The 130,424-nt window shown below is 55.7% G+C and overlaps 8 protein-coding genes across 10 annotated transcripts; 3 read left to right on the forward strand and 5 right to left on the reverse strand.

The window, feature by feature from the left end:
• Positions 1–2,163: 2,163 nt before the first annotated feature.
• On the forward strand, positions 2,164–16,607 carry SLC15A3 (solute carrier family 15 member 3). Its single transcript, XM_002709017.5, has 8 exons — positions 2,164–3,455; positions 7,096–7,385; positions 9,689–9,836; positions 11,999–12,109; positions 12,777–12,945; positions 14,885–15,043; positions 15,741–15,896; positions 16,300–16,607. The coding sequence occupies exons 1-8, from the start codon at positions 2,916–2,918 to the stop codon at positions 16,452–16,454; spliced, it is 1,728 nt and encodes a 575-aa protein (XP_002709063.1). The 5' UTR covers positions 2,164–2,915; the 3' UTR covers positions 16,455–16,607.
• TMEM132A (transmembrane protein 132A) lies at positions 16,523–27,633 on the reverse strand. Of its 2 annotated transcripts, none has more exons than XM_051854739.2 (11): positions 27,366–27,633; positions 24,769–24,983; positions 24,381–24,599; positions 23,487–23,818; positions 22,425–22,574; positions 21,194–21,389; positions 20,951–21,094; positions 19,405–19,607; positions 18,813–19,092; positions 18,233–18,424; positions 16,523–17,802 (listed from the first exon to the last, which is right to left on the reverse strand). In XM_051854739.2, exons 1-11 carry the CDS (start codon positions 27,463–27,465, stop codon positions 16,771–16,773), a joined length of 3,063 nt encoding a protein of 1,020 aa, XP_051710699.2. In that variant the 5' UTR covers positions 27,466–27,633; the 3' UTR covers positions 16,523–16,770. The 2 variants fall into 2 exon arrangements, with proteins under 2 accessions (XP_051710699.2, XP_002709237.3); XM_002709191.5 differs by having other exon boundaries at positions 21,194–21,392.
• A 904-nt stretch (positions 27,634–28,537) lies between these two features.
• On the reverse strand, positions 28,538–38,561 carry TMEM109 (transmembrane protein 109). Of its 2 annotated transcripts, none has more exons than XM_008268482.4 (4): positions 38,326–38,561; positions 32,104–32,347; positions 30,435–30,537; positions 28,538–29,952 (listed from the first exon to the last, which is right to left on the reverse strand). In XM_008268482.4, the coding sequence occupies exons 2-4, from the start codon at positions 32,338–32,340 to the stop codon at positions 29,561–29,563; spliced, it is 732 nt and encodes a 243-aa protein (XP_008266704.3). In that variant the 5' UTR covers positions 32,341–32,347; positions 38,326–38,561; the 3' UTR covers positions 28,538–29,560.
• A 5,810-nt stretch (positions 38,562–44,371) lies between these two features.
• On the forward strand, positions 44,372–54,201 carry PRPF19 (pre-mRNA processing factor 19). Its single transcript, XM_008272046.4, has 16 exons — positions 44,372–44,613; positions 46,325–46,474; positions 46,584–46,660; positions 47,363–47,504; positions 47,587–47,660; positions 47,772–47,834; positions 48,719–48,760; positions 48,886–48,960; positions 49,245–49,320; positions 49,468–49,577; positions 50,809–50,964; positions 51,192–51,261; positions 51,476–51,561; positions 51,850–52,020; positions 52,146–52,251; positions 53,684–54,201. The coding sequence occupies exons 1-16, from the start codon at positions 44,595–44,597 to the stop codon at positions 53,779–53,781; spliced, it is 1,515 nt and encodes a 504-aa protein (XP_008270268.1). The 5' UTR covers positions 44,372–44,594; the 3' UTR covers positions 53,782–54,201.
• Positions 54,202–65,300: 11,099 nt separating this feature from the next.
• ZP1 (zona pellucida glycoprotein 1) lies at positions 65,301–71,683 on the reverse strand. Its single transcript, NM_001270480.1, is given in 12 exon segments — positions 65,301–65,458; positions 65,706–65,825; positions 65,925–66,006; positions 67,017–67,161; positions 67,259–67,448; positions 67,532–67,659; positions 68,893–68,990; positions 69,069–69,256; positions 69,664–69,807; positions 69,932–70,259; positions 70,466–70,587; positions 71,512–71,683. Coding segments are annotated over 12 exon segments (1,875 nt in total).
• A 10,253-nt stretch (positions 71,684–81,936) lies between these two features.
• PTGDR2 (prostaglandin D2 receptor 2) lies at positions 81,937–86,453 on the forward strand. Its single transcript, XM_008272029.4, has 2 exons — positions 81,937–82,056; positions 84,000–86,453. The coding sequence occupies exon 2, from the start codon at positions 84,009–84,011 to the stop codon at positions 85,215–85,217; it is 1,209 nt and encodes a 402-aa protein (XP_008270251.3). The 5' UTR covers positions 81,937–82,056; positions 84,000–84,008; the 3' UTR covers positions 85,218–86,453.
• CCDC86 (coiled-coil domain containing 86) lies at positions 86,450–91,086 on the reverse strand. The gene is made up of 4 exons (XM_051854729.2): positions 90,255–91,086; positions 89,023–89,152; positions 87,380–87,454; positions 86,450–87,192 (listed from the first exon to the last, which is right to left on the reverse strand). Exons 1-4 carry the CDS (start codon positions 90,998–91,000, stop codon positions 87,073–87,075), a joined length of 1,071 nt encoding a protein of 356 aa, XP_051710689.2. The 5' UTR covers positions 91,001–91,086; the 3' UTR covers positions 86,450–87,072.
• A 22,876-nt stretch (positions 91,087–113,962) lies between these two features.
• MS4A10 (membrane spanning 4-domains A10) lies at positions 113,963–122,777 on the reverse strand. The gene is made up of 7 exons (XM_070061685.1): positions 122,573–122,777; positions 122,136–122,255; positions 121,049–121,105; positions 118,886–119,017; positions 117,727–117,837; positions 116,791–116,909; positions 113,963–116,286 (listed from the first exon to the last, which is right to left on the reverse strand). The coding sequence occupies exons 1-7, from the start codon at positions 122,765–122,767 to the stop codon at positions 116,274–116,276; spliced, it is 747 nt and encodes a 248-aa protein (XP_069917786.1). The 5' UTR covers positions 122,768–122,777; the 3' UTR covers positions 113,963–116,273.
• Between the last annotated feature and the right edge of the window lie 7,647 nt (positions 122,778–130,424).

Consider the following 130,424-nt stretch of genomic DNA (forward strand, 5'->3'; position numbering starts at 1 on the left):
TCCGAGTGCTTGCTTGAGTCCTGGCCCTTCCACTTCTGATCCAGCTCCCTGCTAATGTATCCTCAGAGTCAGCAGATGATGGCTCAAGTGCTTCGGCCCCTGGCATCCACGCGGGAGACCCAGATGGAATTCTGGACTCCTGGCTTCAGCCTGGTCCAGCCCTGCATGTTGTGGGCATTTGAGGAGTAAACCAGTACACGGACTATCCCCCCTCTTTCTCTCTCTCCCTCCCTCCCTCTCACTCTGCCTTTCAAGTAGAAGAAAACAAATTAAAATCTTTTTGATGCTTAAAAAAAGTTATTGGTATATACTCTGGTTTCTCTTCAGATCGTATAAAAAAGTTATTGGTAGTATTTACAGCTTTTTTTTTTTACTTTTGGCATCTATGTCTTTAATTATGGTTACTTGGTTTCCTATATCTATTAGGAATCTTAAGTTGTAATCTTTATTTTTAAAGTTAATTACTAAATTTATAAATGGTCTATTATCTATATAGTTGCATTTAAAAAAAGATTTATTTTTTATTTGAAAGGCAGAGTTACAGAGAGGCAGAGGGAGAGAGGGAGAGAGGGAGAAAGGGAGAGAGAGAGAGAGAGAAAGAGTCTTCCATCCGCTGACTCACTCCCCAAATGGCCACAACAGCCAAGAGCCAGGAGCCTCCTCCAGGTCTCCCACGTGGGTGCAGGGGCCCAACTTGGGCCATCATTCACTGCTCCCCAGGTCACAGCAGAGAGCTGGATATGAAGAGGAGCAGCCAGGTCTCAAACCGGTGCCCATATGGGATGCTGGCACTACAGGCTGTGGCTTTACCTGCTACACCACAGCGCCAGCCCTGATACTTACAGCTTTTGCAAGACTTGGTTTATTCTAGCTTTCATTTTTTTCTTGAGCCAGCGCCGCGGCTCACTAGGCTAATCCTCCGCCTTGCGGCGCCGGCACAACGGGTTCTAGTCCCGGTCAGGGTGCCGGATTCTGTCCTGGTTGCCCCTCTTCCAGGCCAGCTCTCTGCTGTGGCCAGGGAGTGCAGTGGAGGATGGCCCAAGTGCTTGGGCCCTGCACCCCATGGGAGACCAGGAGGGGGCACCTGGCTCCTGCCATCGGATCAGCGCGGTGCGCCGGCTGCAGCGCGCTGGCCGCAGCGGCCATTGGAGGGTGAACCAACGGCAAAGGAAGACCTTTCTCTCTCTCTCTCACTATCCACTCTGCCTGTCAAAAAAAAAAAAAAGAATCATTTTTTCTTTCTTACCAGTCCTGCCTTGCGGCATTTTCTCCATTCATTTATTCAACTAAAACTTGCAGAGTGTCTGCTGCTATCCCAAGCAGGGGGCATTTACTGCAAATCAGCCGGGGCGGTGTTAGACACGTGTTTGCACTGCTCGGCCAGGGGGATGCTAAGCCAGTGACTGAGCAAGTGGGGTGTGACCTGCAGACAGGACAAGGTGACAGGATGCTGCGAGCCCCGTGGACAACTACGTAGACAGTGATCAGAGAAGGTTCCTGTGAAGAGGGGGCATTTCAGCTGAACCCTAAACACTGAGAAGGCAGCAGCCATGCGGAGATCCGGGGGAGGGGTTCTGGGAGAGCACACGGCCCTGAAGCAGGAAGGAGCTCAGTGGCGAGGGGGACACTTGCCCAGTGGGCTGGACTGCGGGACCTTGGGCTGAGATGAGGTCAGAGGAGGGTGGGGGCCAGATGTCGCTGGGCGTAGAGGTCAGGGTGAGGGCAGGCTCTAAATCTCAGCCGCTCAGAGGGCCCTGAGTGGAGCCGTGCTAGGACCCAGCAGTGATTTGGTCTGAGGTCTGCGTCCCTCGCAATCTCAACTCACTTGTGGGTCCTCTGCTGTGCCACAGGCTTCTTGAAGGTGCCCTCACTTCCTTCCTTGGGGTCGCACTTGCACAATCCCAGCTGCATTGCGAGAGCTTGCCCCGTCACTCAGGAGCCGGAGTAGGGGTTTCCTCTAGCTCAGCCTGGTTCAGTTACCAAGAACCAGCCGTCCCCGCCCCTGCCGCTGCCCCACGCTCCGCTGGTCTCAGTCTGCACATCTGCCAAGTGGGCCGGTGCCACCGTTTGGCACATCTGACCTTTGCAAGCCGACAGTCTAGCCGTGGATTCTGATTGGGAGAGGATTAAGCCCGAGTGGGATCCTGGAGAGAAATGAAAGTGAAAGGAAAGATTCCCACAGGCTCCAGGGAGGCTGGCAGAGGTGGGAAGGGAGGTAGCAGACAGAGGAGGAAGGGAGGTTTTTAGAAAGCTGGGCAGGCAGGAGCCCTGTGACCCCGGCTTTCACTTCTCCTCACTAAACACCATGTGACTTAGCGGGCCACGGGGGCCAGGGAAAGGGGAAGCCAAGGGGAGCCCAGAGTTTCGCAAGAAACACAGAGAGAGGGAGAGAAGCTGAGCCGGGGGACCGAGGGAGGGGCAGATCAGAGAAGGGAGTGGCAGGGGCTAGCAGGCAGTCGGGGCTTAGGGACAGCAGGGCCACTGGGCCCTTGCCCTCCTAGGTGTCACCAGGAGAGGGGGAAAACAGCTGAGAAAGGGGGACCATCCAGGAGAGAGGGGGAGGGGCAGAGAAGGGCAGGGAGGAAGGGTGGGCAGCGGGAAAGGGGGAGGGGGAGGAAGGGTCAAGGGCCCGGCGCAGCAGAGAGAGGAAGGGAAAGGGGACAGGGAGCAAGGGGTAAGGGGGACGCGGAGAGAAGACTTGGAGGTGGGAGGAGGGGCGAGCTGGGAGCTGAGGATGATGGAGGAGTAGAGTGAGAGAGCGACCGAGCGCAGGGAAGGAAAGAGCGAGGGGTCGGGGTGACCGGGGTGATCGGGGGCAGCAAGGGGGGCCCGCCAGTTTGGGGGAGGGGGAGAGGAGGGGACCCGGAAGTCGGGGGTAGAGCAGAGCTTCGGGGGCGGGCTCCGGGCGGCCCACCATGCCCGGGCCGCGCGCCCCGGAGGAGCGGCGGCCGCTGCTGGCTCGCGGAGCGCCGGGCCCCCGACGGGGGCGGCGGGCAGCGGGAGCGGCGGTGCTGCTGGTGCAGATGCTGGAGCGCGCGGCCTTCTTCGGCGTCGCCGCCAACCTCGTGCTCTACCTCAACAGCAAGAACTTCAACTGGGCCGGCGAGCAGGCGTCCCGCGCTGCGCTCGTCTTCCTGGGCGCCTCCTACCTGCTGGCGCCAGTGGGCGGCTGGCTGGCCGACGTGTACCTGGGGCGCCACGGCGCCGTGGCGCTCAGCCTGGTGGTCTATCTGATCGCCTCGGGCCTGCTGCCCGCCACCGCCTTCCCCGATGGCCGCCGTTCCTTCTGCGGCGAGATGCCCGCGCCCGAGCTGCGGCCCGCCTGCCCCTCGGCCGGGTGCAGCCGCACCTCGCCCAGCCCGTACTGCGCGCCCACCCTCTACGCGGGGCTGCTGCTCCTCGCGCTGGCGGCCAGCTCAGTCAGGAGCAACCTCACCTCCTTCGGAGCCGACCAGGTGAGTGGCGGGAGGGCCTGCCGGGATGATGGGAGGCCCAGGGGCTGTGAATGGAAAGCAATGGACAGAACATTGAAACCCAGGAGTCAGGAGGCTCTGGCCCCAAGCCTGACCTTGAACAAACCGCTTCCCCTCTTTGCACCCAGTTTCCTTATTTGAAAGAAGATGAGGTGCTAGCCCAACCCAGACTAGTGAGAAAGCCACAGTTGGATGCCTTTGGTCTGTGTGCAAGCCCCATGCTAAGCACTTCAAGTGTTTTAACTACCCAAGAGGTGGGTAGTATTATGGCCGTTTTACAGATAAGGACACTGAAATTTCGTGACCTCCATCATCTTGTCCAAGATGGCAAAAAGAGCAGGTCAAACAGCCTGCTAAGAGCAACAGGGTCGTAGGTCCCGCCAGAACCCCACCTCTCTGTAGCATAGGGATGGGTTGGGGTAGGACCAGCCAGTTCCTGCTCACCAGGTTGTCAGGGAGACTTGTTGAAACCCAGCTCTGCCCATCGGGGTCCCAGGGCCCTTGGGAAAGTGTCCTCACCTCTGAACTTTTCCATTTTCCTTGGCCAGAGCATGGCACACATGAGAAATGCAGTAAATATTTGCTAAAAGAATGAGTGAATGCCTACCAACATGGTTATATGTTGATAGCTCTTCCCAGTGGGATATTAGACAATAATTAAAACTAATGTGGAATATTATTGAAGCAATCACAGATGGTGTGGATGAGCAAAAACAGGAGGCAGAATGGCACGCACAGTATGAGCACAGCCATGGCAAGAGAGCAGGCGCCAGCCAAAGGGGGAACTGGGAAAAGATGCCTTTTCATGAAAAAGGATCTTGTTTATCTGAAAGGGGGGGAGACAGAGAGAAAGAGCTAGTCTTCCATCTCTTGGTTCACTCCCCAAATGGTTGCAACTGCCAGGCTGAGCCAGGCTGAAGCCAGGAGCCAGGAACTCCAACTGGGTCTCCCATGTAGGTGGCAGCGGCCCCCAAGTACTAGGGTCATCTTGCACTGCTTTTCCCAGGTGCATTAACAGGAAGCTGGGTGGCAGCAGAACAGCTGGGACTTGAATATGGGATGTGGGTATCACAAGTGGCTGCTTAACCCACCACACCACAAAGCTGGCTCCAGGGAAAAGCTTTCTAGCAGTAGTATGACCAGGTCACTGGACGAATTGCACTTTGCCCCTAACTGTCTCTGTTTTTCTTTAATTGGACATATTACACTCACAATTTTTGTTCATGTATTTATGTATGCAAATATTTAATGACATAGAGAGAGCTCCCATTAGCTGGATCACTCTCCAAATGCCTGCAGCAGCTGGGGTAGCCAAAGCCGGGAGCTGGGTGCTCGATCCAGGTCTCCCATGTGGGTAGCAGGAACTAGTTATTTGAGCCGTCACCACTACCTCCCAAGGTCTGCACTGACAGAAAGCTGGAGTCAGGAAGTGGAGCTGGGAATCAAACCCAGGCACTTTGATGTGGGATGTGGGCATCCCACCAGCAGCACATCTGCTAGGCCAAATGGCCATCCTGGGTTTGTATTTTGAAGAACCATTTCATCCAGCTGGCATCCATGGTCCAGCACCAAGCGGTGTCCAGTGTCCTTGCCAAGGAGTCACTGATCCAGCCTGGTTTCATTCCTCTGAGGATGGCGGTCTGTGTGCTGCCAGGCCAGCCCTGGCTGTTTCTCACCCACCAACGATGACATTTTTCCAGACTGGGAGTTCCTCAATATTTTCCAATAGACATCTCCCATCTTTCCTTAATTCTCGTCTTTCATTGACATCCCACTACCCTTCCCCCTGGGTGGTGCCCTTAACCTGTGCCCTTGACCTCATTGATCAGGAAGAGTGTCAACCATCCAGTGTCCCCCATCTCTCCCTCCTCCTGGTGGCAGAACTGGAAGCCAGGGCTCTGAGCAGAGCCTATCATAGCATTAATAGAACCCCAAGATTCTTCCATTGATTGAGATAATGGACTTTGGGCAGAGAAAAACTGAGTTCACAAGCTGCCTTAGAAGGTCGGGAACCTGACCCCTACACATTGTGGAAACATTGTTAATTTAGGCAGGGATAGACATCGCTGGATTTGAGTTCCTTAAAAATGGCTTGACTGCAGTGTAGAAAGGAGATGAGCCAACAGGAGTGGGGGCACCAGCACAGAGAGGAGGGTGCTGCAGATTCAGGGGAGGGACAGTCAGTTAGCGGATAGGGTGTGAGGGGCTGGCACCATCTGGTAGACTGCTGTACCCAGGAGCCGTGTGTTTAACATACTTGCTGATTTCAGAAAGGGCCATCCATCATTCTGAACAAAGTGTGTCTGCTCATTCTGGAAGAACTCATTTATGTCCTGCATGGGCTACCTGTCCTCCCCCTCGGCTTTACAACTGTCATATTCATTTACTTCCAATTAATAAATGGAAGGGGCTTCTCATAGTGGGACTCCTTCGATTTTCTGCTTGAAAGTCTAGAGCAAGGACTTGCGGTATGTCAGCATGCCCCCCGTCTCCCATCACCAAGAGGAATCCTCAGAGTCTCCAAGGCAAAGCAATTTTAAGCACATCCATATGGATTGTAGTTTTACATTTGGCAAAGGGGGCGAAGTATGTATCTCTCTCATCAACGCAACTGCAGAAAAGAAAGCTTGATAAAACCTTCTTAGCTAGTGGGAATATGTGCTCTGTGTGGGGGATGGTAATGAGTGCTGATATTTGGGGAGTTATTGGAAGGGGGGTCAGTTTAACAATGTGCAGAACTGTTTATCTAGAGAAATGACTCTGAGTCTCCACTGCTTTGTAGAAATACAGATGCCCGGGCCGTACCCCAGTCTGCTGAGTTGGAAACTGTGACCAGGGTCATGGGGAGGGGGACAGCCAGTGCAGCTGGCCCACACCAGTAGACCAGAAGGGGGCCTGGGGCCTGATTGTTGCAGACTGATCCAAATCCTGGGTAAAGATTTTCTCCCCATTTGTCCTTGCTAGGGGGCTTCAAAGAGGCATTTTTTTTTTCACCAGGCCAGACTTGCTCTCAGGCAGTGTCCAAAGCCACCTCTGTGTCCCCTGATTATGCCAACCTTATCTGACTGGGCATATAGCAGAGGGCGGCAAGTTGGGAGAAGGGATGGGCCACCGTACAATGCAATGTTTGCATCTCCAAACTGCAGAGAAAATTCTCAATGAGACTTGTAACTGTTCTTTCAGTAATATGCATACCTCATATTTAATAGTGTGGAACACAACTGAGATCTTTATTGGCTTTTTTCCTGGCTATAAAAGTAATGTAGAGTGCAGGTTGCTCAGTCAAAGACAAAGGAATAAATCAACCAGAAATGAACAGAGTGGCATCAGAGACATCTGTTGTGCACGCCACTTGGTGACAATAAAAAAAGCAATGTGTGTCATGAGCATGCAAAAACAGCTGTGCCCAAATGTCCTGCTCATTAACAAGTGACTCCCAAGGGAAGGGTTTGCTCACTCATTCAACAGTTTATTGAGCGTCTACTTAGTGATCGGAGACTAGGAAAATGCCAGAATGCCCATCCACTGACCCCAGAAGTGTCTCTCTGGGAGGGAGGGGTGCAGGACAGAGAGTTCCCCTGGACGTGCATCGCCCTCACTCTCAACCCTATCTGGCTGGCAGGTGATGGATCTCGGCCGTGATGCCACTCGCCGCTTCTTCAACTGGTTTTATTGGAGCATCAACCTGGGTGCTGTGCTGTCACTGCTGGTAGTGGCCTTTGTCCAGCAGAATATCAGCTTCCTGCTGGGCTACAGCATCCCCGTGGCCTGTGTGGGCCTGGCCTTCTTCATCTTCCTCTTTGCCACGCCTGTCTTCATCACCAAGCCCCCCACAGGCAGCCAAGTGTCCTCCATGCTTAAGCTGGCGCTCCAGAACTGCTGTCCTCGGCTGTGGCAACGACATGCTGCCAGGCAAGGAGTGGGTTCTGGGTGAAGGGGGACCCCAGGCCTGGAGAAGCACTGTACTTCCTCTTGGGAGGGTTGGTCCAGACGGCAGACACTGTGGTCAGCCCCAGTGGACAGCCCTTCATGATCAACTGAGGATAACAGTGGAAGTCAAGGTGGTGCCGGTGTTGGTGTCATTGCTGGTGACTCTCTAGCTGTAATAACTGTGAGAATGGTCATGGTCTTTTTTTAAAAAAATATTTATTTATTTTAAAGGCAGAGTTAAAGAGAGGCAGAGATATATAGAGAGAGGTTGGTCTTCCATCTTCTGGTTCACTCTCCAGATGGCCACAACAGCTGGAGCTGTGCCAATCTGAAGCCAGGAGCCAGTAGCTTCTTCCAGGTCTCCCACGTGAGTGTAGGGGCCCAAACACTCAGGCCATCTTCCACTGCCGTCCCAGGCCAAGCAGAGAGCTGGACAGAAGTGGAGCAGCTGGGACTCAAACCAATGCCCATATGGGACGCCAGCACTGCAAGCAGTGGCAGTGACTTTACCTACTGTGCCAGGGTGCTGGCCCCATGGTCATGATCTTGACAGTGATGGTGGTGATATTGATGGGATGATGGTGTTGGTGTCTGTGATAAAGGCAAACACTAGTAATGGGAATGGCAATGGCAATGATGGAGATGATGGGACCAACAAAGGTCACTGAGATATAACACAATTCTACACTCCCTGTTATTAAGCATAACAGAGTCTTAAGAAATCAGCCAACATTGCTCTGCCCACCATAGGCTGATGTCCAAGAGGGAGGTTCTTAATGGCCTTGCCTATGTGCAGTAGGTTCTTTCTGCCTTCTCCTTCCTTATTTAATTGACTATTAAAGCTAAACACATTTGTCTGCAGACCTTGTAGCTGGTTAGTACTAACAACAGGATCTAGATGGAAAAGGTGTGGAACATGCTTCCCCCAACCTGACATATTGCTGGAGAACTGGTGAGGAGTCACCAGGTACCAAGTAGTCTGGTTACTTTAATTATATACTGCTGCCTAACAAACCACACCCAAACTGACTGGCTTTGGCAACCTTTTGATCCCCTCTCATGGTTCTGTGTGTGACTGGGCTCAGCGGAGCAGTTCTGCTATTCATTATGTCACTGCCATCACTTGAGGGCTTGGAAGGTCTAGAACATCCACGTTGGCTCACACATGGCTGGAGTTGGTGTAATCCCAACTGGGAGGGTCAGCCTGAGCTCCTTGGTGCCCCTTCATGTGGCCTCGTCTTGTGGCTTGAGCTTCTCTCAGCATGGTGTTCGTGTAGCAAGAGGTGGGGGCATTCCAAGAAGGACTGTCCCAGAGGGAAGCCACAGGTCTTCTTAAGTGAGTGGCTTGGAAGTCCCAGAGCACCATGCTGCCTCCTTCTCTTGGTCAAAGCAATCACAGGGCCGTTCAGGAATCGGTGGCAGGAGAAAAGAAATGTACTGGTTGGTGGAGAAATGACATTACATCCTGGGCGGGGAGGAGTTGACGGTGGCTCTCTTTGGAGATGATCATAATGTTGCTTCTTCTGAAATCTCAGAGGATAATGCAAGGCTCTTGGGCAACAAGGGATCAGAGACCCCTCAGAATGAAGGGCAAAGGGCAAAGGGTAAAGGTTATAGCAGTGGTTGACCTATCCTGCCTCGTAATGATGTTTCCTCTACCCCTGCTTCTCCACTGCTGACCTCCTTGTCACAGAGGAGGAGGCTCTGATGTCGACTGTTGAGGAAGACAGACTTGGACGACGGCAAGAGGGAGAGTTCGGGCATATCAGATCTGTGATAGCTTCTCCTTGTGTCGGGCCTGGGATGGAACTCCCCTGGTTCTGTGGGAAGCTGATGCCATGAGTCCAAAAAAATCCCTTAAGACTGCTTGCCACAATCCCTGGTCTTACTTCCCCCAGGACTCAATGGGGCCACAGCTCTAGAGTGGAATAGGTCTCCATCAGCCTCCTTTGCTACCAAAGAAAGAGGGGATAATGATCCTACCGACAGTGGTGGTGCCAACAGTGAAAATGTGTGATGGGGCAGTGATGGAAACCCCTGGAGAGGATGATGGTTGCTCTCTGAAGGTGATGAAAGTAAGGGTGCTGGCCTTGCTGGTGGTGGTGATGGTGACATTAGCATTGGAGATGAGGTGAGGAGGGCAGCGATGGTGGCTGTGATTAATGGTGACAGTGGAAGTAGGAATAACTGAAAAGACGGTGGTGGAGGTGAAAACGGTGGCCCTGGTGGTGGGAATGATGATGATGGTGGCTGCTATTTTATTTGCTGTCGCTGTGGCCTCACAGAAACTCCCAAAGCACCCACCTGGTGCCTGACCGGAGGTTTCCCCAGCCTGGTCCCTCCCACGAAGAGGACATTGCCAACTTCCAGGTGCTGGTGAAGATCTTGCCGGTCTTGGTGACCTTGGTGCCCTACTGGATGGTGTACTTCCAGGTAAGCACCCTGCCTGTCTCTCCCCCTCTCGCGGAGGAACGACACTGGACCCTGCGCTGTTCTCTTTGCCCGGCCCTTCCCGGGTTTGCTGCCGGTCCCTCACTCGCGGAGGAACGACGCCGTCCTGGGTTAGCTGCCAGCCCCCCCCCCCCCCGTGGAGGGGCGGCACCCCCGCTGCTTTCCCCGCTTCCGCGGAGGAGTGGCACACCGCCGGCCGGCTCTCTCGAGGGCTGCTCAGATGTTCCTCAGATGTTCCTGGTGCACGTTGTCTCTCTCCTCCTTTATAGTCCTCTTCCACCAAGCCATGCTCTGCTGCCCACACGCCGAGCACGCTGCTCTCCTCCAATCAGGAGCAGGGTCAGCTCCTGCCACTTGTTAGTCAAATTGGCGAGGCAGCTGCGTAGAAGTTGTTTGCTCTCTCTCAGTGCCATATTGTGGGAGATCAGATGCATAGAATTAGTCCTAGTTCCAGTAATTTAGTCTAGTCTTTTTTTTTTTTTTTTTTTTTTTTTTTTTTTTATAGGCAGAGTGGACAGTGAGAGAGACAGAGAGAGAAAGGTCTTCCTTTTTGCCGTTGGTTCACCCTCCAATGGCCGCCGCTGCAGCCGGCGCACCGCACTGATCCGATGGCAGGAGCCAGGATCCAGGTGCTTTTCCTGGTCTCCCATGGGGTGCAGGGCCCAAGCACCTGGGCCATCCTCCACTGCACTCCCTGGCCATAGCAGAGAGCTGGCCTGGAAGAGGGGCAACCGGGACAGAATCCGGCGCCCCGACCGGGACTAGAACCCGGTGTGCCGGCGCCGCAAGGTGGAGGATTAGCCTATTGAGCCACGGCGCCGGCTAATTTAGTCTAGTCTTAGTTGCTCCCCACACCTGCCCTTTTGCCTTGGGGGCACCTGGCTCCCCAAACCCTGAATGGGTCTCAATTCTCACCATAGAAGCTCAGGGCATGCAGGAAGAGGAGGAGCAAAGGGAATTGCTGCTATGTTCCAGCTGATGTGGGACCTGCCACACACCATCCCTTTATAGTCCCCTGGGTGGTAGAGCAGGAGGAATTCTGGAGAGAGGCCTGAGGCCCAGCTCCTTGAATAAGTCATCCCACCTGTCTGGGCCTCAGTTTCCTTATGTGTCCACAGCGTACAGACTCTCCAACTTGGCAGCTGAGGCTGAAAGGGCGTGTTAGTTGCCCAAGGCCCCACAGCAGGTCAGAGGCAAGCCCAGTACACTGGGCACTTTGCAACCATGGTTCCCCAGCCTGGCTGTGCCTCAGAATCAGCAGACTACAAGTCAGAATTGCTGGGGCAGTCTCTAGTTTAATAAACTTCTCTGGTTTGAGAGCTCCCTCCCACCCCCCATACCACTTCTCAAAGGAAAAGTTACTGCAGTATGTGTGTGTGTGTGTTGGGGGGGGGGGTGTTTGGTGGGGGTGGGAAGAGAAAGTCACGGTCACTCCCTCCATAGGCCCATTGGCTGGAGCTGCCAGCTTGCCACCTTCTTAGGGGTGGCACAGAAGGTGTCCGTGATGGGACAGGTACATGGGGACTATGGGTGCCCCCATGGTCAATTCTGTCATGCTGGTTGTAGGAATATTGACATCCCACTATCCAGTTGCTAAATGCTCTGAGTGGCCCAAGTGTTCTCCCCTAGGCTGGCCCCTCCTGTGGGAGTGTTCCAGACCTCTCTGTTATGTAGTCACTACAAGGGCGATGACTGGTATGGCAGGGGGCCCCCAGGCCCTGGTCTCGCAGCCAAGTCAAGAGCCATGCTGGGGTGGCAGTGCCTGTTTGGCTCCTGGCTGTGTCAACCTGTGGGACTCAGCCTGGCTTCAGGGTCAGCTGAGAACTCCCTGTGGGTGTAGCCGCGTCATTCCCGTCCCTGGTTCAGAACTGTTTATCCACGCCTACTCCAGAGACACATAGGGGTCAGTCTTGCTGGGCCCGGGCTCTGGGATGACGCAGCAGCTGACAGCAGAGTGAAGGCCACACCCTGCCTGGCCGGGTGGAGGGTGGTGGGTGGGAAGGTGGCTGTCGCCCAAAGCTTGGAGAGGGGACAGCTGCCCAGCTGCCCTGTGCTCCTGGGAGCTGGGAGCCCCTGGGGCTGGAGACAAGGCGGCCAGCTCCATGCCGGTTCTGTTCCATCCTCACCTCCCTCTGTCCTGGCAGATGCAGTCCACATACGTCCTGCAAGGTCTTCACCTCCACATCCCGAACATTTTCCCGTCCAGCCCCACCAACAGCTCCACGGCTCTGAGAGCCCAGGACAGCAGCTACAGGGTGAGAGACCAAGTGTGCGTTCAGCCCTGGGTTCATGACAGGCTATGGGCGTCCTCTTTTCTCCACTTCCTGCCTCCTGCTGCAGGGTGACCTCAGCTACAGGAAAAGCACGTGGAGGCAGGCCCACATGTGCTACAGCGAGATACCCTGCTCCGCAACCCCCAAGAACTCGGGCCAGCATCACTCTCCTACAGTGCTGCCCTGAAGCAGGCCCCACTGCCCACTGCACACCCTCACGTCCGCCTTCAACTCCACCTGTTCCCTCTTCCCTTGAGGCCCTTGACTACCTACAGCCTTACTTTTCACAAGAACTTTCTAAAGCCAGTTCCTTGGTGTTCTTCAGCGATGGCAGATAAATGACATAGTTGCCATTAAACGCCCCGTCCTTGCCAGTGGCAGACATCATTAATCAATCAAGCCATTTTTTTGCATGCTGAGCCTTGTAAGTGTTCCAAGCAGCTACTACCAGTTGACAAAAGTTAGAATTCGAGATCCTGCCTGATCTGGTCCCGCCCCCCTGGTTATGCAGCTGAGGAGGGTAGTCCCAGAGAGGGGAATGGGCTGGCCCTGGGCCACTGAGGGTCAGTCTGAAGTGGAGGGCCCCTGACTGCAGCCCAGAGCCCCTTCCCCTCTGCTAGCCCTCCCCTCTTGGCTCCCTCCTGCCCAGATCCCGGAAGCCTGGCTCCTTCTGGCCAACGTGGTGGTGGTGTTGATTCTGGTCCCTCTGAAGGACCACCTGATCGACCCCTTACTGCTGCGGTGCAAGCTGCTTCCCTCGTCTCTGCAGAAGATGGCACTGGGGATGTTCTTTGGTTTTACCTCTGTCATCGTGGCAGGTGTGTGCAGGATGCGGGGCGGGGGGTGGGGAGCGGGGGCGGCTCTGCTCCAGGCTGATGTCTCTGCCCCTGCACCAGTGAGGTCAGTCCCGGCTTCCCCAGGGGACATGGGCTGCCCTGCTCCAGAAAGCTCCCCAGAGAGGCCAGCCTCCTTTCTTTTGACAGACAGGGAAAAATGCTGGCAGGGGTAGGGGCACATCTTTCCCCCAGTGGGCTGTAAGCCCCTTGAAGGCAGGGATTTCTGTCTTTCTTGGTCACTACAGTAAGTAGCAGGCCCTCAACAAATGTGTGGAATGAATTTTCCAAAGAAGACAAGTAGCCACTTAGTGGTAACTGAGGACTTTTTCTTTCTTTTTAAAGATTTAATCATTTATTGACTTGAGAGGTAGAGTTACAGAGAGAGAAAAGAGGGAGAGAGGTCTTGCATCTGTTGGTTCACTCCCCCAAATGGCCACAACTGCTGGGGCTGGGTCAGGCTGAAGCCAGGAGCCAGGAGCCTCCTCCGAGTCTCCCACGTGGGTGCAGAGACCCAAGAACTTGAGCCATTCTCCGCTGCTTTCCCATGTACATTCAGCAGGGAGCTGAATGGGAAGTGGAGCAGCTGGGACTTGAACCGGTGCCCAGGTGGGATACCGGCACTGCAGACAGTGGTTTAACCCACTGCGCCACAGTGTGAGCTCTGGGGCTTTTTGTTTTTAAAATGTCCTCCCTTCTTTCATTTCAAAAGGATTTGAGGTCATTTGTAAGGCAAAAGGGCTCCGCTCACTAAGTCTCATGTTTTTCACTTAGTGACTTTAGGATCCCAAGGGAGTTCAGCCTCACAGGAGGCGAGGTGAGGATTAAAGGAAGTGAGTGAGGTCTGTAAGGCACCCGGAATATGCCCAGAGCCAGAAATGAAAGCTCAATAAACACCATTGTCCTAAAGTGTGAAAACCAAGCGAGATGCTTTTTCAGCTGTGTGTTTCACCCTATTTCATCCTTACAAGAATCCTGGGGGCCGGCACCCTGGATCACTAGGCTAATCCTCTGCCTGTAGCACCGGCACTCCGGGTTCTGTCCCGGTTGCTCCTCTTCCAGTCCAGCTCTCTGCTGTGGCCCGGGAAGGCAGTGGAGGATGGCCCAGGTCCTTGGGCCCTGCACCCGCATGGGAGACCAGGAGGAAGCACCTGGCTCCTGGCTTCGGATCAGCGCAGCGCGCTGGCTGTGGCAGCCATCTGGGGGGTGAACCAACGGAAGGAAGACCTTTCCCTCTGTCTCTCTAACTCTGCCTGTCAAAAAAAAAAAATCCTGGGACTTTGTTTCCCGCTTCTTGCATAAGGGAATTGGGTCTCAGAGAAGTGCAGTGATTTGTCCAAGGTCACACAGCTTAGCCGGTGGCTGGGGCAGGACTGCAGCCCAAGTCCTCTAACTCCACGCTGAAGGTTCATTCTGTTCCACTGGGAGTTCAACTATCTCCTGAGCAACGGAGACAAGGAGATAAAACGGCTAAACTTGGCTGCCAGGTTAGAGGCACCTCACCGTCAGTGAGGCCATGAAAGGAACCGGCGGGGAAGCCAAACATGCGGCGCCTCAAACCCAGTCCCATCTGCTTATCAGTTCTGCGGCTCTGGCCTGTTTCACTTTCTTCAGTTCCAAGCGTGCACACTAAGCGCTTAGCACATAACAGACCCTCAATGAACAAGAGTCATTGATGAGACTTTTTCTTACTGAGCTCAAAACCTAACTCTGAGCTTCCTAACAGCCAGGGCAAAAAGGGAGGGGTTGGCACTGAAATCCTGACCCGCGGTCCGCCTAGGCTGGTATTCTTTTCTTTGCCTGCTCTTCAGTCCATCATTGGCTACTTAATAATGCCCATCACAAAGCAAGCTGTGCCATGGGCTAAGCTGCCTGGGATGGGCCCGGCTCAAATTCTCCCCACCCCCCACTCGCTCCTGAGCAGGATGCCTGGAGAGAGAGCGCTTGAACTACATCCACCACAACGAGACAGTGTCCCAGCTGATCGGAAAGGACCTCTACTACGCAGCACCACTGTCCATCTGGTGGCAGATCCCGCAGTACCTGCTCATCGGGATCAGTGAGATCTTTGCCAGCATCCCAGGTACCCTGGATCCCCGCCCCCGCCCTTGCGATCATCAGGGACAGAGTCTGGTGAGGCCTTCACCCAGGCCACAGCTGGGTTTCAGGGGAGGCGAATTCAGCAGGTGGCAGGAAGGACCTTTGGGGCAGAGGGGTCAGCATAAGCCAAGCCCCAGGCCTCAGGATGGGGGAAGGGAGGGTGGAGGCGTGGAGGGGGGGCTAGACCTGGAAGTTGGGGTTTCTCCTGAGGGCAACGGTGCTCCCTACCCATACTGCTCAAGGAGTTTGGCAGGGGAAAGATGGACCCATCTGGCTGTGCCAAGAGGGCAGGAGGAGCAGCATTCGCTGGGACCACGCAGGAAGCCCCCGGGGGGCTGGGCACATTTAGAAGAGATGGAAGAGGCTGAATGCAAAAGATTTGGGGGATGAGGCTGAAGGTGGGCGGAAGGGGCCTGGAGAGTGGGAGTGAGGGTGGTGCAGGCCTGGAGGAGCTGTCGCTGAAATGGGGAGCCCAGGAGCAATCAGGGAGGGGACACAGAGCTCTGGGGCCAGGTGTGCAGCATCCAGAAAGGTGTCTGGAGAAAGAAGCAGGCGGGGGGTGGGGTGGGGGGCATGGCCGTGGCTACCCAGACTGTCATCCAGGGAAGCTGGAGTGGAAGCGTCCGGGGCCGGGGGCCTGATCTGCTCCTCCAGCGGCCCCTCCTCCTCGTTCCCCACAGGCTTGGAGTTTGCCTACTCGGAGGCCCCACGCTCCATGCAGGGCGCCATCATGGGCATCTTCTTCTGCCTGTCAGGGGTGGGCTCCCTGCTGGGCTCCAGCCTGGTGGCACTGCTGTCCTTGCCCGGGGGCTGGATGCACTGCCCCGAGGACTTTGGTGAGTGTGGGGGTCTCCCCAGGAGCGGGACACGGTGGAAGGGAGGCTTGGAGCGGAGGTGGGCAGCTGCTACCTGCTTTGACCATGGGCAGAGTGAAGTGGTGGGCTGGACCCTTGAGGAGAAGAGATGCTGGCCCAAGCTCAGCCAGTTGCCCACAGCATGGCCTCTCTTCCTTGGGTCTCAGTTTCCCCAGTGGCCCTCCGAGAGGTTCCTTCCTGCTGCTGGAACTCTGCCCCTCTGGCTGGAGGATCATCTTGCACGAGGCATTTGTGTGTTTTGAATCTGGGATGCACAGCTTCCTGATGGGGGATTGCACACACCTCGGGGGACCCTTGGGAGCTGGAGAGAGCCACCCAGTGTCCTCAGACCCCACCCCTGACCCGTGCCGATCCCCTTCCCCAGGGAACATCAACAACTGCCGGATGGACCTCTACTTCTTCCTGCTGGCCGCCATCCAGGCCGTCACAGCGCTCCTGTTCATCTGGATCGCTGGCCGCTATGAGAGGGCGGCTCAGGGCCCAGCCTCCCAGAGTGGCTCCAGCAGGGACAGGGGCTGAACCCGCCGCCCTCCCTCCTCCCTCCCCTCCGCGTGTCTCTCCTGGATGCAGACAGCAGCAGGCCCGGCTGTGGTTTCCCTCTCGGTTTATTCTGTACCCAACATTAGCATGAAATGGTTTCCATAAATAAGGGGTCTGAGCCCTTCCTCACAATCTGGTCCATGACAAGGGGCAGGGCAGAGGGGACCGGGCAGGGGACTTGGATCAACAAGCACCAGAGAAGGAGCAGGAGGAGCAGCCAGGGCCTTGACGGGACCCCTGTCCCTGCTGCCCCGGCTGGCGGCCGACCTCGCTGGACCTCGCAGGCTGGGCAGGGTCAGGAGCTGCCCCGGATCCTCTCCATGTAGTTCCGAAGCTCCTCTGGGTCCTTCAGCCCCATGTCCTCACACACCCAGCGGATGTCCTCCTCGCCCGCCACCAGGATGGACTGCACAGCAGGGGCCCCGACGGGCTCCTCGGGCAGCTGGGCTGGGGGCACTGGTGCAAACGTCACAAACTCCACGCGCTTCCGCCGCCCCCCAGCCTCCTTGCGGGCCAGGGTGCTGGAGGAGTTGGCAGTGCCCCCGGGAGGGCCTGGGGCTGGGGTTGGGGCCTCCCCTCCTCCCCCGCTCTCACAGGGGCAGCTCCCCTCCGCCTTGGACGGGCCAGGGGGCCGCCGGTCCAGCTGGCGGCTCAGCTCCTCCTGGTCAGTGCCCAGCCAGACCCAGTTGTGGGGCTGGGGGGAGGCGGGGTCGGTGGCGTTGTCGGGGGGCTCTTTGCGCTGATAGCGCAGCACGAAGACAATGCCATTGACGAGGAAGATGAGGATGGCCAGGCAGAAAATTCCCAGCAGGGCGTACATGCCCAGCTCTAGGTCTGTGACGCGCTGAGGCGCAGGGACCATCTCTTCCTCTTCCTCCTCTTCCCCCTCCTCCTCCTCCCTGGCCCCCTCTTCTGCCCGTTCAAACTTGCCCCTCACATCCATACTGCCCCCTGCACTGCCTGCTGCCCGCCGCTCACTACCTATGCTGGGCTTTGTGGCTGGTGGGCCCTGGATGGGGCCAGATGGGAGAGCTGGGGCCGGAGTGGGGGCAGGGGGCAGCCCCAGCCAGGCAGTGCCAGAGGCCAGGGGCACACGGTGGCGGCCCCGCCGACAGGGCTCGGGCGGGTGTAGAGCCACGTGCAGGGGCAGCCCCTCGGCGCCTGCCCCACTCACCACCACCCCGAGCCGGGCGCCCTGCTCCTCGGCTGGCAGGATGGCACTGGGCTCCTCAGCTGAGACGGACAGTCCCAGGTCCCGGCGGTCGTAGAGCTCGGCAGGGGCCAGTGTGTGGTCGGAGAAGGCCAGCCACAGGGAGAGGGCCACCTCCTGCAGGGCACACGGACACAAGCAGAGACACGCGAGGGCACGCACGCATGCACACAGACCACTCCCACAGAGACAGGCCACACGGAGGAGGAGATCAGAGAGAAAACAGAGACACAGGCAGGTGGACAAAACACAGGGAGAGAGGGGACGTGCGTCAATCACCTGTCTGCCACTTAGCCCTGGAGTCTGAGTCATCAGGAGGGGCCTCAGTAAGAGCCAACTAGTCAACCTCCCACTGCCACACTCCAGCCAGCCACTGCTTGATCACCTCCAGCCACAGAGAGCTCACTACCTCTCAGGGAAGTCAGTCCTCATTCTGAATGCCCCCAGGTTAGGGGTCAAGGTCCCAGGCCCCTTCCTCCCATCCCCTTCGGCCATCGTCCCCCAGCTGGAGGTGTTGACCTCATCCCCCTGACCCTCCAGCTGTCACCTGCTTTGGGGCGGGAAAGGCTGACTGTGCCCAGCACGTGGCTGTGACTTCCCCAGGATGGGCAGTGCCCCGGCTCAGGGCCAGCGAGATGCCCATCACCGGCTGCACCCGTAGCTCCAGCACCGAGACCTTGTCATCTGTCACAGCCAGTGCCTGCTCCCCCAGGATGGAGTCAGACAGCGGGGAGCGCACCTGAGGGTGTGAGAAGGAGCTGGAAGTGGGGGGGCTCCTATACACACAGCCCCCCACCCAAAGGCATTCAGTTTCTGTCCCCACAGCTTGCCCTCCTCCACCCACCCTCTGCACCCCGACTCTATGATCCAGACACACCTGGATCCCAACCTCACACCTGGGGGGGAACGTTCCCTCCTCCCTCCAGATGGCCCTGAGATACCCACAGCCCAGCTCCTCCTACCTAGCATTCTCACCTAGTCCCCAGCCCCACTGTGCTCACAGCTCCTCTCCCCAGGGACACCCTGGCCTCTCCCACTCACGCAGGAACCCTTTGGAGGCCACCCACACCCTTCTCAGCAGTGGGGTCTGGGCAGGGTATGCTCTCCAACGCCCCCTGCTGGCTCACCTCGATGGAGGTGACACCGGGTTCCCGGCCAACCAGGATGCGGCCGCCCTCCAGTGCGGCGACACGTGGGTCCTGCACGCGGGCGTGCGGCGCCACGAGGTGGGACACGTCCAGCAGCCAGTCCGGGCCGAGCAGGTACGTGAGGTGGCGGCCGCCGTCCAGCGGGTGGGCCGCGAAGGGGGCAAGGAAGCGCACGCTGGCACGCTGGTACTGCAGGCGGCAGCTGCGGGCGCGCCTCTCTGCCTCCTCCGTGGCCACCGCGGCCTCGGGCTCCGGATCCCTACAGAGGGGTGGCCGGGGCCAGGGCGTCACCTCCACCCCGTCCCCTAGAATCTTCAAGAGGATATAGCAGTGAAGATAATGGACAGAAACCTCAAGGGACTTCCATTCTCGGGGGAGGAGCCAGAGACACTGTGTGGTGACTGCAGGCCACCAGGGACAGCTTGGAGGGGCCATTCTCAAAGTGGCTGGAGGTTGGACGGTGCAGAGGGGCAGGAACACCTGGGCAGGTGTTCTTCAGACCTCAGCTGGGTCGCCTGGCTGGGTCACCGGGGCCCTCTCAGTCCCATGGCTTCCGCAAGCCTCCACTCACCCTTCAGCCGGGCCGGGCACCCTCCAGCCGCGGACCTGCTCCAGGGTGGTGTCGCTGAGCTCTATGCGCAGGGGCAGCAGCGGGGCCCACACCGTCAGCTGCAGCGAGGCCCGGAGCCGGCGCCACCAGAAGTCCACCCGCACGCCCCGCGCTCCCCGGCTCTCTGTGCCAGCCACAAATACAGCATCGCAGGCCTCAGACACCTGTGGGAGAGTGGAGCGCAGGTGTGGGCAAAGCTATGACTCAGGTGTGAGCTTTAAGATGGACCGCGGGTTGGGGGCAGGTTAAGCCACAGCTTGGGCTGCCTGCATGCCACATCCCAGTGCCTGGATCAGTTTCTGGCTCCTCTGCTTCTAATCAGCAGCAGGTGGTGGCTCAAGTACTTGGATCCCTGCCACCCTGTGGGAGACCCGGATGGAGTTCCAGGCTCCTAGCTTACAGCCTGGCCCAGTCCTGGCTGTCGTGAGCATTTGGGGGTGAACCAGCAGGTGGAAGATTCTCTCTCTCTCTCTCCATTTTAAATAGATGAAAATAAATAAACAAAAAAGGGCTATAGCTGAAATTCAGTTATTTCTCTGTAATGCTCAATGTGGTAACCTCGCCAATTACTCCAGCTGCCCTCGGTTGAAGATTTTCACCATACATGCAAGATCTACCCGCTCTGGAGGAACTGGGCCACTTTTTTGTTCACCTAGGGCTCATCTGGGAAAGCTGGCTGTTGGCACGTGCCAGCCTCTGACACTGGTGCTGGGGCCCTTTGACAACCAGCTAGGTAGGCAGAGGTGGGAGAGGCAGGACAGACCTCCCCACACAAGAGCCCTCAGGCAGAACACAGGAGTGGGAGCCAAGTGCTGCCACAATTGGGGAAAGACACCTTCTCCATGCAGGTGGCCAGGATTCGTGTAAGTGCGGGCTCTGTGCCTCCCCACTTAGATCTTCAACAGGGAGAAAGCTGTGCCACTCCCCCTCCCCATTCTAACCTCACAGGTCATTATGAGGCTCCAATAATGACAGTAATTTTCACCGTCATGTAATTATGATATTATTATCTTAACAGCAGCAGCTGCTGTGGTCTCACCTCCTGCTCTCTGCTGGATCCTGGCTTAGATGCTTGTCATTCTTCCAACAACCCAAAGACATATCCCTCTTTCACATTTAGCATGCCTAGGCTCAGGGAAGTTAGAGACCTGCCCGTGATCACACAACTAGCTGGGGGACAAAGATGGGCTTCAAACTAGAACTTGCTGACCCCAAGGGAGATGCTGTTAACTCCCCTAGCTCAGCTCATTTGCCAAGGCAGGGGCCTGAGGCGGGGCTTCCACGACCCCCACTTGACTGCGATGGAGAGGTGGTTGGGGCGCAAGCTGAAGCTGTGGTCTCGCCCTCTCCCCTAAGCTTTCTGGTCTCCAGAAGCTGTTTCTCCTGGGCCCGGATAGGGCAGGAGGAAAGAGCTATAGCTGAAATTCAGTTTCAGCCCACGCACCGAGGGTGCATGGCTGTGCACTCGCAAACACGTGCTCACACGCGCTGGGCACCTGCCACTCACCTGCAAGACCTGTGTGTTGGCAGACTCGCAGCCGATGTGCTCCGTCACCTCCACCAGGGCACCCCCGGCTTCCACGGTGACGAGGCGCACAGGGACACGCCGGGGCACCCCAGTCAGCACTGCCGTGTTCACCAGCTCCTCAGCCTGGGGTGGAGGGGCAGGAGAAACTCAGCCCCAAGCCCCCCAGCTCACAGAGCTCCCTGGGAGTTGGCCCCCAGCCTGCCAGAGACAGAGGCTCCTTACCTTGGCCAGTGGGACAAGGGCTCTGATGTCCCGCTCCGAAACCAGGACTTCCCACACCATTTTGTCCTTCTCTGCCTCGGGGGCCTGGCCCGGGTACTCCAGCTGCCACGTGACAGGGCGAGTGACCGCCACGCCCCCACCAGTGCCATTCTCCACCACAAATTCTACCCACAGGAACTCGGACAGTTCAAGGGGACTGCTGGCCAGAAGAGAGAGGAACTGAGTGCTTGCAGCTGCCAGACACTGTGCTAAGCACTTCCTGGAATCATGAGGTAGGCACTATGATCATCCCCATTTTATAGACGACAAAACTGAGGCCCAGAGGATGGGGAACTCTCCTATGGTCACAAGTAGAAAATGACAGGGTGATTATCTAAAGTCAGGCATCCTGGCTCCAGAGTCCAAGCCCTTATCCACTGGTGACCCTCTCTGATCCATGCAGTCACTCAGCCACCTCCAGGGGCTCTTGCTGGCTCCCCTGTCTGGCTGGTCCCCTCCCCTCAGACCTCTGCTTTCCACAAGCCATGGGGGTGGCATAAAGCACCTGGTGTCACTTTCCACCAAGGAGGGAAATTCACTCCCAAGTCCCAGGACTGGGCACTTGACCCTCTGAATAGGAACCCATGGAGTGCCTTTTGATTAAGCACCTACTATGTGGCAGGAGCTGCCCTGGGTGCTTGATGTGCAGCATCTGACTTCATTTGCACAAACCGGATGTGATGCATCATTGTCCCCATTTTGCAAGTGAGGGAGCTGAATGCTGGGGGTCAGGCATGGTGTCTGGCTTGCCCAGGGTTATTCATCAGAAAAGTGTCAGAATCATGGGGGGTTGTGACATCCACGACCCTGACCCAGGCACAAGGCATGACTAAGAAGAGTTTGTAAATGTTAAGAACCCACTAACGGCCCAGAGGAAGTAGCTCATTAGGTTGGGGGGTGGGGTGGAGGTAGCAGCTGTGTGGCAGGAACTGGGTGGCTAGGATAGGCTGCCATCACCTACAAGACTCACAGGCACTTGTACCTGGCATGTGGTGGGATCTGCACAAATGGTGGCTGAATGAATGAATGAATGAATGCTACACCTGCTTTATTCAGCTTCCTTAGAAGAGCTTGTTCTTGTGCTTCGCATGGGGATATGGATACAGTGTGCATGGCCACCTGCCGCCCCTGCCCACTAGTGCTACAGAACCAGCTGTCCCTCCTCTGCCCCCAGGGCCAGGGAACTGCCCACCTGGAGTCTGGCCCGGTGGGCTCCACGCGGTGGCAGGTGATCAGGGTGGTGTGGTGCTTAGAGCCCTTGAAACGGTCCAGCTTGGCAGTCCAGAGGGTGGGCTGGGCTGGGCGGGCAGCTGTCACATGCAGCCCCTTCTTCACCTTGATCCTGGGGAGAGGTGACAGGTCCAGTTTGTCAAGGGGGGTGCTGAACTGTGGGATAGATCCGTGGCTGTGGTCCGAGCCCCTCCTGGCTATCCTTCAACACAGGAGGACCCTGCCTCAATGCCATTCATACTGATAGATCTTCTCCATCCAGCGACAACTTCTGACTCCCCACTGCCCACAAGGTCAACTCTAAGCTGGCATTCAAGGCCCTCCGGGTTCTGGTCCAACCTCACCTTGGGCTGTGACATCTGTCCATTTGCCACACCAAAACTCTGCCTGCCCCACCTACACGGAGTATAGACACTCAGAATGGGGACCCAGGGCTGGACATGAGGTAAGTGTCCAGGAAAGATCTGCTTCATGAGTATGCCAGTGAGTAGAGGAGGGCACGAGAGACAGGGAGACCCCCAGAGACAGGACCCCCACAAACCCACATACAGGAAGGGCAAATCACATTGCAAATCCTGGTCATTTGGACCAGGAAGATGGGAGGTGGGGGAGTGTGCACACGGCATGAGGGCCTCCCTAGCGGGCAGGCAGGGGCTCTGTCCACAGGCTGGGCAAATGTGGCAAGGGTGGCAAGCGGGGAGGACCTGCAGATGAATGACAGGGAGAAACATCCCTCTAGGGGGCATGAGAGCAAGATACTGCATCTTCCCTTTTCCAAGCCTTTTCCTTTGCTGCTACCCTTGCTTGGAGCCCAGCAGCGGCCCTAGAGAATGAGCAGCCCTATTGGACACAGGAGTCTTATGGAGGTGCCAGAGAGAGGGGAGGCTTCCCACATCAGGGTCTGGTGGATGCCTGTGTTGCAGAGGTCAAGGACTCCAGCGAGGCTGCCAAGAAGAGGAGGTGCCCGCTTGGTCCTGCTGCAGAAGTTCCCAGCCCTCCCCATGCCCCAGGGCCCGGTGCTCACCGCAGGGCCAGGAGGCTGGCTGTGAAGTTGTGCCGAAGCAGGACGGTGGCCCTGAAGAGCTGGTTGGGCCGCACTGGCACATCAGGCACCCGCAGAGTCACTGCTTCATCCAGAGGTACCTCCTGGTACTGTGGGGGGTCTGCTGCCTGCAGCTCCACGCCGCCCACTGGGAGAGCCTGCTCCCGGGTGTCCTCCTCCCCACCAGGACCACAGCCCCCAGGGCCCTCGCTGGCTGGCTCCAGTGTGTAGGCCAGCTCGGCCCGCGTGGTGGAGCCCTGGGAGAACCAGTGCGAGGGGAGCTCCAACTCCACCACGCAGGCGCCCAGGGATGGCTGCAAAGACACAGTGCCCGGGGTTGGTACAGAGTGGAGCGGGAGAATTCCAGGAATCTCAGCACAAGCAGGACCGAAACATACACCAGGTGACACAGCAAGCCAGCTCAATGCCTCACCCTAACCCTGCTAGAACCCAGGACCGGCCTAGCAAGAACTCAGGCTTCTTGGAGTCCTAGAGCCCAAGAAACACTTCTCTCCTGTGGCTTGCTGTGCTGGGCTCCAAGAGAGTGGGGAGAGCAATTGTAGAAGTAATACTAACAATAAAGCAAACTCTTGTGGAGTGATTCCCCGGCTATAAACTGTTCTTACATTCATCTCTTTCACTCCTTATTCCAACACCGTTATTGGAGCGTTATTGGGCCATTTTGCAGATGAGGAAGCTGAGTCTCAGAGATTACTTTCCTTGCCCAAAATCACACAGGTGGGCTTTCCCAGGACTGAAAGCAGGTGGAGCAGGAATGCAGTCAGGTGGCCCAGCACCCCCGGAGTTCCCAGGAGTGGGGTGCCTGCTCCTCTCCATCCCCGAAATTGCCCTCAGCAGCAGGGCCAGCCCACTTACCTGGAAGCGGCAGGCTCGGTGGGCAGTGCCTGCCGCGTGTGTGGCATGCAGCCGGGCACAGGGCAGGCTGCCAGGCCCCGGCGGCCAATCCTGCCCTCTGAGGTGGAACAGGACCCGCGCACAGGGCTGCGCTGGAGTCACGGCCGCTTCCACTGAAATGGCCCGCACGTCCCACGGAACTGGCCGTTGATGAGGTTCAGTGACCCGAGGAGGGACCACCTGGAGGGAGAGTGAGGCGTGACCAAGCAGCAGGAGACAGGAGTGAGATCTGGGAAACCGGGATGCCGCTTCCAACCCCAGGTGGGCAGGAGAGAACCCCTATGGGTGCCAGCTTCCCCTTCTGGGAAGTGGGAGCACAGGTGACCCTGGGAGCCCCTCCCCCTTTTACCTGCTGAGTGGCAAACGGCGGGTAGGAGGCCCGGAGAAGTGGCTGGGCCCTGGGCCAGGGCTGTAGGAGCAGAAAGGTCTCAGATCGGGAGCCCAGAGAGGAGTTGGCAGGTGGGTAGCGGCCCAGCTGCTGCACACGGAAGTGCTCAGGGGCGTCCAGGAGCTCCAGGGCTGCTGGCAGGTACACTGGGTCTGGGGGGTCCTGGTCACAGCCCACTGAGGGGGATAAGGGGTAGAGACAGGGTGACAGTTCCAGAGCTGGCAGGGGCTGCACTGAGCTTCGTCCTGGGGCACAGTGACGGTGGACAGCGGAGGAAAAGGACCGTGTGTCCCAAGCCCCCAGGATGTGGTGGTGGTGGGAGGTGACACTCGCGTTTCACAGGTGATGTAACTGAAGATCGCAGAGCCTCATGTGGCTAGCATGTGACACAGTCAGGGTTTGGATCTGAGTCCAGGACTGGATACAAGCTTCCGAGCCACTGCTTCTGCCATCCACAGGCCTGGGCCTCCTCCCTCCAGCAGAGCCTTCTCGGCGTCTGCTCCTCCCCATTCCTGCCCCCTTCCCACCTGTCTCTGGTTCTCTCCCTGGGGCAGGGTCTATGCAGGAAAAGATGGCGAGGAAGTGGGCTTCGTAGAAGCAGACACCCTTTCTCTGCACCTGGGTCCCCGATCTGACTTGGCTGGGCATCCTCTCTTCCTCCCCCCATGGCATCACCATAGCAACCCACCCCTTCTTCCCTGCCCTGACTGGGTAGTGGAGTCCAGGAGTGGGATGGGAGGGGTACAGGAGAGGTCTGCAAAGTCACTTGCCTGTCCTGGGTTTGGGGTGGGAATTGCCAGTCCCAGGAGGGAGTCAAAATAGTCCCTCCCCAGAGGAACAGCTGGCTGCACTGGTCAGTACTAACCATTAGCCCTAATCATAAAAACAGGCCTTTTTTGAACACTAACTGTAGGCAGGTACTATTTGAAACATTTCACATGTGTTGGCTCTTCTCTTTTTCCTATTAACTCAGTGAACCAGGTTCCACTTCTGTTAATCCCTCTGAGGCTGTCAGACAGGGTAGCTGCTGTGAGCATGGAGGCTGGGAGCCAGGAATTAACCACTAGACTACCCTGCCTCTCCCTCCACCACCTCTCTCTCCACCCTGCAGGCTTCACCCCTCTACTGCGCCTCCCTCCTCCTTCAAGTCCAAGAGTGAATGCTGCCTCCTCCAGGAAGCCCCTCTTGGTGATGCACTTCCCCAGTCCCCTGGGTCTTTGTCCTCCAGGAAGCCCCTTCTGGTGATGCACCACCCCCCACCACCCCAGTCCCCTGGGTCCTTGCCACTCAGGTTGCCGCCTCTGGATTTATTATCTCCCTGTCTATCAACTAGGGGCCTCAGCTTACTCATCCCGGAATTCCTCAGGCTGGACCTGAGTTTAAGTCCTAGCTCTGGCCACTCATTGCCACCTGGGAGCCTGTCTCCTCACCTGTAGGACAGGCCCCTGGAGACCCTGTGGCAGGGAGGGCTCTGCACAGGCTGCCTGGAGGAGAGAATACCGCAGTTGCCTAATGGATGTGCCCAGGCGCTCCTCCTCTTTATGGCAGGGGTTATCAGGGCTCCCGTCGGGTCCCCGGGGTGGAGAGCAGGTGGCTGAAAGCAACCCCAGAGCCGGCCCCACAGCTGGACTGCGGGTGGGATGGGAACTGGGTTTCAATCTCCTCCCTGGCTCTCCCCCAAGGAGTCTGCTTCTGAGATGCTCCCTCTGCCCCGTCCCTGTAGAGCCTAACAAGTGAGTGACTCCTGCTCCCTGGGGTAGCCCCTGGCCTCCCGTCCTCCTACTCCATTGCCTCTATAATTACCAGAGGCTCTGCAGCGTGACTCCCACGGACTCCCATCACCCAGAGCTCAGCTCCGGCGGATGGGGGAAGGACGGCAGAGCACGTCTCACAAGCCCCCCTGTTCCTTAGCATCATTCCCTTTGCTCCCACCCATGCCACCCCCAGGGCCGACCCTCACCCCCAGGCACAGGGGAGGTGCTGTGTCCCCTTCCCCCAGTGACAGGAACCCCCGCCAGGTCTGAGGAAGGCAAGAATGAGGCCGTCCCTGGAGACTCCAAGGTCGGAGAGCTCTTGGGGCAGGGGGCGGGGGCTGCCTCTCTTGCAAGTCCCCGGCACAGGGACTGCGTTCCATTCCCGAGGAGGGTGGGCTAGCGAGGGCAGGAGGGATGGGGCCACGGAAGCGCAGTCCTGCACACCACAGACGAGCGGGCAGTGGAGACGCTGGCGCGCCCGGGACAGGGGACGCGCCGCTGGGTGCCCCGGCTGGAGCGGGCGCTCGCGGAAGGTGCGGGGACCGGAGGAAAGCCCCTGAGCCAAGCTGGCCTCCGTCAGGAGTTGTCGGGGTGTGCAAAGTGAAGGAAGCCATAGAGGCAAGCGGCCCGGGTCAAGTTACCGGGGTCGGACCTCGACAGCCCTCGGGGTACGCTGCGAGGTGACTTCGCGCTCGGTTCAGCCAGAGACCCCGCAGGCGCCCGGCTCCCGGACAGCACTCCCGCCCGGCCTCGGCCCGGGCCCGGCCGCCCCTCGCCCCGCCCCCCTCCTCCCCTCCCGCTGACCTCTCCGAACGTCCAGGGCCAGGGCCACCAGGAGGCAGAGCCAGGGACCGTAGGGCCCCCGGGGGGCCGCTGCTGCGCGCCCCGCCATCGCGGTGCACATCCTTCCCACGGAAGGCGGGGACTGGGCGGGCGGCTCAGGTGGCCGCGGTCCTGCCCGGCATCTCTCACGCCCGCTCCGCGCGGGCCCTGCGCGGCCAGCTGGGTCCCTGCCGCCGCCCGCCCGCGCGCCCGCCCCGCGGCTGCAGTTCCCAGACAATGGAGCGGGAGCTGTGTGGAGGGAGGGAGCGCCGCGCAGCACATGGGCTGCCCCCTCCGCCCCGCCGGGTCCTAGTGCCCTGCGGATCCCAAACCCCAGAGCGCCACCTGGTCCGAGGTCGGGAAGAAAGCCGCTCTTCCCAGGGGACGGACTCGCCTCAGCCAGGAGGGACACGGGGTGCTCCTGCTGCGGGGGCTCCCTCTCGGAAGCTCTCGACCACGGAGGGAAAGCCGCTTCCTCCGCCTCACTGCCGCTCCACAAGCAGCTCACCTGTAGAGGCATCTGACTACCAGAATTCAGACCCATGGGAAGGGAGCAGAAGGGGGGTGGGAGGGGGTTAAACAGGGCCAGATGACACCACCGGGCCTGCCCAGACAGAGCGCTGGGCCACCTCTGGGAGGAAAGGCCCCAGGCGCAGCCACTCCAGTTTCCCAGCTGCACCCAGGCGGGGAAGAGGCCTGGGGGTTCTGCAAGAGTGAGGGCTGGTCCAGCCCCCCCCCCCCCCCCCCCCAGGGAAGGCCTGCAGCAGGGGCCCTGCCAGGCAGCACTGGGAGAAGTCCTGAGCAAGGGCTGTGGCTGCACACTGGCACACTGTGGTACTGTAGAGACAAGAATCATGCGTGCATGCCCGAAAAACTGCTCCAACCCCTGGGCCCGTTGAGAAGCCTGGTATGAGAAACCTCGCCCGGGCTGCAGCACTCCAGCACCCTCCCCCAGCCCTAAACACAGCAAAAGTGCTGTAAGCAGGATTGCTCACTCCTGGCGAGAAGGTACCCAGGCCTGCCTGCCCTTCGGGCTCCCGGCTCCCTCCGGGTCTACCGGCTTCACACTGCCCCTACAGGCACGGGGCCAGAAGGCAGAGCTGCACTACAGAAATGGATTCAGCAGTAGAGGGAGACCTCAGGGCAATCCAGACTTTGAGTAAATACATTTTATTCAGAACAAGATAATAAAATAGCGTGCACTTTATTTAAAACCAACCAAGCGCTGAAAAAAATATGCATCACTGCAGCTGTGATTCCGCATCAAACCCTAACAGTCAGAACGGGGCATTTCTTCTTCCCTCTGCGTGCCAGGCCGGGCAGAGGACACCCCCCTCCACAGGAGCCTCAGAGGAAGCAGTGGGCTCTAAGGACAGCAAGGCCCTGGTGGAGAGGTGTCAGCCAGCAGGCTGGCCCTGCTGCTCTTCCCAGGCTGCTGGGGTGGGCACTGATCAGCGACTGCCCTCGGAGCAGGAGCTCAGGCCTCCTTCCTGCACACAGGCCTGGGAAGCAGCTGAGGGGGAGTCGCGACGCTGAGGGGCTGCTCTCTTCTCAGCACAGAGCAGCACCGTGCACTCTCCTGCACTCAGCATGGAGCAGGCAAGCAGAAGAGGGCCCTGCTGGCTCGGATTAAGGCACTTGTAACAGACTCCCTGTGCGTCCTCCCAGAGTCCCACAGGCCTCGGGGGGCCTGTTTCCCCCTTCCTCTACCCATGGCCTCTGCCTCTCCCCCACAGCTAGGCAATGAGGAGGACGGGAGCAGGCCTTCAGGACATTCAGGGCTGGAAGGAAGAGAACAATGGGAACAGGCTGGGGCTTGGCAGAGGAGGAGCTGCAGAAGGCCCGGGAGCCAGAGTGGAAGGAGGAAGCCAGGCAGCAGCAGGGGCAGCTGGTTAAATCACCAGAGACTAATGGCAGTGATGTCAGCTGAGAGCAGATGCAGAAGCCAGAGGGGGAGGCCACTACAACCTGCCCTGGCTGAGACGGGCTGGAAGCAGAGAAGGGGTGGAGAGAGCCAGCCCCAGACAGAGAACCTCGGAAGACACAGGAATGCTCTTCCCTTCTCAGGGGGCTCAGAGACAGAATGGGGCAGAGGGCAGAGGGCGGAGGGCAGGCAGGCGAGCCAGGAGCAGCTCTGCTCTTTGGTATGACGAAGGTGGCGCTGTGAGGCATCCGTCTCATTCCTCCTCCACGCTCCGGGCACCCTTGGCGGCTCGCCGCTGCCTCCAGCGCAGCTCGTCCACCTGGCGCTCCAGCCCTCGCACCTTGGCCTCCAGTTGGGCCCCCGAAGCCCGGCTGCCGGTGAGCCGGCTTAGCAAGGCGTACAGGGTCAGCAAGGCCAGGAGGAGCAAGGCCCGGGTGGAAGGATCGGGCACTGACCTCACCAGGGCCACAAAGCCGGCCAGGAAGATGACAAGCTTCAGGCCCCCCAGGATGCGCCCCAGCACGGCCAAGACCAAGCCGAGGAGCAGGGACAGCAGCCAGTAGACGACCAGGGCCCCTGCTCCCCACAGCAGGAAGGTCTGGACCTGGCTAGGGCTGAGCTTCAGGCCCTGAGTGAGGTGATCACCTGGAAGAGAGGAGAATCACAGCGTCAGGCAACCTGGAGAGGCGAGACAGGGGGAAGGGGAGCAGGAGGCTAAGAAGGAGGCGCTGAGCCCCTGGCAAAGGATGATCTTGTTCTCCCAGACTCCCAGGGACTTGGGTTTGAATCTTAGCTCTGCTACTTGCTGGTTGTGGGGACAATATTTCTCTGTGGGGACAATATTTCTCTGTGTTGAGGCTCAGTTTCATTCATTAAGTGGGGTCAATTCGACCTGTTCCCCTGGGCTGTGGTAACAGCTAAAGGAGCTGCCACGGCTTCGCATGATGTCTGCCATGAATAAACCCCTATGGTGGTAGTCGTTGGCCAGCCCTTAAGTCACACCTCTGGGGGAACCTGGGTGGTGTCAGGCAGCTGGGGCAAAGATCTAGGCCCTGGCAAAGATGAACTCCCACAAACAAGAAAGTGCAGGGAAGCCCTGGCTGGCCGGCCAGTTCTCTGCCACTCACCGTCGAGCCCCAGGGCAGTCAGCAGCTGGGCAGCGATCCCAGACAGGGCAAAGAAGGCCACGGAGATGGCTGATGAGATGGCCCACATCACCTGAGACAGGGTCTGGGGAAACAGCACAGGTGAGACGAGTCCAGAACCAACAACACTTCTTTCCTCCAAGCCAGGCCACCACTGCCCAGGCCAGGCTGCGGGAATGTGTCCGGTCTGTTTCATGACCAGTGGTGATGGGCCTGGGTCAGAGGTTTGGAGGCCCTGGGCCTGGCTGAAGGGGCCCTTCCACATCCACCTTCCCGTACACAGGGATGGACAACCGGCATTTCTTCTTCCTGAGCTAGATCACAGGACATGTGGGACCTACGCAACCAATCTGCTGGATACTTTGAAGGTAGCAGTAGGTGTACTTGTGTCACCTGTGTGTAAACAGGGCCGAGGGGGTGTCAACAAATCCCTTTATGAGTCACCCTGCAAAACTGGGGTCCTCCTAGTCTTCCAGGGAATCAGGAAGGAGTGTGAAAGACATCTGCAGGGCCAGCACTGTGGCGTAGTGGGTAAAGCCACTGCCTGCAGTGCCAGCATCCCATATGAGTGCCGGTTTGAGTCCTGGCTGTTCCACTTCCGATCCAGCTCTCTGCTGTGGCCTGGGAAAGCAGTAGAAGATGGCCCAAGTGCTTGGATCCCTGCACCCATGTGAGAGACCCAGAAAAAGCTCTAGGCTTCTTTCTTCAGATCTGCTCAGCTCCAGCCATTGCGGCTATTTGGGAGTGAACCAGTAGATGGAACACCTCTCTCTCTCTGCCTCCGCCTCTCTGTAAGTCTGCCTTTTAAATAAATTTTAAAAAATCTTAAAGAAAGAAAAGCATCTGTAAAGGGCTAAGACACTGCAATAAAACAGGGGTCTCTCGTTAGTCCGTTATTAAGGATTTTACAGTTGATTATCTCAGTCCCTCAGTATGATCAACCAAAAGGACATGGCACCAGGTTTGTGATGCCGTTAGGTAGGAGATGACCCTGAGTGATGCCCTGATCAGCCCACATCTACAGGTAAAGGAATGAACTCAGTTCTTGATATTTTTGCCTCCTCATGACTCAGAACAGGGACAGGGCGCTGGCACTGCAGTCAGCAGGTTCAGCTGCTGTCTGTGATGGCAGCATCCGTAGAGAGAGCGGATTTGGTCCTGGCTGCTCCACTTCTGATCCAGCCGCCTAATAATATACCTGGGGAAGCAGCAGCTGGTTGCCCATGTACTTGGGCCCCTGCCAACCAACACAGGAGGCCAGGATGGAGCTCTGGGCTTCTGGCTTCGGCCTGACCCAGCCACGTGGGGAGTAAACCAGAGGATGGAAGATATCTCTCTCTCCCTCTCCCTGTCTCTCTGACTCTGCCTTTCAAATAAATAAATAAACCTACAGCTTTAGAGCAAAGTCAGACTCTGCAGTCACCCAGGGACATGGGCTTACAAAGAAAGGCCAGGAGCCAGAGAAAGATGGGCCCAAGGGTAGGAATCAGACAATAAGGAGGCGAAAGACAGGTGGTGTCGGCTGTCTCTAGTGTGAATCTGGGGCTCTCTGTAGCAGGGATTATGACGCAGGAAGGCTGTGAGGTCATTCACCACATCTCTTCTACCTTTCCCTAATGGGCACAGTCACAGCAGGGACTACTTTCCTTACCTCTGAAATCAGGTGCATGGTTTCTGGCCCAATCCAGGTATCCAGTGTTTCCCGCACAGACCGACCTATCTGGGTCAGGAGGTCAACTGGAGCCTCCCTCCTCTGCTGACCTGGAGGTGCAAAGTCTCGATGGGACTGGGCCAGTGCTGAGTGAAGGAGGACGAGGGCCACTAGCACCATCAGGACGGTGTGGAGCAGATGCTTGCCCCATGGCGTGCTGCTGCCCGAGCCTGCCATACTGGGTCTGTCAGGAAAGAGGCAGAGGGGGAGCTGAAGCCAGACCTGGCAAACACACCCACTCCCCTGGCTCCGATTCACCCCCGCACCCTCCTCCACCCCTACCCAGCAAGCACCTAAGCTAAAGCTAGAAGGGAGGGGCTGTTAGCTGAGAAAGGAAGCACTGGGACTTCTAGCTTCAGAGGGGCACAGTCATCTGATTCGCAGGTTCCTCTTTCACATTCCCTGCCACTCACGCACAGCTAGGGGGCATTAGTCAATGCCTTCAAAGGCACGCTAAGATCTCTCTATGGCACATTCCAGTCCTAACAATCTGAAGGCCTCTGCGTTAGGTGCTATGGGCATGCAAGAATTTTATAAGCCTCTAAGACTCTCTCCCAAGGAGGCACATAATCTACTTAAGATAAAGCTGATATAAAAAGCCACTTGGACCAGCACAAGGTAGGATTATCAGCGTACAATGGGGTAAAGAAAAGTGCTCGGCTGTGTGCTCAAATGAGAATAACTGGGCATGTGCCGGTGGCCCCGCAGGACCATCACGCGAGGTGGCTGTTATCCTCCTCACCCAATTGGTCCAAATAAGAAAACTAGCCTTAGACATTAAGGTCACTGGGCTAAGAAGTAGAAAGGCCAAGATTGGAATCCAAGCTTTAGCTTCCAAATCCCAAACTCACTGGAAGTCAAGGTACAAGGGGCTGCTCACTGGGATCACCTAGCGGCGTCACGAAGTTCTCAGATAGCCACTCCCCAGCGTCTACGAGGCACTGGGTTCCCGACCACCCCCCTCTCCATACCAAAATCCACATTCATTCACGTCTCTTGCACAGAATGGCATAGAATTAACACACAGCCTATGCACATCCTCCTAGCTCCTTCACATCATCTTCGCATTTCTTATAATGCCTAATGCAATGCAAACGCTAGATAAATAGTTGTTATACTGCGTTGTTTAGGGACAAATGACAAGAAAAAAGCTTATACTTGGACAGTACGGACACAGTTTTCTCAAATCTTTTTATTAGTAGTTCGCTGAATCCACTGATGTGAAACCCATGGATGTGAGGCCAACTGTACTGATGTCTCCATCCCAAACCCAGAGGTGTTGGCATGACTGGGGGTGGGCTAGGCTCAGCCCAGCAAAAACTCTCCAGGGCTTCCACTGTACAAAGTCGAGACCCACTCTGAGGGCACAGGAAAACAAACTCAGCTTCTCCTACACTCTCACTCAACAACCCAGAAGACTTGTGTGACCAAATGTGTTGGGAGGTTCCTGCACACACCAAGCAGGCAGTGTGCCATGGAGACCAGCTGGGAGTCCTCTCAGTTCACTTCAGACACCATCCACCTGGAGATAATGTCACATCCCGATGGCAAGCCGAAGACTCGGTGCCCAAGACGACACACACCACCCCCCAACTTCAGATGCCAATCGCCGCTCCCCAGGTTGCTTTGCCTGTGTTTCTGACCCACTGGCTGGAAGCTGGGGTTCCCACAGTCCCCTCCTGGGATTGGACTAGTTTGCTAGAGCAGCTCACCAAACTTAGGCAAACATGTACTTACATTCACCGGTTTGTTATGAAGATAGTACAAAGGATACTGAAGTGTGGGACAAGGGACTCTCCAAAGGGCTACCCTTCAGGAATCTCCATGGGACTGGCCCTCTGGAAGCTTGCTGAATACAGTGCTGTCTGGATTTGCATAGAAGCTGCTGTGTGTAAGCATGATCAACCAAGTCATTGGCCACTGGCAATCAACTCGACCCTGAACCCACCTCTTCACCTTGGAGGTTAGGGAGTGGGGCTGGAAGTTCCAATCCCCACCCCACCCCCAGCCCAGATTGGTTCCAAAAATTGCCTCATTAACCTAAGCTCAGGAGTGTTTGAAAGGGCTTGCTTTGGACTCTTTCATCACTGCTCTGCAGCTGTTGCAAGCCACAAGGACAAAGAACAAATATTTTAACAAAAGACACCCTTATTGTTTTATTCACTTAGGAAATAGGCTATGGGAACTGTGAGCCAGGAACTGTGGATGAAATCCAAAAAGCTGTGAGTGTGTATGTGTGTCTGTGTATGTACATACATATATATAATATCACAACCACAGACAAATGTTCTCAACTGCCCACTCCCAGTGCAGGCAAAGGCTTAAAAAAGATGCTATGAAAGGTAACACTTGCTGCTGGTGCTGTGGCATAGCAGATAAAGCCGCCGCCTGCAGTGCTGGCATCCCATATGGGCGCCGATTTGAATCCTGGGTGCTCCACTTCTGATCCAGTTCTCTGCTATGGCCTGGGAAAGCAGTAGAAGATGGCCCAAGTCCTTGGACCCCTGCACCTGCTGGGAGACCCAGAAAAAGCTCCTGAATCCTGGCTTTGGATTGGCACAGCTCTGGCCATTGCAGCCATCTGGGGAGTGAACCAGCGGATGGAAAACCTCTCTCTCTGCCTCTCCCTCTCTCTCTGTATAACTCTGACTTTCAAATACATAAATCTTTAAAAAAAAAATAACATGAACTTGACAACTAGCGACTTACTGGTGGAAAGTCACCTCCCCACCCTGTGTTCTGGTCTCCTGGGCAACGCGAAGCCGTGAGTTAAGACCTGACAAGTACCGACCCATTGAAGGAGGTGAGGCTCTGCCAAGAACAGCGTTTACAGGTCCACCTCCATCTGCCTCCACGCTTGAGAAACATCATACAGCACCGGCAAATCCCTGTCCTCCTCCAGGCTCGCTCCAAGGAGTTCCCACGACTCAGACCTGGAGCTTGAAGCCACGCCTCTGAAGCAGGGGCCGCCAGGTGCTCGAAGTTTTTGCAGTTTCCAAGGCACACAGGGAGTTGGGCAGAAATCCAGAGCCATTGGGATGGCAGAAGAGGGAGAGGGAAGAGAAATAGCTTCTCCTTTTTGCTTAGTGGAAAGGAGGAGGGTCCAAGAAAGAGTTCTAAAAATACGACTTTGGGGCTACTTTCTGGCCCTGAAACAGCTGCCTCCAGCCGCTCCTGAGGCCTACGGGACCGAGCACGGCTGTGAGACATACAGTGCATGGTGGAAAGAGCTCAGGCAGGGCCAGCCTGGCGCTCTTTCTGGCACAAATACAGAACCAGACGGTTCTTGCCTGCCAGTGGTGGGAGAAGGGTGAAGGCGTGGTCAGTTCCTGAGCTATCTGGGTCACAACCGCGCCGAGCCTTAAAGAGCAGGGCTGCTATCTTGGGTTGGATCCCTCATCCAGGGACCTCCACCAGGAGGAATCGGGTGTCGTGTCCTCCCTCCTGGAAGGTCAGGGTGACGTGTGCGCCTCCTCCCACGGCAGCCTGCTGCATTCCGGGCCAGCTTCAACTCCCAAGGGGCAGGGGGACCTTGAAATAAACCCTCCACAGCGAGGCTGGCATGGGCGGAGCCGCTGACTGTCTTTAGTGCATCAGAAACCAAATGCAGGATTCAGGAGCGGGGAGAAGGCACGTGCGGATGACCAGCTGGTTTGTTTCTTCAAATCACTTCCCTTAGCAGGACTCCTTCTCATTTCTTACAGGTTAATCCCATGTAGTGTGAAATCTGACCCACCACGGATGCCTCCGCACCTGAGCCACATCAATCGCTTTTAATAAAGAAAAGAGGCCGTGGCAATCGAGCAAAAGCAGCTTTGACTTGTGGGAGTCCGAGGAAGCATGTCTCACCCTTTCTCACCTCCTGTGATGCCTGGCCCCAGACAACGGACACTCAACAACAACCAGTAACACACACACACATACACGGATACTTCAAAAACCTTACGGGCAATGGAATTAAAGCAAAAAGCTTTTTGGTGAAAAATGTTTTTTAATAATATGTGGAAATTTACAAGGGAAAAAAATATGCCGGCAGTGCCAGCATCCCATATGGGCGCCGGTTCAAGTCCTGGCTGCTCCACTTCTTGTCCAGCTCTCTACTATGGCCTGGAAAAGCAGAAGACTGCCCAAGTCCTCGGGTCCTTGCACCTGTGTGGGAGACCTGGCGGAAGCTCCTGGCTCCTGGTTTTGGATAGACACAGCTCCGGCCTTTGTTGCCAATTAGGGAGTGAACCAGAGGATGGCAAACCTCTCTCTCTATGCCTTTCCTTCTCTCTGTGTAACTGACTTTCAAATAAATAAATAACTCTTTTTTCTTAAAAAAAAAGGGGGGGGGGGATGTGTGTTATGAAAAAAAAAAAACTACATATGGATTTTAAAAGAGTTCCTGCAGCAAAATAAACTCATATTTTAAACTCCATTTTCCAGGAATTTTTGGAAGTACCCTCATATACGCAAGTTGTAATTTTGGTGGGGTGCTTTCTAATTAACAAAGTGCTTGTTTCTTCACCATCTCTCTTGAACTCTTACAACAATTGTGTAGGGTATTATTACTCTATTTTACTAGAAAAGTATGGCTCAGAGAGACCAAGGGACTTCACCAAGGTCAGCCAGTTAACTCCTGAACTCCCAGGATCTGAACCTTGTCTTTTAGCTCATCCTGCACCTGCACACTGCCCAGGTTAAGGCACAGTCCTTACCCTGGAGGAGCTTAAAATTCTGCTCAATACCAACAAGTGCAAAGTGGGAGGATGCCCACACATCCCAGGAGATGCCCCACCTGCTGGGTGGCAATATGGCTCAGGCAGGGCCAGAAGAACCGGCTGCTTTCGAAAAGGCACTATATGTTTAGCTGTGGTTTGCTACAAGGCTAGGGTGGGGCAGTCCACACCACCCCCGCCCAGCCTGCCTCCTTCCTCCGCTTTGCTTTCTGGCTATGAATCACCCCACAGCAGGAGGGGCGATGACCTAGTGCCCTCTGCCGGCCCTGATGGTCCCACCGCTGCTCCCAGCTGTTCCCGTGCAGCCGGCGCTCTCATCCCGGATGCCCACCAGAACTGCCTCTGCAGACACGAGCCTGTGTCTGCTGCACCCAGGGCGACTCACTCACACTGTCCCAGAGAGAGGGGCTCGGCCTTCCATTTTTAAAGCACCTCGGGGATTTCCAATGCATAACCTGACAGCTGCCACAAATGATCAGCATGGCAGGGAGGGTCTATTCTGGGCAAAGCCGCCAAAGCACAGCAGTGAACAAAGGACTCCAGACTTCCGTCCCAGGCTCAGTTCTGCCACAAACGGCAAACCACTACCTTTATGCTGCCTGTTATTAGACAACCCGGGACGCCTGGACCGTAAAACGGGGCGCAGGCAAGGCAAGAATTGCTACAAGGTGAAGATGTCCCCGCAGGCACCTGGTCAACTGGAAACATCTACAGAGGCATCGCAGCAACACACTCACTATGGCGTAGCACAATTTAGCAGTTTGTTGGCACTGAGCACCTCCCAGACTTGACAGCTAACTCTTCTTGCAATCCCCAGCGCCCAGCACAGAAAGATGACTAATAAATGTTTGTTAAATGAATATTCGAGGCCCGCCAAGAAGCTGCGAGAGTAAAAAATAAAGAGACATGAAGAGGCGGGGAGAGGGGCGGTTATTTTAACAGCTGATCCAAATACCCAGCAGTCACTGGAGAAGCACAGCTGAGTGCAGAGGAAGCCCCTAAACCGGGCGAAGCCGCCCCGGAGGAGAACGAAGTCAGCGCCCTGGCAGGTCGGGGGCAGCCGCCGCTAAGCCCCTGACAGCTGCCGCCCGGCAACTGTCTGGGGGCAGGGCGGCGGCAAAGGGGGCAGCTTCCCAGGCGCGCCGCGGCCTCCCCGAGACAGGGTGTCAGTCGCATGTGCTATTTCCAACAGCGCGTCCCCTGCCAAGCGCTGCAGGGTGGCGTCGTCGCTGGCCAGGGACGTGGCGCGGCCCGCGAGTCTGGGGTACCCCGAGGGGCTCGAACCAAAGCCGCGGGGGGCTCGGCCGTGGGGCAGCGGCCGCAGACGCTCAGGTTCACCGCCGACCTCCTCGCCCCAGCCCGGCAGCTGCTCTGCCTGCACTGGACCTCCGAGCCGCGGCCGAACCCTCTACTCCTCGGAAACGCGCGCTTCCCGGGTTACCTAGTAACGACGCCCCCGGTTGCGTAGCAACGAGATCCGGGTCCCCAGTTTTCTCGGCCCGCCGCGCGACGTCGGACCCCTCCCCAAGCTGGCTCGTCAGGCCTCGCTGCTCAACCGTGACCACGCCTGCAGCAGCTGCCGCCTCCCGGACCCGCATGCAGCCCCCGCAGTCCCAATCTCGGCCTGGACTCACCGGGCTCTGGCCACCGCTACCCTTCACGTGCGACTTCGCTACAACGCGCCACCAAAACCGCGCCTCAACTCCGGGGCGTTGGTTTACGGTCTGCGCGTGCGCAAAAGGCGGGATGAGCCTGGAGACGGGCCGGCCTCCCTCGCAGCCTGAGCTGGTGTCGTGGGCGCATGCGCCGGCCCCGCCACCGCGCCAAGCACAGCTACAGAGAAAAGAATGCGATCGGAAGTTTAAGGTGGGGACGGAAGTCCCCGGCAGGAAAGGGAAAGGAGGCCACTATGGCCTATAGAGTGGGTAAACTGGATCTTTGAAATGGAGTGGAAGCCACTCCGCCTCTTCCAGTGCTCGTCATTTTGAGCCCTCCGGAGCTGCGGATGGTCTCCGCCCCCCGCCCCAGGGCACTGTGGGAAATGTAGTTCTCAGCAAGGACGCGCCGGGGCACCCGGTCTTCCTAGAAACTTTTCGCGCTAAAAGCATAAAGGGAAAAGATGTTGGAGGATCAGATAGAGGCACAGGAAGCTGGAAAACGCGTGTGCTACCTCAAGAGCGCAGACCCTCTCCATCACTCTGCAGATGGCTCTGAAATGCCTGCTCCGAGTTTTAGAAGGAAGGGAACTGGCGCCCTTCACCCCGTTTTCTCCACAGGGGCAGCACCATAAAGGGGGACCCACCAGGGATATGGAATAAGCTGATGACTCGCCCTCTTTGTGATCCTGGCCACGTCGCTTCACCTCTATAGGCCCGAGTTACTGGGCTTTAAAGAGCTGTCAGGCACCAAAAATGCCACTTCATACTAAAATGTGACGTGTCCGAGAGACCAGCAGCGACTTTCACGCTAAGATGTGACGTTTCAGAGACTAATGGCAACAGCAACAAAAAAAAAACTAACTTGTTGTCTATTCTAGTTTGAATTGATTTGGTACCAGAACCCATGCGGGTCTTTAAATCCCAAAGTCATATGTTAATGGCATTTAGAGAGTGGGCTCGCAGGGCCTTTGGGAAGTGGCGTGTTTGGTCATGGCACAGCACCCATGATTGCTAGTCCTGGTGACTTTATATGGATAGAGACAGAGAGATAGGCACACATGCTCCCTCACAGTCTCCTGCCATTGATGCCCTGTGCCCTTTCTGGACCCCGCAAGAAAGAATACATCCCCAGAGGCCGAACCAATGGGGCCTGCCTGATCTTGGCCTGCGAACCTACAAAACCGTGAGCCAAAACAAACAAACCCCTTTCTTTTTTAAAGTTAATGATGCCTCAGGTATTTTGTTATAGCCATGAAAAATTGACTAATATGCTGAATGTTTTCTGATTACCATTGCTGGCTGCCACAGGACAGCTTCCCTTTAATCTTAAGAGCCATCCTCAAACTGAACCCTCTAAAAGGAAACTCGCCTCCCCCAACCCCATCAGCCTTCTAATTCTGCCTTCCTCCCAGAGCACACACTCTAGCAGCTCCCAGTCTGTCACCTTTCCCAGTTGTTTCTTTCCTTCAGATGCTTCTCAGGCTCATCCATCTTCATCTGGGCTTACTACTTCCTGTCTACAAGCTAAGAATCTTCCAGAACTGGCTTGGGTAGCAACCTGGGTCTCACCTTCCAGCTTTTCTAACAGTCACAACTTTATATTTGCATACGACATCATTCCTGATTCCAATCTCAGGTCACACACTCTCTGTGTGAGAAATGTCACTTTTTTCTGTGACAAATTCTTTGCAACTCTATTTTTCATCTGGATGGTAGAGGCACTCTCAGTGCAGGGCTCTGTGTAATTAACATGGTTTTTCTCCTGTTAATCTACTGTTGATTTATTTCTTAGACTCAATTATTTTACCTTCGGAGGATACAGAGAAAGTTTTTTTCTCCTCTACACCCTGAAACCTTTCTATTCCCTGAGGGGCTGGAAACTGAAAACCTGGATAGGATCCTCTTTTTCTTGTATTCTTCTGTCATAGCCATAAGACCCCCCAGTATAGGGACACACCCGGCTTTGCTCACTGTGGTCTCACCAATGCCTAGTGGCTACCTGGCATATAAAGCTACTCAGTAAAGACTTGTCCAATAACTAGTTACTGGGCAGCTGTGTTTTCTGTTTCCATAACAATACACAGACTGGGTAACTTATAGAGATTTTTTCTGAGGCTGGGAAGTTCAAGAGCTTAATGAGGGCTGCATGATGACAAGGTAGAGGTCATCACATGGCAAGACAGAGTAAGCATGCCAGCAAGAGCAAGAGGGCACAAGACTGCTTTTATGACATTAGCCTGTTGATCCATTAACCCATGACCTGATTTATCTATTCATGTGGACAGAACCCCCCAAGTCCCACCTCTCAACACCGCAGCTTTGTGGACTGTATTCTACCATTCTAACCCAGCCAGCATCTTCCAGGGGAGACTTCTGGAAGTGTGGTTATCATTTCATAGTTTCAGTGAAAACAAATAGTGTTCTGCTGTCAGCCCAATCAAGTCTAACCACGTCAGGTTCAAGGCTCCACCTAAACCAATTCATCTTATTTCCTGCCACACATCCAGTGGCTTGAGATGCCTGGCCTGCCAGTCTGTCAACAAGCAGCACTATTAGGAAGTTCCTGCTGTGTGCCAGGCTCTGTGTGAGAGTGAGAGTGACCAGAACATGCCACCATGGAGCTCATAGTCTAGCTGAGAACTCAGACACAGAACAGACACTTGTCAGTAAATCACTGAATGGTTGGTCATTGTTTTCAAACTGGCTTGAAGGAGAATTACAGGATGTTATGAGAACTAAACCTCAGGGGTCAAGAAAGGGGCTCCTTTGGCCAGCGCCGTGGCTCAATAGGCTAATCCTCCGCCTGGCGGCGCCGGCACACCGGGTTCTAGTCCCGGTTGGGGTGCTGGATTCTGTCCTGGTTGCCCCTCTTCCAGGCCAGCTCTCTGCTGTGGCCCGAGAGTGCAGTGGAGGATGGCCCAGGTGCCAGGTGCTTGGGCCCTGCACCCGCATGGGAGACCAGGAAAAGCAGCGGCCATTGGAGGGTGAACCAACGACAAAAAGGGAGACCTTTCTCTCTGTCTCTCTCTCCCACTGTCCACTCTGCCTGTCAAAAATATATAAAAAAAAAAAAAAAAGAAAGAAAGAAAGAAAGAAAGGGGCTCCTTAGGAAGTGACATTTAAGGTGAGACCAAAATTGGCATCAGACACTTCAGCAGGGTAGGGAGCAAAGAAAGGGAGTTAAAGAAAGTGTTCCAGGCAAAAGTTCTGGAATTTGCCAGAGGGGGTATGTGTGGGGGCCTGAAAGGCTAATGTGGCTAGAGAGGTAAGATAAGCCAGATGCAGACAGACTTGGGGGCAGGTTTCCTCTCCAGGAACGCTCTCCCTCACTCATGGTTTCAGGACTGACTCTTGTCTCTGATGTGGGTCTCAGCAAAAACGTTACTTCCTCAGAGATGCAACTCCTCAACACTCTGCCTAAAGTAACCATCCTTCCAATCCCAGCACCGGCTGGCTCTGCGGCTCAATAGGCTAATGCGGCACCGGCACACCAGGTTCTAGTCCCCGTCGGGGCGCCGGATGCTATCCTGGTTGCCCTTCTTCCAGGCCAGCTCTCTGCTGTGGCCCAGGAGTGCAGTGGAGGATGGCCCAAGTGCTTGGGCCCGGCACCCGTATGGGAGACCAGGAGAAGCACCTTGCTCCTGGCTTCGGATCAGCGAGATGCACTGGCCGCAGCCCTCCAGCAGCGGCGGCCATTGGAGGGTGAACCAACGGCAAAAAGGAAGACCTTTCTCTCTGTCTGTCTCTCACTGTCCACTCTGCCTGTCAAAAAAAAAAAAAAATGCCAATGCCAATACCTCCTACCTACCTTACTCTAATTAGTATTATTTATGTTTTAAGATTTACTTATTTAAAAGGCAGAGCAACACACACACACACACACACACACACAGAGAGAGAGAGAGAGAGAGAGAGAGAGAGAGAGAATTTTCCTGGCTGACGCCCCACATAGCTGTAACATCCAGGTCTGGGCCAAGGTTAAAGCCAGGATCTTCATCTGGGTCTCTCACATGGATGGCAGGGACCCAAACAATTTGGCCATCTTCTGCTGCCTTGCCAAGTGTGTTTAGCAGGGAGTTGGATCTGAAGTGGAACAGCCAGGTCTCGAACTGACCTCCAATATGGAATGTGGTATCGCAAGAAGCAGCTTAACCTGCTACACCACAATGCTGCCTCCTCAAATCAGTTTTATTCACAACACTTTCTAATTGTCTGGGTGGCCCCTCTTCCCCCCGTATCATGTAAGCTTCAAGAGAGAGGAACTTTGTTGATTCACCTTTTCTGTCTCCATTTATCAAAACAGGGCCTGGCACACAGGTGGCCCCTAATCAATATGTGTTGAATGAATGAAAAGTCTGGGGAAAGATGTGAATAGATTTTTCTCTGAGTGGATTAGAAGGAGACCAGGCTGCAAGCAAGGAGACTCATCAGGATGCTATTTCATTTGTGTAGGGAAGAGATGCACTTTTCCTATACTAACTCATCAGAAACCCAGGGATTTGGTTCTGCCTGTCTAAGGACAAAAGTATAATATCACTTAAAGATCTTAATTGGCTTTGATTTCCATTAGAGTCAGGCAACACTCCCACCAACAGAACAAAGGAAGTGTCCAAGGGTTTGGGCAGAGGAGGTTGGCTTCATGGAGTTGAAAACAAAACAGAAAGAACAAAATGTGAATTGGTAACCCACTTTCCTTGGAGGGCGGGGACAGGGAGACTGAATAAGGTAAAAAATGATGGATTCATCAGCACCAGATGACTTCAGGTCACTGTTTGTAAGGATTAAAGCAGAGAGCTTATCAGAACCGTCATTATGCCTGCTTAGGGAACTTGCCCTGTTTAGGGACCACACTGGGTTGTTTAGGGAACATAGCTGTTATCTCGGTTTAGTAACTGCTTGAAAGATCAGATAACAATTCAGTTTGGGTTTGGCAACATGAACAGCCTCATCGTAAGGGCTTCCATCTGACCTGGTCCGTCAGGGTGCAGAGCAGAAGCCTCTGTGGTCTTCATGTTAAATATACCCTTTTCAGTAAAAATATAAAATCAGGAAGAAAAGAAACATACCCTGGTTATCACTTCCTCTATTTACAGCCGAAGAAACAGAGGCGTAGAGTCCGTACCGTGGACCACCTGTGTGGAGCTGGCATTTGGGCACAGTTTGACTGTCGAGTCCACGCTCTTGCCCCCTCCGCCATTAATTCTTCTCCCCAAGCCTGTGCTCACGCTGTTGCCCCTTCTAGAATACTCCATTCTCCTTCTTCTCTGACAATGCCCACCTGCGGAAGTCCAGCGCAGAAGTCTTCGCTGACCACACCTGTCCGTCCTACACCTTTGTCTGCTTCCCTACGTGAATCTCGAGAATATCCCATTTTACTGATCCCCACGAAGAACCAGACACTATCCGAACTGCAAGGGACCTAGAAGGACGAAGGGGCGGTGAAGCCGGCAACTTGTCTAAGACCACCGAGCAAACTGTGGTAGGAGTAGGGCCTTCAATTTCTTGGACAGTGTTCCTCTCCCTGTGCTTTCTTCACCAGGTCGGCCAGCAGTGTCTCTCAAAGGGCAGCCCAGAAAACACCTGCCTCAGAATTACGTGAGGCACTTTCAGACTTTCTAAGGCAGACCCGAGAAATCTACATGAGATTCGAAAGACTGCATTCCAATAGCTCAGTACAGAACGACTAGCCCTTTAAGTTCCCATTGCACTATGGGAAGTGTAGTTTCGGATCGCCTCTCCGCTGCTTGCCCCGCCCCTGAAGGCTTCACGGAAGAAGCCGAGTGAATCCGGAGACAGCCGATTGTCCCGGGGCGGGCTCTTTCCTGTGCCGTTGCATTCTGGGAAAGGGCAGTTTCCGTTAGGTGCTGAAGGCTGAGGCGCGCGACCGGCCACACTCCCACGTGAAACGCTACGCGGGCATCGCTCCGCGGGGTAGCTCCCTGCTTACCGCGGAGCGTCCGGAAGCAGCGGGGGAACCGGAAGTAGCCCGCAGAGGCGCCGAAGGTAGACCCGGAGCCCTGAGTAAGGCGCCTCAGAGCGCTGCGTCGGCGCCATGTCCCTGATCTGCTCTAGTGAGTACTGGCCGCTGGCGATCTCAGGTCGCAGGAGGCGGGAGAGAGGAGAGGGCTAGTGTGCAGGCCGCTGCGGCGCCGGGGTCGGGCGGAGGCGGGAACGGGCCGCCTGTCAGCACGGGGTGCTCTGCCCCTTACGGCGGCGTGTATTTGGCGCAGTGTTGGCGCAGTTTACTTATCACCTCAGGTTTATTGTCGCAGGGGTCACTTGGGCCCACTGGGCAGGCCTGGGCAGAGGAGCTGGTGCAGGGGAAGCCGCCGTGGTGTAGGAGCCAGGAAACCTGAGGATTTGTCCAGCAGCAGCCTTCGATCGGCCTTGCGATGTGGCGCGAGACGCTGGGCCTCAGTTTCCCCGTCTGCGAGACTGAGAGCATTGCGTTGGGTCTCGTCGGAGGTCTCGCACGGATAGTTGGAGCCTCTGCAGTTTGCGAAGGTCACGCAGGGAGCGAGAGGCCGACGGGGCTGGAAGCCAGGTGTCCGGCTCCCAGCCGCGCGCTGTGCATGACTGATAAAAAGAGCACACACATTGGTTTACAGCACGCTTCCAAGCCCACGATCTCGTTTTGTCCTCGCAGGAATTCCCTGCGGGAGGCGTACAAATGGGACTGTAGGGCTCGGGAGGAGTGGGGCTCCTGTGGAGGGGCACAGCCAGTGCCCGCGAGAGCTGGTTGATGGGGCCAGACTGACAGCGGACCGATTATTGTCTGGTGCAGACGACTAGGCCCAGGCAGTCATAGTGAACAGTGTCGCAGAGCTGCCTTGAAGAGATTAAGTGACCTCCTCTGCCCGGAGACCTTCGGCCTCTCCCGACGTGAGCCAGTCTCCCCTGAGTGATGAGATTCCAGAGGACGCATCCGTGATCCATGTATTTCTCTTGGAGAGCCTGTGTTGGGATAGATAAGGAATTCAGCGATACCTCCATTGCCACCACGCTTGGGTTGGGGGTGCAGAGAGAGAGGGGGCAAGAGACACTGAGCCTCAGCCTGCTTCTGGTTAGTCCAAAGTGTTGCCCATGCCGGACTGCCACACCTGGAGGTGCCCCCTCCTGAGCCCCGGCCCGAGCCTGCACTCATCCACCCGATTTGTTGGGTGCTGCAGGGCGTCTGCGTTGGACTGAAGTACCAGACGGGCTGTGCTCACTGCCCTTCAGGGGGGCACTGTCTCCCAGGGCAAGAATGTGTATGAGAACTGCTTGGAGGTTGTTGGGGGGACAGGTGCACCTGTGTGAAGTGCTTAGCATCCTGGCCGGCACGGAGTGAGCACCGTGTAAATGGTTCTGGTACCCTGGTGTCTGTCATGCTGCTGTGTAGTCCCTGTGTCTCCTGATCCAGTTAGGGTTGTGACTGAGGTGGATGGCAGCTGCCTGAATGGCTTCACACGCTCTCCAGGGTGTGGAGAGTAACTCTCTGGTGTGGGTCCCCAACTACCTGTTGAAAATGAGATGGCAGGGCTTATTGACTGCATTCTGGGTGCCCAGTGCATAGGAGCTGTGTAGTAGTTAATTTTTGACCACCCAGGCTTTCGAGAGACCAATGGAGAAGCCACATAGGTAGCTGGAGAACATTTAGGGGCTAGCCTAAAGCTGCCTTGGCATCATGTGCTTCCCCTGAGTTGAGTGGATGTGGGGACTTGTTGGGCTGGTGGCAGTTAGGAATCCCCTCGGCCCCAGATTGTCTTTCATCCCAAGCCTACTGCCTGCCTTTCTCTGCAGTCTCCAATGAAGTGCCAGAACACCCGTGCGTGTCCCCCGTCTCTAATCACGTCTACGAGCGGCGGCTCATAGAGAAGTACATTGCTGAGAATGGTACAGACCCCATTAACAACCAGCCTCTCTCCGAGGAGCAGCTCATCGACATCAAAGGTACCCGTTGGTCGGCCTCAGTGTGGGCCTCTTGGCTCAGAACCTGAGGTTGGGGTAGGGGGGTTGCCTGGGTTACAGGTTTTCACACCTGACTTTCCTCTCTTGGCAGTTGCCCACCCAATCCGGCCCAAGCCCCCCTCAGCCACCAGCATCCCAGCCATCCTGAAAGCCTTGCAGGATGAGTGGGTAAGTTCCTGGGAGAAAGCTGATGTCTCCCCCACTCAGAGAGAGTATATCCCTGGACTAGGACGTGGGGTGGGGGAAGGCAGCACAGGGGGAGCTTGGTGGTGAAGTCACACAACCTGGATCCCACGCTTCTCTCTCTCGCTCATGAGCAGTGTGACTGGATTTATTGCTCTGAGCCCTGATTTTCCTGACTGTATCACATAGATTGGTGCCTGGCTTAGAGTTTCTGAGGCGTAGAATAAAACTAGAGTGTCCACTTAGTGACATCAGGGGAGTACTTTTTTTCATCAGTGTTTTGCCAGCACCGAGAGCAGTGTCTGGGACATGGTAGGTACTCGGTAAATCCCAGCGAGTGAAGGAATGCGTGCGTGCATCTTGGGATGGGCACGTTGTCTCACACGATGAAGGTGGTCAATCCACAGCAGTAGCATTATCTCCTTTAGAGAGACAACAGTGTGACGTCCATGACTGACCAGTAAATTAAAGAGTATGGTGATGGGAAAGAGCTGGCTGCCACTCGTGTGTGTGTGCCCAGCACTTGGCAGAGGGCAGGAGCCCAGGAGTGCTGCCAGCACATTCAGGGTCACTATTGGTGTTGTAGCTGTGGGGCTTGAAGGCGGCCTCCTTTCTCAAAGGCCCCCTCTGCCAGGTGTGCTGTGTTCCCCGTCCGCCCAGCCTCACGGTGGTGCTTCCCTCTCCCAGGACGCGGTCATGCTGCACAGCTTCACTCTGCGTCAGCAGCTGCAGACGACCCGCCAGGAGCTGTCCCACGCTCTGTACCAGCACGATGCCGCCTGCCGTGTCATTGCCCGTCTCACCAAGGAAGTCACTGCCGCCCGAGAAGGTACAGTCTCTGCCTGCCTTCCCCGACTTGTGGCTGCTGCTGCTGTGTCACAGCCCTTTTCTAATGTGATCTTCTCTCTCAGCTCTGGCTACCCTGAAACCACAGGCTGGTCTCATCGTGCCCCAGGCTGTGCCAAGTTCACAGCCAAGTGTGGTGGTGAGTGTCCCTGTTCCTTGCCAGCGGTGCATTTGTGTACAGTGGCCTGCCCAGCTCTCTTGCGAGTGTTGCTGCCATTCTTTGCCTGTAACCCTCACCTTTTTTTTCTAGGGTGCAGGCGAACCCATGGATTTGGGTGAGCTGGTGGGAATGACTCCCGAAATTATCCAGAAGGTGAGTTGTTCCCTCACATGGCAGGAATACGTGCCCCCTCACCTGTCACAAGCCACCTTGAGTCCAGTGTGTGTAAAATTCCATTTTTTGGGGACTGGAACTGAGCGGTGCACAATGTCAACTCCAGAACGAGACTGTCAGGGCTTGTGTTTTGTTGCCATCACTTACAAGCTTTGTGACCTTGGCTTAGGAATCCTTTCTATTGGCATCCACCTTGCCTTTAAACTGAGAGTAGTAGCACCTACTTCCTAGACACATAGGATTTTAGAAGATCTCTTTACTGATAAGTACAACTGAGCTCTTGCTATTGGAATGTTTTGCAGATGTTAAGCCATTTTGCTCCATGTTTTTATGTTTTTTTCCTATAAGGGAGGTAGGACAGGAGTTATTATTTTATAGATGAAGGATTTGAGGCTCAGGTTCAAAGACCCAGCTCCCATGAAGCAAAGCTGGGCTTTCGCTTGCGAGTTCAATGCTCTGTTTTACACATGGAATCCTCGTTTTGGGGGCGTGTTGGTGTCTTCCCAAGTGACTTAGCTTGTCACCATGCATCTGAGCTCTCCTCTTAGTGTCATAGCTTGGTCTGGAACTCTGCCTACCTGGTTTGTGTCCTTGCCCTGCACTTTGTCACCTCTGTGACTCGAGCAAGAGATTTCACTTCTCTGAGGCTCAGCTGTGAAGTAAGGTCACCAACACCCACCTTATAAGGTTGGGGTGAAACTAATGAGAGATGGTACACAGTAGCCTTTAGCGTGGAACTTGGCAGGGAACAAGTTCTCAGTGATGGTTGTGAAAGCTCACTCGGTATGCCAGCGTCCAGCGGGCCATTGTCCTGGCAAGATGATTGTCTCACACTGAGCCTGTTTCCCCTCTCTCTTCCCCAGCTTCAAGACAAGGCCACTGTGCTGACCACGGAGCGTAAGAAGGTGAGTCCTGTCCTAGAGCTAGGAGAGAGCGTTGGGCTGGAGTGAGGCGGCTGACACTAGGAGCTTTGGGTGACTGAATCTTGCACTCATCGCTGCCTTCCTTTGGGCCTTGTTCATTTGCTCAGAGAGGGAAGACTGTGCCTGAGGAGCTGGTGAAGCCGGAAGAGCTCAGCAAATACCGGCAGGTGGCATCCCACGTGGTAAGTGGCTGGGTCCCCTTCCTCCCGGGGTGGAAGTGCCTGTGGCCTTGTAGCCTTCCCTGGCTGCAGAGTTCATCGGAGCTGCTCTTCCTGCCTAGCTCAGGGTTTCCCAGTAGTACAGTGAGGGAGCTGCCGCATCTGGGCAGAAAGCCAAGCAGAATGGATGAGGAGAAGTCACCCTTGTTCTCCTGGGGCATGGAGGGAGGGTGACTGGGGGCGTTGTCAGGCTTTGTGGCCTGCCTTCAATTGACCGTGACTGGTTTGGTGTGGCTCTCTCTGCAAAGGGGTTGCACAGTGCCAGCATTCCCGGGATCCTCGCCCTGGATCTCTGTCCCTCCGACACCAACAAGATCCTCACTGGTAAGAGTCTGGGCCTGCCCAGCAGGCCCAGCCTGGGGACAAGCAGGGGAGGGCGCATGGGGACCCAGGTAGGCCTGACTTGCTGTTTTGTTGTTGTTGTTTTTTTTTTTTTTTTTTTTTTTTGGTTTTGGTTTGGGTCTTCTCCAGGTGGGGCGGATAAAAATGTTGTCGTCTTTGACAAGAGTTCTGAGCAAATCCTGGCCACCCTCAAAGGTCATACCAAGAAGGTCACCAGTGTGGTGTTTCACCCTTCCCAGGTAAGGGGTTCCTCCTAGCACCCTTGACCCTCTTTCCTGAGCCCTGTTTCAGTGGATTAGGACCCTAGAATAAATCTCTCCAGCCCCGGTCTCCTTGGTAAGGTCGGGTTGAGAAAGAGCTGACTGTGCAGAGTGGGTGTCGTGGGCATTACCCTTTACATAGGGCCTTCAAAACTGTGTTCTTCAGCCCAGCGGGAGAAAGGAAGTGTAGTTTGACAAAGCATGTTACAGTGTTCATGATGGACAGTACAGAACCACACCTTCCTCACCCACAGATACCTGATGGAGACAGAAGTGTTTACGTTCCTGTGACCGTCTGGGGGAGGGGGTCAAAACCTCATGTTGACTCTTGAAAGCAGTTTGGGTTGGATTAGATAGCGGGTCTAGAAGGTAACGCAGTAGGCCAGATGAATGCTTTAATGGGATGTGACTTCTAAGCAGGCTAGGACAGCTTGTGTCTGGGACTGCAGGACAGCGGCTGGATCTGTTTTCCAGAGAGTTAGCCTTTTCCTTGAACCTTAAGAATAACATGGACTTTCTCATAAAATGCATTTAAAATTTTTCACAACACTCAAAAGCACTGTTTTCCTTCTCACTTGGTGTTAATAGGTCTTTTGTGAGAAATGGCAGTTATTTTTAGCTTATGGCTTTTAATGTCCTGCTTAGCCAGAATCGTTGGTTGGCAATGCTGTGTGAATTCTTGCCCTGCCCCAGGCTTTGGGAGAATTCACTTGCCTCTGAAATTCCTCAGTGTGGGATGCACTAGAACATGACTTCAGCCCCAGTACTGTTTAGACCTGCTTCATGCAATTTTATGGCCATTAACTACATGTGGCTCTTTGCATTTGAATTTAAAAGATCTGGTTCCTCATTCGGGCCAGCCACATTTACTTCTTTCTTTGGTCCTGGAGATAGTGTGGGAAATAGTTGCTGTTGCGGTTATCCTTATTACTGTGAGGTGGCGAGGCTGCCTCCTCCTTCTCCTCCTCCTCCTCCTCCTCCTCCTCCTCCTCCTATTCTTCCTCTTCCTCCTCTTCCTGATGCTTTGACCATTGTAACAACAGTTACAGTTGGCTGTCTCAGGTATCATTGGGTGGGTAGGTAGTTCCAGGCAGGGCAGGGCTGACAGAAGCAAGTGTGGCTAGCCGTGGCCCGTCCTGTCTGCTTTTGTAAGATTGCCATTCTCGTCTTCTTGGGCCCTGATCTTTGGCCTCTTTGCTTTTCCTTTCAGGACTTGGTGTTTTCTGCCTCTCCAGATGCCACTATCAGGATTTGGTCGGTCCCGAACGCCTCTTGTGTCCAGGTTGTTCGGGCCCATGAGAGCGCTGTGACAGGCCTCAGCCTCCATGCCACTGGGGACTACCTCCTGAGCTCTTCAGATGACCAGGTGCGGGCCAAGCCAGGGCCCTGAAGAGGCCTGCTGGTCCCCAAGCATGAACATCAGGGGTGGAGGGGACGTCTTACCAAGTGCAGCCAGTGCCCCAGCACAGAAGAATGGCTGTTATGCTTGGGGAGCCAGCCTTGCTGGGGTTTGCTGAGCCAGGCTCTCTGCCTCTCGAAGGGCCGCCAGAGCCTGGGGACCCACTTTCTCACTGGCTCTGTTTCTTTCTTCAGTACTGGGCCTTCTCTGACATCCAGACGGGGCGCGTGCTCACCAAGGTGACGGATGAGACCTCTGGCTGCTGTGAGTTGCCTCAGGGCTGCTGAGCTCCTCTGTTTCCTGTTTATTATTTGTTCACGTTCAAGTCCTTTGCTTGTTTGTCCACGTGAAAGAGAATATTTAGCACCAGCCACTCTCGGGGCCTGGCCTTGTGCTGGGCTCAGTGAGGAAGGTGAGGAACAGAGCAGCTCTCCTTGCTGCTGGGCGCTGGCCTTAGGTCCATCTCCCTCCTCTACAGCTCTCACCTGTGCGCAGTTCCACCCTGATGGACTCATTTTTGGAACAGGAACTATGGACTCTCAGATCAAGATCTGGGACTTGAAGGTAGGAGGACATGACCTCCAGCTGAGGCCCAGGGTTGGTGTGCATTCCTATGACTCCGCAGTGCTGCTGCAATGCTGATGGCCTGGTCCCTGGGGTGTCCAAGGCCAAAGAGAGCCTGGCTCTGGGTGTGGCTGGGGCCCCTGGGCCTGCCATCACTGCTGCTCCTGCTGGCTGTCCTTCCCTGAGGACAAAGAAGGGCGTCTCAGAGGTGGGAGTTGGGTGAGCCCCGTTTTCTTTCCTCCCTTGACCAGTAGGTGTTGCAGTTTACTGCCCATCTCCCTCCTGTAGGAGCGCACCAACGTGGCCAACTTCCCTGGCCACTCAGGCCCCATCACCAGCATCGCCTTCTCTGAGAACGGCTACTACCTGGCTACGGCAGCTGACGACTCTTCTGTCAAGCTTTGGGATCTGCGCAAACTGAAGAACTTCAAGACGCTGCAGCTGGATAACAACTTTGAGGTGTGCCCCTCCCCACCTCGCAGCTGCTCCCCCTCCCCACTGGCCGCTGCTTCGTGGGATCCCTCTCCCCTGGGCCCCCACAGTTCCTGTGCCCGTGTGACCCACTCTGTTTGTGGTTCTGGCAGGTGAAGTCTCTGATCTTCGACCAGAGCGGTACCTACCTGGCCCTAGGGGGCACAGATGTCCAGATCTACATCTGTAAACAATGGACAGAGATTCTTCACTTCACAGGTAGAGGCTGGCCCTGGATCCTGAGGTCTTTGGGCTCTCAGGCTGAGGGAAATGGGGAAGCCTACCAGCTTAGGAATCTCCAGGGCTGGGCATGGATTTGTGTAGGCAGCATTTAGTCACTACCAGGGGCAAGAGCATGTGTGACTTAGGAAACAGACTTGGGAGTTAGACTGTGTGGCGGTAAATGCTAGTTAGTACTGACTTTACCACTCTTAGGCTGTGTGACATTGGGCAAATTACCTAACCTTTCTGGTGGTTCAGAAAAATGAGAATAATAGCACATCCCTAGAGGTATTGTTGTAAGATTCAGGTGACGGCATTTATAGATTAGATTGGTGCCTAGCACATAGCAGACATTTGCAGTCTTTTATTATTCAGTACCACATCTTAGTCCATTCAGCAGGTAAGACACACCCTGTCTTTGCACTAGTGGAAGGCACATGAGGGATGACTTCTCGACTGCTGCCTTAGTTGCAGCTAAGCAGGCTAGAGAGGAAAAGTGTGAGCTGCAGAAGGCAGTGGGCGGCAGGGCTGCTGCCTCGTGTTGTATGGCCCTGGGTACCTTCCTTTCCTTTCCAGAACCTTAGCTCCTTCATCTTCAAAGTGGGACTGTCGGCAGTGCTTAGCAGAGCGTGCCGGCCAGGAGCGGAGGGAGCAGGCAGGGTGCCTGGCTCTCACTTAGCTGCTGAGGGAGTGGTGGCTGCTGGGTCTGTGTTGGGGAAATTGTTGAATTGCCGTCCTCGTAGTGTTGCGGGCGGGATGTGAACACTGCTCCCACACCCCTCTTCTGAGCCTCCTCACGAGGTCCGCTGGTTTTACCCGGCATGGGACCTGGTGTTTGGATTTGGAGCTGAGTTGGGTAGAGTAGCTGCCTGGCAGCACAGGGCAGCTTGTAGCAGGGGAGCTGGTTGGCGCCAGTGTGATCCTCACTCGAGAAGCAGCGTGCCTTGACGTTCATGGATTCCCCAAGTCCCATGAACAGTGTTGTCTCACCTCTCTGCCATTGGTCTTCTCTGCACCATGTCAGGGGCCCAGGGGCCCTGGAGGTAGGACTCCTTGAGCTAGGACGAACTAAGTTACAAGCTAGTATGAGAACCAAGCAGACCAGCAAACTAACCACTGAGGTTTTCAGCTGAGCTGAAGTGCGTTTGCCCAGAAAGCTGAAGTGAGACGCGAGGCTGACAGCCCTGTCTTCGCTCATCCCGCCCATGAGTGATGGCGTGCCTGCTGTGTGCCAGGCACTGCGGAAGGCTCTGGGGCTGAACGGTGAGCAGGACGGTGGGTATGAGCCCCCAGGGAAAGCACACAGATGAGCAGGTCCACACTGCTGGGCAAGGCAAACTGCTTCGCTGTGAGCGTGTTGTCAGGGGTCAGTGTTTGGGTGTTCAGGAGGGGAAGCCTTCTCACAGCTGCCTCTTGTCTCCCTCCTCAGAGCACAGCGGCCTGACCACAGGGGTGGCCTTCGGGCACCACGCCAAGTTCATCGCTTCTACAGGCATGGACAGGAGCCTCAAGTTCTACAGCCTGTAGGCCCTGTCCCTTCTGATGGAAGTGGCCTCATCTCAGTAGCGGGGTAGAGTTAGGATCGGGGGTGGGGGGCGGCTGCTGTGGGAGGGGGGCATCTCTGGGGTGGGACATTCACATCATTTCACTCTGGTCTGGGTGGTGGCCCGAGGGCCATGGTGGCAGGGACCACCCTCAGCCGTGCAACCTCCAGGCTCTACCGGAACGGACCTGAGAGCAAGAACTGTCACCCTGCGAAGGCTCAGGGTCGGAGCCCAGAGCCTCTCCCCTCAAGGTGGTGGCCGTTCCACATATACTTTGTTTCGGTTCCTGTGAGCTGGGAGAGGCTGACCCAAGGGAACTGTGAAGGGGACGGGCATGAGGGCCCGTACAGGTTTTTGTAAACGGTGATCTAGTTTCATTAAAAAAAGACGACAATAAATGGAACCACCTCCCTGTGTCTCTATGAGGTCGGGGCGGGCGTGCGGTGCTCAGGGGGCATTGGCACTGCCGGGAAGCCCATCACTCCTTTCCCCTCACAGTGCTCTCACTTTTTTTTTTAAATTGCACTGCAGAAACAACACATCTACTGGCCTCGATCCTGTGCTCTAGAGAGGGCTTCAAGTCCTTTGTGCTGCCACGCGCCTCGTGGGCTTAGCTTCTCACACAGCCTGGGAGGGAGGGTGAGAGGGAGGAGAGCAGGGAAGGTGAACTGCACCTTGCTGTGAGGACCTGTGGGCCTGTCAGTGGGGTTCTGCAGCTGTAGCTGTTGGAAAACTGGTCCCCAGCTGACCAGACTCAGGAAGATTTTATTGACTGGCTGCTGAAAATGTGAAGTAGAGCTGACTCCCGGGTTCCCCAGGCAGTGAACAGTCGGACAACAAGTGGGGGAGGGGGCTTGCTGGCACAGGAGGTTCCAAGGCCAGGGTGAACGGTGTGGAGAGGAACAGAGAGGCCCAAGTAGCTAAAGTGCTGGCCAAGGGTGGGTGACTGGGTGCTGCCCAGGGAGATAAAAAGTACACCTGACGAGGCTGTGCTGGTGGGATGTTGGAGCTGGAAGCCTGCTTGGTGTTGGTTGACAGAACGAGGTCAGAAAGAGGCAGCTGGTGATGACAGGTTGGAAGCAGTACTGGGAGGGGAGCTCGGGAGGGGTTGGGGTGAGGTATAGTGCATTTGTGGGTGTGGTACAGGGTGTTGTGCCGGTCAGGGTTCCGTGGTCAAGGAAGTGGTGTTTCCCTTGGGAGTCAGGGTGCTCAGTATCCAAAGCCCTGGAGAAGCCCGCAGTAAAGAACCATTTAACTGTTTAACCCAGTCTCCTCAGCTGGTTAACCCAGTCTCCTCAGCTGTTTAACAGGCGAACCTTCCTGGTGTGTGCACGTTTCCCTGGAATGCACCCTTTTTCCATGCCACAGGTTTATTTGTAAACTGCTTCACTGAACAGCATGGAGTGCGTAACTCTTGTTTGGCTTGGGGCCAATGGGCGACTGTCGCAGAGTGGGCTTACGAGGCGCTGTTGGGACACTAACAGATTTCCAACCAGCCTACTGTGTACCAGTTTGAAGGTAGGGTTCAGGTACACTATACAGTTTTGTTTTTTGAAAAAAATTTTAATTTATTTGAAAGACAAAGTGATACAAATCTTTCATCTACTGGTTCACTCCCCACATGGCTGCAGTGGCTGAGGCTGGGCCAGGCTGAAGCCAGGAGCCAGAAACTCCAAGTACTTGGACCATCTTCTGCTCCTGTCCCAGGTGCATTAGGAAGGAGCTGGATCAGAAGTGGAGCAATCAGGACTCAAACTGACACTCCAGTATTGAATGCTGGTGTTGGCAGTGCCTCAATCCACCTCGCCACAACACTATTTCCCAGGCCCCCGCCCCTTACGACTGTACTAGTTTATATAATCTCAACTAGTTTTAGGTATTCTGATATATTTCTAAAGTACTAGTTTAAAGAAAAGACCTGTCATTCAGTTCCTCCGAGTCAGGAGGAAAGGGAGTGGGGACTCCTGCTGAGGAGAGGCGGGCTGAGGGTACTTTATGGGTGGAGGGAGGTGTGATTAGAGGTCGGGGAGGCCTGGGCATGATGTGGGGACTGTCAGACTCCAGGGCTAGCAGAGCACTGAAATTATCTAATGGCCTCTGAGTTAGGTGCCTTTTTTTTTTTTTTTTTTTTTTTTAAGATTATTTGAAAGGCAGAGTTAACAGAGGGAGAGGGAGCGGGAGACAGAGAGGCCTTCCATCCCCAGATGGCCACAGTGGCCAGAGCTGGGCCAGCCTGAAGCCCATTGGGTCTCCCATGTGGGTGCAAGGACCCAAGCACTTGGGCCATCCTCTGCTGCTTTTCCAGGCACATTAGCAGGGAACTGGGCAGCCAGGACTCGAACTGGCACCCATATGGGATGCTGGAACCGTAGGCAGTGGCTTTACCCACTACGCCACAGCGCCGGCCTCGATTGGGTGCATTTTAGCAGGCATTTTTCAGATCTGCCTTTGCAGGAAAATTAGGAAGGAGATATTTAGGGACCGAAGCTCTTGGGTGATTTGGATTAGGGATGCTGTTGTCTCCCTGAAGGTGAGTGAAGCACATGATGTGTCCATACATAAACGTGTTTTTCTAGAGGCAGAGGTTTTTTTTAAAGATTTTAACAGATATAAACATTGTACCTATTGATGGAGTACGTTGTTGTACATATATATTGTGTAATGTCCAGTCATGATAAATGTGTTTATCACTTCAAGCATTTAACATTTCTTTGTAGTAAAAACACCCATAATAGAGAAGTCCGCAGTACCTGAACAGCACCTGTAGTCACCCTGCGGTGCTGTGGTGCAGCTGTGCAATAGAACCCCAGAACTTGGCTGTTAACCTAGTTACAGTCAGTCAACCTTGCCCCTGCCCTCCCTCCTCCTCTCTCCTCCCTTCACTCCCTAGCCTCTAGTAACCATTATTTTTTAACTTCTATGAGAGCACCTGTTTTTGTAGACTCCACATGTGAGTGAGATCATGTGACACTTGTCTTTCTGTGCTTGGCTTATTCACTCAGTGACCTCCAGTTCAAATGACAAGATTTCATTCTTTTTATGACCGAGAAGTTTCCATTGTGTATACATGCCACTTTTTTTTTTTTTTTTTGGTCATTCATCAGTGATTGGACACTTAGGTTGTATCCATTTCTTGGTGAAATTGGTAGTTTTTTATTATTAAATATTTATTTACTTATTTGAAAGGTAGAGTTAGAGAGAGAGAGAGAGATCTTCCAACTTCTGATTCACTCCACAAATGGCCTCAAGGGCCAGGGCTGGACTGGACCGAAGCTGGGAGCCTGGAACTCCATCCCAGTTTCCCGTGTAAGTGGCAGGGGCCCAAGGATGTGGGCATCTTCATGTCTTTCCCAGGTGCATTATCAGGGAGCCAAATCAACTGGAGCAGCTAGGACTGGAATTCTCATCCATGCAGGATGCTATTGTCACAGGTGGCAGCTTAACCCACTGTACCACAACCCAGACCCCTGGGGTTGGTAGATTTTTTTTTCCCCCGACAGGCAGAGTGGACAGTGAGAGAGAGAGACAGAGAGAAAGGTCTTCCTTTTGCTGTTGGTTCACCCTCCAATGGCCGCCACGGCTGGTGCGCTGCGGCCGGCGCACCGCGCTGATCTGATGGCAGGAACCAGGTGCTTCTCCTGGTCTCCCATGGGGTGCAGGGCCCAAGTACTCGGGCCATCCTCCACTGCACTCCCTGGCCACAGCAGAGAGCTGGTCTGGAAGAGGGGCAACCGGGGCAGAATCTGGTGCCCCAACCGGGACTAGAACCCGGTGTGCCGGCGCCATAAGGCGGAGGATTAGTCTAGTGAGCCGCGGCGCTGGCGAGTTGGTAGATTAGAAAAGGCTCACCTTTTTTTTTTTACCTATATTGTCAGGCTTACAAGTTTTGTATTTAGGGTTCAAGAGCAGTCAGTAGTCCTGGGTGTCCAAAGGCAAAGTGTTTGGTGGTGATTTAACCAGGGGTTAATGGCGTCCTGTGTGAACTCGGGCCTTCTGATGAGCAAACTTCATGTCGCTGCTCCACTATTGAAGGCGAGAGGGCATCTACACTGTTATGCTTGACCTTGGAGCACTAACCCAGGAGGTCCCTTGGGGGCAGTGTGGTTACACTTGTCTCCCCGATAGAGGCACAGTGGTGAAGCTCTTCCCTGTACACAGGATGATGCTGCCACATGGGTGCTATCTATATTCTGTGGTTGAGGAAACGGGCTCAGAAAAGTGCTGTGGCTAATTGCCACCCAGTAAGTCACAGAGCTGGTGCTTTAAGCTGTTTGGTTTCTGAAACCTAGCTGATTACCCCATCATCTGCTAAGACCAGCATGGGCCGCTGATGAGCCACCCCACAGCTTTCTAGGAGTGTCAGGGTTATGCGTGGGATCTGGACAAGCCCTGCCCTGCAACTCGCTATCATGTGTGTCTCTCCACACCTGGAAAAGAGCTCAGGGGCCTGCTTCATAGGCCTGCTGAGGACTGCATGAACTAACAGATGCAGAGAGGCTATTGGCACATGTTGACTACTGTTCTCCCATCTTCTGGCTCCTGGTAGCCCCCAGTACTGTGAGGTCCTGGTGGCCTGCAATGCTTGACATCCATGACAAAGGTTTGGACTGACTGCCTTCGTCAGTGGGCTCTGATGACAGAAAGTGGCTGGACCTTAATTTAGACAGAGAAACAGGAGTCTGCAGATAAAATGCAGCAAAGGTCTGGAGTTCTGACAAGTGTTGACAGTCTTGCAGGTGCTTTGAAAATAGAGGAAATCAGGGGACAGGAGAGGAGACAACAGCATTTTGAAGCAGCCGAAGATCTCCAGACAGAAATGGAACAGGGTGAATGGTGTCCAGAAGAGCTACTGACGGTCCCACAGCCCATGGTGCAGTAAGAGGGCTGAGGGCAGGTTCAGGGGCACATGGGCTCTGTAGGAAGTAGGGCAGTGAGGTGTGGGGAGGAGCACCCAGCAGAGATCCTGCAGCGGGCCAGGAGCAGGAAGTCTAAGCTCTCACAATTAGACTCAAAGTTTGGGACAGATCTCTCTCTCTCTCTCTCTCTCTCTCTTTTTTTTTTTTTTTTTTTTTTACAGGCAGAGTGGACAGTGAGAGAGAGAGAGACAAAGAGAAAGGTCTTCCTCTACCGTTGGTTTACCCTCCAATGGCTGCTGCGGCCAGCGCACTGCAGCCGGCGCACCGCGCTGATCCGAAGCCAAGAGCCAGGTGCCTCTCCTGGTCTCCCATGCGGGTGCAGGGCCCAAGGACTTGGGCCATCCTCCACTGCACTCTCGGGCCATAGCAGAGAGCTGGACTGGAAGCCGGGCATCCGGGACAGAATCTGGTGCCCCGACCGGGACTAGAACCTGGTGTGCCAGCGCAGGCAGATGATTAGCCTATTGAGCCGCAGCACTGGCCTGGGACAGATCTCTTAACCAACATTTTAAATTTTTATTGTGAAATAACCACTCCAAAGTGTCTAAACATATGGTACCATGTGAAGAATGATAACCATCCCAGCCACCAGTTAGCTGAAGACAGAGGAGAAGTAGGGTCGTCTCAGTGTCTCCCACAAAGGCATCCCTCCCTCTCCCACACAGAGAAAACTGGGAAATTGGGGCATGGTCATTCCTTCATTTTTTTTAATGTAATTTTTGTATTGCATTGGAACTGTTCTGTTTAATGATGAAATAATTCAGTCTGCTTTGTTTGACTTCACTTGATCAATATTAGGTTTTTTTATGAATTACTTTTTTAAATTACTTATTTGGAAGGCAGATAAAGAGATATTCCATCTGTTTATTCTCTCCCCAAATGCCTGCAACAGCCAGTGCTGGGCCAGGCTGAAGCTAAGAGTTGTGAGCTTGGTGCGGGTCTCCCACATGTGTGGCAGGGATCCAAGTGCTTGACCCACCACTTGCTTCCTCCCAGGTTCTGTTAGTGGGAAGTTGGAATTAAGAGCAGAGCCAGGACTCAAACCCAGGAACTCTGGTGAGAGATGCAGGCATCTCATGCAGCATTTTAAACACTGTGCCAAAGGCTTGTCCCTTCTGTATTTTTCTTGAGGTTTTCCTATAATTGACATAGTCATAAACAAAAACAAATGGCCAAACAACTCACACCAGGCTGCTGGGACAGTGTTCGTGAGGGGTGGGCTCGGTCACCAATGTGCGGGTCCTGCACAGCCCATTCATTCCAGGGCAGTGCATACTGGGAAAGGGAATCCCTGCCAGGGGGCTGTGGGGGCTTTTAAGCTACAAGATTGGGAAGCCTGTCTGCCCCCTGCTGTGATCCCGGAACTGGGCCAGCCAGCAGCAGGGTCCACCTCCACCATGTGTTCATGATTGCGGAAGCACCAGCCCTTGCTAGACACAGTTAGGGGCTGGGCCCCAAGCCTGGAACTATGGCTGGGTTCCATAGAGCCCTTTGAAGAGGCTGACTGCTTTTCTGGGACGTCCCTGCGAGGAACAGACCTTGGAGAAGCCGGCCCACTTTCATGACTGAAGAACATAACCTGTGCTGATGCAAAGGTTTTCCTAGGGCGCTGGCCCAGAGCAGGACTTCCTATGTAATGGTATCAGGCAGTGGCATACTGTGCTTCAACATGGGTGTCCCAGTTTACCTTCTGATGAACTGGGTGAGAGCTCCCGGCCCCACCCCCTCGCCAACACTTCATGTTTTCAGACCTTTTAGTTCTTGCCCATCTGGTGGGTATAGAATAGTATCCTGAAGTCTGACTTCACATCCATGGTTACTGTTGAAGTTGCTTCCAGGCCATCGCAGTTTTTGGGACATGTCTGTGCCTTTGCTTGATTTTCTGTTTATGCTGTCTTTTTCCTGATTATTAGCAGTTTTAAATACGTGTTTGTGTTTGTGCATGTGTGTGTGTGTAATTCTCTGTCAGTGATGTGTTGTAATTCTCCCCGTTCTTGCCTTTGTGATTTCTGGCTGTGAGGTGCTCATTTTAGTTGTAACTTTATCTGTGAGAATTGTTTGAGACCTTGGCTGAAATCATTCTCAGACAGGATTTGTGTCTGCTCTGGCCTTAAGCTGGGGGCTACTTTCAGTTAGATTCAGCCCTGGAAGATTTTTCTCCCACATTGAGCTTTTGAGGGTTCCTCTTTCTTCCTCCTCTTAGTCTACGAAGTTGGACACAGTACACAGAGGGACTGCACTTTGAGTTCTCAGGGGTGATCTTTATCCAAGATCAAGGGAGGCGGAATTCATTGCTGCCTGTCTCCTACAGTGGGTTTATTTGTGCTTCACCCTCACACCAAGGACTGAGCCCTCTGGGTCCCGGGCTTGTTAGGAGGCCTGCATCTAGACTTCCTGCCATTGGCATGCTCTGGGCTTGATTTGCAGTGCCCTGTACTCATTGGAGCAGAAACTCATGGGCTGCAGGATTCTATAGAAGTTCCCAGAACCCCTGAGAGTTTTGGCTCTTACTTCATTTTTGGCTTATCTGCATTCCTCTCCCTTGTCGCTCCCCCATTCGCGGAGGAACGACACAGGACCCTGCGCTGTTCTTTTGTCTGCTCGGCCCTTCCCGGGTTTGCTGCTGGTCCTTCCCTGGTTGGCTGCCGATCCTTCCACCTCCGTGGAAGGGCGGCTCCCCCTGCCACTTTCCCCACTTCCGCGGGGGAGCGGCACACCGCCGGCCGGCTCTCTCGGGGGCTGCTCAGATGTTATCTGGATGTTCCTGGTGCATGTTGTCTCTCTCCTCCTTTATAGTCCTCTTCCACCAATCCCAACTCTACTACCCACACACCGAGTACGCTGCTCTCCTCCAATCAGGAGCAGGATCAGCTCCTGCAGGTTATTGGTTGAACTGGAGGCAGCTGTGTAAAAGTTGTTTACTCCTCTCCCAGCGCCATATTGTGGGAGAGCAGATGCATAGAATAAGTCTTAATTCCAGTAACTTAGTCTAGTCCGAGTCGCTCCCCACACTCCCTTCCTCTCCCACGTTCAGCAATAATTTAAATATACTTTTGTGATTTATAATCTGGTATTTGAATTGTTTCAGAAGATTGATCCAAGTAGCTAATCCTCCTGCTGGGAGATTTGGAAGTGGCACTTCTGCAATGAAATGTTCTTACAGAAACACTTGGATACGGAGCCACACTTCAAGGAGTTAAGTTTTGCTTAAGCCGAAGTAACAGGCTGAGAAGTATACTTCCCCCTTGATGTGAGGCACAGCACCTAGACTTAGCTTGATCTGATGTGTGAATGTGTGGGAGTAGGGGGTGGAGGGTGCAGAGGTAGGTATCCCCTTGGCTCTCACGTATCTGTAGCTCAAGGGGCAGGAAGAGATAAAACCTATGGAGCCTGAGCAGCTCTGCTTCCTGCCGCAGGTCAGCAAGCTTGGTTTGTTATCGTCCCCATCAGGCCTGACTCACATGTTCTTACGGCCCAGGTGCCCCTCACACTTGGAGGTAGAAGTGGGGAGGGAGAGCGTTGTCATTAGACCAAATTCACTCTAGATTTTGAGATCTAGGCAAGGAAAGGCTTAGGTTGCTTCTGGAGAAAGTACAGGGAACCTGGTGCCGCAGTGAACGTCATTGATCTGTGTTTCTGTAAACATAATCCTTTGACATGGACCTGTTGACAGAAATCTAGGTACAATGTAAATTTTGATTGCATAGTTAGCTCTTAAAAGCCCCATACCTGTGTCTGCTTGAAAGTAGGAGAGAGACAGTAGCATCGCTGCAGGCATATCACAGAAGAGCGGATAGATGCTTCCCTGACTGCTTAGCAAAGGGGAGCTCCCTGCCACGTTCCAGGAGACAAATACCGTTACAGAATCCTCTTGAACAAAGATGCCAGAACCCCAGAAAAGCCACCGGCCAATTTGCTGGGAACTTCATGAGGATGTTGATGCCTTGGTTTGTGAATGTTCTTTACAGACAAGGAAAGAAGGAATTCTGGAGAGAACAGGAAAGGCAATTTATAAGGTGCAGTACAGTTAACAGTATAGTTGTGTAGTGGGAAAAGCCGTCATATGCAATGCTAGCATCCCAGTTTGTGTCCTGGCTGCTCCACTTCCAATCCAGCTTCCTGCTAATGGCCTGGGAAAAGCAAGTGTTTGGGCTCCTGCCACCCATGTGGGAGGCCTGGATGAAGCTCCTTGCTTCGGCCTGGCCCCGCCTTGGCGTTGTAGCCATCTGGGGAGTGAGCCAGCGGATGAAGGATCTCTGACTTTAAAATAAATGATCTTTTATTTTAAAAAAGTTTAGCTTTAAAGATACTTGGCTTCTAATTAAAGAATCCATTCTATAGTGATGCCATTTCCTGATGCTGCTCAGATAAGCAGAGATTCAAGGTGACAGATCTGCGAGGCAAGGCCATGGGATATCCCCCAGCTCAGCAGTCCTAAAGGATACGGCTTTTGACACAGGAGTTCATCCTGAGACTTTGTAAGGAGGAAACAGCATACAAAGAGTCGCATGCTTACATAACTGCTCAACGTGTTCCCCTTAACAGATGTGGCTTTCTATTGAGAGATCAAGTAGATCCTAGTTCAACCACGGTTTGGAGACCACATGTGTTAGAAATGATAGGAGGTGACACAAGATGTCATTTACCCTCATGTTAGAAAAAGCATTTGTGTAATGAGACTCCAGTTGGACCTTTAGGATACTGCTGTGTTGGAGCAGCAGGCTCCCAGGCTGTTTGAAATACTTGCAGTGAATTTGTGGGGTGGAGGGAGGGGTGAGAAGGAAGAGCTGACACCATTGGAACCAGAACCCTGGTCCCATGAGTGGGTCAGCCTGCTCCTTGAACCAACCAACCTACCTATGAATCCTCACTTCTTCTGCGCCCTGAAGACAGATCCCACTTCCTGATGTAAACCAAGAACCGGGCTTGGCCCCTCTGGCCCCTGACAGAGCAGCTACCCAGTGGATTCCCACAAGTCTCGTGTTCCATTCTACCTCTGAGGAAGTTTGAAGGAAGCATTTTCCCCTGGGCCCCTCATCTCAACTTGTAAACATGTCCTCATTTCAAGAAAAGAAAGAAAACTAGGTAAGCGTTAGCTTTGGGGAAGAGAAGTTCTAGTTAGTAGTTAATTGCACTCAATAAACGTAAATCGGCATACTATTCTGAGTGTTCCGATCAGTTACCTCACTTTATCCAACATATGGATGAGGAAAACAGGCCCAGAGAAGGTCAGTGGCTTGCTTAACATCACAACTAGTAAGCAGCAGAGGCTGTAACTCGGGCTGCCTGGGTACCCGAAGACAGAAAACGTGGCGTGGGCCAGAGTCATGTGTGTGTGTCTTGGGGGCACTCGTGTGGAACCAAGGTCACTGGCTGGCAGAAGCGCCTTGGTTTCCTTTGTACCCTCTAAGCCCATGCCCTTCCTGGAGCCAAGGTCAGGCTTCCCTGCCAGATTCTCTACCCGTTCCCCCAAGGCAGAATCCTACATCTGCTCCCATCGCCATCCTGGAAGAGCCACCTGTCAGTCTGAAGGGCTTTGCTGCCACGTGAGAGACAAAGGCCCAGGTCAGATGCAGACCAGTGAGTCAGCAGCACGCTCCATGCTGCTGCTGGCCTGGCTGGTGGCCTTGTCCTCAGGCCACAGGAGGGCAAGTGCAGCCCGGCCTCCTGGAATACCTGGCAGGCCCTGGGAGGAGCTCCCTCTACTCGGGTTTAGTTCCTTTGTCCCTGGGAACCTGGCAGCCACACTGGGGCTAGGAGGATGTCCCCATCAGAATGCCTGAGTCTGCTGGAAGGTGATGACCTTCTTGGGCCATCAGTTCTTGCCAGCCTCCTGCCGCCCAGCTGTGGCTGTTGAATCGGCCATGTCTTGACCCTCCTGTCCCCTTGTCTGTTCTCTGCCTGGACTGCCACCTGTCCTTGCCGAGGGAGACAGTCTATCTCCAGGGTGTGGTACGTATTAAGTAGTGTGCCATGGGTTTCAGCCAGCAGTACCACTCACAGGATGAGGGTCCCATAAGATAACAGTAGAAACATTCCGGTCACTTAGTGACGTCACATCTGTTGCCACGTCATAGCACAACACATCCCTTGTGCGTGGTGACGCTGGTAGAGAAACCTAGCACACTGTCAGTCACAGAAGAGGACTCGCAGCACGCGCATGTATGGACAGCAGGTAATACGCGGTAAGTGTCCCTGGGTTGGGCATTTACTCTCATTACTGTTTGCATTTACTGTGTATTTTGTCCAGCTTGTAGGTTTCCATAAAGCAGTGTGCCGTGTCAGACCAGCAGAGCCTCATCCATCTCGTGTCACCGTGTTCCCTGCCTAAGGAGGTCAGCTCTGATGCCTGACCTGTCCCTCTAGGCGTGTGAGTGCACTTTGATGTTTGCACAATGGCACAGTTGCCCAATGTTTCTCAGTAGGTGTCCATCCCCGTGGTTAGGTAACACGTAACTATGTATAACAGAGGCCACAATGCTGAAAGACCAGCACAGAGTCTAAGGAACAAAGTTCTTAAAGAGTTCCATTCTAGTTATCACAAACAGCTTCTCACACCTGCCTTCTGTAGGTTTGCAACAGCGGTTTATTGAGCCTGGTCGGTGAGCCTGTGGCCTTCCCGGAGCTTGTGGGCCCAGGCCTGGCTCAGGCCCACAAAGACACCAATCCCCAGGACAAGAGCAATGGCCAGCAGCAGAAGGACCACCCAGAGCAGAGGCTTCGGGTTGGAGTTCCTGCCGGAGCCTGCCAGAGAAAGGATTTGAAGGGTGGCAGGGCTGGGTGCTGCCCCTCCAACCTCGCCTGCACACCAGACCTTGGTCCTCGCACCAGGCAGCACCGCAGCTGTCTCACTGCAGATAAGGTGACCTGGGGCTATCTCTAGTTCCCAGTTGCGCCACCTCCTGCCCTCACGAAAGCTACAGCTTTCCCACTTTGTCAGTAATCTTGGAGGGGCTGAGGACTTAAAGGGCCAGCCCACCAGCCCTTGTACCTGTGGACTCCAGTGTGGGCTCCTGCCTGTGAGAATCCTGGAAGCCCACTGGCCCTGGAGAACTCACGATGTCCAGGGGCCTGGGGGTGCCGTCATGGTAACCTGAGGATCGTCGGCGTTCTGTCCAGGGGAGAACAGGAGCTTGGACTCCCCTTCCAGCCCCTGGGGTTCAGAGCCCAGGCACAGGCCCGAGGACGTGTGTGCTCCCACCCGACTCACTGGCAGTCCTGGAGCTACACGTAGATGAGCAAGTCTCTGGCCCTGAAGGGTGGCAGGCTGAGGCGCTGCAGAAGAAGTAAACCTGGTGGGAGAAGGATGCCACGGTGTGGGGTTGGCTCTGCCACCAGGCAGGAGGTGGAGGCAGACGCAGGACCCAGGAGCAGGGCCAGTCAAGGCTGCAGCTGCTGCCCATGCTGGCAAGGTACAGAGCTGCACCTGCTGCTTCCCAACATGGAATCCGTGTCCTCCTCCTCCCGAGGGTCCCGGTCTGCACTGGAGGACGTTGCAGGCAGAGTGGCATTTGGTGGAGCCCCAGCCCTCAGCCTGCTCCTCCCACGCTGCCTGCAACCTCAGTGCCCCAGGATCGCTCCCTTCTACCTGCCCTGCCCACCCGATGGAATTCCAGAGAGGCAGGGCTTGGCCAGAGTGCAAATATTTGTGGCTTCCACCCTCTGACCCTCAGAGACCAGGGGCAGGGGCAGAGGGAAGGCAGGGTACAGCTGCTTCCAGAAACCCAAGGGAAGTAGCTCCAAAGGGTAGAAGTAGGAGGAATGGACCTGATCCAGCACCCAGGGCCCACCCACGGGCACCCTTCTTCCTACAGGGCAGCGTCTCCTGGCTCAGGAGGCAGCAAAGGCCAAGCTGAGAATGAAGCCTTCCCTGGTGGTGCTTACCAGTGAACTCCATCTCCATCTGACAGGATGATGGGCAGTGATTTAAAGACATATGTCTGCATGAGATACGACCCCTCGCGCGATAGAACAAGCTATGCCACAGTGTCATTTGTGGGGTCACTTGTATGTCACATGGAACACCTACACATACCCTCAGCTTATCTACTTGGACCTTCTGGAGAAGTTCTAAGTTCTAAGAACTTCAAAGCAGAAGTGCATTAGGTGTTTCTAGAATCAGAAGCATGAGCACTCTAGAACACTGACCAGCATGCGGATTTTGGATCGATTGCAGCCACACTTAGCAGTGCTCTTTCCTCCTGACCTGAAGCCAGGACCCATCTCATCGCTAGATAGTCAGCCCCCTTCCCCTAACCCCACTAAGCCTGGGCCAGGCACAAGGACTGTGGGTGCTTCGTACCAGTCCCCTGAGGGCTCGCTGAGCGCCCGAGTCCAGGAAGGTGAAGGTGGCAACCGTGAAACGCTGGTAATGAGACCGGAAGGGCAGCTCTGCCCGGTCCGAGGCTAGCACTCGGGTTCTGTAGCTGTCGCCCTTGAAAGGACACCTGGGAAGGACAGCAGTCAGGGTGGCCGCCTCTGTGAGGCGAGGCAGGTGGGTGGGGAGGGGATCCTCAGGGCAGCCTGGTCACTCGGGCCACTCACCCGTCTGACAGGAGGGGCCACTGGGGCTGCTGGACGGGGTTGGCACTGGGAGTGGCCCAGCACTGGTGCAGCTCCAGCACCAGACTGGGGTCTGTCCTCTGCAGCAGCCGGACCTCCACGTGTACCGGTTCTCGGAGCAGCCTCACGAGGGGGTAGTCCTCCTCCTCATAGAAGGAGCTAAAAGTCTCATCTGTGGGGACAGGGACCCGTGAACCTAGGGCAAGTTGTGCATCCGGAAAGTAGGGGCCGGAGGAAAAAGCAGGGACACTGTACCCCTGGCAATCCGTAGCTCCAGGCGCAGGGGGCCAGCCTGAGTTACAGAGGCAGGCAGTGGAGGTGAGAAGATGGACGCCTGGATGGGCAGGAAGTCACTGGCATTGAAGATACAGCGGACGAGAAGCCTCAAGTCCCAGCGTGAGAGGATGAGAGAAGGACAGAGTCAGTTTCTGGTGATGTAGACTAGGTACCAACTGCATAGATCCAAACACGGGCACTGTACTGTCTGTCTCGCGGGGCAGCAGATGCTCCCAAGCCATCACATCTTAGTAAGGTGGCCCAGGAAGCTCGCCCTGCCCCATCCTCTGCCCACCTGGCCTTCCCAGGACATCAAGCTCATTATGTCATGCCTTGGCTCCAGGTTTGTGCAGGATTAAGATGAGAAGGAGCCCCAGGAGACTGGCACTTGGCCTGGCCAGGCTGCCCAGATGCCTGCCTTGTTCTGGCATTCGAGTCCCTCGCAGCCTGTCAGTGGAGCCTGGTGGGTAGGCCTAGGAGCTCTGTTGCATGAAGCTTAGCTAAGTTGTTCAACCTAAGCCTTGGTGTCTTCATTTGCAAGATGGTGATGAACATTGCCCTCCAAAGCCTCTAAGTCCAAGGGCCTGAAGCTTGGCGTAGACTTGTTACCCTGCCTCCCAGCCCAGAGCCGCTTAGTGATTAAGACAAAGACACTTGAATCCTGACACCAGTCCTCTGCCCTCCCAGGCTCGTGCGTGCAACTTGGGAACAAGGAGACGCCTGGGCATCCACATGGCCCCAAGTGCAGTTTCCACATCCCGTGGCTCACGCCTTAGCTCTGATGCGGGAAAACAAGCAGAAGCTGGCACCTCGCCCAGGTCACAGTAGCGAGGAGGTGTGTGTGGGGGGGTGGGGGCTCTGAGCCAGGTGTGACAAGGACCGATTCTCTTGGAGTCAGCCCCAGTGGCCTCTGGGCAGCTGAGACGGTTGTGCCACAGGGCCAGCAGGTCTGGAGGCCCCTTTCAATGAGGGGCTCTTCCCCCAGCTCCTCCCTCCACCACATCCTCAACTTCAGCCTGAGCCACCTTCTGCCTCCTCTTTGGCTTCCCGAGACCAGGAGGTGGCAACAGCCTCAGCTGCTCTGAGCTTAGATCTCAGAGGGGTAGAGCAGGGCCTGAGGGACTCCAGTCCTCTGGGACTTGATGTTAGCTAAGCTACCCTGGGGCAGACCCAGCCCTGGAAGGCAGCCCTTCCCCTGCCCACCAGGGTGGCTGGGAAGAGCCAAGGTTGCAGGGCCAGGTAAGTAGCAGAGCCTGGATTTGAACAAAGCCTGTCCTAGGCTCTCCTGTGGTCCCTCACACCCAAGCCCACCGCCGGGCCCGTTAGAGGGTCTGCCTCACCGGAAGGAGCTGTCCCGTGTGATGGAACCCTGCGGCCCCTCCCGGACATCGATGTCAGACACCAGCTGATTCTCGTAGATGAGCTGGCTCCCCAGCACCTGGGAGGAGACAGCTGGCTGAGGCCCTCCCAGGGGCAGGACCCAGCACCGCCCACAACCCTCAGGCCCCGCTGCTACCTGAACTGTGGTGCCGCAGTGGGTGAGGGGGACGTGGAAGATGACAAAAGCACTGGTCTTCTGGGCCGGGGGGCAGCGCGTGGGGGCATAGGCCAGGTGGACGTTGGCCAGCGTGATTCTGTGTGCCAAGGCCATTTCTTGGGCAACAACCAAGATGAAGTAGCCGTTTCGGAAGCACTGGACAGTGGCTGGGGCAAAGGCAGGCCAGGGCCTTGGGTTGGCAAGCCTGCAGCTGGGTGGTAGCAGCTACTTTGGCCTCAGCCTACATATATGTCAGGGGCCTGGATTCTCTTGCCCTCCACTCAGGCCAGGCTTGAGAAACCCTCTGTGGACCAACTTTCTCATCCATGGGACGCAAGGGCTAGATTACAGCTTGAAAATGTGGTCACAGGGCACTTTGTCAGCCACCCTCCTGTTTCAGACAGAAAGATAAACAGGTCCACTTATGGTGCCCCTGGTCAGCTATTAGAAGGCAAGCTAGGGTGTGCGGTCACCCAGCTAGAGGGCCCTTCTGCAACCCACTCTGGGGGTCATTGCATGCGAGGCTGAGCTTCAGCCGGGGGACCAGGGTGGGACTCAGTGTTGGAGGTGGTACCTGTGTTGCCATAGTAGCAGGGCACCTCCCTGGCACTGTCATAGCAACAGCCGGCCTGCTCACAGGCCTCCTTGGAGCTGCTTTGCACTATGCAGGGGATGTGCCCAGAGGCCACCTGGCACCGCTCCTGGGGCAGATGGCTACCTAGGGTTGGAGACAAGCTGGTGAGAGAAGTGGCCCCTTAGGACCAGCACAAGGCTGTGAGGTCACCCCACGCTCTAGAAGGCACCAGCCAGAGGACACAGACACACACGCACGCCCTGCGTACCTACGGCATCCGGCTTGTCCACTTCCCAGCGTTCCACCTGAGCCAGCACGGCGGGGGTGGGGCCAGGTCCCAGGGAGGGCCCAGCAGGGGTTGGGAGCATGAGGCTGTGCTCCAGGTACAGAGGGCTGGGGAAGGTGTGGGCTGAGGAGAGGTGGAAGGGGAGAGCATGGGGGGTAGTAGGCGAGGGCGTGGTGGGGGGCACCTGGTGGGAACCCACGGCCCAGGTGTGGCCAGGTTTGGGACAGATCAGAACCGCCTCCTGTGCGACCTCCACGTGACCATCAGGCAGCATTGCTTCTATGAACACCGTCAGGTGGGAACGCCCCTCCTGCAGATGAGAGGGCCATGAGCGGCGAGGTGAGGCCACCTGGCATCCCAGGCAGAGCTGAGCGGGATTTGTGGTGGGCCCGGGGAAGGGCCTGTGCCCAGGACTAGATGTCCGTCACTCCCCCACCCTGGCCCCAAACTCCCCTGGTGACCTGGGCTCCGGTCCCTCCCCAGCCCAGGGGGGGCTTGCTCCCTGCCCCACACCACCTTCTCCAGCACGTGGCAGCCTTTGTAATCAGCTGAGAAGACGGCGGGCGCCTGGGGCTCGGCGCTGACCCAGTGGAAGCAGATGGAACAGTTGTTCACCTCAAACCGGTTCCCGAATTCATCTGGGGTAGAGGAAGTGGGGGCAGGCTGCCGAAGGGGGAAGTGAGGGCTGCTGGGCTCTGCTGGAAAGACCCCCACCCGGGAGGCGTGGCAACAGCACAGCTCTGCACCCTGGCTTGCTGTGGCATCTGGGCAGCCAGGCCGCAGCAGGCAGGCTGGGAGAGGCAGAGGAGAAAGGGAACATGGGAGGCAGGTGTTGGGCAGAGGCCGCATCATTTCCTGTAAGCCTGGTTTTTCACGATCTGTGGGCAGGGGGAGGTGGACATCCTGGGGCACACACAGCGAGGCGCAGAACCAGGATTTGAGGCGCCCAGGGTTTTGTAGAAAGAGCCGAGCCTGTTCTTTGAGTTAACTGGCTGCAGCAGTCCCCTGGGCACACCTGCTGGGTGTTCTCCCCATCCTCCTGCCCTTGTTACCCCAGAGCAGCCAGGACACCCTCTAGGTGGGCACGCCCCCTGCACTCCCGTTCAGAGCAGGCGTCATCTCTCCTACGGTGCAGACGAGGGAACGACAGAGGTCAATCAGCTCAGACGCCCAAGATGGCACAGCCTAGAAGCTGCAGATTCAAATCCCGATTCCAAATCCCCACTCTCGATTCTCGACACCAGGCCACATCCACTCGGAGAGTGGGCTGCAGGTGGCAGCCTCGGCACCCACTTGGTGTGGTTAGATGTGCAGAGCCCGCCCTGCCCCAGCCCTCTGCTGAATCAGGACCTCAGGAAGGTGGCCAGGTGTGGCCTGTGTACGCTGATGGGGCAGAATTCTCCTGGGCAAACCCGGGAGTCGGAGGAGGCAACGCTCTCTCCCCATCCCCGTTACAAGGTGAGGGGCTGGGATCTGGCATCCCCAGGCAGGAGGGAGCCCCTGCTTTTCTCACTCCTGCTCCCAAGGGGGGATGGCTCTGGGTTCCACAACACAACACTCACCCACCACCTTGAAACGGATAGTCCGGCCCGGCCTGGGGAGCACCACCAGTTGCATGCCCCGCATCCCACAGTCATAGCTGTGCTGGAGGCCGGGCTCAGGGTGTGGCTGCTGACCCAGCCCCAGGGAGGCCGCCACCAGCAGTAGTAGGGCCACCAGGCGACCCCCAGTCATGGCGGAATCTCCTGCTGGGTACTAGCACACAGACGACACAACAGCCCTGCCTCAGCCTTATATGAGAGAGGCAGCAAGTGGATGCCACTAAAGGCAAAGGGGCGCCACCTGGGGGCACACCCACCTGGCCACTAGGGGCTGTGGTGAAACTCCTACCCTAAAGTCAGGGGAAGGCACCTTCCCAGCCCGGCTCTGTGGGGCTGCTCTGCAAGCTGCCCTCGGCCCCTGCCCTGGCCTTCTCCCTTGCAGCTGGGGGGCTGCTGCCGCTCAGCAGGAATAACTGTGGCTCTAACTGGGGAGGAGGGGGGCTCCAGGAACGGTGAGGCTACAGGCGAGCAATGGGACAGGAGCTGTGCCTGCATGTGGTTCTGGAGGGTTCGGGGCCTGCTGCTCCGCTGCCTCCCTGCCCAGGCGGCCTCTCCAGGCCTCCTGCCTGCCGTGGGTCTCGGGACCATGGGGAGCTGCAGGCTGGCGGACTGCTTCCCCAGGAAAGCCAGAGCAGGGGGACAGGGTCCCTGCCCTCATGGGGGATGGGGTGACAGGTGAGGAAATGACCTCGTGGCACCGCACAGAGCCACTGCTAATCAGTGGCTCACAGATGGAGCATCCCTAGGCCAGAGATCCAAGATGCCCAAAACCCAAAGTGGAAAACGTCCCCCAAGTGGAAAATTCTACGCCAGACCTCAGGCGACACTGTCAAAGTGCAGGTGCACTGAAAATAGTGTATAAGCTACCTTTAGGCACCGTGTATGAGATGTATGCGAAGCTTGGAGGAATTCTGGGTTTCGGCCTGGGTCCCAGCCCTGAGCTGTCTCGTGGATACACAAGCATTCCAGAATCCCAGGCATTCAGATAAGGGATGTTCAACGTGCCCCAGCTACATGAACGGGGGATCCCGGGTGGGAGGGTGGAACAGAGCAGATTAGGTGAAAGCTAAGGAAATGGACGTTAGTGAATCCTAGTGTGTCTGCACTGGCTCATGAGTTGTAATAAATACCTAGTGCTAATGTGAGCTGCTAGTCAGGGAATGGGTGTGGACTCCCTGGGAGCTCTGTACCAGCTTCTTGGGTTTTCTCCATAAGCAAGGCTGTCCCACTGCGTGCCGTGAGCCCATCACCCACGCACTCTCCATGCCCGATTCACGGCCCAGGCCCTGGCAGTCTACAGATGGCCCACGTTAGCAGCACAGGTTAATATTATCTGCAGCAGCCCAGAGGGCATGGGGCTGATTCAGCCCCAGAGGAGACCCTAAGCTGTGACCCAGCACCTGTCATTTTTCTGAAGCTCTGATGTCCCCTTTGTAAATCGCAGGCTTACAGGAAATGATGTGGCCTCTGCCCAACGCCTGCCTCCCATGTTCCCTTTCTCCTCTGCCTCTCCCAGCCTGCCTGCTGCGGCCTGGCTGCCCAGATGCTGGCCTCATTGGGTGGACAGGACTGGAAGAGGCCGAGGGAGGGCGGGCTGACTCGTGTTGGGTAATGGTTCGGTGTTCGGCCATGATGAATTTTGCTGGGGCTGGAGCTCAGCTGAAGGGGCTTGTGGGTGGCCCTGGGAGCAGTGGCCAGGCTGCAGGTGGGGTCGTGGGGTGGGCACAGGGAACTGGCGGGGAGGAGGTGGGGAAAGGTTTTCAGAGGCCCAGAGCAAGGGACTGGATTTGAGCCGGGAGTGTGGGGAGGGAAGTCGCTGGGAGGGGATGAGACTGGAGGGGGAAGTGGCTGGTGAGGAACTTTGCATTTTGAAATAACTTCAGGCTCACAGAAAAGGATGTGCATGTAGCCATCTCCCAGATTCCTCAGATGCTAATGGTTAGTTTTTCACATTTGCTGCAGCTCGCTGGCTTTCTCTGTACACATTTGAGAGTTGGTTGCAGACATAACAGAGTCCTCTCTGCCCCCAAGTACTTCTTCATGTGTGTATTTCCTTAAAAAGAAGTAACCATATTAGGAAATCAGCATTGTTGTAAACACCAGTATCTAATCTACAATCTCACTAAACAGTCACCAATTGTTCTGATAGTGAGAGTTATGGCTAAGAGTGCTTTGTTGTTGTTGTTCTAGGTCTGGGGTCCCCCACCAGGCTCAGGCTCGGGATCCGGCAGTCCCTTCTGCCCCCTCCCCCTGGGCTGCCCCCCCCCCCCATGTCCCTTTGTGTTCTGTGCCCCTGACAGTTTTGCAGACAGACTGGGTACTTTGCAGAGCGGCCCGCAGGTTGGATTTGTCCGGTGCTGCCTTCTGATTGGATTCAGGTGATACTTTTTCTTTTACTTAGAGAAGGAGAGAGGGAGAGAAGAGAGAGAGGAGAAGGAGAGGAGAAGGAGAGGAAAAGGAGAGGAAAGGAGAAACTCCCACCTACTGTTTCATTCCCTAAATGCCCACAACAGCCCTGGCTGGGCTGGGGACTGAAGCTAAGGGCCCAGAACCAATCCAAGTTTCCCAGGTGGATGGCAGGCGCCCAGTGAACCGAGCCATCACCGCTGCGTCCCAGGAAGCAGCAGAGCCGGGTGTTGGGCTCAGGTATTCTGATGTGGGACGTGGGTGCCCTCAGTGGCATTTGATTAAAAAAAAAAAAAAGTTATTTACTTGAAAGAGTTAGAGAGGAGAGACACACGCAGAGAGATCTTTCATCAGCTGGTTCACTCCAAAATGGCAACAACAGCAGGGGGTAGGCCAGGCCCAAGCCAGGAGCCTGGAGCTTCTTCCGGGTCTCCCACATGGGTACAGGGGCCCTGGGACCTGGGCCATCTTCTGCTGCTTTCCCAGGTGCATTAGCAGGGAGCTGGATCAGAAGTGGAGAAGCCGGGACTTGAATAGGCACTCATATGGGATGCAGGCACCGTGGCACTGCGGGTAAGCCAAACACCCTCTCCCCCCGCTCCCCGCCCAGGTTGTAGGTTTTGGCAGTGTATCAGCACGGGCCTCCTTAACCGAGTCCACAGACTGGGTGACTTGAACCACAGAGGCCTGTTTTCTCAGGGTTCTGGAGGCTGGATGGCCAAGCCTGGTTTCCTCTGAGTCCTCCCCCGATGGCTGTAGGTGGCGCCTTCTCCCTGAATCTACACAGGATCTTCCCCATCTCTCTGAGCACACAGGCAGGCCCCTGGCCTCTCTCCCTGTGGCCATAGTTCCTCTTCAGTCAGGAGTAGGGTCCAGCCCAGTAGTCTCACTGTCACTCAAACACCTCTAAAAGGCCCCGTCTCTGAATACAAAGGGTCTCCAAAAAGTTCGTGGAGAACCTGTTATGGAAAAGCTGTGCATGGATTGAAAACATTTTCTGCACTGAGATAGACTCACTTTTTTTTTTTTTTAAGATTTATTTATTTATTTATTTGAAAGGCAGAGTTACAGAGAGCAGAGGCAGAGAGAGAGAGAGAGAGAGAGAGAGAGAGATAAAAGTCTTCCATCCACTTCCCCATTTGGCTGCAATGGCCAGAGCTGCGCCGAACCAAAGCCAGGAGCCAGGAGCTTTTTCCGGGTCTCCCACGCGGGTGCAGGGGCCCGAGCACTTGGGCCATCTTCCACTGCTTTCCCAGGCCATAGCAGAGCTGGTCGGAAGTGGAGCAGCTGGGACTTGAACCAGTGCCCATATGGGATGCTGGCACTGTAGGCGGTGGCTTTACCCTCTACGCCACAGCGCCGGCCCCGATAGACTCACCTTTTAACTCCACCTCCCTGCTGATTTTGGAAGTCCCCTTGTACGGTCACACTCTAGAGGCCTGGAGTTGGGGATTCAACAGATGACTCTGGTGGGGGTGACGGGGACAACTCAGCCCATGATGCCCGTCCTTGGTGCGTCCTCTCGGGCGGCGCCTCCCGCTGCCTGGTCCTGTTCCAGCTGCCCTGACCTCAGCAGCTTAGCGTGGTCTCGGGCAGGTTTCTCTGTGTCTCTCGCGGTGACTGTGAGCATCTTAGGCGGAGACACTGGGAGACTCTCTCCTCAGATAGGTGCCCCAGGGTTGTGTCCATCTTTCCTGCCGCAGCGTCCCCGGCTGCTCTGGGCTTCACCGTGAGGAGCGTGAGGAGCGGGAGCGGGGCCTTGGGGAGTCACACGTCTGCTTCTCTCCTCTACCTGGAAAGCAGGGAGGACGGTGGCTACGGTGGGGACGGAACTGGTGCACACAGAGAGCTGTTTCCTGACTGATGTGGACCTCACTCATGGACCTCCACATTGCTTTTTAAATAACTTAGTCTGCCACAACTGCCCTTTTAATTACGGGGTGGAGGGAGGAGAGAGAGAGAGAGAGAGACAGACACAGTGAGAACGCCCATTTACTAGTTCACTCCCCAGTGCCCACAAGGGCTGGGACTGGGCCAGGGCTGAAGTCATGAGCAGAGAACTCAGTCTGAGTCCCCCACGTGGGTGGCAGGATCCCAGTTACTGAGCCATCACCTGCTGCTCCCAGGGTGCGCCTTGGTAGGAAGCTGGAATTGGGAGCTGCAGCTAGGAACCAGGCCCAGGGACCCTGGTGTGGGGTGTGGGCCTTAACTGATGCCTTAACCACTTGTCCAAATGCTCACCCCGACTGCCCATTATTACAGACTCATGGGTGCCAGAGCTCATCCGTCTGGGAGAGAGCCACGCTCCTCTGCTCGCCTGCTAGAGACCTCAGAGACGTTGCTTAGCTGCTGTGACTCGTTTTTCTGGTCTAAAATGGGGCTATACAGTACCTAAATCATAAAATGGCTCTGAGGGGGCCGGTACTGTGGCATAGGAGGCTAAGTCTCCGCCTGTGCCACCGGCATCCCATATGAATGCTGGTTCAAGTCCCAGCTGCTCCACTTCCAATCCAGCTCCCTGCTAATGGCCTGGGAAAGCAGTGGAAGATGGCCCAGGCGCTTGGGCCCCTGCACCTGTGTGGGAGACCTGGAAAAAGCTCCTGGCTTCTGGCTTCAGATTGGCTCAGCTGCAGCTCTTGTGGTCAATTAGGGAGTGAACCAGCAGATGGAAGACCTTTATAACTCTGCCTCTTAAATAAATAAATAAATAAAATCTTAAAAAAAAAAAAAAAGAATTGCTCTCAAGAGTGAGACATTATTATGTGACACCCACAGCATAGGGTCTGCACGTGGGGGCCATTTGGACAGGAACGCTATTAAGCCACCCTTGGTTTAGTGATGAGGAGAGAGGAGGGTTGGACTGAGGGGAGCTTGACAAATGCCTACTGGTGAGAGGAGGCAATGAGGGAACAGCAGAAATAAAGCTGGAGGCACAGGGTGCCAGGGCTCCAAGGAGCTTATTAGCTGGGAGGAGTCAACGCCCCCCCCCCCCCCCCCCCCCCCAGGTAACTCTGCCTGAGCCTCTGCAAGACACCATGTGGGGGACTGCGGGCAGCTCCAGGACCTCCCCTTTGTGGGCTGGAGGATTCCAGGGCAGCCCTCATCACTTCCGGCTGCGGGTCCCACTTCCTCTTTGGCTGACTTGTTCAAAGTTGCCAGAAAGGAGCAGGAACAAGCTGCTTCCCGAGGTGTGGCCAGAGCGAGAATGCCCTTGTGGGCTGGCCCATGCCTGGGGGACCCTCGACTCTGCGGCCAGGGATGCTGATGGTCTCAGGAAGGGGCCCTGCAGGAGGAGCAGGGGAAAGGCATCCCAGGGAGTAACTACGGCACAGAGGCGGGAACAGAGGGCACAGGGCAGCTGTGGGCATGAGGAAGAGGGCACTGGGACTGGTGAGCAGAGCTGACCGGAGGCCTAGACTGCTGTGGTCAGGAACTTGACAGCTCTCGCAGGCAGCAAAGACGCAGCCGAGTTGTTGAAGAGTGAGATGAGTTGTGTGTGTGTCGGGAGGCGACAGGCTCCGACTTGGCTCTTCCACAGCAGGAGGTGGTGCTGAGGGGAGCAGGACCTGCCCTGTGCCCCTTCTGCTCTGACATTGAGTTCCCAACGTGGAGAAGGATACGCTTTAGGGACTGGGACCTGCGCCCTGGGGATGGTTGCATCCTTCTCTGAGTCCAGAGGGACCCAGGGCAGGGGACACAGCAGGGCAGGGCTGAGCTGGGCGCTTGGAGCCTCATGGAGGAGCTACGAATGCCCCAGGCCCAAGGACCCCTGACTCTTCCCTCCGAGTGCTCCCATTTCAGTGTGGCCCAGGGACCAAGAGCATCAGCCTCCCCCAGGGCTCTGCATAGGAATGCAAGTTCCCGGCTCTACCCCAGACCTGCTGAATCACTCTGGGGGTGGGGTCCATACATTGTTTATATTAATTTTTAAGATTTATTTATTTATTTGAAAGGCAGAGTTACAGAGAGAGGCATCTTTCATCTGCTGGTTCACTCCTCAAATGCCTGGCACTGGGCCAGGCTGAAGCCAGGAGCCGGGTCCTCCATCCGGGTCTCCCGTGGGGTGGCAGGAAGTCAAGGTGGGACTCCCCCCCAGCTTTCCACATGTGCTGCGACTGAACTGGCAACCCCACAATGCCCACCCCGAGCAGCCAGGCCTCCACGGCCTTCCAGGTGGTTCAGCTGCACACCCAAGGTGACCAATGCCGCCCTACACCCTTCCAGGCCTTTGCCCTCCTCTGGCCCCTGAGCTCCATGAAGGTGCACCTGACAGTCTTGGGGCCCCCTGCCTACCCCAACCCGTGCCCTGGCACAAGTCTGACGCCTCGGAGGGCTTCACCAGGGAAGCCTCCTGTCCGTTGCTCCCAGCCAGGGATTGCCCACCCAGTCCACTTAGGGGACGAGGCTCTTCCTCTTTAAGGGGCCAGCACTGACTCTGTTTCCTGATGCCCCCTGGAAGGAGGCACAGCAGGAGCCTCCCTAGTTGACTGCCCAGCCCTGGCGTTCTGTGCCACCACGGCTCTCAGAGAACATACGAGGAGACCCATTCCCATAGAGGGAGGGCAGGCAAGGCCCACAGAGGGTGTAGGGGGTGGAGGGTGGGCACTATAGGGTCCCAGGGGACAGAGCTTTCCTCGGAAAATGTCTCAGGGCCCTGCTTCCGTGGAACACTTGCTGGTTTGTTTGTTATGTTACTTTTTACTGCTTCTTTGTTTACAAATCAGCTGTCCCCCGAAGGGCTGGGAAGCAAGCTATGATGGTGATTTCAAGACTGGACACTAAGGCTGAGAAGGGCCACAGGAGTGAGGGTGTTAACTGGGAAAGAAGACCCTCAGCAGGGCAGCGGGGAGAGGTCGGGCAGGTTTCTGACTGCACAAGTACCTGAAGAGGGGCCGACGGCTGTGCCCTGTGCTGTCTAAAGCCCTGGTGCTGGGATGTGTCCGTGGTGGTGGAGGGTTCTGGCTCAGTCCCATTCACCATCTGCACGACAGCCCTGCTCTGGGTGGTGCAGCAGGAGCACCGCTTAAAATCCACATTTTGGGTCCAGCATTGTGGCACAGTGAAAAAGTGAGCGAAGCCGCCCACTGTGACGCCTGCATCCCATATCAGAGGGCCGGCTGAGTCCCGGCTGCTTCACTCTCCGATCTAGTTCCCTGTTAATGTGTCTGGAAGGCAGCCGAAGATGGCCCATGTACCGGGACCCCTGCCGCCCACGTGGGAGACCTGGATGGAGTTTTGAGCTCCTGGCTTTGGCCTGGCTCAGCCCTGGCTATTGTGACCTTTGAGGGGTCAGATAAGATTTCTTTCTCTCTCTTTCCCTCCTTCCCTCCCACCCTGCCTTCCTCCTTTCTCTCTATCACTCTGCCTTTCAAATAAATAAATAAATCTTAAAGTGCTGGAACATAAACATTTACTGCTGGGAAGATACTGGCCCGAGGTCACACCACTAGGAAGAGGCAGTACTGGATCCAACACCACAGTGAGGCCCTAGAGCCGTGGCCTTAACCACTGCACCACACTACCAGGCGGGCTGCCTGGCCTTGGCTGTGGCTTGGCTGGGGCAAGGGCTCAGGTCCTTTCTGCACAGTGGAGGGGGTGCGTCCACCCTGTTTCCAGGGCCCTGGTCTTTGAAGCCCAAGCCCAGGGCAGACATTTCTCCTGCTGCTGGTGACCTGGGCGATGGAGGCTTCTTGTGCCCTGCCCGTGGCAGGAGATAGCAGGCCTGTTACCGGCTCCTAACGTTGTATTTGTATTTGTGTTCCGCTCACAGCAGCCATCTTTCAGCAAGACCTGATTAAGCGCTGGGCTCTGCTTGAAGCCTCTGTTTAAGTGCTAGGTAGGAAGTCAGTTATGAGCTTATGTGTGTGTGACATAAAGTCCTAAAGAGAAGACATCTATGTCCAGCATATGCATCTGCTGATAATGTTTCACGGGCAGCCTGGTATTCACATTCTGCCCTACCCCCTTCTACCTGATAACCTGCCAGGTGGGGGTCCCCGCCCCTTCTGTCTGACAAATCTTCCACAACCCCCCAGATGCAGCCCAGTATCTGCATTTCAAACACCCTGCTCCAGATCCCCATTCTCTAGGGGGTCCTGCTCACCCTTCCTCTGAACCCAGGATGGCGCCAGCTAGGCTTCCTCCTGTCTGATACCTTCAAGGGAAAACTCAGATAGGAGCTTCTTAATATTTACAGCCATAAAATCCTTTGTTTCAGGAGGAGATGTGTGAAGACAAAGACCCATCTCCTTAAAAACCCCCAGCCTCAACCGGACTGCGCACTCAGCCCTCTGCCTCTCTGCTGAGCCGCTCGCCTGGTCTGGCCAGGTGTAATCTCTCCACTCAACCAAGTAACCTCTACTCCCCACCCCCCAATCTCTCAGGCTCTGTCTGGAGAGGTGCCCATCCATCCTTACGGATGTCCCTTCCCTAATAAACCTTGCTATTTTATCTCCCACTACTCTCTGTCTCACGCCTGAATTCTTTCTTGCATGAAGACAAGAACCCTGCGATTTCTCTGGTAACATAGTGGGAGAATTCCAGCGGCTCCCAAGAGATGCTGGGCTGGAGGAGTGGCCCCCACCCCAGCACACTTGGCACTTGGTCATCGAAGGGTGGTCAAGAGTCAGGGTAGGGGCCGGCGCTGTGGCGCAGCAGGTTAACGCCCTAGCCTGAAGTGCTGGCATTCCATATGGATGCTGGTTCTAGACCCGGCTGCTCCTCTTCCGATCCAGCTCTCTGCTATGGCCTGGGATAGCAGTAGAAGATGGCCCAAGTCCTTGGGCCCCTGCACTCGTGTGGGAGACCTGGAAGAAGCACCTGGCTCCTGGCTTCGGATCGGTGCAGCTCCAGCCGTTGCAGCCATCTGGGGCGTGAACCAGCGGATGGAAGACCTCTCTCTCTGTCTTTACCTCTCCCTGTAACTCTTTCAAATAAATAAAATAAATTTTTTTAAAAAACAAAGAGTCAGGGTACAGTAGAATGCCAATGCATAGATTCAGTCTTTTCCCCTCCCCTAGGGCTTCTTTAAAAAAAATGCACTTCTTTGAAAGACAGAGATACGAAGGGAGACACTGGAGAGGGAGAGAGAGGGAGAGAGGGAGGGAGAGAGAGAGAGAGGGAGAAGAAATCTTCCATCTGCTGGTTTACTCCCCTAAGCCAGGCTGAAGCCCGGAGCCTGGGACTCCACCTGGGTCTCCCATGTGGGTGGCAGGGGCTCAGGCCATCTGCTGCCGCCCTCCCAGGTGCATTAGCAGGGAGCTGGATTGGAGTGGAGCAGCCGGGACTTGAAACAGGTACTCTGATGTGGGATGCTGGCTCAGCAGGCAGTGGCTTAACCTACTGCACCACCACAATGCTGGCCCGTCTCCTAGGGTTTTGAGCCTATTTAGAAAATAAAAGCAGTGTAGCCCTTGCCCTGTACCCATTTCCCTCCCAGGGAGAGGAGCTGTTTTTGTCGGGCACTTACTGTGCACCAGGTAACACTTCCTCAACCCTTGCCCTGACCTGAGAGGCAGGCATGATCACTGCCAGTCCCAGGTGGCAAAACTGTGTTGAGGCCACAAAGGGAAGTGACTGACCTTCCTGTGAGAGGGGCGGGGGTAGCGCGGGCAGCGCCAGCACGGGGCCCCAGAATAGCCAGACGGGCTCCCTCTCTTGAGGATTATGGTGTCGGGCAGGGTATCCCAGGGACAGTGGGCAGCTGGTCAAGACGTCCCCTGGCCCCTGCACTCGTTCTTGTCACTCTCCAAAGCATGCTGGGGCTCCCACTTCCGTGCACACAGCAACGACACCATGTGCATGTGCACTGCTCTTGGGGCTTCTGCAACGTCTCCTCCGTGGCAGGGATGGAGCAGGAACTGCCGGCATGAATGGAGAGGAATGAGACTTGAACACCAGCGTGACACTTGGCAGCTGTCCCCGCCTTCCGCCACCCCACCCCTAGACACACAAGCACGCACGCACTCTGGGGCTGAGAGCGGTTTCCTCCCTCAACCTCACTCCCTGCCTCCGCCTGCCTGCTGCCTCTCTTCTGCCTACTGCTGGGAGCTCCCTGCTCGCTCGGCAGGGCCTGGAATCCTGTGCCCTTTCTGTGCTCAGGTAAGGAGGTGGGGGCCCAGGGATGGGGTTGTCCTGGTGCCTCCCTGGATCCAACAGAGAAGGCACAGTTTTACCAGGAGAGAGGGCTCTTACCAATTAGGAGGCAGAGACCAGGGGAGGCTAGATGCTCAGAGGAGGGGACTGCATTTTCCCAGACCTTAACTGGATGCCAAACACAATGGTAAACCATTCATATTGTCTCTTTCAATGTGTGCTAGCCATTTGGGTGGCAAGATTACACTAGCAGGCTTAGGATAACTGATCCAAGTTCACCCAGCCAGGAGGTGAAGAGCTAAGATTCAAATCCAGGTCCTGGATTCCCAAAGTTTGTATTCTCTTCTCCCAACTCCCTCTCAAAGCATGACCCCAGCTGCTGGACCCCCTGGAGGTCTGGGGGCTGTCTCCATGTAGCTAGAGGGCCAGGTCTGGATGGTTCCCAGGGGTGCAGCAGGACTGTGCGCTCTGGGCAGCCCCAGGGGACTCAGACAGGAAGCGATGTTTCTGGGCACAGGGTGGGGACGGTGGTGCACTTATCTGTCGGTGGGGAATGAGTCCCAGCCCCGTGGCTGCGGCCGAGGAGCACTGGGCATGTTGTTGAGCTTCTCAGAACCTGTTTTCTCTTCTGAAAAACAGGGTCTCATTGCGAGTGTATTTGCTCTATAAGCCCAAAAACTTAGGAATTACGGCCACTTTCAGGGTGTGCAGGCCCAGCTGCTCCCCTCCCACCTGCCTGCAGACCCTTGACCCCAAGGCCTTGTCTCCCAGGGAAACTCCAGTTTTGTATGTCAGGTTACTACCCTAAAGGACTGTGATCCCTGGAGAGGAATCCACTTTCTCACCCTGGACGACAGTTTTCTTGCCCCCCCCCCCCCATTATCTCTAAGCAAGGATAGAGCCCCAGCCGCGTTCGCGTTCTCCACTGTTGCTCCTGTACATGGTTCTGCAGTTTGGGTGACTGGGCCAGGTACTTGTACACATCAGCCTCGGTTTCCTGTTCTGTAAAATGGGATGGAGCAGACCCGTGACATGAGAGTGCCTCTTGGAAGGATCTGCTGCAATCCTTGCTGTGGCCTGGGAACCCAGCACAACTAGAGCACCCCCCACCCCCACAGGGAGTGGCCCACTTGATTCCTCACTGGAGGGTCTGGGGTTCTTGGGGAGGCTGCGAGCACGCACGTCCCAGCACGGTGCCTCTACCAGAGCCTGGCTTGTCCAGCAGGTCCCTGAGCAGCTGCTTGGCACCTCCTGTGTGAGCAGGCGTGGGTTTGAGGGCATCAAGGAGGGAGCAGGGTTGAGTTTCCTGCGGCAGGCAGGGATGAGATTCTTGGCCCCTGGGCTCCTAGGGCCCCCATCAGGTGGTTCCTCCTGCAGGGCTCACGCCCTCCTCTTATCTTATTTCCTCTCCTACTTGCGGAGGAGGGGCAAGTTTTCTCTTTGCAGCCAACACACTCAATCTGCCACTACGGTGGACGCCAAGGGTGCTGGAAGCATCTGCAGAGAGGCAAGGGTGGGGGTGCTGTGAGTGGGAAGGGGTGGCCCAGACTGCTCCTCTCTGGACCCTGCTTCCCCCACTGGGGCCCAGAGTCATCCCACAGGGGTTCTGGGGAGTGGGTAAAGGAGTCCTTGGTGGCCGACCTCGCTGTCTTAGATCATTTGCTTAATAATCACATGACACCGGTACAGCCTTGCTGTGTGCGTTCTACACGCTTTAGTGTATTAACTCATTTAACTCTTCCAGTTAAGCTACCCTATGAGCCAGGTACTGTCAGGACTGCTACCCAAGCCACATGGGGAGAAAACCGGCGCAGGGAGGGTCAATGCCTTGCCTGAGGTTGTACAGGGAGGGGGAGGGGGAGCTGGAATGTTATCCCCCATCCCAGCCAACCCCAGCGCCTTTTCCCCACCACAACGCTCCCCTGGGTGCCTCCTCCCTGTCCCCACAGGGCCCCACCATGTTGGCCAACGCCACGCTGAAGCCGCTGTGCCCCCTCCTGGAGCAGATGAGCCAGCTGCAAAGCCACAGCAACTCCAGCATCCGCTACATGGACCACGCCTCGGTGCTACTGCACGGGCTGGCGGGGGTGCTGGGCCTGGTGGAGAACGGACTCATCATCTTCCTGGTGGGCTTCCGCATGCGCCAGACCGTGGTCACCACCTGGGTGCTGCACCTGGCGCTGTCCGACCTGCTGGCCGCCGCCTCCCTCCCCTTCTTCACCTACTTCCTGGCCGTGGGCCACTCGTGGGAGCTGGGCACCCCTTTCTGCAAGCTGCACTCCTCTGTTTTCTTCCTCAACATGTTTGCCACGGGCTTCCTCCTCAGCGCCATCAGCCTGGACCGCTGCCTGCAGGTGGTGCGGCCCGTGTGGGCGCAGAACCACCGCACGGTGGCCGCGGCGCACCGACTCTGCCTAGCGCTCTGGGCCCTGGCAGTGCTCAACACCGTGCCCTACTTCGTGTTCCGTGACACCATCCCGCGGCGGGACGGACGCATCATGTGCTACTACAACGTCTTGCTGCTGAGCCCCGGGCCGGACCTCGATGCCACCTGCAACTGGCGCCAGGCGGCCCTGGCGATCAGCAAGTTCCTACTGGCCTTCCTGGTGCCGCTGGTCATCATCGCCTCCAGCCACGCGGCCGTGAGCGTGCAGCTGCGCCACCGCGGCCGTCCGCGGTCCGGCCGCTTCGTGCGTCTGGTGGCCGCCGTGGTGGCGGCCTTTGCGCTCTGCTGGGGGCCCTACCACGCCTTCAGCTTGATAGAGGCGCGGGCGCACGCGGTGCCGTCGCTGCGGCCGCTCGCCTGGCGCGGGCTGCCCTTCGTCACCAGCCTGGCCTTCCTCAACAGCGTGCTCAACCCGCTGCTTTACGTGCTCACCTGCCCCGACGTGCTGCGCAAGCTGCGGCGATCGCTGCGCTCGGTGCTGGAGAGCGTGCTGCTGGACGACAGCGAGACCGGCCTCGACTCCCGCCGCCGCCGCCGCCGCACCTCCTCCACCGCCACCTCCGCCACCTCCTTCTCGCTGCGCAGCCACCTGCCACCCGCGCTCTGCCCCGCGCGTCTCCCGGGATGGCTGAGGCGCGGCAGCGCAGCGACCCCGCAAAAGGCCCAGGCCCGCGATGAGAGGGGACCCCTGAACTCGGCGGTGAGCACCACCTCCGAGTAGGACCCGAGGTGGAACATCGCGGTTAGAACGTAGACATCCAGCCTCCAGCCTCCCGGTCCCGGGGTGGCTCCCGGTGGCTCAGGGAGTCAGTTAAAGTAGTTTTCCCAAACGTGGCCGGGCCTAGGATTCCCCGGTGTTACGGTGCAGTTTGGCTCAGCAGCTGTGTGTTGGGGCCAGGCACCCCCCTTGCCTGCACCACACTTGGAGTGACAGGTTGATGTCCTATCCTCAAACTAAGGCAGCAGAGTCCCAAGGGTGCACCTCCCGGGATGGGGAAAGCTGGGGTTCCGTGTAACCAGGGGTGTATATCAAGCAGTGAGAGGGAAGCTTGGAGAGCGCTGGCTGTTCCTCGCTCCTCCACCTCAGCCATTTAGCCAATGTTTATTGAGCTCTGGCTGCTTTATGCCAGCCATTGATTCCAGTGTTTACAGGTGAGCCAAGGAGGCTGAGCCCGGCTAAGGGAATCACCCAAAGCTTGGGTGCCACTGAGGACAGGGTCTGCTCTCTCCCCTGAAGGGTGCCCACCTACCATCTGGTGGATGAAAGAGCATCCTGGGACCCACCCAGGTACGATGGTCTTCAGTCTTTAGTGTGGAGAATGTGGCACCTCACAGCTCACCTGACCACGGCACCCTGAGCCCTGTGCAGGCCTGTGTTCTGCAGGATGCCCGCTGGGCATTTGGGAATCCAAGATCTTTGTAGCACCTGCTGGGGGCCGGCCAGCGCTCCCAACCATGTGTAGATGAAGTAACCTGTGTCCCTGTCCTCGCATTTGCACTGTATTTACTTCCTCTTTTAGCCAGTACTGTCACAGCCTGATGGGCACGAGTTACTCAGACTCTAGGGGCTTTGCCAAGTCTGGGGTCCGAGAGGAAACCTGGCTCTCCCCCGGCTCCCAGTGCTGAGAAGTGGGGAGGAACCGTGGACTGGAGGGTGGAGACCACTGCTGTAACTCTTCCTCTCAGGGACAGATAGAGCTGGGGGCTGGGACATTTGTCTGGTGGAAGAACTGGGATGAGAAACTCTCTGACAACCGTGGTCCAGTGCTCCTGACGTCACTGAAGGCTGGGTCCACTAAGGCTGGGCTAGATGGGGGCAGGCCACGCCCAGGGCAGCTGCCGGGCAAAGCAGAGACAGACGCCACCCAGCCTCCCTCCAGCTTAGCACTTTCCCATGTGCCACCGCATGTTTCACTTATCTAAGTTTCTTCCATCAGAATAAAAGCTCCAGGATGTATTCCACTTGTTTATTACATTTCTCCATCAGAATGAAAACTCCTCGACGTGGTCTGTTGACTGTATTCCCGGGTGCCTAGCTCAGGCCTGGGCACAACACCCGTTCAGTACCTGTCTCTGTCACAGACTGGACCAGCACGGATTAGATTCTTGGGGCTTCTGCAGGGCCTGGCATGAGAAGCCTGGCTCCCTGAACCTCCCCACTTTCATCTTTCAGTGTTGGAAAGTGGGGCGGAGCCGGGGTCACTGGGCTGTGGAGGTGGCCACAGCAGCCTTTGGGAAAGCACGGAGATGGGGGGACAGATCTGGGAGTCCTGACTGCTGGCCTCCAGGCCCGGGCTGGACATACACAGCATACTGAGGAACCAGAAGAACTTCCTGCTCTTGGTCTGAAGGCACTTGGAGAAGGAGGGATAAGGGAGGGAGTAGCCGACCTCTTCCCTCCTCCCAGTCTCTGCCAGGTGCCAGGACCCTTCGGGGCTGAGCCCAAGAGGCCCAGAAGCCCCATCTAGGGTGGTCCCAGGTCTGGGGCCACAGAGCTGGATGCCAGCTCCGGCAGAGGCTCGAGACTGCAGGAGCTGACGCGCTTGTCGGCCGTGGAGAACCCGGCTGTGCTGAGCTCAGACCTTGGCGGCTGGCCGCTGCGGCGGCTGCTTCTGCAGCAGGGCCAGGGTGTCCCGCTTCTCAATGGAGCGCAGCTGCTTCTTCTTTGCCCGCTTGAGCTTGGCCGGGTTTCGGATCTGGGAATGGGGGGAGGGGAGGGCATTAGAGCAGCTGGAGTCTCTGTCCCCATTCCCTAGCAGGCTGGTGTCCGCGGGGGTGTGAGAGCAGGACGTGGAGCTGGGGGGCCGAGGCACCCCAAACACCACATCCGTCCCAGCTGCGGTGTGCACGCCCGCAGGGGGACGGGGGAGGTGAGACACTCACCACTTGGACGACCTCTGCCTTCCGCTCATTCTCCAGGCGCCGCTTCAGGTTCTCAGCCCGGCGCTGTTTCTTCTCCTGGAACAACAGGGGGAGGGGAGTTGAGTCTGGGGGCCAAGGCGGCCCTGGTTTCTCAGTGGAGTGAGAGCTGCAGACTTCCGGGCACAGAGGGGATGGTCTTCTCTCTGGGCTCCAGGTTGTTCCTGGTGGTGAGTGGGAGGCCAGCAGGGGGACATCCCGTGCCCAAGGGTCTGCGGTGGGGGTGAGTTACTGACTCCACAGCAGACGCTGGGACCTGGACAGGTGGTGGAGGGCAGGGGCTTCCACAGGAGGGCTGGGTGGTCCGCAATCAGGAAACTTCCTAATGCAGACAGTGCCCACCCTCATACCTCCCTCTCCGTCAGCTGTCAAGGGAGAAGAGGTGGGCTCTCCCTCTCCCTTGAGGCCCACGTGCCAGAGAATGCAAGGCCAGGTGAGGGCGGGCTCCTGAGAGCTCCCAGGAGGGGTGGAGCGGCTGAGCTGCAGAGGGGCCTTGGGACTGTCTGGCCTGGGATCCAGTCTTGACTCTGCTACCTCCTAAACAGGAGACTGGCTAAGTCCCTGTGTACTACCTTCCCTTTCAAGTGAGAACGACCATGGCACCTACTTCCCAGGATTATTTTTGGAGCTAAGCAAGAGAACACACGTGTAGGATTGCAACAGGAATCCAGAGGGAGTGCGTTTTGGGGACAGGAAGGCCCAGGGTTTCTTGATCATGCTCACTCTGTACCCTGGCAGGGCTTGCAGGGATGTTGGCTGCAAGGCCTCTGCATGGGCAGGGGCCTCTCTTGGCTTTGGCAGCTCAGGGCAGTGGCAGCCCATGGGGAGAAATGAGAAGTGTGACAGGGGCAGGTTGGGCTGGGCAGGAGCAGCAACCTGAAGGAGGGTAGGAGGGCAGCCGTGTCCTGCTCCAAGGAGCTGAGGCCCCAGAGGAAGTAAGGTTATGGTGGCAACCATTGTCCCTGTGCCGCTGGCTGAGCCGGGGGACTCCCAGCAGGGGACAACAAGCCACTGACTGGCCTGCTCCCTTTTCTCAGTGGCCAGGGGCGAGTTAACTGTGGCTCAGGGCTCCTCCTTTGCTCCTGGGGTCAGTAGGCCAGTAGCATTTCCTGATAACCCTGGTGCTGGGGGTGGGGCAGCGTTGCTGGGCGATGCCACTGCCGCTGCCACCACCACCACCACCTTTCTCTGGTGTTACCTGCAGAGTGCCCCCTTCCGTCCGTTCCATGGGCTTCCTGGAAACTGAAGATGCTGGGTGTGACCCTCTAGCGGACCGCAGGGGAGGCCTGCTGTCCATGTCACTGGTGTGTGGAGTGGCAGCCACATATTGGCAACAAGGTGTTTCCAGTCTGTAAGGCCTTCCCAGCTGAGCAGGTCCCAGGAGATCGACCCTGACCCACCACACCGAGGGCTCCCATAGCAGGGAAGGCCACCCAGCCTTCCTGATCTCAAAGAGGCCCAGACTGGGCTCAGCCCGCACTTCTGTCCTGGCTGGCTCCCCCAGGCTGGGGAATGTCTCTGACCAGGTTCACCTCCCCATGCACCTGTGCCTGCCACAGCAGACACGGCCGGCCCAGAGCTCCAGCCTCCACCTGCCCTGCCCCCACCTGGCGACGCTGCTCCTTCTCCTCCTCCAGGTGCCGGGCAAACTCCTTGGTCAGCTTCCTCTCCTGCCGCTCCTTCATCTTGCGCTGCCAGGAGGTGCGCAGGGGCTTGTCCTGAACCATCTGGGAGAACCTGGGATGGGGAGAGGGGGCACCTGCAGGTCTGTGGGCCGCTCGCCACATGCTCCTGCCTCTCCTGGCACTCAGCCCTCCAGGTCTGCAGACACCCGGGCCAGGACATGCCCTGATGGCTCAGCTGCCATTTCCCAAGCCTCCTCTCTCCCTTTATAGAGGAACAAACCATGGCTCAGAAATGTTAAATCACTGCCAAGCCCATCTTGTTCCTGAGTCACAGGCAGGACTTGAACCCCTGTCTGTCACCACAGCGCCCAAGCCACATGTGCTCTGCTGACCGGCAGGCCTGGGTGTGAATGCCTCTGGGGACGGGGCACTCACTCCCTACAGAGGGGGCCCCTCCACTACTGAATGGTGGGCCCAGTCCCTTGTAAGGTTCCCACTCTGTCCAGGCAGAGACATGAGGGTGGGGTGTCAGGGCAGTCTAGATTTTTCTAAGAGTGATGAGGACTTCAGAGTCGTAGGAGAAACGAGGTCCTCTGTGTTTGGGTGTAGACCGGAAAGGATTCCTGGGGGGATGAGGTATCCAGGATGGACGTTAAATATTCCAAGGAGGGGTGTAGCAGGTAGAGCTGCCAGACTCCGCCCCTTTGTTCCCAAGGGCTCCTTCCCATCAGCCCCAACACTTCACTTCCTTCACCCCAACAGACATTTACTGAGTACATACTACGGGGGCCTCACGCCTGCCTTTAAGGTCACAGTTCAATTCAGGGCAGATCTACAGAGAGAAGCTAAAGGGATTTTTTTTTTAATCATAAAGGCAAATAACTGTAATCTATCCTGGCGGGTGAAGATATCCCTGCGTGTAAGAAGTAGTATCCTTTCTGCCTCCTTCTTGGAGAAAGCAGACAGCAGCAAGCGTTTGCTGAATGAAGACGCAGCTGAAGGGGCTAGGAGAGAGGCCAGAGAGACGACCGCCGAGGGCCTGCGCTCACCAGCCCTGGCATCCCAGGGCACACTGCCACGTTCTGGTTATACCTGCCGGTCTGCGGACCTCTCCTCCGACTCGTCCGTCTTCTTCAAGCTGCCCCAGGGACAAGGCAGGGCCCCAGCAGCACAGAGAGGCACCTCGCCCCTGCTCAGGCTGTCCCCCGCCTCACCTCTTCTTGGAGCGGTCCTTCCACACCCGTCCGGATTTCGGCTTCCCCTTCGGGATGACGGGGATCTGCTCCTTCTTCAGCTTCTTGGACGCTGGGCCCTGGGCGGAGGAACCGTGCTGCTTCTTTCCCCAGGGGCCGGCTGTCTGCGTCTCCCCGGCCGCAGGGGGCTGGCTTGGCTCACGCTGGCCGCGGGGGGAGCCGGGCGCCTGCGGTAACCGCTCCTGCAGTGGCCGCGAGGGCTCCGGACCCGGCGCCTGCTGACCAGGGTGCGGCTCTGGTGATTCTGGGCCCAGCTGCGGCTGCAGCTGGGAAGACCCCGGGGTCAGGTCCTCCCTACTCCGGGCCAAGGTCAAGTCCAGCTCTCCTTGGCCCTGGGGGAACCCTGGTGCTTTCCCACATGGCTTTGGCTGACGCTGGGGGGGTTCAGGATTCAACTCCGGCTGTCTTCGAGGAGATTCCAGGCCTGCCTCTTGCTGACGCGGGGGTGACTGTGGGCCAGGCTCTGGCCGCCCCAAGCCCGCATCCTGCCGCGGCCTGGGTGATCCCGGGCTCGTCTCCTGCCGATGTCGAGGAGACGATGGGCCGGGCTGCAGCACACCCTGAAGAGACTCAGGCTCCCTCGTTTCTCCTCCGTTCGACTCGACCTCCACAAGGGCCCGTCTCACCTGCGAAAGTGACGTGAGGCGCCCGGTGGACTCAGGGTTTAGGCCCCCGAGTCGCCGGCTGCGTCTAAGTGGTGTATCCATGGCCCAGCCCGAAAGTTTTCTACTTGGAGCCCACGTGTAGTCCCTGCGGCCTCTGGGTCTACGGCGCCTTCCTATGACGTCATACGCCGCCACGTCTGTGCCGGGCAGGAGGGGGCTGTTGCTGGGGAAGCCATATTTGTGAGGGGCGGAGAGGCGGAGTCGTCGGCTTGGCGGGGGCTGGGCTCAGCAGGCGCAGGCGCAGGCGCAGTGCGTGGGATTAGCATTTGCCTTTCTTTCATACCCAGTTTTCGGGACAGAGGGTCGGAGAAGGGAGAGTGCAAGAAGGGAAGTTGGGGGCGGGAACCCATTTCTGGGAGAGAAGAGGATTGGGAAAAGCTCCATGGGAGTCCGTCCCGTGCGGTTGCTCAGGGTCCTGGCCCTCTTTGGGCCTGAGTTTTCTCCATTGTGACAACAGTGTTTTTTTTTTTTTTTTTTTTTTTTTTTTTAAGATTTATTTATTTATTTGAAAGAATTACACACAGAGAGAAGGAGAGGCGCCGGGGGTGTTGGTGTTGGTGGTGGTCTTCCATCCCCTGGCCCACTCCCCAGTTGACCGATCTGAAGCCAGGAGCCAGGAGCTTCTTCTGGGTCTCCCACATGGGTGCAGGGGCTCAAGGACTTGGACCATCTTCCACTGCTTCCCCAGGCCATAGCAGAGAGCTGGTCGGAAGTGGAGCAGCTGGGATTCGAATGAGTGTCCATATGGGATGCCGGCACTGCAGGTGGCAGCCTCACCTGCTATGGCACAGCCCCGAACAACAGTGGTTTTGCGCCAGTGATCCTGTTGGAATGCTGACTGCCGGAGTGAGTGGCTTGGGCATCGCACCCCGGCTGTCCCTTCCTGACTGTGCTTTCGTGCTCATTCCGTGGCTCTCCCTGTCCCACGTGTAAACCTTTTGAGAGAAGTTTGGTATCACTAAGATGCACCACTGTTGTCCCATGGTTGGGCCATCCCTGAGCGCCTGTGTGTGAACCTCCCCCTCCTCCTGTTGGTTTCACCTGGAAGGTGCGTTGTACACTGAGTGCTTGTGGCCCGGCCAGTGGGCAGGATTTTGGCGCCTGGAGGAGACTGACTCGAGGCCCCTTTGCGTGGGAGCTATGATTTATTCCCAGCACTCTTTTTTCTTAGGAAAAACATTTTGGAAGTGATTAACTGCATCTCAGCTCTTTCCAATGTTATTCTTGGACCGGCTTGGGGATGGCCTTCCGCGTTCCCAGGAATGGGATTAGGAGAGGGCCTGGGAAGTTGTCCAAGGTTACCCAGCCAGGGTGTCTCAGCATTGAGCCCAGCCTGCACCTGCTGAGTCATTCTGCTGCCGAATGGAGTGTCCGCTGGGACACGGGGTGTCTTTTCTCCTGGACAAAGGTCCCTGGGGAATGGTGAAGTGGACTGCCAATCCTTTATAATCATCCCGCCTGTTAGCCTGTGCCACGGCCTCAAATATGCCTCCCAGTGAATTCCACCCGAGTCCTCCCTAGGGGACGGTTGTGGCCTGGCTTCTCCCCTGTCCCTCCACGTCGACAGAGATGGAGCCAACTGTGTGCACTGATCCCGTGGTCAGTTCCTGCCCCCGTGCCCTTCCAAGAAGCTCCGTCTGTAGGCTCAGTGCCCTTGTCTCCCGTCCCCCCAGTGCAGAAGCAGGTCAGACACTGTCTCGCCCAGCTCTCCCAATTCTCAGATGAGTGGGATCCATCCAGTTTCTTTCTTTTTCTTTTTTTTTTTTTAAGATTTATTTATTTATTTGAAAAGCAGAGTTACAGAGAGGCAGAGGGAGAGAGAGAGAGAGAGAGAGGTTTTCCATCCTATGGTTCACTCCCTGGATTGCTGCAATGGCCAGAGAGCTGTGCTGGTCTGTAGCCAGGAGCCAGGAGCCAGGAGCTTCATCTGGGTCTCCCATGCAGGTGCAGGGGCCCATGGACTTAGATCATCTTCTACTGCTTTCCCGGGTCATAGCAGAGAGCCAGTTCAGAAATGGAGCAGCCGGGACTCGAACTGGTGCCCATATGTGATGATGGCACTGCAGGCGGTGGCTTTATCCTCTATGCCACAGCGCCGGCCCCCATCCAGTTTCTTAATTTCCCTGCCCTTGCAGGGAGACCTAAATGGTCCGGTGCTCGTAATCACACCAGGAAGTGTTATCAGGGCAACTGGAGAACCTGTGGGTCTCCCACTGTGGTGGCCCTACTTCCCGACTTTTGTCCCCAGCTGGAAGGATCACGCTCAAGTGCCAATTAGATTGCAACCAGCCTGCTTACAAAATCAGAAAGGGGCCGGCGCTGTGGCGTAGCAGGTAAAGCTGCTGCCTGCAGTGCTGGCATCCCATATGGGCACTGGTTCGAGTCCCGGCTGTTCCACTTCCGATCCAGCTCTCTGCTGTGGCCTGGGAAAGCAATAGAAGATGGCCCAAGTCCTTGTGTTCCTGCATCCACATGGGAGACCTGGAAGAAGCTCCTGGCTCCTGGCTTCGGATGGGCACAGCTCCAGCCATTGCAGCCAATTGAGGAGTGAACCAGCAGATAGAAGACCTCTCTCTCTCTGCCTCTCCTTTTCTCTCTGTGTCACTCTGACTTTCAAATAAAAAGACATCAGAAGGTGGTCTCAGGTCCCCACCAGGGTGGTGAGAGAGGGGCAAGTCTTCCAGAGGGGAGCCCTTTGGGTGTGTCTCAGGAGTGTGTGAAGGTGCTTAATCAGCATCGGCCTCAGGTGAGCTCCGCCCCGGAACCCCTCGCTCCCACGTGAGCTTGATTTGTCATTGTCATTCTGCGGGGTATGCAGAGGCCTGGAGGGGCTCCTGTAGGTGGAGAGGAGCCTGGTTTCCCACAGTCCTCTGCTCCCTACCGCAGCATCCAGCTTCCTTGCCTGCAGAAGATATGGGGGGGTTGCCTGCAGATACCCCCAGCAGGGTTGATCCCCAGCTGCCCACGAAGGTAGCCTAGACTCTTTTGATTTCCTCCCCATCTCACTTTTCCACTCCCCCCCCCCCTTTTTTTACAGGCAGAGTGGACAGTGAGAGAGAGACAGAGAGAAAGGTCTTCCTTATGCCCTTGGTTCACCCTCCAATGGCCGCCACGGCCGGCGCACTGCGCTGATCTGAAGGCAGGAGCCAGGTGCTTCTCCTGGTCTCCCATGGGGTGCAGGGCCCAAGCACTTGGGCCATCCTCCACTGCACTCCCTGGCCACAGCAGAGAGCTGGCCTGGAAGAGGGGCAACAGGGAAAGAACCCGGCACCCCGACCAGGACTAGAACCCGGTGTGCCAGCGCCGCTAGATGGAGGATTAGCCTATTGAGCCGTGGTGCCGGCCTCCACTCCCTTAAGGTACATGCTGGGATCATTTTTCAACAGCCTGCACTTAAATCCCTTTTTTGGAGTCAGCTGCTGGAGGAACCCAGCCTTAAACTCTGGGGCAAGCAAAATCCACTTACTTTCCACAACAACCCTGTGAGGCAGATGCCGTTATGACTGTCGTGTTACAGACAGCAGCGCCTCGCTGCCCTCTGACTGGCCCGCATGTGGGCTTGCTTGCCCATTCCCCTCACCTACCCTGCGCTGTGCCCCGGGAGGTGCTGAGTGCATGTCGCACATGCTGTGTAGAGTGTGCTGAGCCAGCGATGCCTGGCTTGCCTCTGTATCATGAGATCTGCTGACAAGGAAGCAGAGTGACCGCAGGTAGAGCTAAGACATGCATCAGGTGTTCTTTCGGAGCCATTGATCCTCCGCCCAGCCATGGAGGCTGCACCTAGGAGCTTAGGAGAGTCCCCAGATGTCAGGGGCCACAGTCCTGAGGTGGTGGGCTTGGCGGCACTAACTGGGCATCTGTGCCAGGCCCCCTCCTGGGTGCTCATTGAGTCCCTGGGAGCCTCAGCTGGGGAAGGTGAGTTTCAGCCCAGTGCTGAGAAGGCTTTGCTGAATGAGTGAAGAATGGATGAATGGGGCCGGGTGGTCATCTCCATTTTACTGACCAGGAAATCTCAGGTCTGGAGAGGTGGTGATTTGGTGCCAGGTGACACAGCAGAGGGATAGGCCAAACCCAAGTACTCGGCATCTACTTCCACTGGGCCCAGGACAGGGAGGCAAGGGCTGGGGCTGTGTAAGGACTTCCTTGGTCTGAGAAGTCTCTGGCACCTGGGATGTGGGGGAGAGGGCAGGAGCAGATGAGGTACAGCATCCTAGGGCCACGACTGCCCTTCACTAGGCCGGGCGGGTCTGGGCCACGCTCTTGCCACCTGGAGAACAGTCATTTATCTCTTCTAGAAGCACTGCTTATCCGGGAAAATTTTCTTCTTCCTCCAGCTGTGCTTCCCATGACAACGGGACACATCTTGGAGAAAGATACCAGTGCTCTGCACTCTCCCAGAGGGTGGTATCCAGGGTTCCTGCAGGCAGCCGGGTAGATCTGTCCCCTCCCCACTCCACGACCTCTGCCAGCGCACCTGGGTTTCCATCCTCTTCCCAGCACCGCCACCCTGTGCTCGCCCCATTGAAGCCCTCAGTCTGGTTCCAGCCACTGCCAGGCTGTGCCCTCTGACCCTGGACTTGAGTGTTGGCTTATCTGGAAAGTGCAGGATTTTTCATCAGTCCCTGTTGTGGTTTGCTTTAACCTCTTGGTGGTTCAGTGCCCCCTTCCCCTTTTGCCTGGCCGAACAGTTGCTGCTCGGTACTGGATCAGGCCCTCCTGAGAGCGTGAGTAATCACCTTCATTCTTGACACCAGCACTGACCTCGGAGGCTCATCTTTGTTGCATGTTCCCAGCAACTCACAGTGAGTTTCAGGTCCTGGGAGTAGGGGTGAAGTGATCTCAGCAGAGGGGCTGGGGGTGGGGTAGGAGTGGTTCTGGAGACCCCAAGTGTGGGACCTTCCAGCTGTCCCCCAGGGCAGGTGCATAGGGCGGCACTACTGTGCCTGGAACGGTCCTCTTTGCAAAGCTCCTGGGCACCTGCCACTGCTCGGAGCTGAGGGGAGCCAGGCTTATCTCCTGCTTTGCAGTTTCTGCTGAAACAGGAAGGGGGCAGAACTCCTGCCAGGTTGAGGGGAGACACCACTTCCTCTCCTTCCTCTGCTGGGGACTTGATAGTCCCCCTCCCCACAGTGTGTTCCCCTGCCCTCTGCAGGCCAAGGGGGTGGCAAAGGGGCTGGAGATGAACACCTGAGCCAGGTGGGAGGTAGATACCCCCATGAAGCAGCACATCACCTCATTCCATCTCCCCCCACCCCAACGCACCCAGTAGCAGTGCTTCCAAAGCCTGGTGGAGCTGCGGAATCCCTTGGAGGGGCTGTCAAAGCCCATTCCTGGGCCCTTACCCCTGAGTACTCCTTCAGTAGGACCGGGTGGGGCCGTGATTTTGCATTTTGAACAAGCTCCTAGGTGCTGCTGCTGGGCTGGGGACCACACTTTGAGGAGCAGTGTCCTGGAGAAGCAGGAAGCCACACCCGGAGAGCTGAACAGGTGCTGAGCTCTCTGCCAATGTTTATTCGTCCACCACGTGTTGTGTTTCTTGAATGTTTGCTCTGTGGCAGGCACTAGAGGTACAGCAATCAAAGGACAATCATGGACTTTGCTTTGAAGGAACCTCCACTATCTTGGGAGCTGGGGATATTACACATCTGAATCTGAAAATTCTGCTTTGAGGAAGGCTGAACAGCAAGTATTTTCCCTATTAAACAATTAAATTTATTTTAAATGCAGACAGACACAGGGAAGATAAAAGATCTTCCATCTGCTGGTTCATGCCTCAGATGCTCCCAATAGCCAGGGCTGAACCAGCCCAAAACTAGAGCCTGGAACTCCCGCCAGGTCTCCCATGTGGGTGGCAGGGACCCCTCCACTTGAGTCATCAGCTGCTGCCTCCCAGGGTGTGTGTTAGCAGGAAGCTGGACTTGTAAGTGGAGCCGGGACTAGAACCCTGCCACTCTGTCCTTGTGGGCTGTGGGCATCTAAGCAGTGACTTCGCCGCTGTGCCGAGAGCCTGCCCTGTGGTCCCTATTTTTACAGATAAGGAAATAGCAATCTCGGAGAGGTCCCGTGATTTGCTTTCAGTTACCCAAATGCTTGGTGGCAGGACTTCCTGACTTGCTGTTTGGCCCCCGACCTCTGGATGTGAGCTACCTCAGCCTCGTGGGGTTGGATTAGAGCTACAGACCCTGCACATTTGTAGCCAGTGGGGGGCCCCTGGGGGCTTCATCCCTGTGTATGGAAGGAGAGCTTGACAGACAGAAAAACAGACCTACAGACAAGCCATGTGCTCACACATGCAGATTCTCAGTTCTTAAGACCTGGATAATTATGGAGTTTCACAGTGAGTCACTTCCCCCACCTTCTTCTCTGTTTACTTCTCCCTGTGCTCTCATTTCCTCTCTCTTTCCAGTTCTCTACAGCTTTGCTCCTTCCTCAGTGATATCTGCTTCAGCAGTGGGAGCCCCTCCCCACCAATATGGCGGCTGCATCGCCATGACAACCTCTGGAGACCTTGTAATGGTGACCAAGATGGAGTGCACCCAGGGGCAAATTATCAGGCCCCTTCCCGGAACCACAGACCAGCTTGGCCCCTGGTTTAATGGCAGCAATCTGTTGACCCTGTGGTGGTGGTGGTGGGGAGCCGCTGTCTTCCTGCCCATCACAACCAGCCCCAGATCCAACCTAGCAGCCAGTGCAGCACCAGCTTGGTGAGAGGAGCCTTTTCCCACGTCAGCGGTCTCTGTTCTTCTCATGGAGACCCCAGAACATCAAGCCCAGCTGTTTCTTCAGGACCTCAGACGCCATGACAGAATTGATGAAAATGTATTCTATTGCAGTGGATTAAAATACCATGCTGGTGTACCAGTTCACGGGAGGCTGGAATAATCAATTGAGATTCTGTGAGGAATGGAGGGCTCTTTGTAGGCACTGTCTCATCTCATTCCCATAGCAACTCCACGAGAAAGTGGATCCCGCTGCCTGGTTTTTCAGAGACAGAGAAACTTGTCCCCACAAGGCAGCTGGCAAGGGGCAGAGTGTGGCTTTGAATCCAGAACTCTGCTTCCAAAGCTTGTGCGCTTTCATCCACACCTCACTGCCTCTGTTTCGGCACTTGTAAGAGTAAGTCCCTTGTTCAGTCTTTTTTCTGTTCTTTGGGAATAAGCCAGACCTTTCCGGGCTGGCACTGGGCCATGATGGGTTAACCCACTGCCTGTGAGATCAGCATCCATTCTAGGCACTGGCTCAGCCCCAGTTCCTCCCCAGAATTCTGCCCCAGTTCCTCACTAATGTGCGTGGGGAAGCAGTGGGAAGATGGCCTGAGTACTTGATCCCCTGTCACCCACGTGGAAGATCTGGGTGAAGCTCCTGGTTCCTGGCTTCCACTGTGGTCATTGTGGGAGTGAACCAGAAGATGGAAGATCCCCTCGCTCTCTCTCTCTCCTCCCTCTAACTCTGCCTTTCAAATAAAATAAATAAACTTAAAAAAAATTAGGGCTAAAGAGTGCGTTCCATAAAAGGCAGGCACTGATGGATCAAAGGAGTATTCTGCTGCTCTTTTACAAGTATTTTCTGCTCAAAATGAAATGTTACACAACACTCAGATAATATCACCTTCTGCTCGAGCGGTTTTAGCTCTCTGTTTTCGAGATGACTCTGGGGAGATCAAGATACCCTACTTTTTTGGAAATTAGGCACAGGAGGTGTACCAAGTTGGCTGTGGTGGTATCTCCCATCCGTGTGCTTTTCTTACCACATGACTGGGACCCCTCTCCACCTTCTCTTAGGTAATGGGGTCTTTTTCCCTGGACTCTAAACCTGGGTGGGTCTTTGAGGTTGCCTTGGACAAAGAATATGGCAGAACTGTTGGCAGATGACTTTCTGTTTTAAAAAGATTTATTGGCCGGCGCCGCGGCTCACTAGGCTAATCCTCTCTCTTGTGGCGCCGGCACACCGGGTTCTAGTCCCGGTCGGGGCGCCGGATTCTGTCCCGGTTGCCCCTCTTCCAGGCCAGCTCTCTGCTGTGGCCAGGGAGTGCAGTCGAGGATGGCCCAGGTGCTTGGGCCCTGCACCCCATGGGAGACCAGGAGAAGCACCTGGCTCCTGCCTTCAGATCAGCGTGGTGCGCCAGCCGCGGCGGCCATTGGAGGGTGAACCAACGGCAAAAGGAAGACCTTTCTCTCTGTCTCTCTCTCTCTGTCCACTCTGCCTGTCAAAAAAAAAAAAAAAAAGATTTATTTATTCACTTGGGGGGGAGAGAGAGAGAGAGAAAGAGAATTTTCCATCTGCTGGTTCACTCCCCAAATGGCTGCAATGGTCAGGGCTGGTCCAGGCAAAGCCAGGAGTCTGGAACTCCATCCTGGTCTTCCACGTGAGTGGTAGGGTCCCAAAAACTTGGGCCACCTTCTGCTGCTTTCCTAGACACATTATAATGGAGCTGGATTGGAAGTGGAGCAGCCAGGTCTCCAACTGGCATTCTGATATGATATGCCAGCATTGTAGACAGCAGCTTAGCCTGCAGTACCACAATGCCCCCCTTACTGTTTTAAAATTTTTTTTAAAGATTTATGTATTCATTTGAAAGGCAGAGCCAAAGAGAGATGGGGGGAGGGGGAAGGAGGGAGGGAGGGAGAGAGAGAGAGATATCTTCCATCCTCTGGTTCACTCCCCAGATGGCTGCAATGGCCAGAGCTGGGGTGATCCAAAGCCAGGAGCCAGGATCTTCCTTCAGGTCCCCCATGCAAGCGCAGGGGCCCAAGGACTTGGGCCATCTTCTACTGCTTTCCCAGGCCATAGCAGAGAACTGGATTGGATGTGAAGCAGCTGGGACCCAAACCAGTCCCATATAAAATGCTGGCACTGCAGCCGGCAGTCTTACCTGTTATGCCACAGTGCTGGCCCCCAGACCCTTATTTTTGAGCTAGATCTTAAGAATACCACACATGGGGAAGTCGAGAAATTGTGGCAAAAAATGTCCTACATGAAAGACCTCAGTGGGTGAGACCCCAGAGGAAACAAGTGGCCTTCAAAGAAGGATGTACTTTTCTCTAAAGGGAGAAGAGAACTTCCACTTTGCTTATTGCCTTGTTCAAATACTGACGGAGTTTGTGGACTCAAAAGGGCTCCATATCATAGGTAGCTCATGTCAAGAGCCTCAGGTGATCACTGATGTCATACATGAGTATCAATCATTAAATTAACAACAGGAGTCACGGTGCACTAACTTCCCAGGCAGGACCTGTGTCCCCAAAGAGTTGTATTATAATTATGTCTAAAGGCTCACAAAAGATGTATCATTCTTGGGTGTTTCTTTAAAGTTAATTAAGTTCCTAAAAAAGAAGAAGTGAAATTAACTTCAAGTTGTAATGACATTGAACAGGCCTTGTCTGGACTGTTGAGGAACAGTTTTCTGTGTGTGTGTGTGTGTGTGCAAATTGTTGAACTCTTTACTTAGTATAGAGTTGGTCTTCTGTGTACAAAGTTAATCGAAAATGGATCTTAGTGGAGAATGGGACTGGGAATGGGAGAGGGAGGAGGGGGAGGGGTGGAGGGCAGGTATGGTGGGAAGAATCACTGTATTCCTGAAGTCGTGCTTATGAAATGCATCAAGTATGTGTTCCTCAATTAAAAGGTTTCTTTGGGAACAAAATAAATAAAGTGAAAAAAAAAAAGATTAGCATGTGCACTGTCTGGCCCTCACTATATGCTAGCTGTTGGGAGTCAGCCACTGAGGAAACCCACATCATCCTCACACCGAGGTGCCATGCAGACACCAGTGAAGGGGTTCCGGCTGGTGGCCCACATCACATGCCAGACACGAGGGAAGATGCTTCCAGGTGATTCCAGTGTAAGATGCAGATGCTCTCAAGATGGGGACATGAGACCCATATCTGTGATGTAACCAGCCAGGAAGGCAGCTGGGCCCAGTGCTGAGACCCATAGGGTCTACGGGAGGCCTTCCTGGAGGAGGCAGGGTAGGGGATTGAAGGGCTGGCATGTGGGTAGCTTCCTGAGCCACGGACCCCAGGAACACTGAAATGCCACAGGAGCTCCTCAGAAATCTGCTGCCTGTTGATTCAGGCTTCCACCTGTAGATGCTCACCTAGGAAGTCAGTACGCTTGCTTCCACGATAAATAATAGCCTTGCATGGGAACAAAAATCAGTCCCCAGCACCAGTCTCCGAGAATGTTGTCTGAGAGAACAGAACTATGGAAAGGAAACCCCAAACACCCAAGGCTGAGTGCAAACCCTATTCAGAATACGGCTTGTGGCTGCCCCACTGTAAGTAATCTCCACTGTTCACACATGGGGTGGGGGAGGGGAACCTTGTCGTCTCTGGGACGATGCCATGGGAGTGCTCCTGCTGCATGTGATAGATCTCCCCGGAACCACAAGAATGAGGGTTGCAACTCTTATTAATGCGGAAAGAGCTGCTTCCCATTGTCACTCTGCTAACACTAGGCGTGCGCTGGAAGACGACCCGTTTGGATGGTGCTAAATTTTTTGCCTGCCCTAGGAGCCCAAGTGTCTCTGATCTGCTCTGAAGGCAGGGCTTGTGCTGGGCCATGTGGAATAATTTTAGAATGTTCTAAAAGCCAGAGTGAGGGGAGCTCAGGCTGACCACAGCTGGAGGAGTGGTTGTCAGTGGAAGCCCAAGAAGGCACCAGCTTGGTGTCCCTGACCGTGACATACTGACTGTTCCCTTCTTGACAGATTCTGTTGCCTCTTTTTTTTTTTTTTTTTTTTGGACAGGCAGAGTTAGACAGTGAGAGAGACAGAGAGAAAGGTCTTCCTTTTTCTGTTGGTTCACCCCCCAAGTGGCCACTACGGCCAGCGCGCTGCGCCGATCTGAAGCCAGGAGCCAGGTGCTTCTCCTGGTCTCCCATGTGGGTGCAGGGCCCAGGGACCTGGGCCATCCTCCACTGCATTCCCGGGCCACAGCAGAGAGCTGGATTGGAAGAGGAGCAACCGGGGCAGAATCCGGCGCCCTGACTGGGACTAGAACCCCGGGTGCTGGCACCGCAGGCAGAGGATTAGCCTAGTGAGCCACGGCGCCAGCCATGTTGCCTTCTGCAAATAAGTGTCTTCCTGGGTGCAGCCTGGAGCAGAGCTGACCCTGAAGGGTCCTGCAGCCTCAGCCGGTGCACGTGAATCTCTGACTCATGAATTTGGCACCTTGTGGGTGCCACCTGGCAGTTGTCCAAGTCCTAGGCTTGATACCACACCACCACCACCACCTGGTGGCCTCTTGTCCTAAGTGTCTGAGGCTGCCTGTCTGTAGAGAACACCTTTCCTAGGGTCCACAGTGATCATCTGATTTGGATTCTTCTGTCTAGAAGGGACACCAGGACAACAGGTGCAAAGGAGGCCTTGGTCAGGGGCATCTGGTCACCCTTGTTTGGTGCTCCCTAGCTGCCGGGACGTGCACTCTGCAATCTGCTGCCATGTGTCAGTCGTGGGTACCAGGAAGCACTGCCTCTGGGTGCCCGTGAGTACTCTTTCTTCCCCTAGGAAATGCCTGTGGGTCATCTCAGTCTCTCCTGGGTCAGTGACACATCCATCAGCCCTTCATATTCCTGACTTCCACCTCTGTGTGTTCAAGCAACGGCAGCCTGAAAGCACTGCATTAGAGCCCCTTCACCAAGATGGCACTGAAGGTGAGGAAGGTTCTCCTGATCCTCCCAAAGCTTACACGAAACACTTTAAACACCAAGCAGGCAGTGCCTGGGCAAGTGTTGTGGTGCAGTAGGTCAAGTTACCACTTGGGACACTGCTTCCTTCTAATGCTCCCGGGAGGCAGCAGATGATGGCCCGAGTAATTAGGTCCCTGTCACCCACGTGGGAGACCTGGATGGAGTTCCAGGCTCCTGGCTTGGAGGGCATCTGGGGAGTGAACCCGTGGATGGAAAACCCCTCTCTCTTCTTCCCTCATTCTCCATCACTCTGCATTTCAAATAAACCTTTAAAAGAAGAAGGCAGTGCTGAAAGGTGTTCAGAACCACCGCAAAAGAGTATCTGCATGCTACCTACCTTCCAGTGGCCCAAAATGCTACTGTCCCAATGTCCCTGAAAGAGTGTCCACGGAGAAGTGAGTGGATCCTGACCCTGAGTCAGTCATGAGTATAGAGGACCACATACCCGTGTGCACTGGGGATGTCTAAGCCATCAAGCTCCTGATTAAACTGAAGAAGCTGCTCTGTAACACTGATGTGCCCAGGTCAACGCCCTGATGGGGTCTGCTGAAGGCAAGAGGGCCCAGGACCCACTGGCTCCTGATTGTGATGCTTTGGTGTCCCCAACACAATTGGCATAACCTAAACCGAGTCCAGTTGGCTCATTCTAAATAGATGCATTTTTCACGGTAAAAAACACTGTATTTAAAAAAAACATTGCATCCATATTGAGCACGTAGACTTTTCCCCTCGTGGTTCCCTAAACAGTGCAGTGTAACAATTATTTATGGAACATTGACATTATATTAGGTATTTTTTTTTGACAGGCAGAGTGGACAGTGAGAGAGAGAGACAGAGAGAAAGGTCTTCCTTTACCCTTGGTTCACCCCCCAATGGCCACTGCAGCCGGCGCACCGCTCTGATCCAAAGCCAGGAGCCAGGTGCTTCTCCTGGTCTCCCATGTGGGTTCAGGGCCCAAGCACTTGGGCCATCCTCCTCTGCACTCCTGGACCACAGCAGAGAGCTGGCCTGGAAGGGGGGCAACCGGGACAGAGTCCGGCGCCCCGACCGAGACTAGAACCCGGTGTGCCGGCGCTACAGGAGGAGGATTAGCCTATTGAGGCGCAGCACCGGCCTATATTAGGTATTATAAGTGATCTAGAGGTGGTTGCAAGTATACTGGAGGGTGTGTGTGGGTCCTAGGCAAATACTGTGCTGTTTCATGTAAGGGGCCCGAGCATCTGCAGATTCTTGTATCTGGTGGTGGTGGTGGGGTGTCCTGGAACCGTCCCCGATGCCTGGGAAGGTACGGCAGACAGCACCACTTCCTAGTGTGAAGGTAGCTCTTTTCCAGTCACTCCTCCAGCCAGTGCTTCACATATGTTAGCCCATGTGGTCTTCACTCCACAAGGTGTGTGCACACACACATGTGCACACACATGCACACATGCACACACAGGTGCATGCACACGCACACGCATAGTTCCCATTGCTTCTGCTCCTCAGGAGGATGCTGACCAGTACGCATGGGGAGGTTGACGTGAGGAGGAGGTGAGCCCAGGAGCCTTCTCGGGGGAGGGGTCCTGCGGATGGGACGTAGGGATTTTGGTGGCTGCAGTGAATGCGGAGCAGTGGGGAGAGGGGACGATGTCCCTGGGGGCTTGGGGACACTGTGGGGCAGGCGAGGTGAACAGGTGCCCCTTTAGAAAACTTACAGGAAAGCCTTCCCCATTCCTCTGTGCTTTCAGAGTCAGACTTTGGGGGCCCTGGGCCTCGCTGAAGTCATTGCCAGGGCTGGGAAACGCTGTGGGTGCCCTCGGTTCGGCGCCCTCATCTCAGCCGGAAGTGAAGCTGAGTGTCCCGGGGGAGTTCCGCGGGTCCCTTGGCCCTCGGCACGGTTGCTGCTTCAGGCGGGGCCGGCAGCTCTGGGTTCAGCCTTTATGTTACTCTGCAAGCTCTGATCCGTGCTGTGACTTTCAGAGTAGATGGAAAACGCGGAGCCTCCCGGAAGTTGACAAATTGGGGAAGACAATGCAGCTCGGGCCTCCCAAAGCAGGGCCTCTGCCCCCTTCCCCAGCTGTGGGTAAGGCTTTCCTTCCTGCGGTGAGCGGGGCGAGACCATCGCGGCATCCTTCACATAACTCACCACTTACCACTTGTCTCTTGCCGCCACGTGGGCCACAGAAGCTCAGACAAGGCCATTGCTGACTTAGCAATGGACATGCGGGGCCACTTCTGCCTGTTCTGCCTGTGGCAGGCAACATTAATCAGCCCTCAGAACCTATGTGCCACTGATCTATGTGTCCCCTTTTGTGTGAATTGTGCAATTCCACCCCCCCCCCCCGCCAAGAAAGATCTGCTGAAGTCCCGACCTTGGGTGCCGGTGAATGGGTCCCTTTTGGAAACGGGGTGTCTGTAGACACAGACAAGTTCAGATGAGGTCAGTGGGATTGACTGGTGTCCTAAGAAGAGAAGGGTGCCACGGGGGGCAGAGGTGGGGGCATGATGCGTCTACAAGCCAAGGAACACCCAGGATTGCCGGTGACCACCAAAAGATGAGAAGGCACGAGACCAGACTCTCCCCCAAGCCTGCAGAGGCCAAGGAGCCTGCCAAAAGCTTGATTTCCGGCTTCTAGCCTCCAGAATTGCAACAACTTTCTGTTGTTTCAAGCTACTTAGTTTATGGTCATTTATTTAGGCAGCTCCAGGAAACAAGTCCAGCATCCCAGTTCTCCAGATTTAAAAACAGATGGCTCTGGTTGGAGTTATGGCGCAGCAGGTTAAGCGGTCACCTCTGACACTAGCACCCCACATGGGTGTTGGTTTGAGTCTCGGCTGCTCTACTTCCCATCCATCTCCTTGCTAATGTGCCTGGGAGAGCAGCAGAAGATGGCCCAAGAGCTTGGGCACCTGCTGCCCACATGGGAGACCTGGATGGAGCTTCAGGCTCCTGGTTTTGGCCTGGCCCAGCCCTGGCTGTTGGGGCCATCTAGGGGTTGAGAACCAGCAAATGGAAGACCTCTCTGTCTCTCCATCTCTGTAACTCGGCTTTTCAAATAATTTTTTTTTTAAACCAACTGATGGCTATGGCTGGGGTCTCTCAAGGGACAGGACGGATGCCAGCCTGAAGGTGTGACTGTGGAGGTCCAGCAGGGTCAGTGCTGCCTGGGTCTGCATCCAACCTATCTTGCTAGGGACACCTTGGTGGCCAGGGTGAGGTTCTGGCAAACACCAGTTGTGGCAATGGAGAGGGAGCTGGGGCATTTTCCAGACCCAAGTGAGATGCAGGAGGCTCACATGGGAGGGGAGGGTGGCAAGGAGCTCAGACCCGTGGGTAGGTGGGCTTGAAGACCCCACTTCCCCATCATCACTCACACGGAATCTCCCAGGATGTTGGTGCCCACAGCCAGGGTGACAGCGCTCACTCGGTGAAGTGTGCAAATGACCGGGATCGCTGCCCCTGAAATGAGGAAATGGACAGAGACAGGGAGATTGATGGGCCCGGGAGCCCAGGAGCAGCTGCTTCCCCGTAAAGCCCGCAAGCTGGGAAGGCTGCTGAGATTATTTACGGCTCACCACAGTGTGGCCACCCGGCAGGTGCAACGGGGTGTGGGGGAACAGAGGGACGTGGCTGACTCCCCCCACCACGCTCTGCTGAGCATGGAAAGACAGGGTTCTGGGAGGTGATGGCCACAGATGCCCAGGAACACGGTCTAGGGCTCCTTAAGCTTCACTGGGCATAGGAACTGCCTGGGGTACTTGCATTGCAAACCAGCTCCCTGGTGATGCCAATGCCGCAGGCCCCTGGACCAAGGCTTGAGGAGGGAGGGACAAGTCTCCTATTTTGCAGATGATGAAGTTTAGGCTGAAGGAGGGATGCAAGCTGTTCAGTGACAAGGTCAGCTGGTGACCGACCTGGAATTCACATGCTGGACTCCACGTCCTGGGGCTTTGTCCCCTGGCAGCCGTTGCATTGGGTGCCATGTTGTGGGGAGACCTCCAGGCACCTCATCGATGTTTTCCCTCAAGGCAGTTTATTAGGGTGGGGGTCTCTCCCCGCAGCTCCTGCCATGTGCTGGGAAGCAGCTGTGGCTCTTTAGCTGACCCCTACCCCAAAAGCCCAGCTCCTGCCCTGGGTGCCCGGGGCCTGCAGGGGGCTTCTCACTTGGGGTGGGCCCAGAGCTTCCACTGGGAGCAGCTCCACCACCTGCGACTTCCTGCCCACTCTGCCCCAGGGGCCCCGGGTGCAGGGGCGTGCCGGATGTCAGGGCCAGGGTCTCCAGGGCATTCCCAGGCATCCCTCCTGCCGGCAGGTGCCAGTGGGGGGTGGGAACCTCCACATCTGACGCGAAGCGAGCCAGCGGCCATCTGCAGGCCCTGGTGTGCTCCTCGGAAGGGATTTTCTCCCAGGGGCTTCCAGGGCTGAGCTGGGGAACCATTCGTTTGGATGACTGCCAAAAGGCATCTTAGGCGAACCCCCTCTGTGCCTTCTTCCTTGGCAGCTAAGGGAGCCTTGCCAAGCTCACACAGCCCAGCAGGGGCAGGGCCAGGCCTCTGCGGGCCCAGCTGGGCACCACACATTTGTACAGCCCTCGAAGCCTTGGGTTAGGGCCCTCTCCCACACTAAGCCCAATCTTCCTTCTGGGAAGTTTGATTTTTTAAACCAACACACAACTGTCTGTGCTTATCTGTAGGCTGCAGTACTGTGATTTAATTCATGTACGTGATGCGGAATGTGGTTTGTCTGGATAAACTTGTACATCTTCTCTTGATTGAAAGGGACCACACAGGATGTCGCTGTGCTGAAGGGGCTCCCAGCTTTCTGGGGACAACGGCACAGACCGAGGGGCCGACAGTAGTGACTCTTGAACCTAACCTTTTTGCTCAAGGCTCTTGGTCACCATTTTTGGTGGGGAACGAGACACCTGCTTTCTTGGCTCCTTGGTGGTGCGATTCTCCTGGCTGCCAAAGGGCTTGGAGTGTGAGACCCTTCAGGACGAACACCAGCCCACGAGAGTCGACGGTGTGCGAGGGCACAAGAGTGACAGGGCACAGAAGGTGGCTCCGCAGGGGAGAGGGAGGAGAGGGTGTGGCATGGCAGCTTTCCAGTCACGAGGACCAGACACAGGGGAATGGAGACCCTGGGCGTTTGGGGCAGGTGAAGGTCAAGTGGGGTACGGCGAGTGGGAGGGATTTCTGGAAGGTGGGGAGGAGGTTGGTGGGGCTCTGGGGCCCGAGGGTAGCATGTGAGGCTCCAGGCTTTCCTGACTCCTGCTCTCTGGGCTCACAGGAGAGTCGTACCCAGATAGGTGAGGCTGCTACTGAGCCCGGACTCCCTTCTTCCCTCCCTCTCCTGCTGGGCCCAGAAGTCACGTTCTTCCAGACAAGAGCGAGGGCGTCAGAAGAGCCTCTCTCATACTTGGGCCTGGGAAAGACAGTGGGGGCAGGCGGGCGCTGTGGGCACAGAGCAGTGACCAGGCAGGGAGGAGGCGGGGAGGGATGAGGGAGGAGGGAGGCTGTGTCACATGGGGGAGCAGAGCTGGGAGTGGTACCACAGCCTGGGTTTCTCTTCTCCAGACCGGCCAGCTGTAGCACTGCCCTGCAGGCCAGGGGCAGGCCAGGGGTGTCTCCAGCTGACACTGAAACAGGAGAGCCTGTGGCTGCTCCCGCTAGCTGGGTGTTGGGGGCAGGCTGCAGCGGGAGCCAGCTGTGCCTCCCTCACCTCTTTACTCCACATTCTATGCTCTTTCCTTCCCCTTCCTGGAAAGGATCGAGAAATCTTGTGAGGTCCGAGTCTGGGTTCTTCTCACCCCAGGGAACAAACAGAGAATGGGGGCTGGTGACAGCATCTTTGGGTTTCAGTGGCTGCCCCTAGTTGGGACATTCAACCTCCCCAGGTTCAACTCTTCACATTATTCCTGGCTCACCTCTTACCCTGCTCCACGGGCCAGGGGGAGAGAAGAGCAAGGTTTAAATAGCTAGGCCACTGCCACCACCTTCCTCTCCGTGAGCCGTGCTCTGGAGCGTGTCTGGGCGAGTGGCAGGTGGAGCAAGCTGCTCTCCCGGTTGGTCTACTTTGCGTTATTGAACATTCTGGATCTTTCCTCCGCGTGCGTCCGTCTGACCCCTGTGCTTGGTGATGCTAACCTCTCTGTCAAGGGGGCGCCCTGTACACAGAGGGCACCATTGCTCCCTGCTTCTCTCATCTCTGCCTTGCTTTGCCCATCCTTGTCCCCATGCCCGGGACGCTGGTCCTCTCTTTGGGATCAGCTCAGGCCCTGAGTCCCCTGCAGTCTCTCTCTTGCTGCCTACCCCTGTCTGAGTTTGGGTTCACATCTCTGTGTTCCCATGGTGCTGGCCCTGGTACCCCAAGTCTACCGTGTGATCCCGTGCCTACGTTTTCACCCCTTAGAGCTGCCTGCAGGAGGGTTCTCCTCCTGCCTTGCAGGGAGGCAGAGCCTGAACTGCACCGTCATGTTCTGCCACCGAGGAGCTGACTACGCCACTGCCTCAGGTCTCAGCTTCTTCACCTGAAACAGAGGCAACCGTCATCCTCTCCTTATAGGATCCTGGAGGATTAGGAGGTGAGGCCACATCCAACGTATGTGAGCCAACAGAAAGAGGCCACACTGCAGAGTGATCCCGAGGTCAGGCTCCGGCACCCCATTGAGTGCAATTCCTGGTTCTACTTTCTTACTGTGTGACTTCAGCAAAGTCACTTAACTTTTCTGAGCCTGTTTCCTCCACCATAAACTGGTTTTCATGAGGACTTCTTACAAATGTGCTTAGAAGAGGCCTGGCCAAGGGACGTTCTTCAATAGCAGATTGCAGGGCTGGTGCTGTGGGGTAGTGAGGGTAAGCCACCATCTGCCAGCATCTCATATTGGACTTCTGGTTCAAGCCCTGGCTGCTCCACTTCTGATCCAGCTCTCTGTTGGTGCACCTGGGAAAGCAGCAAAATATGGCCCGAGTTCTTGGGCCTTTGTCATCCATGTGGGAGACTCTGACGGAGTTTTGGGTTCCTGGCTTCTGCCTGGACCACTCCTGGTTGTTCTGGCCATGTAGGGAGTAAACCAGCAGTTGGAAGACTTTCTCTCTCTCTCTCTCTTTCTCTCCTCTCTGTCACTCTGCCTTTAAATAAATACATCTTTAAAAAAAAGTCCTCACACTCATGACCCTTGGCTAGGTGACTCTAGCTGTCAGTTTGTGGGGAGCCAGACCTGGCTCTAGCCTCTCCCCCATCAAGGGCCTGCTGGATAAGCCTTGGTGAGACCTTCCCCAATCTGGACCTCAGTTTCTCTCTCTGTCACAAGATGGGTAAGTGAGATGATCCATGAAAATTTTTCCAACACAAAAATTCAGTGAGGGGCCAGCACTGTGGTACCTCTGGTTAAGCTGCCTCCTGCAATGCTGGCATTCCATATGGGAGTGCTGGTTCGAGTCTCACCCACCTCCCTGCTAATGCACCTGGGAAAACAGTAATGATGGATGATGGCCCAAGTACTTGGGCCCCTCCACCCACATGAGAGACCTGGATGGAGTTTCTGGTTCTTGGCTTTGGCCTGGCCCAAGACCTGGCCATTGTGGCCAACTGGGGAGTGAACTAGCAGATGGAAGATCCCTCTTTCTGTCTCTCCCTCTCTCTCACTCTGCCTGTCAAATAAAATAAATCTTCAAAAAGTTTTTCAATGATTTTATTTATTTTTAAGACTTATTTATTTGAAAGGCAGAATAACAAAAAGGAGAGAAAGAGCAAGAGAGCGAGAGATCTTTCACCCATTAGTTCATGCTCCAAATGGCCACAACAGCCAAGTCTGGGTCAGGCTGAAGCCAGTCTTCCACATGGGTGACAAGGACCTAAGTATTTGGTCTATCACCTGCTGCCTTCCCAGGTGCATTAGCAGGAAGCTGGATGGGAAACAGAGCAGCAAACACTTGAACCGGCACTCCAATGTACTGGCATTGCAGGTGGTGGCTTAACCCTCTGTGCTACAATGCCAACCCCCAATTCAATGCTTTTTAGTATATACAGGATCACCGCAATTAATTTTAGAACACTTTGATCACTCTTCCCTGAAAACCCTATCTGCATGATCTCTTTTGTTTTAGTCTATATATGTGCACCGTAAAAGGACACTTGTCACTGCCGCAAGCGGAAATTCAGTATCGCTCACCACAGATAGAAGAGAAGCATGCAAGCAAAGCCAGCGGAAACAAAGCAGCCCCCTTTAATTCTGGCTGCACGCCCTGCTCTGCCGCAAGCCAGGTCTGCCGTCTTGGTCCGAAGAGAGATTAGCAGGTGCTGGACAGCAGTTGAAGATGTTCTCAATCCAGAGGAAGACATTCCCCTTACGGAAACCAAAGAGGTCAGAAAGGGAAGACTGTCATCAATGCATTCTGTGGTGTTTATTGTCTGAAGCCGGCCGGGGGGGCTGGGGGCCTGTGGTCCCCTCAGATGTAGGTGGAATGTCCTTCACAGGCAGGCTGTCAGCTGTGCCTGGAAATCCCGTCTCCAGACCGACTGGCATCTCCCCCAGTAATAGTTTCTTGTGCTGCCTGTGTGGCCTGGCGGCTTTAAATCACACCTTCGGGTGGGTGCGATCTTCCACCCAGAGCTGGCAGGGGAGGGGGCTGAGCCCCTGGGGAGAGTTGGAATGGCTCCAGGAGACCCCGGCTATCTTGTGTGACCTTGCAGCTTTAAATCATGCCTTCAAGTTAGTTGCAACCTTTCACCCAGAGCAGGCAGAGGAGGGGGCTGAGCCCCTAAGGGGGAGACAGGCCATCTCCAGGAGACCCCCGTTATCTCCATGAGCCCCAAGCCGATCAACATACGTATGTGAAACCCCCATCCAATGGGCGCCCCACAGCATGCCCCATGAAAACAACAGTAATGCCTTAAAAACCCCGGCCACTTCCTCAAAGCCAGTGTCCCACTTGGGCACTCCACCTGCTGACCTCTCGGACCAGACGCCTTCTCTGTCGCTTGTCAATCAAATAAAAGTTTCTTTTCTGTCAAATAAGTTTCTGCCTCTTTGCAAATTGTTCCCTGGATTTTATTTCTATACTAAGCTGAGGAAAAGAACGCACAAAATTCCCCCGGCAACCTCCCTCTCCTCTGTGACCAGTAACATTTCCCCTTGGAGACTCGATTTGGGCAACACCAAGTCGCTACTTCATATCCAGAGTCCCTGATCCTCAGGCCAATTCCGTGAGGGAGGGATTATCGCTCCCATAGAATGAGGCTCATGGAAGTTAGGTGTTTTATATACGTCCAGCAGTGAGCAAGTGGTGCAGGGAGTTCTTAGTCCCAGGCACTCTTTCTGGGCCCTGAGAGGTGCTCTCGCCCCCTGCCCTGTACAGGGAGCACAGGGCCCCTGGGTACGCGCTGGTTGTAGGGGCCCTCGCTCACACCCTGTCCCTCCCCAGGCTCAGGGCTCACCCGGCAGCATCTTCGCAAGGGAGCACAAAAGACGGTGGGAACACAGCTGATAGAGCCTTCTGGTGGTCTATCTGTCCTGAAGCCGTGGATCCGACCTCTCTCACCAAGAGCGTGCTGAGGGCACGTGCTGGCTGCTACTTCCTTCTCCTCTTGGCTCACGCTCACGGAAGCCTGCGGTGGGAGCGCTGGCGGGGAACCTCCAGATGACTCGGCCCTCGTGCCAGCATTTGTTCAGACTCACTGACCCTGCGTTTTCACACGGCGTGTGATGAACAAGGATCTCTAAGTGCAGGACAAAAACCCGAGTTTAAGTCGTGGATTTCAATAGCACTACAAAGTTAGGGTTTAACATATTTGACTTTTTCTATAGCATTTGTCCACGAACTAAAGAAAGACACGTGCGACATTTTCTTCCTTGACAAGTGAGGTGCGTGATTTCATTTTCTTAAAACAAAACAACAACAACAACAAAAAACACAGGCAAGAAAGGAATAAAGTGCAATGACACAAGGCTGTTCTCTCTGAGCCTGGCATCACTCAGGGACAGCCAGCCCCAGGTAACCCGGATGGGATGCAGTGTGAAGACCATGCTGTCACTTCTGGAATGTTCTCTCCAACAACCTTCCCCTGCACCAACCAAGCCCTGAGGGTCTTGACAGTACCTGCAGGCTACAGGAAAGAGGGAGAATGGAGGAACATGTGACAGGATGCTGTGACGAAGCTGTCAGACTTTACTGGACGACCGTCTGTGTTTTGAAGACAAATTTGCATCATAGGAAAAGGGGAAAGATTGTTCTAGAAGAAAAGAAACTAAGGCTGTGCAACAATCAAGTATGTCTGTGAGCATTAGTCCAGGCTGGAAATAAGTCCCAATACAGGCACTTTAGGTCCTTGAGGGCAATTTGAATATGGACAGGGTATTAGTTAGGACTATAGAATTGTTTTAGATTTTCTTGGTGTCACACTAACATTGTGATTATGTAGGAAAAAGTCTTTTTTTTAAAGATTTATTTATTTACTTAAGAGACAGAGTTACAGAGAGAGGGAGAGACACACAGAGAGAGAGGTCTTCCATCTGCTGGTTCATTCCCCAAATGGCTGTAACAGCCGGAGGTGTGCCAATCTGAAGCCAGGAGCCAGGAGCTTCTTCCAGGTCTCCCACATGGGTGCAGGGGCCCAAGGACTTGGGCCATCTTCTGTTTCCCAGGCCATGAGCAGGGAGCTGGATTGGAAATGGAGCAGCCAGGATTCGAACCGCCACCCATATGGGATGCCGGCGCCACAGGAGGATGCTTAACCTACTACCCCACAGTGCCAGCCCCAAAGTCCTTATTCTTAAGAAATCATCCAGGTGGAAGAATTTAGAGACAAAGAGTTAAATGCCGGAGATGTACTTTAAGCAAAAACGTTTATATGAATTTTTGCATGTGTGTGTATATATGAGGATGGAATTAAAGTGGAATTAAAACGTAAATTTATTCTGGTGTAAAGTTTTGAAATCCGTGTCTATGAGGAGGTCTTCAGAAGTTTATTGAAAATGCATATTATGAAAAAGCTATTCATGGTTCTCATAGCTTTTGTACCAAAATAACCTTAACTTTTCATTGAATCTTTCCAGAAACTTGCAGAAATCCCTTCATCTCTGTACATATCTATGTCCCATATACATGCTATCTAAACACAAACATGGTTTTAGAAGCTATACATCTAGATGGAGGAGAGAGAAAAGAAATATACAAAATGCTACCCTTTTAAAAATTATTTATTTGAAAGTCAGGGTTATACAGAGAGAGAAGGAGAGGCAGAGAGAGAGAGAGAGAGAAAGAGTGAGAGAGAGAGAGGTCTTCCATCCACTGGTTCTATTCCCCAATTGGTCGCAACAGCTGGAGCTGAGCCAATCTGAAGCCAGGAGCTTCTTCCAGGTCTCCCACATGGGCACAGGGGCCCAACCACTTGTTCCATCTTCTACTGCTTTCCCAGGCCACAGCAGAGAGCTGGATTGGAAGTGGAACAGCTGGGACTTGAACCAGCACTCATATAGGATGCCGGCACTGGAGGTGACAGCTTTACCCACTATGCCACAGTGCCTGCCCCTACCACTCCTTTTTAATCTTTGTGGTGGATATAAGAGTATTCATTCCTTTAAATTTTCTGTAGGTTTGCATTTTTTCCATAATGGGCAAAATGATGTTAGGCTTAGTTTTGGGGCAGAATGCATTTTTTAAAATTAATTAATTTATTTGAGAGGCAGAATTACAGAGAGGCAGAGGCAGAGAGAGAGAGAGGTCTTCCATCCGCTAGTTCACTACCCAGATAATGGCTGGAGCCAGGCCAATCTGAACCCAGGAGCCAGGAACTTCTTCCGGGTCTCCCACATGGGTGCAGGGGCCCAAGGACTTGGGCCATCTTCCACTGCTTTCCCAGGCCATAGCCAAGAGCTGGATCGGAAGCAGAGCATCCGGGATTTGAACCAGTGTCCATATGGGATGCCGGCACTCCAGGCGGCAGTCTTACCTGCTACACCATAGCGCCGGCCCTGGCAGAACGCATTTCAAAATGTGGACTAAAACTTAACCAGAGCATCCATGGCGCTCGAAGATTGCTTTCAGCTTCCAGCTGGATGTGAGGAGTTCTGTATTCTGTGCCAAAGACGCCGGCTGTGGGGCAGGCCTTGGCCTTGACAAGCTGCACAGGGACTGGGCCGTGGCCTTGCTCTTTGAGGTCTGTTAACACAGCAGGGTCTTTCACCAGCCTCTCGCAGGGCCAGGCCCTGTTCCTGGGCAGGCTGCTCTGGCAAGCCTTTCATTTACTGAATTTTGAAGAATGTTAAGTTGAACCTGCTGCATTTCTACCTTCATTGATGCAAACCGTCAGTCTGGCCCAAAGCTGTATTTCTAACAGGGGCTTGGAGAGGGGAAGGAGCTGAGTGGCAATCATGCAGTTAGGGGCGGAGCTGGAGTTTGCACTCTGGTCTCCTGGCAGCCAGGCTGGGGTCCTCTCCCTCAGATCCTCTCCTCTCCTAGGATTGCACCCGCCCTCATCACGCGATCCCCCTCTGCCACTCTCTCAGCCCCTCGTGACTCTATTTTACATTCTAGTCCAGAGCCGGCTGCAGTCTAGGGGGGTGAGACGCAGATCTGCAGTGGAGGACAGGTGCTGTGGGCAGGCCAGCGATGGCACTCCCGAGACAGGAGTGGCAACGGGGGAGTGACAAGCAGACAGGAGCAAAGAACTTTGAACCCCAGGGATATTCAGTGCCAGGGCACATGGTATGTGAGGCATACTTCACAGCAGGGATTTTATCAGCCAGTGGAGAGCAGATAGCTCGCCCAGGTACCTAAGCACGTGGGCTGCCACCTGTGTGGGGCCCTCAGCTGGGTGGGAAGCGGCCTGTCTGGGATTACAGGGTTCCCACAAGCTCCCAGGCTGACTTTGCTGCATGGACACCTGTGGGAGCCTTTTTATTTATTTATTTATTTATTTGCACCAGTCTCCCAAGTGGAACTTCAGGCAGGGCCTGTGCTAAAGCCAAGTTTGAGCATTGTTGGGGTAGGGATGGGGGCAGCACTTTGGTTCGGAGCCAAACTGGCTGGATCCAGATCCTTGCTCTGCCAATTTCTGTGTGTGCTTATGATGCGCCTACTAATTTATCTGTGTAATAAGTAAAATAAATAAATACCTGTGAGTCTGTATGAAACAGAGATAGTAAAGGCCCAGACTGACAGGAGGATTAAGTGATGGTGACCTTGGCCCAGAGCTGGGGTCTGCAAATACCTGAGTGAGGACAGTGTGGTGGAGGAGGGGTGAGGGTGACGGCTAGAGGCAGGGCTGTGCCTGGAGGATCAGGGGAGCCTCAAGGAAGCTGGGGTGGCTGGAGCAGAGTGAGCGAGAGGAGAAGCAGTAGGTGAGGTCAGGGAAGTGGGAGGGAGAGTCAAGTTTGGTTTTATTTTTGCTGTTTTTCTGTCTCTTTGGGGTTAGCTTTTATTTTATGGAAAGATAATGATTTCTCATTTGTTGCTGTTACAAAGTGCCCTTTGAAAATGATCTTAGAAGAAACAATCAATGTAAGGGAACAAAGAATGCAATAGAGCCCACAGACAAGCAAAATTGGAAAGGCTAGGAGGCTGGGGAATGGGGAGGGGCGATGCTCTCTCCCTCACCAGCATCACCTGGCCCAGGTAGGTGACGTGTTGCCAGCAACCTTGGATGTCAAAACCAGGTCCTAGAATTAGAGCCAGGATGTCAGTTTTCAAGGTGGAGGCCACTTCAAGCCCCACCCCCCATTTCACAGATGGAGACAAGGGTACCTGCTGGTGGTTCATCTCACTCAACATCCCGCTGCCCCCACCCCAAATCCAGGCATTCAGATGTACAAGTTCCCCCTGAACCCTCTCAGTAAGGTTTGGCTGCAAGGACTCCTTTGGCCCCAAAGGCCTACTCCTGTGGCTCCCACTGTGGATGGCAGGAGGGAGTGGAGGGTCTGCCTGGGGGCTGCTGGCCTAGGACCTGCCCCAGGGGGAGGGAGGGTGGGAGCAGGCCACGCCCAAGTTCAGCTGAGCTATCTGTGGCTTACCAAGTCAGGTGCTGGCGTGCTCCTGGTAGGATGGGACCACCCCTGCTTTGACCAGCACTGTGTCCCCTTTGCGGCCACCACCCTCTGTCTTTCCAGGCAGAAGTGGTTGTGGGTGAGTTTTGAGGGTCTGGGGAGCCCTGGCTGACTCTTCACCTCTGAGTTTGCTCCTTTTGTCTGTGGTCTTGAGTCACATCCTCGTAGGAGGGTGGCGGCCCCACCGTTGGAGCCTGGAGTTCCCACGGTGTGTCGGGAACAAGGAATGACTCCCCCGCCTGCAAAAGAGGAGTCCCCGTGCCCAGAGCAGATTGGCAGCCTCCAAAACCTTTGCCCACCGTGTCACTTTTGAAGTCTCAAGATCCCCAAGAAGATGGAAGCTGAGGGATGAAGGGGACTTGCACCATGCCAGCGTGTGACAGTCTCCAGTCTTCCTGGGTTTAGGAAGGCAGCCAAGGAGAGGCCCTGAGGTCTCTGGTCCCAGGGACTCACCCTGCTGGGATCTGGGAGGAGGACTAGGCCTCCCTATACACCAAGTCCTTCACAGCTGCAATGTGCTCTGGGGGCAAGTCTAAGGTCCCAGCCTCTCCAGGGATAGCTGCCACGTCCTCCCTGCTGGTCCGTGGTGAGGGCCCTGACCTAGAGCCGCAGAGCCTGTCTTTGGCACTGTGCTCCTGGTGAGGAGGCACGAAGGCTCCCAGGGGAGGCTTATTATGCTCCTACCACAGCCTAAGGCCACACAGGCTGTCCTGTCACTGTTGCTGCTGCCCCTCTACTGGCAGCCCCTCGTCCATCTTTACTTGCAGGTTCAGCTCTTGCCTGGTCTGCACAGGTCCCCCTGAAGCCTGCAGAGCTGGGAGCTGTTGTTCTGAGCACCTGTGGCATTTTCCCTTGAACTTGACCCTTGAATTGCCCTTCTCTGTCCCCCATGACTTGGCTCCCCTACTGGATTGTAGGTTGCTTTTTAGCAAATGCTCAGGACGAGTGAATGAGAGATGCAGTCCTGTGAGCCCTGCCTGCCGTCCCCTCTCTTTGAGCTCTCTGCTCCTCCTGTCCCCGTGTCTTGGGGCTTTGTCACCCCAGACAGGGCCTCACCTCTGCAGACAGGTGCTCCTCCCGATGGGCCAGGATGGCTGTGGGCACCGGCAGGAAGAGTTCCAGGAAGGTGCAGCAGAGCAGGGCCAGCTCCAGTCTCTGGATGTGGACCTGAGGGGCAGGGGCACAGGCACGGCCTGGCTGGCGTCAGCACCCAACACGTGGGCCTGGCAGGGGAGCAGGTATTGGGGCTCTGTGGGGTGGGGCTGCCTTAGTCACTGCTGCACATTCAGTGCCTGCACGTGGGGTCATCAGTGAGTCTTCACCTAATGTATGAGGGCTGGAGAAACTCAGGGCTCCGGGAGAACTGAGGATGTCTTTGAGGGCCATTGGATGCAACCCCACTCAACAGATGGGGACACCAAGGCCCAGGGAACAGGGCCTCTTGTACAGAGGGGGAGGGGAAGAGCTGGGCCTGGCACCGCCATGCAGCGAGCTGACATCTCACAAGGCCGCTGGCATTTGGTGAGGAAGCATGTGTGTGTCTGTGTACACAGGCACGTGTGTGTCCATGTATGTATGCATAGGTATGTAGTGGGGAGATCGGCAACGACAAACCACCGTGGCCCAAACCCTTGGGATCTGGCCCAGAGGCACCCAGTCTAGGGGAAGCTGATGCCCCATGATGTGGTGAAGAAGGCACTGGGCTTGGAGTCACGGACCCAGCTTGTAGTCCTCACTGCTCCCCTGATTTGCTCATCTAGCCTCTCTGGACCTCAGTGCACACGCCTATAAAATGGGGATGACAGAGTGGACCGCGCTGGCTCTGCAAAGCTGCCAAGAGGCTCGTGGCTAACGGGGGTCCCCGGAGGACATGAGGTTTAGAGGCTTGACTGGGACATCAACAGCCCTGGGTGGGGGTCCTGGCTTTGCAGCCAACCTGCTGCCCCATCGTAGGCAGGCCCCTCCCAGTCCTCGGGCTTGTTTCCCCATCTACAAAAGTGGGATTGGACTCAGTGACCTGGGGATCCATCCAGTGCCTGGACACTGACCAGTGTGGGGGCCAGGCAATCCCCCTCCACTGTGCCCCGGGATGGATGGGAAGAGCTCTATCCCCGAGGGCTCCATTGTCTGCACCTGGAGAAACTGGCTGAGCGCTGGAAGCATCCTCTTAACCAAGCCCAAGGCAGTGCCTTCGCGGGGGAGCCCAGCCACTCACAATGAAGTTGGGGTACGGTTTCCAGACTGGGGACTCAAATGAGTTCTCCAGAAAGAAGTCCTTGGCGATGACCAGGAGGCCAGACAGCACGCAGAGGAAGCTGATGAGGCTTGTCAACAGGCACAGCACCTTCTACGAGCAGGAGGGAAAGTCAGAGCCGAGCCCCAAAGCTCAGGGACCTGGGCTTCTGTCCTTCTTCCAGGCCTGTCAGGAGCTTGCTGTGTGCCCAGAAAGACTCAACCCACCCCTGGGCCTGGGCTTCCTCACCTGCACCCGAAGAGCAGGGCGACTGGCCGCTGGGGGGACCCACCCAGCTCTCAGAGTCCCTGGGGCAAACCGGGAGAGCCCAGGAGCTGCCTATAGAGCCCCAGAGCTTGGTAACCAAGAAGACACTCCCTGCTGGCTCCCCCATCCTACATCAGATAGGCCAACTGGCTGGGCACTGGACACCCAGGTGGTCCCTCGCCCAGCTGCTTCCCCACAGGAAAGGGTGGGGGCCCTGGAGGTGCCCTGTCCTCCACATCCAGTGTCTTCCCACTCCACTGTGATCCCTGAAGTGGTGGTCCTGGGTTCAGCATCTTCTTTGGTCAAGCTCTATTCTAAGAGTCTCTTGCCCAGTGAAACTCTTCCAACGAGCACACAGTGAGTATATGGAATCTCCACGCTTCTGTGCTAGAATGGCTCTCACTGCCATGAGCGGGCCCTGAGCTCAGCTCTAGGAAGAGGAAGGATGACAGTTCTGTGGCTCTGCAGGTCTGGGGGAATGGACAGGTGCTTGCCAAGCGTCTCCTGCCTCTGCGGCACAAGCTCCCCCCTCCCATCCTCTGCCACTCCCAGCCCCAGGCAGTCATGGCACTGCTGGGCCAGGGCTTCTGGGTAGAGGCTGGGAAAGGGATCCATCTACCACCACCCATCTGTCTCAGCTTGGGGGGGGTGGTCTACCCTGTGCCTCCATGGCCCACCTTGGGCTATACAGATGCTCAGACACCTGCTGCCCACATAGAACGTATTGTTTGGTAGGGATAGGTCAGTTTGAAGGGCCAGCTGGAGGTGGACAAGACACAGAGGCTGAGCCTTAAGTCAAAGAAGGAAGAGAGGGTGGGCATCTGGCCTAGTGGCGAAGTGCCTGGGTTTAAGTCCAATCTCTGCTCCTGATTCTAGCTCCCTGCTAATGCACACCCAGGGAGGCAGCAAGTGAGGGCTCAAGTGCTTGGGTCCCTGCCACCCACATGGGAGCCCTGGATTGAGTTCTCAACTCCTGGCTTCAGTCTGGCCCAGCCCCAGATGTTGTGGGCATTTGGGGGAGCGAACCAGTGGGCAGGAGCTCTTTCTCTGTCTCTGCTTCTCAAATAAACAATTTTTTAAAAAAGATTTATTTATTTATTTGAAAGAGTTACACAGAGAGAGGAGGAGAGGGGGAGAGAGAGAGAGAGAGAGAGAGAGAGAGAGAGAGGTCTTTCATCTTCCATCTGCTGGTTCACTCCCCAATTGGCTACAACAGCTGGAGCTATGCCACTCTGAAGCCAGGAGCCAGGAGCTTCCTCCGGGTCTCCCACGCAGGTGCAGGGGCCCCAAGGACTTGGGCCATCTTCTACTGCTTTCCCAAGCCATAGCAGAGAGCTAGATCGGAAGTAGAGCAGCTGAGACTCGAACCGGCACCCATATGGGATGCCAGCATTGCAGGTAGCGGCCTTATACATTATACCACAGCACTGGCCCCCAAATCAACAATTTTTAAAAGAGATGAGAGACATGAGCAGGGGGAGAGGGCAAGGTGTTCAGGCAGGGGTGATGCTGGTAAAAGGGGTTTGTATGTCTGTGTGTTGAGGGGGGCAGGGGGACTTCAGGTCCTTCTGCCTGACACACAGAGACGGGAAGTCAGTGGAGGTCCACCTGTGGGCAGGGCTGCAGGCCTAGCAGACTTGTGGTCAGTGGTGCAGTGATGGGGTGGGCTTACATTGTAAAGGGGCCATCAGGCTGCAGTGTGGAGAAAAGGCCAGAGCTGACCAGGGCATAAGTGGGACCACCATTCTGCTGGGATACCCACTGCTGGACTCAAGGCACACACCTGCTCCCAGCAAATCCTGGAGCTCGGCCTCTCCTGTCACTACCCACAGATGCCCGAGCTTGGGACGGGAGAGGGTGGGCTTGATGCCCACTCACCAGAGACGATCTAGGAAAGGTCTTCATGCATATCGCCGAGACCCCTGAAACGAGAAACTGCAGGGCAGATTGGAAATCAGGGCAGAGAAGCTGTGGCTCCTTGAAACCACAGCCATCCTCTCCCCAGTCTGTGAGACCACCAACCCCTGGCAGCAGATGAGGCTGAAAACCCCACTCCTCCAGTGACAGGAGCTCACACGCGGCCCGTTGCACGCACACCGCACCTCACCTGACCCATTTCCCCTCCTGGGACCAGGCTGTCCTCACAGCCCTCCCACCCTTCCTGCTCGCCCACATTATAAACCCACACCACCCCCTCTGGAATCCGCTGCACTGTCCCCTCTGCCCCAGCCCCTTCTCCTATCCTGAACCCTGCAGTTAGGAGGAATCAGCACCTGGTTCTAAGGTGACGGTGGTCATTCTTCCTTATGTTCACTGAGCACTTACTATGTGCCAGCCCTGGGTGCCACACGTGTAGAAAGTTCTATCATGTGTGGTGAAAGCTCCAAGCTGGGGGTTTTGGGGACAGAGGACTGAGGTGGAAGTGGGGGTCAGGACATTTGCCCAAAAGGGGCTCTGGAGCTGGGACGTGGTGCATTAGGAAGACTCCTCCAAGGAGGCAGGATGGGGTGGGCGCTGCGGGGATCTGGAAGAACGCAGTGTCTGGAATTACATGCACGTGCTGCTCTCGTCACTCCCGATGGCCTTGGAGGCCAGGAGCTGCACCTTGCATCCCAGGTGCTCCTGCAGCTCCACCCTGGCAGAGACCAAGGACACCAGAGATGCAGTGCTAGGTCCCAAGGCAGCTCTGGCTGTCCCAGCTCACGCTCAACCCCCCCCCCCCCATGAATGAGTTCAATTAGGGGAAGGTGCTGAGAGCCTGAGGAATGGTCTTCCGAGGCTCAGGAGCAGTAGGGCCCCCAGAGAGGGAACTCTTTCCAGTGGGACCGAGAGAACAGAAGCAGAGATGGACAGAGACTGGAGAAAGGAAACTGCGCCCCTGCCAGCTCTCTCCACTCTACTGTGCATGGCCCCAAATGCCCAGCCTTCCAGGCCTTGCCACCCCCCCTACCCTGCTCCTACTCACGGAGGCAGCCCCCCAGAATGGGTACCAGCACTTCAGCACCACCAGGTGAAGGTTCTTGACTGTGCCGGCCAGGAAGCCCCCAAAGAGCAGGTGTAGCAGGCCAAGAATGACCTGGAAGGCCTGGGTGGGAAACAAGGCAAGGACATCAGGTGGCTGCCCTGGACCTCCTGGCTTAAGCGAGTTCCCTTCTTACCCTTCTAGGGACCCCATCTGCACAGACGGGACCTGCGCAGGATTTCCCATGGGGAGGCCAACTGTCCTGGAGCTGAGCCCCTCCTCGTGGTTCCCCCTGCTCAAGCTCATGGGGCGGCAGGTGCACACAGGGTTCTCTCCACACTGCAAGGCTTTTCTCTCTCCTCGGGGCTCCCAGCATGCTTCCCGTGTAGCTCCCCTCACTCCCTTCCTGCTCTGCCAGGGCCCATGGAGTGGGCACTCACACCCAGCTGCTGGAGAAGGCTGCTCCTTTTCCGGGGCTTCTGCTGCTGCCAGCTTGGAGCCAGATGCTGGGGCTGGATCACATCCGGGAACACAGCTGTGTGCCCAAGTTGGGTCGGGCTGCAGGCCTGCCACGGCGGGAGTGCCCCAGCACCAGAGCTGGAAGTAGCTACACCTGCTCCGCAGGCGTCCGCCATTGACTCAGGCTGGGCGCCCTGCCTGCAGACCAAGAAGAAGCCTCAGTCAGAACCTGTCCTGTGTCTGAGGCTTGTGCCTGTCTCTGCCTGTCACCTTTGCCTCTGGGCTGGGGCTTTCCAGAGTGGTGCTTGCCCTGCCCAGAGCCCCTGACCTCGATTTGATCTGGAATAATCTGGCCCTTGGGGATGGGGAGCAACTGGGCTCACAGCCTTTCTTGGGTTGCCAGAATACAGGTCCTTTTAGGGTAGAAAAACGAGGACTTGGGTGAGACAAACTCAATCAAACTGACCACACTGCAGTCTGGAAGGAGCCAGAGACCAAGGAGGCCTGAGCAGGTGTGGGGAGCTTCGCTAACAGCCCATTCACCAGCCCGGGATGAGCTGATGGAGGAAAGGTGGGAATCAAATAATTGTCCGACCAGCTGTGGTGAGGCCCATGCCTCTCTGGCCTGGGAGGATGGGGGAGGGAGAGAGAGGACCCTTCTTTGCTGAGGACTCTCCATGACCCAAGACAGAGCCAGGGAGTTGATATTTAACAGTGTCAGCACTTACGAGTACTTGTTCTGTTCTGGGCACTGGGATGGGCATTTTCCATGCATTATTTGACTGTATCCTCATCCCAACCCTACGAGGTGAATACTGCCACCCTGTGCTCACTTCTGTTGTGCAGGTGGGGTCCAGAGAGGTTCAGCCACTTGCTCAGTGTCACACAGGCAAGCTATGATGGGGGCTCAAAGCATGGTAGGCTTTCCGTGGAGGGGAGGGAGCCTTGGGAGGTTGGGATGGACAGTAGCTCATGTGAGTAAATGCCCAACAGAGAGGACAGGGAAGGACACTATTTCAGAGCCAAAGGCCAGATGGGGACGTGCAGTTGGTGGGCACTGAGTGAGGGACGGTTTTGTGAGCTGACCTCCCTTAATACCCAGGGAGTGGACACAATTACATAGAATAAGGAACCAAAGTTCAGAGAGGTGGAGTGCCTTGTCCAAGGTCACACAGCAAGGAGATGCCTGGGATTGGAACCGTGCACGGTCTGACTGATCAGCAATGCTGTGGGGTCAGGCTGCTGGGTGGGATGGGACCTCCTCTCAGATGTTCCTTGGCCTGCGAGGAGATCCCCTGATTTGGTGGGGAGGATGGTCGAGGGGTCTCCCTCCTTCTTGGGTTTCAGAGCCACGCTCAGATACGTGGCTGCACGAGTCTCTTTGCTGCGATCTGAGTCGGCCATGTTGGCCACTGTCCCTCTCTCTTCAGAGGCCCCTGCATATGGCTGGACCGAGGGATAGGGCTCAAAGTCTGTCCCGTGGAACACTGGTCCTGGCAGATCTGTGGTAAAGGGGTTCTGCTGCCAAACACGTTTGGCAAACCCTAAACAGCATTGCCTCCCTCTTTTGCTTGTTAAAGGCTGTGAGAATTCCTGCCATGGAGCATTCTGCTTTAATGTGAAGGGCCACCACATGACAGCAGCGAAGGCACCGCTTGGGACGCATGCATCCCCTAGTGGAGTGCCTGGGAGGGTACAAGACTGGACTCAGCTTCCTGTCCCGCTTCTTGCAAATGCACTCTGGGAGGCTGGGAGCTGGCTGGAGTTCCTGGCTCCTGGCTTTAGCCTGGCCCAGCTCTAGCTGTAGGGAATGAACCAGTGAGGGCAAGATCTCTGATTGTCTCTGTCTCACTACCTTTCAAAGAAATAAAATCAAATAAATAAGAACGTAAATATTTATCAAGGGCATTTACCAAACCTGACTGGCTCTCCAGCCTTGGTTCTTCCAGCCCAGTGATTTGATGAACTGGAACCCTGTGGGGTCTGCTTGTGGACAAAGCAGCCTCAAACTCCCAAACTCCTGCTTTTGGGCTTTTTCTTTTGGCCTTCTTGGTCTCCCTTGGGTTTTCCCGTCTGCATAGCACAGCAGGATGGCGCTTGGGTGGTGATCTCCAGGGCTCTTCTCCTTTGCAAGTAGCTCTCATGGGAGGCAGGGGTGGGGAACATGGGCTCATGATCTGGCTCTGCCAAGGCAACTGCAGGTGGGACTTGCGGTCAATACATCCATAGCAGGCTCATTTGCCGGTTGACCATGTGGTATGCCCTGCGAATGATGTTATCGATCTCCAAATGGCCCTTGGCAGAGAAAAGGTTCCCCACTCCTGATTGGAAGTCCCCACCAGGAGCTTCCTGTAACTGGGGGTGTGGTGGGGTGTGGGAGGGAGGAGCTGAGGAGGACAGGGCCATGGATTCCGGAGGGAAAGGCCTGTTTGTTTTGAAGTCTCCTTACCACTTGTCAAGGCTAATGAATTCTGATTCTTAGAATATTTATGTCCTGGACAGGTAAAGACACCACCTAGCAGCGCTGGCATCCCATATGGGCGCTAGTTCCAGTCCTGGCTGCTCCACTTCTGATCCAGCTCCCTGCTATGGCTTGGGAAAGCAGCAGAATATAGCCCAAGTGCTTGGGCCTCTGCTACTCAAGTGGGAAACCTGGAAGAAGCTCCTGGTTCCTGGCTTTGGCTTGGCTCAGCCCTGGCCATTGCAGCCATTTGGAGGGTAAATCAGCAGATCTCTTTTCTTCTCTCTTTGTAACTCTGCCTTTCAAACAAATAAATAAAAATGTCTTTTTTTAAAAAGCATATTTATGCCTTGCTCTCCTGCCTGCCCCAGCTGCAGGACCCATGCAGGGTTGTCTGGGGGGGCAGGCAGCAGACCATCTGGGAGCAGTGGGGGTAACTTCTGTAGCTTGCTCTGGCCAGGGCCCTCAGCTAGCTCAGGACCTACAGGTGCAGCCAGCCTGGCTCCTGAGGGAAACGCATGGGCCCTCGGTGCTTTGCTGGGTCCTGTGCATTTTCCCTTTCCTGCCATGGCTCTAGAGGGCCCCAAGGACAGGGGTAGAGCTGGCCAGGACCCCTGGCCCTTCCTCTACCTCAGCAGAGCACCAGAGTGGGTGGACCATGAGCACGGACAGTGGATGAGCTGGGGCCCAATCCTAACTCTGCTTCCGGAAGCCTAGACCTTGGACGGGTTGTTGTGTCTCCCCACCTGCCTGTCCCTGGGGTGCCAGTGGGATAATGCCTGCCTCAGGCCAGCCAGCCAGTGTCACCAGCAGCCGCTGCTTGCCTGGAACCCTGCCAGGCAGCCTGCACCCAGTGCTGTCTGGCTCTCTGCTAAGGCGGGACCTGCCCCACCCTAATCCCAGGAGTCGAGGGCTCATTGCCTCCTGCTGCTTGCAGGGGGAGAGGGCTGAGAGCTCTGAGCTTCTGGGCAAGCAGCGAGGTGTGGAGAGTGTCCTGAGCCCCCAAACTGCCCTCCTCGGATCTGTCCGTGGAGTTCTGCACTGGACTCACAGGGACCCATGCAGGAATGAGAGCGAGCTGCCCAAGGCAGTAGGTGGCTGAGCAGGCAGAGAAGACCTGGGCTTGAATAGTGTGACCCTAGGCCGATGGTGCAGGGGAGGGTTTCTGAGCAGGTGTGTGTGCATGTGTGCCTATGTGCCTACGTGTGCACGAGTGTCCAGCAGAGAAAGGCAGATGTGTCAGGGAGGCTGATGGGAGGCTTCCCTTAGAGTACTGGGGTTTCAACGTACACCAGTGAGAACGCGTGCATGTGCCCAAACCAGCCTGTGCCCAGTCTATCTAGACAGTGCCCAGAGGTTCAAAGGCAAGGAGCCCAAGGGTCTGCAGGAAGCAGAGAGCCCTCTCGGGCTAGGGGGTGGGTGTCAGGAGGCCTGGATCCCAGGCCTGGTCCCTTGGCTTCTCTGGGTGTCTGTGTCTCTCAAACTGGTGTGTGTGTGTGTGTGTGTGTGTGTGTGTGTGTCTCCCAGACTGCAATGGCTGGGCTGAGGCTCCCCTAGCACAGGATGGGCTGGGGAGAGGGGGCAGGGAATCCCTCCCTGGGGAGAGGCTGATGGTGGCTCCCCCACCCCCGCCATCTCCCAGATCCTCTTCCTTGGGTGGGCCCCCCATGCTGTACCCATTGGCTCCCTTCTGGGAGTTTAAATCACGGAGTGGCGTGGGGTATAAAGGCTGTCCCCTTGCTTCTGGGAGGACCAAGCCTGGCTCCCGACCCCACCCCCCGCCGCCATGCCCCTCTTTGTTTCTCTGTGAGGGTGCTCACCTGCTCTGGGAGCTTCGCTCTGAGTGTCAGTCACGTCAGGGACACGGCTGCTGGCTGGAGCCGCCCCGGGGCCCTGGGAGACAGCACCAGGAAATCAGAACATTGTTCCAGCATTCGACCTTGGATCTTTTCACTCTGCGCCGGCTCCTACAGCCTTCCCACCCCCACACCAGGGCAGGTGAACATCCTTCGCCGTCTGGAAGTCTTGGTTCTCTTCAGTGGTTGCCGGCTTCCTTTGGCAAGTAGATGTGGACAACTAAGCCATTTCTCGGGCAGCACTGACAGAACGCACGTGGTTGCAACCTACAGAGCCAGAGGCTGAGCCTTTTGAAGAAATCCTTTCATCTGGGGAAACTGCAAGCGCTCACCAAGGCAGCATGAGCCAATCCTCCCCGGCCACCCATCTCCCAGCTGCGCCTTGGACGGCTCTTGCCTGGTGTTCTCCCCTCAGTAAGTGAAACTCAGCCACAGCGCTGTGTGAAATAGATTAGTTTGTTTGAAAGGTCAAAATGAGAGGGGGAGAGAAGGAGAGAGAGAGAGAGAGAGAGAGAGAGAGAGAGAGAGAGAGAAAGCTCTTCTCTCTGCTGGTTCACTCGCCAAATGCCTGCAACAGCTGGGGCTGGGCCAGGCCAAAGCCAGGAGCTGGAACTCCTTCTGGGTCTCCCGGGAGGAGGGGGGTGGCAGGGGCCTAAGTACCCAGCTGTTACCTGCTGCCTCCCGGCCGCGTTAGCAGGAAGCCAGGGCGGAAGCAGAGGCAGGACTCAGGAGGCCGAGCAGCGGCTCAGTCCTCTGCACACCATTTCATTTGTGTGCGTTTTGGTTTTTAATCTCTAAAAGATACGGTCTCTTTAAAACACCATGACCACAACTAAAAAGCTAAAATCAAGTCTCAGTGTTTTTTTTTTTTAAAAGGATTCATTTATTTATTTGAAAGGCAGTTAGAAAGACACAGAGGTCTTCCATCCTCTGCTTTACTCCCCCCAATGGCTGCAATGGCTCCTGGCTGGGCTAAGCCAAAGCCGGGAGCCAGGAGCTCCATCCAGTTCTCCCACCTGGGTAGTAGGGGCCCGAGTGCCTGGGCCATCTCCTATCGCTTGCCCAGGGACATTAGCAGGGAGCTGGATCGGAAGCGGAGCAGCCGGGACTCGAACCAGCGCTGCCGCCAATATGGGGTGCCCGTGTTGCAGGTGGCAGCTTAGCTCCTGCACCACAGCGCCAGTCCCCTGGGTGCTCCTTGAGGCACATCTGTGCTCAGCGTGGGACCACGAAGCCCCGCAGAGCTCAGCTGCACGTTTAGCAAGGAGGTGAAATGCAACACCTGGAATCAGGAAAACCTTGGCCGCCCGGTTTCTGCTGCTTCATAGCAATCAAACATATTGCCAGTGTTCCAACAGCTCTGCGGTCCCATAAACGTCTTGTTGCCTTTGATTTGCTTGAATTAGGATCTGGGCATGGCCTGCAAATTGCATTAGGCAGACCGGCTGGGCCATCTTGCCTCTCTTTGCCCCGACTCTCAGGGGTGGGGTGTGGTGGGGAGTGGTGCAGACCCCCACTGGCTGTTCTGGTGTAGGAGGAGTGGGCGTCTGTGGCCCCAGCTCCCACACTGGGCTCCTGCTCTGTTATGTCCAGAGCGGGCAGGGGAGTGGCATGCTGAGCCCCCCGAGTTCTCCGACATCTGCGGTGCTGGGACTTGCCCACTTGGCTTGCTGAGCGCTTCAGCCCCACTCTGGATCTTGGCTGCCTGGGCTCCAATCTCAATTCAACAACACTTTGGAATGTGTGGTCTTTGGCAAGTTACTTGACCTCTCTGGGCCTCGGCTCTCCCTCTGCCAGATGGGGATGATAACGCCCGAGGAGTGGCTGGAGGGGTAGATGAGGGGGCAGGTGACAGGCTCCAGGCAGGGCCTGGCGTGGAGGAGCTACCGTGCAGGAAACTGGAGTCTCTGTGACTCTCAGGGGCACCAAGGCTCTGTGGCCCTCCACGTTCAGTGTGGCAGGTGCACGAGGGTCACTTGCTCGCTTACCTGTCACGCCCACTCCCCGGACTGTGCAGCCCTCCCGTGGGGGTGAGGGGTGAAGTGTGGGGGATGCTGGCAGCTCTGGGAGATCCACTTTCCTGAGGGCGCCACCTGCGTACCCCAGCTCTCAGACCCACATCTGGCCTTTAGCCCGAGGGCATCAGGCGAGGTGGGCAGGGCGGGAGTTGCATTCCGCCTGTGCTTCGCTGCTATCTTTCTTTTCCAGAGATGAGTCATGCAAGCTTGGAACTGGGGCAGGGGTCAGATTAGGAAGCTGACGTCGCGAGGTGGGTGTGTGACGATGAAGATGATGATGACGGGTCAAAGCCGCTGGGAAGGGGGATCGGCGGCCAGGCTGAGCTGAGACGGCTCTAGAGAAGAGAACTGGCGGGGGGGACTGTGCATGGGGCAGAAAGAGGGAAGCCGAGAAGGACGCTTGTGTAGTGGGCTGGGCTGCGGTGACGTCTGCAGTCACACTGATTGACAGCAAGGACACAGCAGGGCAAGTGGCATGGGCTGGAGGAGGACAGGGCGGGGGCGGCTTTCCAGTGGGGCCAGGAAGCAGACGCTGAAGCTGGCTCTAAGAAGGGATGCAGGAAGAAAGGGACTCGGGAGCTGGGAGCCGTCAGGGTGGTGATGGCTGGCTGGCTGCCGCGAGCTCTGTGGGAGCAGCCTCCAATGTCCTCAGGGCCGGCCAACAGGCACCTGCTGAGTTGATCACCCCCACGTGCGGGAGATCACCTTGCAGAGCTGCTGCGTGAGGCCCGGGTCCCGGGTGAGCCGCATGTCGGGCACGGATGGAGCTGTTCCTACTGAAATAAGGATGTTTGAAAGCCCACTGACTTCTGTGAGACTGATGACATTGGTCTTGCACTGATTTCAGTGGGGGTGGAGGGAGTGGAGGCTCAGGAGAGAGAAGCTCGCAGCTGAGGGGATTCAGGGCGTCCAGACAGGGCTTTGCAAGCTGTGAGGAATGAAATCCATGAATTCTCACTCTGAGTTTAAATGGGCAGGAATGTAGCTGCGGTGGACGGAGTGGTGCCCAGTGACCCTCCCCTCTGAGTGCAAGTGAGGCATTCCACACACTTCTTTTTCTAATTTGCCCCATTAAAAAAATTTATTTATTTACTTGAAAGTCAGAGTTAGAGAGAGAGAGAGAGAGAGAGAGAGAGAGAGATCTCCCATAACTGATCACTCCCCAGATGGCAGCCATGGCTGGGGCTGAGCCAGGCCAAAGCTAGGAGCCAAGAGCTTCTTCCAAGTCTCTCACGTGCATAGCAGGGGCTCAAGCATTTGGGCCACCCTCCACTGTTTGTTTCAGGCCATGAGCAGGAAGCTGGATTGGCAGTGGAGCTGTCTGGACTCAAACCAGCATCTATATGGGATGCCGTTGTCACAGGAGGCAGCTTTACCCGGCCCTGGGACTCACTTCTAACCTATAGACTGCTCACATTGCAAAGACGACAGGGTGCTAGTCTCATAATTATCTTGTTATATAAGACTTCATTTTAAAACTTTATTTCATTTGAGAGGG

Source organism: Oryctolagus cuniculus, chromosome 1 (genome assembly GCF_964237555.1).
Source record: "Oryctolagus cuniculus chromosome 1, mOryCun1.1, whole genome shotgun sequence".
Lineage (NCBI taxonomy): Eukaryota > Metazoa > Chordata > Mammalia > Lagomorpha > Leporidae > Oryctolagus > Oryctolagus cuniculus.

Excerpts from the sequence above, each read along its gene's own strand:
- SLC15A3 (XM_002709017.5), top strand. The coding sequence starts at position 2,916 with ATGCCCGGGCCGCGCGCCCCGGAGGAGCGGCGGCCGCTGCTGGCTCGC. Across the intron at positions 7,386-9,688 it reads TGGCAACGACATGCTGCCAG|AAACTCCCAAAGCACCCACC; the intron begins GCAAGGAGTGGG and ends GTGGCCTCACAG. Across the intron at positions 15,044-15,740 it reads GATCTTTGCCAGCATCCCAG|GCTTGGAGTTTGCCTACTCG; the intron begins GTACCCTGGATC and ends CGTTCCCCACAG.
- TMEM132A (XM_002709191.5), bottom strand. The coding sequence starts at position 27,465 with ATGTGCACCGCGATGGCGGGGCGCGCAGCAGCGGCCCCCCGGGGGCCC. Across the intron at positions 24,600-24,768 it reads CGCCGTTTGCCACTCAGCAG|GTGGTCCCTCCTCGGGTCAC; the intron begins GTAAAAGGGGGA and ends CTCTCCCTCCAG. Across the intron at positions 19,608-20,950 it reads CCAACACACAGGTCTTGCAG|GTGTCTGAGGCCTGCGATGC; the intron begins GTGAGTGGCAGG and ends ACTCTCCCACAG.
- TMEM109 (XM_008268482.4), bottom strand. The coding sequence starts at position 32,340 with ATGGCAGGCTCGGGCAGCAGCACGCCATGGGGCAAGCATCTGCTCCAC. Across the intron at positions 30,538-32,103 it reads CCATGCACCTGATTTCAGAG|ACCCTGTCTCAGGTGATGTG; the intron begins GTAAGGAAAGTA and ends CTGTTTCCCCAG. Across the intron at positions 29,953-30,434 it reads GACTGCCCTGGGGCTCGACG|GTGATCACCTCACTCAGGGC; the intron begins GTGAGTGGCAGA and ends CCTCTCTTCCAG.
- PRPF19 (XM_008272046.4), top strand. Across the intron at positions 49,321-49,467 it reads CACCAACAAGATCCTCACTG|GTGGGGCGGATAAAAATGTT; the intron begins GTAAGAGTCTGG and ends GGTCTTCTCCAG. Across the intron at positions 49,578-50,808 it reads TGGTGTTTCACCCTTCCCAG|GACTTGGTGTTTTCTGCCTC; the intron begins GTAAGGGGTTCC and ends TTTTCCTTTCAG.
- PTGDR2 (XM_008272029.4), top strand. The coding sequence starts at position 84,009 with ATGTTGGCCAACGCCACGCTGAAGCCGCTGTGCCCCCTCCTGGAGCAG.
- CCDC86 (XM_051854729.2), bottom strand. The coding sequence starts at position 91,000 with ATGGATACACCACTTAGACGCAGCCGGCGACTCGGGGGCCTAAACCCT. Across the intron at positions 87,455-89,022 it reads AGAAGGAGCAGCGTCGCCAG|GAGAAGAAACAGCGCCGGGC; the intron begins GTGGGGGCAGGG and ends CTGTTGTTCCAG. Across the intron at positions 87,193-87,379 it reads AGGCAGAGGTCGTCCAAGTG|ATCCGAAACCCGGCCAAGCT; the intron begins GTGAGTGTCTCA and ends CCCCATTCCCAG.
- MS4A10 (XM_070061685.1), bottom strand. The coding sequence starts at position 122,767 with ATGGCGGACGCCTGCGGAGCAGGTGTAGCTACTTCCAGCTCTGGTGCT. Across the intron at positions 119,018-121,048 it reads CCTTTCCTAGATCGTCTCTG|AAGGTGCTGTGCCTGTTGAC; the intron begins GTGAGTGGGCAT and ends TCCTGCTCGTAG. Across the intron at positions 117,838-118,885 it reads AACCGTACCCCAACTTCATT|GTCCACATCCAGAGACTGGA; the intron begins GTGAGTGGCTGG and ends CCTGCCCCTCAG.